This window comes from Bos mutus, chromosome 4 (genome assembly GCF_027580195.1).
Source record: "Bos mutus isolate GX-2022 chromosome 4, NWIPB_WYAK_1.1, whole genome shotgun sequence".
Lineage (NCBI taxonomy): Eukaryota > Metazoa > Chordata > Mammalia > Artiodactyla > Bovidae > Bos > Bos mutus.
The window spans coordinates 66,609,987-66,754,165 of record NC_091620.1 but is presented as its reverse complement, the minus strand read 5'-3'; the positions used below and the strand labels follow the sequence as shown (position 1 = coordinate 66,754,165).

Below are 144,179 nucleotides of genomic sequence, written 5' to 3'. Positions count from 1 at the left end.
TGAGCTTTAGGCCAACTTTTTCACTCTCCACAGAAGAACTGTACAAAAAAGATCTTCACGACCCAGATAATCACGATGATGTGATCACTGACCTAGAGCCAGACATCCTGGAATGAGAAGTCAAGTGGGCCTTAGAAAGCATCACTACGAACAAAGCTAGTGGAGGTGATGGAATTCCATTTGAGCTACTTCAAATCCTGAAAGATGATGCTGTGAAAGTGCTGCATTCAATATGCCAGCAAATTTGGAAAACTCAGCAGTGGCCACAGGACTGGAAAAGGTCAGTTTTCATTCCAATCCCAAAGAAAGGCAATGCCAAAGAATGCTCAAACTACCGCACAATTGCACTCATCTCACATGCTACTAAAGTAATGCTCAAAATTCTCCAAGTCAGGCTTCAGCAATACATGAACTGTGAACTTCCTGATGTTCAAGCTGGTTTTAGAAAAGGCAGAGGAACCAGAGATCAAATTGCCAACATCCGCTGGATCATGGAAAAAGCAAGAGAGTTCCAGAAAAACATCTATTTCTGCTTTATTGACTATGCCAAAACCTTTAACTGTGTGGATAACAATAAACTGTGGAAAATTCTGAAAGAGATGGGAATACCAGACCACCTGACCTGCCTCTTGGGAAATCCGTATGCAGGTCAGGAAGCAACAGTTAGAACTGGACATGGAACAACAGACTGGTTCCAAATAGGAAAAGGAGTTCGTCAAGGTTGTATATTATCACCCTGCTTGTTTAACTTACTGTGTGGATCACAATAAACTGTAGAAAATTCTGAAAGAGATGGTAATACCAGACCACCTGATCTGCTTCTTGAGAAATCTGTATGCAGGTCAAGAAGCAACAGTTAGAACTGGACATGGAACAACAGACTGGTTCCAAATAGGAAAAGGAGTTCGTCAAGGTTGTATATTGTCACCCTGTTTATTTAACTTATATGCAGAGTACATCATGAGAAATGCTGGACTGGAAGAAACACAAGCTGGAATCAAGATTGCCAGGAGAAATATCAATAACCTCAGATATGCAGATGACACCACCCTTATGGCAGAAAGAGAAGAGGAACTCAAAGGCCTCTTGATGAAAGTGAAAGTGGAGAGTGAAAAAGTTGGCTTAAAGCTCAACATTCAGAAAATGAAGATAATGGCATCTGGTCCCATCACTTTATGGGAAATAGATGGGGAAACAGTGGAAACAGTGTCAGACTTTATTTTTATGGGCTCCAAAATCACTGCAGATGGTGACTGCAGCCATGAAATTAAAAGACGCTTACTCCTTGGAGGGAAAGTTATGACCAACCTAGATAGCATATTCAAAAGCAGAGACATTACTTTGCCAACAATGGTTTGTCTAGCCAAGGCTATGGTTTTTCCTGTGGTCATGTATGGATGTGAGAGTTGGACTGTGAAGAAGGCTGAGTGCTGAAGAATTGATGCTTTTGAACTGTGGTGTTGGAGAAGACTCTTAAGAGTCCCTTGGACTGCAAGGAGATCCAACCAGTCCATTCTGAAGGAGATCAGCCCTGGGATTTCTTTGGAAGGAATGATGCTAAAGCTGAAACTCCAGTACTTTGGCCACCTCATGCGAAGAGTTGACTCATTGGAAAAGACTCTCTGATGCTGGGAGGGATTGGGGGCAGGAGGAGAAGGGGACGACAGAGGATAAGATGGCTGGATGGCATCACTGACTTGATGGACGTGAGTCTGAGTGAACTCTGGGAGTTGGTGATGGACAGGGAGGCCTGGCGTGCTGCGATTCATGGGGTCGCAAAGAGTCGGACACGACTGAGCGACTGAACTGAAGTGAATGAATAATGATATTTATCATCTTTCCTTGTGCTAATTGGCTATTTTTGGGAAAAATGCCTAATCAGATTCTTTGCCCATTTTTAATTGGGTTCTTATACTTTTAATTTTTTTAGTTGTAAGAATTCTTTACATATTTTAGGTAAAAGCCCCTTGTGAGCTATATGATTTGCAAATGTTTTCTCATATTATGTAGGTGGACTTTTCACTTTCTTGATAGCATCTTTTGAAGGACAAGTATTTTTAACTTTGGAATTCCAGTTTATATATTTTTTATTCCGTTACTTGTGCTTTGAATGTCACTTCTAAGAAAGCATTGCCTAACCCAAGGACACAAGTGAAAGTGAAAATCGTGCAGCTGTGTCCAACTCTTTTTGACCCCATGGCTTATATAGTCCATGGAATTCTCTGGGCCAGAAGAGTGGGTAGCCATTCCCTCCTCTCCTCCAGGGGATCTTCCCAACCCAGGGATCAAACCCAGGTCTCCTGCATTGCAGGCAGATTCTTTACCAGCTCAGCCACCAGGGGAGCCCAAAAATACTGGAGTGGGTAGCCTATCCCTTCTCTAGTGGATCTTCTCTACCCAGGAATCAAACCAGGGTTTCCTGCATTGCAGGTGGATTATTTACCAACTGAACTACCAGACAAGCCCACCCAAAGATTTCTATAATTTTCCTGAGAATATTATAGTTTTAGCTTTTAGAAAGTCTAAGGTCCCTTTTAAATCAATTTTGGTTTTAGTGTGAGTGAGGTATTCAGCTTTATTCTTTAGTGTGTGGATATCCTGTTGTCTCAGTACCATTTGTTGAAGAGATTATTCTTCCCCATTTTATTGCCTGAGCACCCAGGTGAAAATCAATTGACTATAAAGGTAAGAGTTTATTTCTGGACTTTCAATTCTAGTCCCTTAATTTATGTCTATCCTTGACTAGTACCACACTGTATTGATTACTGTAGCCTTGTTGTAAGTTTGCAGTTGGGGATAATAAGTCTTCCAACTTAATTCTTTGTTGTTCTTTTTTAATACTTGTTTCGATTATTCTGGGTCCATTAAATTTCAACATGAATTTTAGGATCAGCTTGTCAATTTCTGCAAAGCAGCCTACTGGGATTTTAATAGGGATATTTTTGAATCTTAGATCTATTTGGTACACATTACAGTTTTAACAGAGTTAAATATTCCTATCCATAACCATTTGAAGAGCTATCACATGGTTATGGATAGGAATATTTAACTCTGTTAAAACTGTAATGTGTACCAAATAGATCTAAGATTAAAAAAAATCCCTATTAAAATCCCAGTAGGCTGCTTTCTTGATGCTTTGTAAATGATATTGTTTTCTCAGTTTAATTGTTTGTATTCTCATTTTGGTTTATGAAAATATAATTGTTGTTTATTAATCTTGTATCCTTCAACCTTGCTGAATTTGTTTTAATGGTTTTTCAGTGGATTCTTTAGGATTATCTATGTACAAGATCATGACTGAAGCAACTTAGCATGCATGCATGTACAAGGTCATGTCATTTGCAAATGGAGATAACTTTTTTTCCTTTCCAATCTGGACGCCTTTCACTTATATTTTTAGCCTAATTGCTCTGACTAGACTTTCTAGTACAGTGTTGAATAGAAGTGGTACAACATCCTTGTGTTGTTCCTGGTCTTGAAGGGATAGCTTTTAGTCTTTCACCATTAAGCATTTAGTCTTTTCACCATTAAGAGCTTGTGTGAAACTCTTTGTGACCTGACTCTTTGTGACCCCATGGACTGTAGCCCTTCAGGCTCCTCTGTCCATGGGGATTCTCCAGGCAAGAATACTGGAGTGGGTCTCGATGCCCTTCTCCACAGTCTCTTCCCAACCCAGGGATCAAACCCAGGTCTCCCACATCGCACACAGATTCTTTACCAGATGAGCCACCAGGGAAGCCCAAGAATACTGGGGTGGGTAGCCTATCCCTTCTCCAGCGGATCTTAACCCAGGAATTGAACCAGGATCTCCTGCATTGCAAGCAGATTCTTTATCAGCTGAGCTATCAGGGAAGCCTGTGCTTTTTTTTCAAAGATACCCTTTATCAAGTTGAGGAAGTGCCCCTCTATTCTTAATTTGTTGGGGTTTTGTTATTGTCATGAAAATATGTTGAATGTTTTCAGATGCTTTCTCTGCATATACTGAGATGTTTGTGTGGTTTTGATGGGATGGAATGAAAATTTTTTAAAAAAATTAGCAGTTCATGGAGACACATAAACACAACATTTTAAAGTTACTTAAACATTTTTATAACAAACTTTTTATTTTTAATAATATGTATTTAAAAAAATTTGGGCCCAACTACAAAAGCATAATCTGTGTATCCCATACTTCTGGATCTTGTATTGAATATATCTTTGTATAAAATTTAAAATACATTCTTTTTGTATATAAAATAAAAATTAACCAATTTTACAGATACAAGTATGAAGCTGCAGCTATATTTCTTGCATTTATGCATTTTTAATAGAGACAAAATAATGGCTAATCTTTGGGAAAGTAATGAACAAGGAATAAATTTACTTCATAGAGTCTTATTTGTATTTCAATTATGACAAATAGGCATTTTCTTGTTTAGGTAATACTATGTATTTTGCTAAAATTGGTGTCATACATTATTAAAAATGAGTTTCTGCTTTGATACATGGTATTTAAACTTGAGAAAATCAAGCACATTATCATAGACAGTGAGACATTATAAACAGATGTTTAGGTCAGAATATGAAGTTATTAGCATTTATAGGAGAATTATTTAAAATGAGATTTGTGTATTATGCGGCATTTGCAGAATTTCTCTCACCATATCCTTTACATATCATTACATTTCATTACATATATAATTATGTAAAGGATATGGTGAGAGAAATATAAATAGACTAAAGAAATCACTTTATATCTTTTAAACTACATTTTTTTAAGAAAAGGAAGAAGGAATATTTTTGAAATTTAGTAGTTATTCTTAAAATACTAAGTCATTTCTTAAAAGTACCTTTGATTATATAGTCTATTAAAATCTTAAAGATAAATATTTCTGTATTGCTACATACCTGAGTTTCCCTTTAAATGTCTAATACTTTGATTCATATTCAAGATTTTTTTTTTAACTTTAGTCTGCCTGCTGGGATGAAAGAGTCATCTCATCTTGTATTAATTTCATTTGATATATAGAATATCATTATGTCATAGCTGTTGGGGTAAGCTTAAATTCCAGAGACTCTCTAAACTTTAATATTTTAAACTTGTTTGTGTTTGGCATACTTTCTCTTTTCATTAAAGTGTGTATTTTAGCATCACCTAATATAGTAAAAATATTAACTTGTTGGAGCATCAGGATATTTTAGGAATTCCCCTTCTTACACAATAACCAAATAAACTAGCTTAAAGTTTATATGTACATATACTTTATTGTTTGAATTTTTTCCCCTTTCCCTTTAATCATTATGTTTGGAGAATACAGATCATGTTCAGATTTATAATTTAGAGGAATATTTTAAGTCGATTTCATTGTATATTACTTGAGTGAGTGTGTGTGTGTCTCTGTGTTACTTCTGAGTTTATGCCCTTACATTTTGTTCTGTCTTGCTCTTCTTAGGGGATTATTTCTTCAAATATATTGTTGAAGAAGTATTTTTTTCATGCTTCACTGATAATAGTAACATGGATAGTCACATTGTTAGGTTTTATTTTAACTACATGATAGAAATATTTAACAATGTACCATAATTTGATCATAAAAGAACAGTATTACTTTAAAACAAAATTTTGTCATTGAAATTCAATTTAGATCTAATATACACTCATGTTTATATTAAAAGATGATGTTTCTAACCAACTGCCAAATAGAACATATATGTTGAATGTGTTTCTTTTTATTTCCTATGTGTTCATATTTATGTTTTCAGATTTATCTTCAGATTTATCTCATAACCTAATGATACTCATTTCTGAGTATAATACTAGGTTATTAAGTACCAAAACACTAAGCTACCTATCACTACAACTTTGTTATAGGTGATCTGAAGGAATTTATTTGTTTAATATTTGTTCATAAATATTTCACTCATAAATAATAATTTTCCAAATAAATACATGTTAGGACATTTTTGTATAACTCAACAAAAATGATCCATTTGTTTGCTTTATGGATCTTGTTTTGTCTGGCCACAAAGAATTAATAAATGAATATACTTGACATTTTAATACAAGAAAGCATATTGAATTTTATACATTTTACTAAGAATTAACAAAGTTGAATTTCTTTTGAAATTTGGAAAATGACTGTGTACTTACATGCAAACATTTATATTGCTTTGTACATGTATATACTAATGTATATATAAGAAAAATATGTATGTGTATTTATCATATATATGTTTACATATATTTATACTGTTAAAGAAGTATATCTGGAAGAAGGAGAGTATACCTCATCACTGGAGCTAAAAATGGTTAAATATCTTGATAGATTAAAATTGCCCCAGATGGGTAATTTGAGGTAAATTTCTAAAAATTAAATTTGTTTAGTAGAAAAAGACCATTTAGCTAGCTTTCATAATTTTTCAGACAAAAAACCATGAATCCATCATCTAAAGAAGGAACTGTATAAGGAGAAAAGTGGGAAGATTTTTAAACTACTGATTAACACATAATGGTATAGGATTAAACATTAATTATGATGTCCCTGAAAAAAGAAGCAGTGCTCACTAAAAACCTACATTAATAAATCATACCAATCTAAAATTATACTTAAGAATCATGACAGCAGGCTATTACATTGTTGATTAATAGTGTTTTACCAACCTGGCAGTAAGGCTCTGGCAGCATCTTATAGAATATAGTCTTTGAACTTTTCCTCTTCAACATTTTTTGTCATCAACATAAAGAGGAAATGTGTATCAAATATGTGCATAGGATTACTCGACCTCTTCATTTCTTATTGAGTCAATTCTGATGAGAAATATTTTTCGGAATTTATAAATTTTGTTTTCAAAATGAGAGTCATATAATATTCTATAACATTCTCTCATTACTTTTCTAGTCTCTTCTTTATCTGTCGTTATGTCACTCTTTCAATGTATTATACAGTTTACTTTTACTCTATTCTTTTGATCAGTTTTGCTAGAGATTTGTATGGGTGGTTAGGCTTTTAATTTATTGAAACAACCAACTTCAGCTTTATTGATCTTCTCTAGAGTACACCAAAGTACTATTTCATAGAATTTTTAAAATTACCACTCTTTCTGAGAGTTCAACATGGTAGCCAAGAATCAAGTATAAAAAAATATATTTGCAAGTCCCCAATTTAACAAATATTAATGAATTATTTGTATCTATCTTTCCTATTGTCTATAAGCTGAGCTCTTATTTCTGTTATTTCTTCATGTTGTGTTTGTATTCATATATTATTTTACTATGTTCAATGTAATATATCCTATTCTTAGAAACATCCTTAGAAAATATAAATGTCTTTAAAAATGAGAAAGTGGAGTTTTGTTAAATAGTCTGAATATAGATTAGAGAACAAGATATATCTAATAGATTTTCTGCAGTTGTTTTATGACTTTAGGATGTATTTTTTGCCTTTGCCTTTTAGATTTATTATTTATTTTTAAGTCTTGTGAAAGTAAAGTATTCTTTTCTGGTAGTGTTAAAATAATCATTAAAATTTCATTTCAGATCTGTTCATATATGTCAACTTTCCTCTCACAGTTATTCCAAAAATTTCCAGTCAAATTATTCAAAAAACTGTAACTATATATTGTACATATTATTTGGAATATTAGGACTTTTCTTTGTCATTTTGTTGTTGGTGTTTTTTTGCTGTCCAACTCTTTGTGACCCTATGGACTATAACCCATCAGGCACCTCTGTCCATGGGATTTCCCAGGCAAGAATACTGGAGTGGGTTGCCGTTTCCTTTTCTAGGGGATCTTCCTGACCCAGGGATCGAAGCTACATCTCTTGCATTGGCAGAAAGATTCTTTACCGCTGAGCCACTAAGGAAGCCCAGTGGACTCAGTTTAATTATTTCTTTGACATAAATGGTATGTTTTCCAGCTTTTTGCCTTCCCATTTATTTATACATCCACATTATACACCCATAAATTACTTTCCTACCCTTTTATATTGTTAGAGTCAGATTGTCTGAATCCTAGTTTTTAGGTTGCACTTGGTAATAAAGTATTTCCAGGCTTAGCAACATTGAAATAGTTATTTACCTTGGTTTAGGGATATTTAGGGATACCCATGGTTTAGGCTGGGCTTATAGGGAAAAGAGTTAATCATCCTGGTATGGAATGTAAGAGAAGCAGAGAACTTTGTTTCCCCACCTCCTTCAAAAATACAAAGTAATTACTTCTGTCTTGCTTGATATCTTCATTTCATTTGGCAACACTCCTTGAAATTCTGCCAACTAAACGTTCATTTGAGATACTAAGTACTTCCTTTCAAAACAAAGAGGAAAAAAATTCTCAAATAGTGGACATTTATGTGGATTGATTCTTTTTTTTAAGAATCTTAGATAAATTGGAAAGAATTTTTGAGAGGAGAAAATCCTAGGTCAAGATTTTCAGTGAAGGAAGGGCTTAGGTGATATTAATAATGCATTCTAGTTTACACACAAGAGGAGAGCTCCTCCCTTTCCTCCTCTCTCAGGGAGTTTAATTTACCAAAGAGCTGCTTGACAGCACTGAATGTTGCAGGTTAATGACCAAACACATTATTAGGTGGAGGAGGGAAGTGGTATTAGTGGAAGAAGGATTTTAGTTAAGGACACTGTCCACTTTCACTAAAGATAGGTTATCTAAGAGTGAGTTTGGGAATAATAGCTACAATTAGTACATAGTAAACCTTAATAAATATTTGCTTAGTTAACAAATTCATAATCAAAAAAGTAGAAGCAAATATCAACATTCAAAGCAATTGAGATAGAACAATGCATCATTAATTGCCTTGTGCACCCACTTTAAGAAATACAATGTGAAAATCAGTCAAGGGGAATGCTTGTAGTCATGGGGATCTGACGTTTTTGGTGGACTGACTGCAGGTTTCTACATATTTCTCTTGTTGTCCTCATTTCTTGTTTTACCTTCTCTTCCATAACCCAGAGCTAAGAATGTTCAACATCTCACTCAATGTGCCATTGTGTTTTTGCTGAAATTAGAGACTTTATGGACATTCTCCAATTAGTACTTGAAAATCATTGGCTCATCTCTTCATTATACATAGAAACATCCATGAAAAATAGGTCTTGCCTAATCATCTAAAACAAGTAAATCAAAGTTTGTAGACAATCAGGGAATCCTGAGTAGTAAAAGCAATGAAAGATAAACAGCTTTCCCAGGTCCTGCCTCTTGTTTTACAACTTTATCTTTCTGCACTAGAGGGACTGTACCAAAAATCCTTCTAACTCTTCCTTTTATGAAACTCTGTATTAGAATAATATTAGAATCTAAGAAGTGTTTATAGAGAAATCAATATTTTACATTTTATTTACATAAACTGATTACAAAGTTCAGTTATAATTATAAATATATAATTATATCATTGATTATAATTATTTATATAAAAATAATTATATCAGTTATTTTTTCCCCATAAGTACAAATGATTCTTAGATGAGGGCAAGGTAAACTCTCAATATTTCACTTGAAATCACCTCTTAGTGAAGATAAATTGTGGTCTTTACATAAATCGTACGTTGACTTTAATGGATCATATATACCTACTGTTTAAACTATGCCTAAGGAACAATTTAGTAAATTGTAAATTGCATTACTGTCTCATTACTACTAGGCTACCACTCAGCTTCCTGAAGAGGCTTACACAGTAGACATAACCAATGTTATATATTCAGTTTCATATGTTTAAAAAAAATGTAAGTGCATTTTTTTAAACACCACACAAAATAATTACAACTTGGTTAAATTGCTTTATCTGAACTATTTAACACTTCCCTAGCTAAGTTCAAAGCTCTCAAGCATTTTAGACTTTTCCCAGAATCATTACAATTCAGAGAAAAAAATTATTCTCAAATGTAATTCAATATTTTAAAAGTAGAATATGTGTAGCTTTTAAGATTTGTCTCATATACATACTCCCTGACACTTATAAAAACATGATCTATTTCATTCCCTCTAAACCAGAATTACAAACTAAAAAAAAAGTCTTATTTTCTAGCATATTAAATATTGACTTATTGGAAAAGACTCTGATGCTGGGAGGGATTGGGGGCAGGAGGAGAAGGGGACAACAGAGGATGACATGGCTGGATGGCATCACCGACTCGATGGACATGGGTTTGGATGAACTCTGGGAGTTGGTGATGAACAGGGAGGCCTGGCGTGCTGTGATTCATGGGGTCGCAAAGAGTTGGACGTGACTGAGCGACTGAACTGAACTGAACTGAAATACTGACTAATCTCTTAGGGAGGAATATACTTTAACTTAGATCTAAAGAAACATTGTAGTTATTTTCAATAAGAAATGCAACTACCAAGGGTATAAAATATATTTGTGTCCTCTAATGAGTTGCCTATGATTTTTATAGCTTTTGTGATAGGCCTATCAGAATAAAGGGGGATTGGTTAAATGATTCAAATGTCTAACGGCAGCAGGTAATGAAAGATGGGTAAATTAATTTCCTCAAAAGGGACAGAAGAGCCACCAGGGCCCTCAGGCTGTGCTGTGTAAATGGGACATCTTCCTTGGATAGTCCTTGAATAGATGTTGCCAACAGTCACCAGGAAGATTCTAATTTTACTTGGCTTCCTTTGCTGAGAGGGCTCCTTCAGCTTGAAATGTACGCTTTCTTTAGGTAAGATAATAGCCTCAATAAGGTCGCATTGAATTTTCTCTAGCTAGCTGGGAAGACACTTTCTCTCTTTAAGATGACACTATAACTTGGTGTGGTCCGTCACGTCTCACTTATCCTACAGATGATAATCTTATGATCCTAGTGGAACATCAACCACATCAAAATCATGTGTAAGTGTGCACATATGTACAGACACTTTTGTATTAGCCACTATCATACAGTAGGTGAACAAGGCTGTGGCGATTTCAAATGGTGACATATCCTATGGTTTAAGAATCAATTTATAATTCATGCTGTAGTGAGTGAATGTGTTATAATAAAGTCTGTAATGGATAATGCATATAAAGTCTTCCCAGCCTCCCATTGCTCATTTCCCTAAATGATTATGTTATTATTTAGGTTAGGTCAATATTATGTGTTTGCATTCTTATGACCATGGTAAATGCTATTCAGAATTGAACAGTATGGTAAATCATGATTAATTTCTTTTCCTGGTCAATGTTCTGTTCTTCCTAGACTTATCTCTTTCATTCCTCCTTAAATGATTTTATGCATTTGTAACTAATTTAGTGCCCAAACTTCTCAGTGTTGTATCTTCCTTCAAGATGTTCACGTACATAAAGCGAAAGTGAAGTCGCTCAGTTGTGCCCAACTCTTTGCGACCCCATGGACTGTACCTGCCAGACTCCTCCAACCATGGGATTTTCCAGGCAAGATTACTGGAGTGGGTTGCCATTTCAATTTCATCTTTTTTTGGAGAAGCCTGATATTCTCCGGTACAGTCTAGTAGTATTTTATACCTGATGCATAACAGTCATGTGGAATCTCCTTCACCATTGTCCTGTGTTCAGTTCAGTTCAGTCGCTCAGTTGTGTCTGACTCTTTGCAGTTCCATGGACTGCAGCACGCCTCCTGTCCATCACCAACTCCCAGAGTTTACTCAAATTCATGTTCATTGAGTCAGTGATGCCATCCAACCATCTCATCCTTTGTCATTCCCTTCTCATCCCTCCTTCAATCTTTCCCAGCATCAGGGTCATTTTAAATGAGTCAGTTCTTCGTATCATGTGGCCAAAGGAGTTTCAGCTTGAGCATCAGTCCTTCCAATGAATATTCAGGACTGATTTCCTTTAGGATTGACTAGTTTGATCTCCCTGCAGTCCAAGGGACTCTCAAGAGTCTTCTCCAACACCACAGTTCAAAAGCATCAATTCTTCACCATTCAGCTTTCTTTATAGTCCAACTCTCACATCCATACATGACTACTGGAAAAACGATAGCTTTGACTAGAAGGACCTTTGTTGGCAAAGTAACATCTCTGCTTTTTAATATGCTGTCTACATTGGTCATAGCTTTTCTTCCAAGGAGCAAACATCCTTTAACTTCATGGCTGCAGTCACCATCTGCAGTGACTTTGGAGACCAAGATAATAAAGTCTATCACTGTTTCCATTCTTTTGCCATCTATTTGCCGTGAAGTGATGGGACCAGATGTCATGATCTTTGTTTTTTGAATGTTGAGCTTTAAGCCAACTTTTTCACTCTCCTCTTTCACTTTCATCAAGAGGCTTTTTAGTTCTTCTTCACTTTCTGCCATAAGGGTGGTGTCATCTGCATATCTGAGGTTATTGATATTTCTCCCGGCCCTGTGTATGTCCATCTTTTTCACCATGTTGGACCTACTATGTCCTACCCCGTGCCTTCCTTGTAGGTTTAATCTTTTCTCATGTATATAAACCAGCATATCGATTTTTGTATGCTACAAATATCTTTTGCTTGGAAATAATTTTCTTCAGAATTTTTATGAACCAATTCTCAATGATGGTTTATTGAGCAGAACACTTAATCTGATACTTAATCTTTTGTATATGTTCTTTCTGCCCTTCTCGCTGGACACTTATAAGGTCTTTTTTGGTACCACAATTCTTAGTTGGGGTGGGCATATTTTCATGAATTATCTCTGTGGGCTGCTTTCTCCCACTGCCATTTCCAGGCAACCTCTGATCTGCCTTCTCTTACTATGCATTAGTTTGTATTTTCTAGAATACTATATAAATAGAATCAAACAGTATGTACTATAATTTTTTTCTGGCTTCTTTCACTCAGTATAATAATTTTGAGATCCATGCATGTTGTAGTACATTCCTCTTTTACTGCTGAGTAGTGCTTTTTTGCACAGATACATCTTGATGGATATTTGCATTGTCCCAGCTTTTGGATTTTATGAATAAAGCCATGATGAATATTTTTGTACAAGTCTTTGCATGGACATATGGTTTCATATCTCTTGAATAAATACCCAAGAATGAAATAGCTAGGTCATAGAGTAAGTGTTTATCTTTTTTATGAGCAAGTCAAACTTTCTCTACAGGTTACACTATTTTACATACATACCAGCAGGGTTCCCATTCCGTCACAACCTGACACTCAGTATGGCCAGTCTTTTACATTTTAGCCATCCTAATTGCTGGGTAAGTGCACTGAATGTTAACTTCATATTCTATTTTTTTTTAAATAGACATAGGTTATTGAGATTATCCATTTCTTCTTGAGACTTTGTTTATGCTTTTTAAGAAATCTATCCATTTAATTTTTTAAAAGTTGTGAGGGTTCTTTGGCATGGAGTTATTTGCAATATACATTGATCTTCTTTTCTAATAGCTTTAGTATCTGTAGTGATATTATCTCTTTCATTCCTTATTGAGTGATTCGTGTTCTTTTTTCATCAATATGGCTAGAGTTTTATCAATTTTATTGATTTTCTCAAAGAATAGCTTCTGGTTTCATTGATTTCTTAATTTTTTATTTTATTAACTTTCATCCTGATCTCTATAATTTCCTTTTTAAAAAGGAATTTATAACTTGTTTCCTTTATCTAGTTTTTTAAGGTAGAAGCTGAGGTTTGGATATGAGAACTTTCTTCTTTAAATATAGTGATTTAGTGCTAAAAATGCATCCTTAAGTACTACTTCACCAGTATCTCATTTAGTTAGCTTACATATTTGTGTTTTTATTTTCATTCAGTTCAAAATACTTTCTAATTTCCCTTGTGATTTCTTTTTGATCATTTGTTAGTTAGAAGCATATTATTTTGTTCCAAATATTTGGTGATTTTCCAGAAATCTTCCTGTTTTGATTTCCAATTTAACTATATTATGTAGAGAACCATACTTTGTATGACATGATTTCTGTTATACATATTAATATTTGTTTATTGCCCCTAGGGCTTCCCTAGTGGCTCAGATGGTAAATGGAGTGTTCTATAAATATCAATTAGGATTAGTTGGTTGATAATGTTGTTCACATCTTTTATATTTTTACTGATTATCTGTCTTCTGTTATTAAAACAAGGTTCTTAAAATTTCTGACTAAAATTGTAAAATATTTATTTCTCATTGTAGTTCCATCAGTTTTTGCTTCACATATTTTGAAGCTTTGTTGTTAAGTGTGTCACTGTTTAAAATCATTATATTGGTTTAAATGAATTGACAGTTTCATTATTATGAAATGACCTCTTTTTCCATGTGGGCATTTCTTGCAGGAATCATACAGTTGGGTCTTGCTTTAGAAAAAATTCAATCTTACAATCTTTGACTTTTAATTAGGGTGTTAAGACCATTTAAGTTCAATGTGATTAGTAATTTGAGTGGTTTAAAACTATTATTATTTGTTTCCTATTTTTTCCATTAGTCAATTTCCATTTGACTAATTTTTTTAGATTAGTCAAATTAAACAAATATTGCTTATGATTGTACCTTATCTCCTTTGTTAGCTTATTCTCTATAAATCTTTGTTATTTCACTGACTACTTTAGGGTTTATAGTTTTGTCTTTGATCTCACACAGTTTTCCCTCAACTGATATAATACCTCTTTATGTATAGTGAAGAACTTCACCATAGTATAATTCCATCTCTTTTCTCCCAACTTTTGTGGTATTTTTTGTTAATTTTATTTTTATATTATAAACCTAGCCCTGCATTATTATTAATTTTGCTTAGTCAATTATCTTTTAAAGAGATTTAAATAATAGGGAAAAATATTAAATATGTACTCATAAATTATGACTTCTAGCCATTTAACATTTCTGTTAGCATGGGTCTATTAGTGTGGAATGCTTTCAGATTTTGTGTGTCTAGAAAAGTATTCACCTTTAGTTCAAAAAAGGATGTTTTTATTGAATTTGGAAATCTAGGTTTGCCATTTTTATCTTTCATCATCTTAATGATACTGTTTCACTGTCTTTAGTGACAGGAATCTGCTGTCATCCTTATCTTTGTTCCTCTGTATATAGTATGTTTTTCTTCTCTGGCTATTTTTAAGATTTTGTCTTTATCACTGGCTTTGAGCAATTTAGCAATCATATGCCACAATGTTTAGGGCTTGGAGTTAATTGATCTTCTTGGATATATGGGTTTATAGTTTTTGCCATAGAGTTTTTAACTATTATTTCATTTTTTTTTTCTCTTATCTCTCTCTTTCCTAACTCTAGGAACTGCAATTTCATGTATTTTAGGCTACATAACATTGTCCACAGCTAGCTGGTACTCTACTCATTTTTGTTCTTCTTATTATTTTATTCAGTTTCATTTTAGATTGTTATTTTATTATGACTTTTAAGTGTACTATTTTTTTTCTCCTATTTTTGCAGCAGTATCTTATCTGCTGTCATTCCCATCTGGTACACTTTGTATCTCACACATTGTAGTTTTTATCCCTGGAAGTTCAAGTTTTATCCCTAGAGTCCTTTTTATATCTTATCTGTCTTTACATAATTTTTCAAACACACAATACAGTTAAAATGTTTTAATGCCATTTTGTTCTAATTTTAACATCTTTGTCAGTTTGTATTGTTTGATTGATTGATTTTTATCCTCAATATGGGTTGTGTTTCCTTGTTTCTTTGCATATTTGACAGATTTGTATTGGATGTCAGATGTTGTGAATTTTACTAGATGCTTGATATTTTTGTATTATTATAAGTATTTTCAACTTTGTTTTGGAACACAATTTAGTTACTTGGAAAGAGTTTGACTTTTGACAGTTTTATTTTTAAGATTTCTTTTAAATGGGAGCAGAGCAGTGCTAGATCTAAGCCTGTAATTATTCTCATAATTGAAGCAAGATCCTTCTGTGTTCTCTTACCCCATACCTATGAGTCATATGCTTTTCACTATGGTTCTCATAATTTACTGTTAATCATTTCAAGTGGTTCTTTTTCTGGTGTGGGGTATTTTCCTACATGAATGCACTAATCAGTACTTAGCTGACTGCCTTGAGAGAGCTGCCTACAGATATCTGAAGTTCTCTCTCTGAGCAGCTATTTCTTCTCCAGTATATTGGGAACTCTGGCCACCTTCAGTTCAGTTCAGTTGCTCAGTTGTGTCTGACTCTTTGTGACCCCATGGACTGCAGCATGCCAGGCCTCCCTGTCGATCACCAACTCCTGGAGCTTGTGCAAACTCATGTCCATTGAGTCGGTGATGCCATCCAAAGGTTTCATCCTCTGTCGTCCCCTTCTCCTCTGGCCTTCAATCTTTCCCAGCATCAGGGTCTTTTCCAATGAGTCAGTTCTTCGCATCAGGTGGCCAAAGTATTGGAGCTTCAGCTTCAGCATCAGTCCTTCCAATGAATATTCAGGACTGATTTCCTTTAATATGGACTGATTGGATCTCCTTGCAGTCCAAGGGACTCTCAAGAGTCTTCTCCAACACCACCATTCACTTGATTTTGCTATATTTTCGCTCATAGAGTCTGCCAGCTTCTACCTGGGTTAACTTACTGTGTACCACAGCCTCAAACTCTCTCATGGCAGTAAGTAAGGAAAATCATTGAGCTCACTTTTTGTCTGGAGTGTTTCCTGTCTCACAGGGATCATTTTCTTTTATTGACTGGTACCCAGTCTCTTGAAAGTTGGTATGTTTCAAGTATTCTGTTTTTGGTTGTTTTCATTAGGAGGTTAAATTTGGTCCCAGTTACTCTTTTTTGGTTAGATGTAGTAATATCAAGAATATGCTTTCTTAATATTTTCATTAAGATTTTGCTGAGATTTCACTAGTGTGCTTGAATAATTATAAATTGATCTTTAACAGCTGCTAATTATAATATCAATAAAACAGAAACAACGTGGCAAAGTATGCATCAAATAGGAACATCTAAGGATGTAGGTTATTGGAATAGAAAGATCACAGAAGCAATAAAAGTATCTATCCTTGAATGAAACTTCCTATTGATTGGTGTGTCACATTTTAAAGCTTTATGTTTATTCTTTTTTTTTTTATGTTTATTCTTGATTGTCTTATTTGCAACAAAGAGATTATTACATCTATAGTATCTTCTTCCAAGACTTGTGAAATCATTGGGATGTTTCATGTAAATTTTCTTTGAAAAATAAAATTTTATTTACACAAACCTCTTTAAATATTGTCAATATTAATTTTATAAAAATTTGTTAGAAATATTTTTGCAGTATATAATCCATGTGTAATTCCTATATTACTTACATATTTTTCAGGAAAAACACATAGTATGAAAACACTTAAACTCCTAATAGAGTATAAAATCATTATGTAAGTAATATCAGAACATATTTGTATATTGAATTTATTTTGAATTTAGATTTCTATTCTTCTTTTGTACACATGTTTTACTTTCCTTATTTTGTCTACATCATTCAAAAATAATTTAAATTAAATATGAGATAGCATGAAATAGCACGGAAAAAGGAAAAAAAGCCACAAAAACCACATTTAAATGACAGATAATACTATAGCACTGATTGATTCCAAACTGTGGTACCTACTGCTTTTAAAAGCATGACTTCAAACACAATGCAAAATTGTTTTAAATATAACTATGGAATTACCGAGAGAACTCTTTTTCCATTTATGTCAAAGATGAAAGATAATTTGTGATAATGCATAGCTATTTTCCTGTCATCATAATTGAACTTATTCTCTAAACTGTATTAACAACAGGGATCATCAGGGGGCCTACCCACTGATATCTTACTACACACATAACTAGTGATAAAACTTTTAGATCACAGTTCATGTTTTCAAAATGCATTTACTTTCATAAAATGCCACGTTCACTTATATATTAATATATGAGTATCATACTTAAGATCATGAAATACATTTGCTCTAATTTAGCAACTAGGAGTATAAATTTGATTTGATAAGATTTTTTCATTACTTTATTTGATTGAATTAATACTAACAATAAAATATATTATTGGGTTTAGGAACTAAATTTGTGGTTGCAAAAATCTGAATTCAGATGCTGACTCTGTTAGTAGGATTGCCAGATAAAATACAGGATGCTCAGCTATACATATGAGTTTCAGGTAAATGACACGTTATTTTTTGGTATATGTATGTCCATACAATATTTGTACATACATAAAGAAAATTTAAAAATATAAAGAAAGCTGAGTGCAGAAGAATTGATGCTTTTGAACTGTGGTGTTGGAGAAGACTCTTGAGAGTCCCTTGGACTGCAAGGAGATCCAACCAGTCCATCCTAAAGGAAATCAGTCTTGGGTGTTCATTGGAAGGACTGATGTTGAAGCTGAAACTCCAATATTTTGGCCACCTGATGCGAAGAGCTGACTCATTTGAAAAGACCCTGATGTTGGGAAAGATTGAAGGCAGGAGGAAAAGGGGACGACAGAGGATGAGATGGTTAGATGGCATCACCGACTCAATGGACTTGAGTTTGAGTAAACTCCGGGAGTTGGTGATGGACAGGGACACCTGGCGTGCTGCCGTTCATGGCGTCGCAAAGTGTTGGACATGACTGAGCGACTGAACTGAATTGAAAGAAAAATTACTTTTCTTATCTGAAATTAGATTGTATCTGTGCATATTATATTTTCATTTGCTAAATCTGGCAACCCGATCAATCAGTCACCATTAGAATGTCAGCCCCCTTTATTCTTGAACATTTGAACCCCTGGATCTGTGTTAGTTTCCCTTCAAATTGCTCTGTCTTCATTATTTAAATTTTTCTGTAAATAATATCTCCAATACTTTGGTCTCCTGTGTCCTTAATCTCTTGTCCTCCAGTGATGTGATTCTATTATGTTAACAACCCTTCTGGATAATTATATTTTAGACTTCATCATTTCAAATATATGCACTTCCTTCATAATTTTTAATTCCAAGAATTCCACTCTCAAACTAACACTTCCAATTTTTTTTATTGAACATTATTGAAGACTCACAGCTCTAGCATTTGTTCTTTTTCACTCCACTGGAAACTACAATCCACTGATCCTTCCACAATCCTTTTTCATGTTCTTAACTCTCTCCTTATTTCATCGATTCCACAGTTGTTCATGGCAGTATGGAAGTATTAGTATATCGAGCCAGACTACCTGGAGTTAAAGGACTAAATCTTGCCTTTGCCATTTACTATCTATAACTTACTTATCTGCTTAATCTTTTCACCTCAGTTTCAGATCAGATCAGATCAGATCAGTCGCTCAGTCGTGTCTGACTCTCTGTGACCCCATGAATCGCAGCACGCCGGCCTCCCTGTCCATCACCAACTCCCGGAGTTCACTCAGACTCACGTCCATCGAGTCAGTGGTGCCATCCAGCCATCTCATCCTCTGTCATCCCCTTCTCCTCCTGCCCCCAATCCCTCTCAGCATCAGGGTCTTTTCCAAAGAATCAACTCTTAGCATGAGGTGGCCAAAGTACTGGAGTTTCAGCTTTAGCATCATTCCTTCCAAAGCAATCCCAGCGCTGATCTCCTTCAGAATGGACTGCTTGGATCTCCTTGCAGTCCAAGGGACTCTCAAGAGTCTTCTCCAACACCACAGTTCAAAAGCATCAATTCTTCGGCGCTCAGCCTTCTTCACAGTCCAACTCTCATATCCATACATGACCACAGGAAAAACCATAGCCTTGACTAGACAAACCTTTATTGGCAAAGTAATGTCTCAGCTTTTGAATATGCTATCTAGGTTGGTCATAGTTTACTCATCTATAAAATCACAATACTAGTAGTTAAGCATTCTACATAAGGCTATTGTGAAGAATAAATAATTTATATAATGTGTGTTTAGAACAGTTCCCTCCTAGAACAAAGTTTGCATTATGTTATCATTATCATCATTAACATTATACCTATGAGTTCAGTCGCTCAGTCGTGTCTGACTCTGTGACCCCTTGGTTTGCAGCATGCCAGGCTTCCCTGTCCAACTCCTGGAGCTTGCTCAAACTCATGTCCAACGAGTCGGTGATGCCATCTAACCATCTCATCCTCTGTCTTCCCCTTCTTCTGCTGCCTTCAATCTTTTCCAGCATCAGAGTATTTTCAAATGAGTCAGTTTTCGCATCAGGTGGCAAAAGTATTATAGCTTTAGCGTCAGCCTCAGTCCTTCCAATGAATATTCAGGACTGATTTCCTTTAGGATGGACTGGTTTGGTCTCCTTGCAGTCCAAGGGACTCTTGAGAGTTTTCTCCAACACCACAGTTCAAAAGTATCAATTCTTTGGCTCTCAGTTCTCTTTATGGTACAACTCTCACATCCATATATGACTACTGGAAAACCATAGCTTTGACTAGATGGACTTTTGTGGCAAAGTAATATCTCTGCTTTTTAATATGCTGTCTAAGTTGGCCATAGCTTTTCTTCCAAGGAGCAAGTGTCTTTTAATTTTATGGCTGCAGTCACCATCTGCAGAGTGACAATATACAGCCTTGACATAATTCTTTCCCAATTTTGAACCAGTCCGTTGTTCCATGTCTGATTTTAACTGTTGCTTCTTGACTTGCATACAGATTTCTCAGGAGGCAGGTAAGGTGGTCTGATACACTCATCTCTTTAAGAATTTTCCACAGTTTGTTGTGATCCACATAGTCAAAGGCTTTTGCATAGTCAATAAAGCAGAACTAGATGTTTTTCTGGAACTCTCTTGCTTTTTCTATGACCCAACAGTTTGGCAATTTTGGCAACATGAAAATGCCCTTATTTACACTCTGAAATCCTTTGTCCATCTATCTGTTCCTTCACTTTTCTTGCCTGGCGAAACCTCAATCTTTTTCAAATCCAACTGTACTTTGTGCATGAACATAGATAGTCAAGGGAAAAATCCAAAAACAGGCTGTCTGATTGCACTTTAAATTAATAATTGTGAACTTCAAATTGTCCCTTACTACTGCCCAGAAATCCAATTATATGTCCAAGATTCATTCCATCTCTGTTTCACACCTCTCATTTTCACCAACCCTGAATCGCTCTCGTCACTCTTCACTGAGGAAATGTGAGCCACCAGTCAAGAACTTCCAAAAACTCTCACTACATGTTCCCATCCTCTTTGAGTCTGTCCTCTGACTTCCCTCCTTTCACTCTAAAGGGATTCTCTGTGCCCCTGCCTTGACCAGTCCCCCGATTTGTGCACTGCATCTCTTCCTCTCTTGGATGTGTGCATTTAGATACGTAATAAGCACCTCAAAGTTAATACATCCACAACCACACTTCTAATTTCTCAGAAGATTATCCCATCTCAGGAAATGGCAACCCCAGCCTTACAGTTCCTTAAGACAAAGTACTTGGCTCATCCCTTCCTCTCACACTTCACATCCTTTGCATGAGGCTCCAAAGAGCACCTGATGTACTAAAAAGTTATTTTATTCAATCTTTAGTTTTATAATTTGGGAAAAGTAGATGAAACAAAAATTGACATCTATTAAAATGTTGGAAGATAATTAAACCAATAATCTCTGAAAATTTCTGACCACTGTGTCTGGTGTCAGTTCAGTTCAGTTCAGTCGCTCAGTCGTGTCCGACTCTTTGCGACCCCATGAATCACAGCACGCCAGGCCTCCCTGTCCATCACCAACTCCCGGAGTTCACTGAGACTCACGTCCATCGAGTCACTGATGCCATCCAGCCATCTCATCCCCTGTTGTCCCCTTCTCCTCCTGCCCCCAATCCCTCCCAGCATCAGAGTCTTTTCCAATGAGTCAACTCTTCACATGAGGTGGCCAAAGTACTGGAGTTTCAGCTTCAACATCATTCCTTCCAAAGAAATCCCAGGGCTGATCTCCTTTAGAATGGACTGGTTGGATCTCCTTGTAGTCCAAGGGACTCTCAAGAGTCTTCTCCAACACCACAGTTCAAAAGCATCAATTCTTCAGCACTCAGCCTTCTTCACAGTCCAACTCTCACATCCATACATGACCACAGGAAAAACCATAGCCTTGACTAGACGGACATTTTTTGGCAAAGTAATGTCTCTGCTTTTGAATATGCTATCTACATTGGACATAACTTTCCTTCCAAGGAGTAAGCGCCTTTTAATTTCATGGCTGCAATCACCATCTGCAGTGATTTTGGAACCCAAAAAATAAAGTCTGACACTGTTTCCACTGTTTCCCCATCTATTTCCCATGAAATGATGGGACCGGATGCCATGATCTTCATTTTCTGAATGCTGAGCTTTAAGCCAACTTTTTCACTCTCCACTTTCAGTTTCATCAAGAGGCTTTGTAGTTCCTCTTCACTTTCTGCCATAAGGGTAGTATCATCTGCATATCTGAGGTTATTGATATTTCTCCTGGCAATCTTGATTCCAGTTTGTGGTTCCTCCAGTCCAGCATTTCTCATGATGTACTCTGCATACAAGTTAAATAAGCAGGGTGACAATATACAGCCTTCACGTACTCCTTTTCCTATTTGGAAAAGGAGTCTGTTGTTCCATGTCCAGTTCTAACCGTTGCTTCCTGACCTGCATACAGATTTCTCAAGAAGCAGGTCAGGTGGTCTGGTATTCCCATTTCTTTCAGAAATCCCACAGTTTATTGTGTCTGGTGTAGTAAATATTTAATAAAGGTTTGCCTCTGTTTTTGGTATTATTAATACTGCTTCTTTTGCTTGTTTCTCCTTCTCCAGTCTATGCTAATGTAAATAAATATACAAACACATGCCATGAGCTTAAATGTCATTAGATATGTATTAATACAAAATAGGCTGTTTGTTCCAGTTTTGTAGAAAAGTATTTCCTTTCAGACTGCTTATATGAATATAGTTTGAGATATGCAAAAAATCTCATCACTTGGTAATAATGTTATGTAATACAAAAATTCAACTTTAGCTAGACTTCCTGATCTTGAATTTTGCCTCTAGTATGACTTTGGTCACTTTCTTGGACTCTATACCTCAGTTTTTCTCATCTGTAGTATGGGGATTATAATAGACCTCCTAATAGGATTGTTCCAAGTTTTTCATATTTGTGCAGTTTTAGTATGGTTACTGAGACAGTATAAGTGCTTTGTAAGTGGTCACTACTTTTGTTTCTATTATAATAAAAGATCTTCTTCATAAGAGTCCAAGGCATAAATTCAAAGGATTGTATTATAGATGTTATAGTCTATGTCTATGAGCATTGTTTTTTACAACTTCAGCAATGTAAAATTACAGTGTGATTTTGCCCCAGATGCTTTGCCATTTTTTGACATACCTGTTTCTGAAACAAAAATGTATGACTTAGGCTGCATTTAAAATATGGAGGGTATGAAATATTTGTCAGTTCCATTCATTCCACAGAGAGCTATTAAGTGATAGTATATATATTTTAGACAAAGATTTGTAAGTGGGTACAATGGTAAAATTAAACTGAAAAAGCTTTTTCCCTCTTTTAACTTATGGTATGAAACAAAGAAAAATATTTTTCATATAAATAACTATAAGACAGTTTCTTCTCTTTTTAATAGTTGTGTTGGACTGAGTATCTGGTCGATTTAAGTAGCATCACACTGTGCCAATTTTTAGGCAGCATTGTAACAACACTGGGGTATTTTGGATTCAGGGTGCTAGTTTGCTCATATTTTGCCCATGTAATTCCTTATGTCACTGGCAAAATAGAATTTGGTCTCCCTTCCACTGAAGTGGACAGTACTGCTCAGTGGAAACAAATTTGGAAAAGAGAAACCTCTCCATGGGTGCTTCTTGTCCCTGCTGAGTATTTTGCATCTTACACAGGCAGGTTCCAAGTAGAACTATAGATCATACCTCCAAGCCTGAGACTGGGAAGCTGTCAGTTGCCTGAAGTCAGCAGATGTAGATAGTTAAAATATTGAAGAAAATAACACTCAGCATCCGGCTATTTACCAGGAACTAGCAGATGACACCACCCTTATGGCAGAAAGTGAAGAGAAACTAAAAAGCCTCTTGATGAAACTGAAAGAGGAGAGTGAAAAAATTGGCTTAAAGCTCAACATTCAGAAAATGAAGATCATGGCATCCGGTCCCACCACTTCATGGGAAATAGATGGGGAAACAGTGGAAACAGTGTCAGACTTTAATTTTTGGGGCTCCAAAATCACTGCAGATGGTGACTGCAGCCATGAAATTAAAAGACGCTTACTCCTTGGAAGGAAAGTTATGACCAACCTAGATAGCATATTCAAAAGCAGAGACATTACTTTGCCAACAAAGGTCCGTCTAGTCAAGCCTATGGTTTTTCCAATGGTCATGTATGGATGTGAGAGTTGGACTGTGAAGAAAGCTGAGAGCTGAAGAATTGATGCTTTTGAACTGTGGCATTGGATAAGACTCTTGAGAGTCCCTTGGACTGCAAGGAGATCCAACCAGTCCATCCTAAAGGAGATCAGTCCTGGGTGTTTTTTGGAAGGACTGATGCTGAAACTGAAACTCCAATACTTTGGCCACCTCATGTGAAGAGTTGACTCATTGGAAAAGACCCTGATGCTGGGAGGGATTGGGGGCAGAAGGAGAAGGGGACAACAGAGGATGAGATGCTGGATGGCATCACCGACTTGATGGACATGAGTTTGGGTAAACTCCGGGAGTTGGTGATGGACAGGGATGCCTGGCGTGCCGCGATTCATGGGGTCACAAAGAGTGGGACACAACTGAGTGACTGAACTGAACTGAACTGAGTGGTTCATTTTATTACCTAACTTCTAGACCCTTAAATATGCTTCCCAGTGGTTGTTGCTCAAAATTAAAAAAAAAAAGCATAACTGAAAAACTAACACTAAAAGATTTGGATGATATTCAACTGATATATAGCCAGATGAAAATAAACTTGCATTCTAATAAGATTTTATTAAAAAAAAAGTGTAGGTCAGTTTATCTATTCCAGCTGATAATCACAACACTGTAAAAGGGAAAGAATATTCCAAATATTTAAATTTTATGTACAGAGCATGTAATAAATCTCCTATTTTGAATTTAAGGAGCTGTACACTTAGTACCAATTAAGAGTAAATGCCTATTCTCATTAAATTGTGTCCAATACCTTAAAGAATCAGTTAGAAGGCAGTAACATTATTATACTGTATGATAGCACATAAGCCTTGTTCTAATCATGATGGAGAATATGCATAGAAGGAGTTTAGAATATTTAATGAATCTCACTCCTCTCTTCGTTGGGGCAAGTCACTTCTTTGTTTAATGTTCAGAGGCCCAAGTTTTATAACTTCTGAGTAAAGTTTAACATCATTCACATTGGAAGACATAGATTCTAATTCTGCCATAAATTTAGACTATATACTTCTAGAAATTGTAGATTACAGTTTTATTTTTGAGAAAAGAATCAAGCATTATGTGGCACCTGAGGGTCCTGAAATTGGATGCTAGTGGTTTTATAGTTCATGTTCATAAGAAGGCCCCAAATAGCACTCAAAAGAGTTTTCTTTCATTGTGTCATGATTCCCACCTATATATTATAATTCAAAGAACTCAGTAATGTTTAGTTTGTTTTATGAGCCTCAGTAGACCGAATATGCATTAGAAGTTGACCTTTGATTTGTCAGGGCACGAGTAAACCCACTGGTGACCTCTCATGACATTTTTAAAGTACAACATCTCAAATAGTCATACTCTGTTAAATCATTTTCATATGGGTTTCTTTTCCTTTGTGTTCTTAACTATTACTTGTAGGTAAAACTATCCTGTTTTTAATACTTTTTCTTTGAAAAATAAATTGTTTATATTTAACACATTTTGATAAATGTAAAAATAAACCTCAAATTTAATCATAGCTTGTTTAGCAAGATTTTCTAGGTGAGAGACCCTTATTTTTATTTAAACCCATATGTACTATGACTCAGTTTTAACAATTTATGTTTTTTAGGCTGCCATCTTCTCGTAAGAATTTAATGAAGAATTTTTAAGTGATTTTTTTCCATTCATAAGCTTATTCCCCTTTGTATAACCTTCACTTATAGTGCATATAGTTTTTCAAAAACTTTGGTCCTCTGTTTGTAGAGTGTGAGGCATCTATTATTAATGAAATATTGGTAGATTTTTTTTTTTCTGAATTGTCTTGAGAGATGATGTTCTCTTACTCAGAAAAAAGTCCTTCAGAATGAGGTATTCTTACAAAAAAATCATTATATCCACATATGTTCATAAGACACACTATTAAATTTAGTAGTCCCATCACATGTAAGCTTCAGATATTGTTGCTTTAATGCATTCCCTCACTACTTTGATAAAAGCCTTAAGATGTTGCCACTAGTTCTTTGATGATTTCCTCTGATGTTACAGTACCTTTCTTTTTTTTCTCCAAAAAATCTGTTTTGCATAAACATGAGAAGTCAAGGCAGTTTGAGTTAACGAGTAAAAAATTCAAGTTTTTGCAACAAAAGTACATATATTTGTACTTAGAGCCCTCTTTCTCAACATAAGAGAAGTTTATTTTCTATTTCTAGAAAATATGAACCTTTAGGTCTAAGAGAAACCCCAATATGTTATTCAAGTTTATAACTTTGAGCTTTATTCAGCTATCTCCCCATTGAATTAATGAGATTTATTAATGGAATTAGAGGGGGAAGAGGTATATTGACCTAGATATTGACACAGTTGTTTTCCCCATCACGCCTGCCTCACTCCTGGAGTCCTGCATTCTGTTGGATTCAGAGATGGATGAATTTGTTTTTAATGTTTAGTTCTAGCTTCCAAATCATTTTGTAACAATTACATTTAATAAAATGCCATTTTTGTTAGATTACTTATTATATCCATAATTAGGTTTAATACTCCTGTATGGATTAAATATTAACAAATTAATAATCAATTTGTTTGTCCATTTGAACAACAAAGTTCTGCTTTCAACTCCTGCTGCTAAGTCGCTTCAGTCGTGTCCAACTCTGTGCGACCCCATAGATGGCAGCCCACCAGGCTCCCCTGTCCCTGGGATTGTCCAGGCAAGAACACTGGAGTGAGTTGCGATTTCCTTCTCCAATGCATGAAAGTGAAAAGTCAAAGTGAAGTCGATCAATCGTGTCTGACTTTAGCGACCCCGTGGACTGCAGCCTACCAAGCTCCTCCGTCCATGGGATTTTCCAGGCAAAAGTACTGGAGTGGGGTGCCATTGCCTTCTCTGCTGCTTTCAACTAGACTATAGTTAATAACAAGGTATTGTATACTTGAAATTTGCTGAGAGTGGGTAAGTGTTCTCTGCATTTAAAAAAAGAGTTAACTATCAGAAGCAATTGGATATGTTAATTGTTTTGATCATGGTGATCATTCCATAATGTATATGTATATTATATGCATTTTTAAAAGCCAAGTGTCATCTTGTGTGACTCTCTTCTATAAAAAAAATGCCATTCTACCAGCTCTCAGTGGTACCTGTGAATTTTTATTCATCTCATTGTGCTAAGATGCCATTTTTTTCATTTTGCCCCCTATATTCTGTGACCTGACAGTATAAACATCTAAAATCTAACTTTTGCATCTGATACGTTTACTTGTATTTTCTTTTCTTTAAAGTGACATTTACTAGGCACCACTTTAACTATTGTGTTTTCCTTGTCACACCTGTTATATTTCTCTAATACCTCATCTGTTGCTTTATATGCACTTGTCAACAAAAGATGAAGTTGTAGAGTCTGCATATGGTTTGAGAGATACATCTCTTGCCCTTTGCTTAAGGAACTGACTGATTATGAAGCTTTGTCTGAGTAAGAGTCACCAACAGCCATGTTATTGTGTGTTCTTTGTTTCAGAACTGCCATCCAACACAGGGAGTATATGCGTGAAAGTGCTACTTGCTCAGTTGTATCTGACTCTTTGCAACCCCTTGGACTGTAGCTTGCCAGGCTCCTTTGTCCATGGAATTTTCTAGGAAAGAATATTGAACTGTGTTGCCATTCCTTCTCCAGGGGATCTGCCTGAACCAGGGATCAAACCCAGGTCCCAGCATTGCAGGGGTATATTTTATGACTGAGCCATCAGGGAAGCCTAGAACCTGTGAAATCCCTGGGTTTTACTAAACTTGGCCCTTCCTGCTTTGAGTTGAAACCAGAAAATGAAGTACAGTTTTCTACATGATTAGCAAGATCCATACACAAGAGGTGGAGAAGGAAATGGCAACCCACTCCACTATTCTTGCCTAGAGAATCCCTTGGACACAGGAGCCTGGTGGGCTGCTATCCATGGGGTTGCACAGAGTCGGACACGACTGAAATGATGTAGCATGCATGCATGCATTGGAGAAGGAAATGGCAACCCACTCCAGTATTCTTGCCTGGAGAATCCCAGGGACAGAGGAGCCTGCTGGGCTGCTGTCTACGGGGTCGCACAGAGTCAGGCATGACTGAAGTGACGTAGCAGCAGCAGCATACACAGGAGGAAAAAAAACACTTCTCAGCATACTATTAGTTGTCATAGATTTTCAGAAATATTGATACAAGCATGGTTACTGCCACTTATTATCTATCTTTTTCTCTTATTTAATGTAGGAGGTTTTCAAGGGGGTGAATGTTCCAATCTTCTAACTTTAAAATTTCTGAAGTATGTGACCTTTAAAAAAATTTTTAAGTCACTGTATTCCATATTCAAGTAAAAGAACCTAGCACATAACACATGTGACCCAAATTACTTGAATCTAGAACGAATATCTGAATAGAGTTGTTTTTATATGTTGTAATACTTGGCCAACCTTCTGTAGCATTTCAGTTGGATTTGTTGTTCTGTCGCTCAGTCATGTTTGACTCTTTGCAAACCAGTGGACTGCAGCACACCAGGCTTCCCTGTCCTTCACTATCTCCCAGAGTGTTCTCAAACTCACGTCCATTGAGTCAATGATGCCATCCAACCATCTCATTCTCTGTTTCCCCTTTCTCTTCCTGCCCTAAATCTTTCCCAGCATCAGGATTTTTCTGATGAGTCAGCTCTTCACATCAGGTGGCCAAAGTATTGGAGCTTCAGTTTTAGCATCAGTCCTTCAATGGATATTCAGGGTTGATTTCCTTTAGAATTAACTGGTTTGATCTCCTTGCTGTCCAAGACTCTTGAGAGTCTTCTCCAGCACCACAATTTGAAAGCATCAGTTCCTCAGTGCCCAACTTTCTTTATGGTCCCACTTTCACATCCACACATGACTACTGGAAAAACCATATGTATGTATGTGTGTGTGTGTGTGTGTGTGTGTATATATATATATATATATATATATTTATAATTTTCTTTTTCCTCATTAGTTGATAGCAAAATTACAGGAAGCATTACCATATGGGAAATGTAATAAATACGAATGTTATATTGAAAGAGAAGGCAGCTCATATAGCTTACACCTAGTGTAATTAGTATGCTTTCATGCTAGTCTAGATACACCCAGTTATTTATGTTTCAGCAAATGTTTCATTATATTTAACAGATCCTTCTCATTTCAGTGTTACAACAGAAGAGAGATACTCAAGGATCCTGGGAAATTAAGTATTAACATTCCCTTGAGGGAAACCTCTACTTAAAAAAATATATTCCATTTTAAATTTCCTAAGCATGGTAGTATATTTAATTTATCCTAACATTTGAACTCTGACAAAATAAAAAGTGAACAGTTCAATGTTAATTCTTTAACATTTGGCATAAAAATCACATGCTCAGTCATGTCCGACTCTTTGCAATCCCATGGACTTAGCCCAGCAGACTCCTCTGTCCACGGGATTGTCCCAACAAGAATACTGGAGTGGACTGCCATTTCCTCCTCCAGGAGATCTTCCCAACCCAGGGATCAAACCCATGTCTCCTGTGGTTCCTGCATTGGCAGGCATATTCTTTACCACTGAGCCACCTGGCAAGTGTAAAAATCACAGTTCCTACAAGTGCAGAAGCCACGCATGGATTCTGGCAAATCTGGGTTAGTTTAGATATGTCCCTGATGGCAAAGGTGGGGATGGGAATGTGGCATGGAAAGTGTATGCTGGTTTTCACTGGTCATGATGTTAGTGGTTCTGTGTTATGAACGTATGACTGCACATTTGTGCTTGCCAGGTTCAATGTCATCAGCTGAGGAACTCAGAGCTGACCACCACAATACTGTGCAATTTAAGCATAACCTGGGAAGAGAAAATAAATAAAATTGAAGTACTTAAAATGCATTTCTAAGACAAAAATAGTATTAAAATATCAGGTCTTTCTATTTATAATTTCTATTTTATGTGCTCTGTAAAATTTGAAAGGAAAGGATATTTCCAATGCTGACTTGTGAATTTAATTTGCTGTTTCTCTTCTGAGCCCAAATGAGATTAAAAAATCTTGTTAATAAAGAATATTAATCCTCTTTCTCTTTCTTCAAATGTGCATGTCTTTCTCAACTTATGATGGGGTTATGTCCCAGTAAACCCATTGTATGTTGAAAGAATTATAAATCAAAAATTCATTTAATAACCTAACTTACTGAACATCATAGCCTTGCCTAGCCTACCTTAAACATGTTCAGAACAATTACATTAGCCTACTTTCGGGCAAGATCACCTAACTCAAAGCCTATTTCATAATAAAGTGTCAGATATCTCATGTTTTCTATTGAATGCTGAACTAAAAGTGAAAACCAGAATGGTTTCAAGTGTATCAGTGTTTATCCTTGTGATCATGTGGCTGACTGAACTCTCTGACTAACTGATGCTGCAAGCATTTGGAGAGAGCAGCTTACCACACATAGCTAGCCCTGGCAAAGACCTGATCTCAAAATTTGAAGCACAGTTTCTACTGAATTTGTGTTACTTTTGCACCATGGTAAAGTTGAAAAATCATAAGTTTAACCATTGTAAGTTCGGAACCATCTGTATACATTTTTTAAAAAAGCTTTAAATAAAAACAAATTATATGGCTAATTCCTAAAACGTTATCCATTAAACAAGACTATTGCTTAATATCCACTCAAAAAGCCTATTCCTGCCAGTGTCATCATTTTCTTGGCATTTTTTGACACCTTTATGGAAGTCCCATGAGTCTCATTTTCTTTTGTCTTATTCCCACATCATGATGCACCTACTGACCAAAGTTAAATACCACTGACCACTGGCACTTCTTGTCCCCATGAGTATGAATTAACCCCAAGAGAACATTTATACCTGGCTTCAATCTATTCTCTTTGTCTAGGTCACATCTAGATTTTGTAGATTATTTGACAATTCCTGTCTTACTTGAGGAACAAGACAATCTTACTTCCCCTTTCCCACTTCTATTTCTTTTTCTTTTACTTTGACAGGGTGTAGTTTTATCATAGTTAAAAATGTCAACCAAAAATTATAAATTAAAATAAGAAGTATGCTTTGATGATTTTTTTTTGGTATGCATGGGTATTTTTTTCAAATCTCTAAAGGAATTTTAAAAACCTTCCAAATGAAAATAAGAAAAACATTTATATATATATATACTTTATTTCTGAGCTTATTATGTTTCCAGATTCTATTCTTTTAAAATTTATAATGTTGTTATAAGTATTATAGTTTCCTCAGGAAAACTTTATGTTTTTTTATAGCAAAATATGAAGTTGCAGTGTCTCATATTTTTACACTCCTTTGAAAGATGACAGTTCTTTCCTTGAGGGTAGATTCTGGAAGGTGTTTTTGACATAGATCTTAAAAAATATAATAATAATATGGATAAACACACATATATTCATTCAGAGAGTTTTATTTTAGTTTTTATCTCCCCAAATCATGATAATCAAAATTATCATCTCCATCTTTCTGCCGATCCACTTCCTCCTTATTCCTTATTCCTGTAACTGCTCTCTTTTCTTATTTGTATTTATAATGAGTTTCAGAATATAGCTCATAGCTTTTGTTTGAAGGACTGGATTTAGTTCTTAGTGATATTATAGAAGGACTAAATTTTACTAAAGAGTGATTTCCTGGGGAAAAAAAATGTTGATAAGTTATCTATTAGAAGAGTTTTATAGTCACTGGTCCTAATGACAAATATTCCAGTTCTCTCAATATATGGAAGGATTGCAAGTTAATTTCCTTTGAAATAGATATGATCATTGACAGCTTTGGTCAATGAATGATAAACAGAAGTGATGGGTCTCACTTCCTGTAGAAGCTTGAAGAACATGCATATGGTTCACTGCAGTTTGCCTGCCTCAGTGGTTTTGAAGGCACATATGGAGATGGAACCTCAATTATTCTTTTACCCCTATTACCCAGGGATTGAACCCAGGTCTCCCACATTGCAGGCGGATTCTTTACCAGCTGAGCTATAAGGGAAGCCCAAGAATAGTGAAGTGGGTAGCCTATCTCTTCTCCGGTGGATCTTCCCCACCCAGGAATCGAACCGCCGTCTCCTGCATAGCAGGCGGACTCTTTACCAACTGAGCTACCAGGGAAGCCCCTTCTATTATCCTGGGTTCCTAAGTAACTGTATGTAACAGAGTCCTCCTTCTTCACCCCTCCTCTTTCCTAAGTCCATGTGCCTGCTAAGTTGCTTCAGTTGTGTCCTAGTCTTTGCGACCCCATGGACAGTAGCCTATCAGGCTTCTCTGTCCATGGGATTCTTCAGGCAAGATTACCAGAGTGGGTTGCCATACCCACTACAGCCTCAATCCACAGAGTATAAAATAATGTTTTGTTTTTAACACTCTGGAGTTATTCGTTACCACAGCATATCTTTCCTCCTTGTCTGCTGCTGCTGCTAAGTCACTTCAGTCGTGTCCGACTCTGTGAGACCCCATAGACGGCAGCCCACCAGGCTCCCCCCGTCCCTGGGATTCTCCAGGCAAGAACACTGGAATGGGTTGCCATTTCCTTCTCCAATGCATGAAAGTGAAAAGTGAAAGTGAAGTCGCTCAGTCGTGTCCGACTCTTAGTGACCCCATGGACTGCATGCAGCCTACCAAGTTCCTCCGTCCATGCGATTTTCCAGGCAAGAGTACTGGAGTGGGGTGCCATTGCCTTCTCCACCTCCCTTGTCTGTTGCTGTTAAGTTGCTTCAGTCGTGTCCGACTCTGTGTGACCCCATAGACGGCAGCCCACCAGGCGCCCCCGTCCCTGGGATTCTCCAGGCAAGAACACTGGAGTGGGTTGCCATTTCCTTCTCCAATGCAGGAAAGTGAAAAGTGAGAGTGAAGTCTCTCAGTCATGTCTGACTCTTAGCGACCCCATGGATGCAGCCTACCAGGTTCCTCCATCCATGGGATTTTCCAGGCAAGAGTACTGGAGTGGGTTGCTGTTGCCTTCTCCACCTCCCTTGTCTAGCAGAGAGCAACTGTACAGTTTTTGCAGACTGTAAAAGAATTGTCGTTTCTCTTTTCTCTGGGGAGCTGCAATGTCAATCATGGGAAATAACATCTCATTTGGAACTCCCCGCAATGGCTCCCCACTCCAGTACTCTTGCCTGGAAAATCCCATGGATGGAGGAGCCTGGTGGGCTGCCGTCCACGGGGTCGCTAAGAGTCGGACACGACTGAGCGGTTTTTCTTTCACTTTTTCACTTTCATGCATCGGAGAAGGAAATGGCAACCCATTCCAGTGTTCTTGCCTGGAGAATCCCAGGGGCAGGACAGCCTGGTGGGCTGCCGTCTATGGGGTCACACAGAGTCGGACACGACTAAAGTGACTTAGCAGCAGCAGCAGCAACATTACAAAGGAAGAAGCTTTATACTTTTACTTATTTCATGGATAATAAATACATTGTCTTGTCTGAGTATAGATTAGATGATAGCCTCCATGGAATATTTTTGATTTCTGGAATTTTATATATATTCTTCCCTTCCCAATTTTGAATTTATCTTCCCTCTTCACCTTAAGGATTTATTACCTTCTAAATGCAAATCTTTGGAGAAAGAGAATATTTTAAGTCTTATTAGTCATTTACACCTTGGTGGATAAAGTACATAATGAAATAAGAAGAGAGTTTCCTAAAAATAGTTTTAGATGGTGGCAAAGTAGGGAGATGATAAGGGATCATGGCACCTATCTGGCAAAAGGGAGAAAAGAGATTGCATGTTTAAGACAAATTTTGCCTATTTCATAATTTTTAGAAGAACTGGCTCTTGTTTAATGCTCTAGTGTATGCCAAGATTAAATATAAGCTCTAGAGAAATCTTAAAGCCCTTGGCATCATAGAAGAATTAAATTATATTACTGCCTTAAAAGTTTGTAGAGACTCCTTGTTCTTGAAAACTGATTTGTTGGGGACAGAAAAACTTGTGAAAGGCATTTGATTCTCCATTTCTCATGGAGCAATGTTAATCATGCACTTCTGCTGACACTGTGGAATGATGAGTTAATGTTTCTAAAGTTCATTGAAGTAGATGAAGAGCATTTTAGAACTGAAACAGCACTACTATTACAGTTGTATATTTATACTGATTTTACAATGTTTCACAACCCATGTGTCTGGTGTGTTTCTTATTAAGGACATCATAACTTTCATCGAATAAAACTTAAATGCAGTTTTAAAAGATATATTAAAAATTTACATATACTACACTTGCTAGTGTGCTAGTGAAGCAATAGAAATCTAGATACATTTCAATGTTATATTTTAGTGGGATAAATGCCTATTTGTTAGGTAGTCTGTAATTCTTATATGATATTGGAATTTAAGATCAGATTTGATATTTAGTGTTTATCTTAAAGTGCTATAAAGGCAAAGTTTGGAGTAATCACATAAAACCAGGGACAGTTCACTTTCTAATTTATGTACTTCTCCAAACTGGTAATGAAATCTGACTTTCAAATAATCAATATTATTTGGCAAAGGGCTTAATGATAATATTAGTCTCTGTAAAAGGAAATTTTCTATTCATGCTGGTGTGGCTGCTGCTGCTAAGTCACTTCGGTTGTGTCTGACTTTGTGTGACCCCATAGATGGCAGAGCACCAGGATCCTCTGTCCCTGGGATTCTCAGGCAAGAACACTGGAGTGGGTTGCCATTTTGACATATAAATCCCAGGTTTATATACTCATATCTGATTTTGTTCATTTATTTTCTATGGTAATATTGATTCTGAAAATTTTCTCCAAACTTCTTAGAAGAGTTATATCTTTTCTTTGAATTTAGCTTTTTAAAGGAGAAGTTAGATATCTTCAGGGTTTATCAGGCTGAGTTTTTCAAAATTAATAGTTGTCTTAAACTAGGGTACTTGTTGGTAAGATAAAAGACACTTGTGGGCATAATGGTGTATATGAATAAAATCAGTTGCCATTGAAAATAGTTTTTTACCAATAATCTTTTACCTTTGAGACTTCTATGAAAGCAAGCTGTTACAATGAATGCATTTTTCTTTTTCCTTTTCCTGTTTGAAGAGCTAGTATGCTAACTTCTTGTCTGCTTTCTGCTTACTTGTAGAACTATTTTCTGAGTCCATTTTCAAAAAAGTACATTAGCTGCCATGTGGCAAACAGCACTTTTCCCCTCTATGGTCTATTTATATGTTTTAACTTAAATATTATTTATTTTAGATATTACCTATTACTTATTGTTACCCTAGTGCCCCCAAATATGTTTGATTTTAGAAACCAAGTATTCTCTACTTTTGTGGCATTTCTCATTTCAATATCTGTTCCTTCACAAAATCAGGTATAAGAAAACAACCCATTTATTCTTTACATCATTTTTGTTTGCTATTTCATATATTGCTGTTTTTCTGCCTTTAACTAATTTAAATAGTGGAAAATTTATCTTCCAAATTCTATTTGATTTTTAGTTTCCTTGAGGATAAGGATCACAGCAGCTTGTCTGGATAGTATACTGCCTGATACATGGTAGACAGTCTGCTGCTGCTGCTGCTGCTAAGTCACTTCGGTTGTGTCTGACTTTGTGTGACCCCATAGATGGCAGAGCACCAGGATCCTCTGTCCCTGGGATTCTCCAGGCAAGAATACTGGAGTGGGTTGCCATTTCCTTCTCCAATGCATGCACGCATGCTACATCGCTTCAGTCGTGTCTGACTCTGTGTGACCCAATGGACAGCAGCCCAACAGGTTCCTCTGTCCACGGGATTCTCCAGGCAAGAATACTGGAGTGGGTTGTCATTTCCTTCTCCAGGTAGACAGCCAGTAGAAGCTTATTAGTGACTAATAAATGAATATATAAAGTACTGATTTTGATGGAGAAGCTATTGTGAAGAACACAATATTCTTAGTACCTAACATATATTGTCTATAGGACTGTGTGACAGGACTAATTCTAAGTACTTAGAGCATATGCTGTCCATGTTCTGTCTATACTCTCATATACTACTTATCATCTCAGTCTTCCAACCATCTGCAAGGGAAGTTTGTCAGAAGGCTGCCCTCAGCATGACAGATTCCACTTTGCTAAGGTGTAACTTGGGCAGGGTATGCTTGGGATTTAATGTTCCCATGAAGGCAGCCTAAAACCAATGACTAATGGCTTTAGGGGTCTAAATATCCCAGGTCTTTTTCTCCCTGCCTGGAATAAGTCTAAGCGTTTTACATAATTTTCAGTGTCATGAAACTAAGAATTACTAACACAAAGAAGAGAATGTTATGATCCAGTTCAGCAATATATTTTCAGGTAAGAAGATAAACAATCAAATCTTGATAATACAGTGTAACAATTACCTACATATTATATGATTAAAAACTATGGAAAAAATCATTTCCTCAGGTTTTTTTGTTAGTCATTAAAAATATTTCTTTATTAAAAGAGGTTTTAATCTCTATGTGCTCAAAAATGTTAGAATTTCTTGATATTTTTCTCTACTTTATGGATTACAAAATAGTCACATTTTGGAGGGTGATTTTTAAAATTTTATATTTGTATCTTTAAGATTTTGAAATTAAATTTTTGGTGTAGTAGAAGTATGGGTCTCTGTCTACCCATTTTAGCTGTTTACCCTTAAAATATTTATTGAGAAATATGTTTCCTACTGATGTGAAATGCAATCTTCAATATATACTAAATTTCTAAAAATTTAGGTTTGAGTTTTCTATCTACTATATGTTAGCAGCAAACTGTTTTAATTAGTGTAGTTTTACAGTATGTTCAGTATCTCATTGGTCAAGTCCTTCTTCACATTATTTTTTATTTTCAAAATATTTTGGCTATGTTTTTCATTTTTTTTAGTAAATAATAATAGAAATACCAATAGAATATAACTAGAATTTTGATTGATATTATATTGAATTTATAAATTTATTTGGAATTAAAATATACTGACTTTAATACTTATTATATTTAGATGTGTTAAGTTCCATCTTTTCACCCACTCAAGAGCATTTAACTCTTATGTTTCAAAGGAAGCTTATAGACAGGAGGTCAGATACAATTTACAGTTTGAAAAAAAGGAGAGTCTTGCATTAGGACATTCTAAGTAGAATAAATTCATAGAATTCTTAGTAGTAGGGCTTCCCTGGTAGCTCAGTTGGTAAAGAATGGCCTGCAATGCAGGAGACCCTGGTTCCATTCCTGGATTGGGAAGAGACACTGGAGAAGGGATAGGCTACCCATTCCAGTATTCTTGGGTTTTCCTTTTGGCTCAGCTGGTAAAGAATCTGCCTGCAATGCAGGAGACCTGGGTTTGATCCTGGGGTTTGGAAAATCCCCTGGAGAAGGAAAAGGCTACCCACTCCAGTATTCTGGCCTGAAACATTCCATGGACTGTATAGTCCATGGGGTTGCAAAGAGTCCAACAGAGTGACTTTCACTTTTACTTTCAAGTAGAAGGAAGGAAGGAAGTTTATGATGAAGCTTGAAATCCAGATTTAGATTTGGTTGTGAGGACTTTTATATGCTATTCTAGAGGAATGGGAATCGTTTAGGCAGTAGGAAGTTTCTGATGTTTACCACTAAGGAGAATAAACTGATCAAATCTGTGATTTAGAAAGACTAATCGTGTGGTTGGGCTCCCCCGATGGCTCAGAGGGTAAAGAATCCACCTGCAATGCAGGAGACCTGGATTCAACGCCTGGGTTGGAAAGATCCCCTGGAGGAGGGCATGGCAACCCATTCCAGTATTCTGGAGAATCCCCACTGACAGAGGCATCTGGCTACAGTTCATGGGATCACAAAGAGTTGGACATGACAGAGCAACTAAGCACAATCATGTGGTTGGTTCCACTGAAAACCAGTCCTCATGCAGAAGCTATTTTGGGGACCATGAAATCACTTCTTCAACATAAATTCATGTATGGTTGAAAGGGGCTTTTATGATTAACATGGAGAAGGCAATGGCACCCCACTCCAGTACTCTTGCCTGGAAAATCCCATGGATGGAGGAGCCTGGTAGGCTGCAGTCCATGGGGTCGCAAGGAGTCGGACATGACTGAGCGACTTCACTTTCACTTTTCACTTTTCATGCATTGGAGAAGGAAACGGCAACCCACTCCAATGTTCTTGCCTGGAGAATCCCAGGGACGGGGGAACCTGGGGGCTGCCGTCTATGGGGTCGCACAGAGTCGGACATGACTGAAGTGACTTAGCAGATTAGCAGCATGATTAACAAAAGGTGCTTCTCTCATCCCTGTTAGGAACCGTGAACCAGGAACCATGAATGAAGTCCAAATATTTATTTCTTATTTTATCACAGTATCATACACAGTAGCAAACTACCCCTAAACATTTTGGTGCACAAATTATTTTTAAAACTAAAACTATATTTTAATATAAGTAACAAATATATTTATTATTGGAGAAGGCAATGGCACCCCACTCCAGTACTCTTGCCTGGAAAATCCCATGGATGGAGGAGCCTGGAAGGCTGCAGTCCATGGGGTCGCTGAGGGTCAGACACGACTGAGCGACTTCACTTTCACTTTTCACTTTCATGCATTGGAGAAGGAAATGGCAACCCACTCCAGTGTTCTTGCCTGGAGAATCCCAGGGACAGGGGAGCCTGGTGGGCTGCCGTCTATGGGGTTGCACAGAGTTGGACACGACTGAAGTGACTTAGTAGTAGAAGCTATAGGTAAACAAAAATTTTTTAAATATCTTAAGTGTTCCACTGGAACACCATTAGCATATAAGCACCATTAACACATTGGTGGCTTTTGCTTCAGGAGTGTGTATCCATACATTTCTAACTTTTCAGAAACCAAAATGTATGCCTTTATAGTAATAGAGCTTCAGCACTTATGAATCCCACAAATGTGTTTTAAACTATATTTCAATCTAAAGTCAAAATCTCAGTGTTTCTCTTTCTTAAAAGTGTTTCTTAATTTCCAAAATTAATTTTACTCTGAAATAAGTATTTACTCCTTCCCATCACCTTAAGAGATTTAAATGTATCAGAACACCATCAGAAATTGTAAAATGGCTCAAAAATTATTGATGATGAGAGAACTTTAAAAATTTTTGCTCAATAGTTTTGCAGTTCTTCATGGAAGACACAGTGTTGAGACATTCTTATATAGCCTTCACTGTTTGACAAACATAAATGTCAGTTTAATTGCATGATTTTTATAAAACACAAGGGTAGGAAGAATTTGAATGTAATCTTTGCATGAAACTTCAGTAATTATACTATATGTAATGATGTAACTATTATAAAATAAATGCAAAGTTTCATAGCACAAATTGTAGTGTAGGAACAAAGATGTATCTTTAGATTTTTACTTTCATGTAGGTAACTGATAAAGGAAATGAGACTTCTTTAGATGTTTCTTTTATAAAAGGCAGCAAGTGAGTAACCGGTACTCATGTCTCTTAAAAATATAGATCACATTGGGATGTTAATAATAATAAATTAGAAATCTTGTAAGCTGAATTAAATATCTTCCATCCACACAGGGAGATAAAATATTGCTGTACAAGATTAAAGTTATCCTAGAATTTGAGGGCAAAATCATATGTAAGGAAAATGTGATTATATGAAATATGGGAAAATTGATGGCCTAAAGCAGAAACTCAAAATCTATTAATACTCTCAACAAAAGTGCAATTCTTAAAAACTGGAAATCAGTGCAGGTCAGTTTGTTGAAGAAATATTAAATGTGAGACTTAATATGATGCAATAAAGATGGGATCTTAGTCTACTTTGATAACAACCATTTACTGCTTGTGCATATTCTGGGAAGAAATGTTGATTATGGGCAATGGGATCAATGAGAGCTTTTATTCTGACCACATTACTGGGGAGTACTTTTGCTGGAGTGCTGTTTCTCAAGTTGGTAGCATATTTCAGATAAAGAAAGGAAGTCCCCAGTGTGAAACTGCTGTGTCATTTCTTCTTCCTTAACTGAAATTCCAACCAAGGTTCAGGAAATGCCCTAATGAGCCACTTCTCTTTTCTCTTTCCTCAACTAAGTGGATTCCAACCAGCCCAAACTATTCATTATTCATGATTGTGTCGTTTACTTTGGTTGTCTCTTTTAGCATGGTGCTTATATTATGGGAAGAGTGATTATAATTTGTTGCTGTTTGTAAAGGTAATAACACTGATAGAATCCAATCATTGCTGGTAGGTAACCAAACTGACAAGTTAATTTTCTGTACTTTAAACTGTGAAAGCGGAGTCTAATCAATATCTGCTTTACTTTGATATTTGTGGCTTACTGATAATTATAGTTTTATCTTGCATGATCACTGGGTATCAGGATGTTATAGTAGTTGAGCTGTGATTTTCTGTAATTTGGGTAAAATATATCTAAAACTCTATTAATGCCTTATTTTAATCAAGATGTAGAAATCACTGTTTTATTTCATAACCAAAGCAATTTCTTCTTTCAGTTTAATATTCTAGAGTATTTACTAAATTGGAACATGATTTGACATTTTATTGCATCTTATATGTTATTTTATGAGTAAATGTTAATTTCTGTTTACATTTTAGCAATATATATTTTATTGGCTTTTAAATGTAAGAAAATATGAGTACTCTTCAGAGCAGAAATAATATCAGATAGTACTTTAGCATATGCTATTTTTCAAGCATCAAAGTTATTCTGTTTTTTATGAAAATTTGAATCTGAAAAATTTGTATAGGGGATGTCAAATATCCCAAAGCAATAACTTTTTATTATAATAGTTTTCAATTACTTTATTAGTCATAGTTTTTAATTGTAATAATTAGCAGAGTTGTAGTAGGGACTGGAAGATTATATATATATTTGTATATATATGCACATAAATACACATATATTTTGTATATATTTGTTTATATGAATTATAACCCATGCTTTTAGTAACATCTTAAAATGTTTAATTGGGAATAGACATTTTGAGAAGAAAATAAACCTGAGATAATCTTTAATTCATTTTCGATAACTTTTTAGTAACTTATTTACTAGAAATTCATTTAAAGTTAAGAGACTTTAAAATAACCTTCACAGTTCTTCCCTATTCATGCTGTGTCAACAAAACAAAGTGAAGCAGAATATGGAGTTCATTATCAAGATTATTTAGACAATTCCGCTTCACTCCTATTTTAGGTGAATCTGAGTCTAGCTTTACACTTTGAAGTAAATTTTGAATTAATACTAAATCTTTTACTTTTTTGGTAGAAGCTACCTTAAATAGGCCAAACTTTGTAATCTCCAGCTTGAGAATAAAAACTTTTTTTTAGCTATAAACCAGATGGAATAGAGATAATTTTCATGTTGTATATGTCTTTGGTTTGATTACCATTACTTTTCTTAAAAGATTTCTGTTTCATTACAAAGGAGTAGAGTATTTCAATGTATGTGTAATTTTGTTGAACTGGAAGTTGCAGCTGATGTCAAAAATGAGACAAACTGAAAAAAGTTCATTCAAAATCAGCTTAATTTTAAAGACTGTGACACAAGGATTTATTATGTTTTAGACAACCAAAATAATATGAGATATTTAAATCTGATGGAAATTTCTCTTCAGTCCATGGAATATTCCAGACAAGAATATCCTAGCATTAGTGACATTTTCAGAAACTGTAGTAATTTTGAAAGTGGAAATAATTTTTAAAACAATGGTTTGAATAGTTAGAAAGGAGAAATAAGAAAAGGAGAAACTGAAAGAAATAAAATATTCTTATACAATAGTTTCAAATAAACTAATGAAATATGATTCTAAAGAATAACTATGGATACTAATAAAGTAGTAAACATACATGTGGAAATATAATGGATTCTTTATTAATCAATGTATAAATAAAATTCAATTTTATTTTTCTAAAAATAAGTGTACAAAATGAAATTCATTCTACATGCCAGATTCTTCACAGAGGCAAATCTGATTAATTCTTTATAGTAAAAAATGTTAGATTAAGCAATGGAGTGATAGCAGATCCACAGAAGTCATGTCTACAAATAGCAGATTGCAAAATTTACACTGTTGGCTAAAACAAAACAAGTGAATAGTGAAATGAATAATGCAAAATAGTTGCTCAGGTTTTATTGATTATATTTACCAAGATCAGGAAGAAGAGTCAGTGAAGCATAGATAGCCGAAGATGTATGAGGAAGTGTAAGAATCACAAGTGTTTTTGAAAACATAACTTGTGAAGGGAGACTTTAACAATAGTTTTGTAGAAAAATGAATATTAATAATGTACAAAAATATTCTTAATTTTGGTTAGATATGAATTTCCAGCCTGTTAAGGAATCTGTAAATCAGTGTGTAGGTGTCTGGCGATATACCAAAATTGGCAGACATTTTGCTTGTGAGAACTTAGCTGATGATAGATAATTTAAATCTTGTCCCATTGCTTATCAGCAAATAAGAACGGTATGCGAATGTATTGTAGGTGGAGCTAGAACATGCCAGCCAATGCAGGAGACATGAGAGACGTGGGTTCGATCCCTGGGTCGGGAAGATCCCCTGAAGGAGGATATGACAATATGCTCCAGTATTCTTGCCTGGAAAATCCCATAGACAGAGGAGCCTGGCAGGCTACAGTCCATAGGGTCACAAAGAGTCATACAAGACTGAAGCAACTTAGTACATCTGCTAAACATTAGGAAAATTGAGGGATCTGTGTTATTGAAAAGTGAGATAGTACGATAGATTGTAGAATTTCTTTAGATGACCAGTTTTAAGAACAGATTGGTTAAAAAAAGTAAGTCCTAGGTTCTAATTTTGTTATTGTTCTTAGGATACAGCTAGAGGTTGAGCTTAATGACCTTAAAGCCTATTAGGATGCTGTTTTTCTTTTTATCACTTTAAGTTTGAAAGAACATGTGGGTTTCAAAAATAGAACTAAAAAAGACAGTTGAAGGGAATGAATCTGGGAAAGAGATTGAGTTTTAATTCGAATTCCCATGTCTCCTTACTTCATTCCCAAGAGTTACCATGGAAGACTATTTCCAAATCATTTCTTGTCGTTCCTGAAACACTCCTCCTTAGCCAATGTACTGGAACAGATTGTAATTCACTTTCTAGCTTCTTCCACTGAGCCGCGAATCCTTCTGTTCCTCCCTTTCTTTATTCTTTCTTTTGCAAACATGTTTCTAATACAGAAGTTTGTACATTCATGAACAACTAATTTCTGAAAGATATTTAGCTTCCTTAGATGTATTTCCAAGTAAGAATTTGAGCTAGGGTTATCTGTTCAATCAGGCATTTGTCTGTATCTCTTTTTACCTCCACTGGTGAAAACTGGTTCTATCAAACATCTTTCCATATGCTTAAAAAATCTACAGCACTACCTATTTGTCTTGAAAATCTGTCTATAGGCAGGTAATGCTCTCAGCTAGTGCTTGCAGGGAATTCCTCAACAGTTAGGATTTTGACATTCTCTGCTACCTTTGATCTTGTGTAAATTCAAATAGATTTGAACTGAACTACTGAGGTCTGCAACAGAAGTTTTGTTAGTAGAATTTTTACCATTAGATTTTAAGGTCTGATAAACTTTTAGCCTTCTCCTTAGTTAGTCTTAGGCTAAGAAACATCTGATCCTCTAGTCATTCTCTCAAATGTTTTGCTCCATTTTGTCAATCACTTGTCCTCTTCTAAAGCTTCTGATTGTCCTGCACGTATGTAAGGTACTTTTCACATGATGGATGATTTGCTCTTTCCATCAGAGCAGACGTGTGAAAAGCATGGCATATTCAGGGGTCTTTGATTAGAGCTTGGAATCATTGTGGGGAATAACATAAAGAAGAGCTGGAGAATTAAGGTAGGGGCAGATCATAAGAGCTATGCTTTTAAGGGTTATATGATTTTAACAAGAGTAACTTGATCTGATTGTGTTTTAATCAAGGTTATCCCTGGCCATTTGGAACATGGATTGGTGGGACGAAAGACCAAAGTCATGTTTTAGATTTTGTTTATAGAGTCCTCCTGTATTTTAAGCCAGCAAGGACAAGTATGTAGGTAATACTTTGTAAAGTGATTGTTTGTACCTCTGGCAAGAACAGAAGACAAGATCTTTGCTAAAAATATGATAGAACATCATAAGAAAATCAAAGGTGATGAACTGTCCTTTTTCACTGTAGAAGTAACCACTTAAACTGAACACAAATTAGCTCCCAAACAGTGGGCCAAGCAAATATTTGCAAATGATTCAGTGATTTCTTTGTGGTTGCTTGGTTTAGAGCTGATAGAACACACTGTAAAATAGGAAGTCAGAAGTTCAGCATTTTTAGCTTGCTACTAACTTGCCATGTGACTTTGAATAAGTCTGTGTGTTTGGGAGGGGGCAGTGTTTACTGAATGTTTTAAATTGAATTAACACGTAGCGTGGAGAGTGAATGAAGGGCTGAGGCTGAGCTTGAGTGTGAAGGAAGAGGGGTCTGGTGGTGTTAAGGTTTAAATCTCCCATGCTTGAGGGGTAGTTCTAAATTTATTCCAGGGATATCAAACTTAGATTGGTCATGAGAGCTCTAAGATTGGAAATCTAGGTCACAACCCAAAGGGAGGACTTGTCTGCTTCTCCCTATGTGATCCGTAATCTCACATTTATGACAGATTTATAGAGCACAAAACATAATCAAGTGTTACTATCTCATATATCCTCTCCTACGAAAATAGCCTTGGAGGACTCTGCTTTAGGACAGAGCTCTCAGAGCAAAACAAAGTAGAGAAAAAAGCAACTCTGCATAACTTGGCTTTTCGTCATAGGTCATATCTACTTTTCCGTATTTTCCAAAAATATATTGTCAGTTCATTCTCATTTCTATTTGTTTCAGAAGGAGACCTTTCACTAGGTAGTATCTAAATTCATTTAGATTCAGCCCCACTGAACATACCCAGTGAAATATATAACACAACCTTTAACCAATTACTTAAGATATATTTGTCCAAAGACAAAACAAACAGTAAGGACAAAATAACAAGTAAAATATCCCATAATATGCTAGAAGAAGGAAAGAATTTATAAAGTAAATGCATAAGCTCAAACATTAAGACCTCTTCTGAGGGATAAAAGAAAGACAGTAGAATATTAACTATAATACTTCTGCTTGAGTTCAGTCATTGTAGGAGTTTTAGTGAGTATCAAAATCAGATATTGTACATGAAATCATGTCTTCTCTTCCCTAGAGTTATCATCCACTGAGCTTTCATCATATACTAAAGACTTTATCACCTTATTTGAGCCTGACATGGTCTTAAGGCAAGTCCCACTCTTTACATTGCTGAGAAAAGTGAGGCTTCTGAAGGATAGGTGACTTTCCCAAGGTGACCAGAAGGTAAGTGATGGGGCAGCGACCTGAATCTAATTCTATATGGGCTTTGTGTGTGTTAGTTGCTCAGTGATGTCTGACTCTTTGCAACCCCATGGACTGTAGTCCACCAGGCTCCTTTGTCCATGGGATTCTCCAGGCAAGACTACTGGAGTGGGTAGCCATTCTCTTCTCCAGGGGATCTTCCCTAAGTAAATTCTATAGTGTTTTCTGGGGAACTTTTAAATTTAAACTTTATATTTGTTGTTCTACTTTACTCATTTTGAACAAGATCCTATCTTTAAAGCAGAGAAGGGGAAACAGTTCAAAGGACAAGGATTGGGGGAAATCAGAAATCACAGCTATTTAAGAAGTGGTTTCTAGGCTTAAACATGGATAATGAGGTCTTGGACTGCATTAAATTTGCAAAAATACCAGTTGTAGAGGTAACAAGGGACCAGAATAGATGGCTCTATTTCATAAAAGAAAGGGGCAAAGTGAAGAGACTCATTAATGTTGAAGCAGTAGATGGATAACCAGTGACAAATATCACGTAGATATGCTTCAGTTTGGTCAGAGAAAGGTCATTGATTATTTTTGGTTAAACTGGTTCACAGAGGCCAGGTTTCCACTAAAAAAGGGAATTAATTGCTTCCATTTCCCACTAATTGCCTCAACATTTCCCTTTGCTTTGTCATTGGAGATTTGGTCAGAGAGGCAAAAAGTCAAAAGTCAGAGTTTGATGGAATCTACATAAAAAGGGAATCTGAGGAGACCAAATTATGGCATTTGGTGTAATAACTATAATGATATTTAGCATTTTTCCCTGGGAGTGCTGTGGATTTTTAGAGACCTTTTCAATCTTTAATCAGACCATAGGGCACATTTAAGAGAGTTCACTGTTTTTATTTCCATCTAGAGAATAAGGCATCACAGAGAGTTGAAATGACCCAGGGCAAGTCTCCTGAGATGTTAATCCTGTATGTTGGATTACAATCTGTATGTTGAGTTTTAGCTGAAAGGCTGGGCTTTCCCCAGACATATCATTCATTCATGCTCCTTCAGAGTTTAGATTTTTTGTACATTATTCTCTGAGGTTACTACTTCTATCAATGACAGAAAAATTACCCAAGAATATGCCATGAAATAGTTTTGATTGCATAGACTTGCTTAGTTTTCAGGCAATTAATTGATTCTTGAGCCATCTTCAATTAATGAGATCTTCTACCTCTTATTTTCTTACTTAATCTTTAAAATCCTTTCTAGCTCTAACTCTTTTGGAATCTGGGTTTTGTCTTCCAGACAGCTTTAAATTTTTTTTTTTTTTAATTTTTGGAACTCAAAGTAACAGTGTAAAAAGTTGGAGGAACATGGGATCTGGACATGCCAGGTCAGTGTTCAATCATCCTGATTCCTCTATTGTTGTTCAGCGCTAAGTTGTGTCCAACTCTTCGCAACCTCATGGACTGTAGCATACCAGGCTTCCCTGTCCTCCACCATTTCCCAGAGTTTACTCAAATTCATGTCCACTTAGTCAGTGATGCTGTCTAACCATCTCATCTTCTGCTGCCCTCTTCTCCTTTTGCCTTCAATCTTACCCAAGATCAGTGTCTTTTCCAATGAGTCAGCTCTTCACATCAGGTGGCCAAAGTACTGGAGCTTTGGCTTCAGTATCAGTACTTCCAATGAACATTCAGGGTTGACTTCATTCAGGATTGACTGGTTTGATTTCTGGTTTACTTCAGAGGTTCAAGAGACAAATGTTTCTCTCTAGGAAGTCCCAATCCCACAGTATCAGCTACTCTTCTTTTCTGGAAGAACCAGAAATATATAATTACTAATGAGATATTTATTATACTGTAGGTTCTTAGAAACATGGTCTATTAGAATGAGCATAGGTTTTAAAGCAAAATGACTAGGTTTGAAAGCCAGCTTTGTCATAACTAGCTGTGTGATCTCAGAGAGGTCATGTAATTTGACTGAAATTCAATTTCTTCATGTGTAAACCTGATACACCACATTGTGTTTCAGGATTATTAAGTGAGAAAGTAAAGGTAAATCACCCAGCTCAATGCCCACATAGAATGCGGACCTAGAGACTTTAGCCATATACTTATTAACATTGTTATTAGAAATTATAATTATTTTAAATGATAAAACTATTAATTGGGAAATGACTTTTAAAAAAGTAAAGCCCTAGAATAGAAGAAGTCTGCTGTGTACTTAGTCACTCAGTCATGTCTGACTCTTTACGACCCCATGGACTATAGGTCTCCAGGCTCTTCTATCCATGGGGATTCTCTAGATAAGAATACTGGAGTAGGTTGCTATGTCCTCCTCCAGGGGATCTTCCCAACCCAGGGATTGAACCCAGGTCTCTCACGTTGCAGACGGATTCTTTGCCAGCTGAGCCACCAGGGAAGCCCAAGAATACTGAAGTGGGTAGCCTATCCCTTCTCCAGGGTATCTTCCTGACCCAGGAATCGAACCAGGGTCTCCTGAACTGCAGATAGATTCTTTACCAGCTGAACTAACTGGGAAGCCCATTAAAGTACTAAAAGAAGTCTAGACTTTATAAAAATCTTTTATTTGAATAAGATGCTTTCACAGTTATGGTGAACTTGAGCTGGACCATCTTCTGATCAGATGCTTCTCTACAACAAATTCTCCTTACCTTCCCCCATTGAAAGGGCTTTACTCACATTAAGTCATTTAGTAATCAGAATGATTCTGGAAATTAATTGAACTTCCCTGGTGACTCAGAAGGTAAAGAATCTGCCTGCAATGCAGGAGACCTGGGTTCGATCCCTGGGTTGGGAAGATCCCCCGGAGGAGGACATGGCAACCCACTCCAGTATTCTTGCCTGGAAAATCCCCATGGACAGAGAAGCCTGGTGGGCTACAGTCCATGGGGTTGCAAAGAGTTGGACACAACTGAGTGACTAAGCACAGCACACACACTGTGCCCAGTGTTCAGGTAAGAGTAGATCCTCTAAGGCATACAACTTATCAGCACAGTTTTGAAATTAGGTAGGCTGATTCTAAAACTTATAATTCTAACAGCTCCTCTAACACTGCTTTGGAGACATCAGACTGTAGTTCAAGGTTGTCATTTGTGCAAGATGAAAAAGTAAATAACCCTCATTTTTAAATTAAGGAGATTCTTGTGTGTGTATGTTAGTCGCTCAGTCATGTCCGACCCTTTGCAACCCCATGGACTATAGCTCTCTAGGCTCCTCTGCCCATGGAATTCTCCAGGAAAGAATACTGAAGTGGGTTGCCATTCCCTTCTCCAGGAGATCTTCCCAGCCCAGGGAATGAACCCGAGTCTCCTGCATTGTAGGCAGATTCTTTAGGAGATTCTTAAAGCCTATCTTTCATCTGACAGAAATGACTACTTACACCAAGAATCAAAAACTGCTGTCAACAGTGACACCTATGTCACCAAACCCTGCCTTGGATTCTTTCTAAGTGTTTTTATTTAATTTCAAAAGGCACAACCAGCCCATTCCCCTGTCAGAATACATCTCAGTCCTCTAATCAAGAAATGTCAGGAGCTGGGCGTATGGCTTCTTCCTGCTCCCATGGTGCTTTCCCTTTGTCTGCCCCTGCCCTTGCCGCCCTCTGGAGCCCTCAGCAGGCCCCGTGAGCCTGCTTCCCCAGTGCTGATGTTGGGGTCCAACTCTGAGGAGAGCCCTAATTGTCAAACTGGTTACTCACAACTTTTTTGACTTGTTTCTCTTAAACAATGTAGCTTAATAAAACTCTTCAAATATACACACAGGGCACACCTACTAACACAGGAAGAGCTAAGACCGTGTTCACAGGGGAAAGCTGGTTTGACTGTTTTGATTAACTTGACTGCTCAAGTCAGTCAAAAAGTAATCACCAGTTAATGGTTTATTTTGACAGATTTTTGGCCCACTATGACTGCTTATTTGACTGGCTTGCCTGTCATTTTGAAGTGGTCAGACTGACTGGAGACAGTCTAACTGGAAAATTTAACTTTGGAGTACGTGGGTGTCTGTATACCAGAATCTACTTTAAATAACTTTATTTGAAATCTGTACATATTTTCCTGGGACCAGTGAGAGAAGTTTGAAAGTGACACATTGCAGCATTTGACTTTCTAGAGTGAGATGTCTTACTGCTTGCACAGCCTGGCAATATATTTATAGGCTACAAAACAATCACATTTCCCCTATGCAATATAGAATTCAATAAGATTGAAACTCTCCCCTAACTTGGCCAAGTCCTAGTAAGGCATCATATTCTCTTACTCCTCTGAAGAGTTGGTGATAGATGTATGACAGCAAAAGACTTCTCAGGTATCAAGTTACCAATTCAGTCATTAGTGACTTGTGGTAAGGCAAAGTTGACCTTGCCACTAATAGTAGCCCTTCTAAGAATTTATGAGAGACAGAAAAAAACAAAACACCAAACAAACCTTTGATGAGAGGCAAGAGAATCTGATTAACATTATCTGAGCTGCTTTTTAAAAGCAAGCCCCCTTTTATCTATCTTATGTTCCTTTAGGAAATTTACTTGGAAATTAGCTCCCAGGTTTGGGCAAGACAAAAACCTGGATGGAAATAATGATTGATTTTCACATTATCATGTGGGATTTTATGGGAGAACATAATGAGGTTATTGTCTACTGTAAGCAAAATTTTTTGAAGTCCGGTTTACATTGGTTGAACACCCTAATACATTTTTTTTGAGAATTTGAAATATCCTGTTATTGTTTGAAATACATTCACGTGCTTCTCTTCAGCACTCCTAAAAAAGATCTACTTTTTCTCATGGAAATGTTTTGTGAATGTTCTGGACTTAGGTGCGATCTCACATGCCTTTATTAAATAAGATCAGTGGTAAAATAGCAATGTCTCCTGCTCTTTCTGTTCGCTCATCCCTGTAGCATTTGACTCTGTTAACCACTTATTTTCCTTGAAATTCTATCCTACTTTGGCTTTGTTATATCATTCTACCCTAATTTTCATTATACTTTCTTGAGATTTCTCTAGTCTTCCTTGCCCATTACACGTTCCTCAGGGTCCTTTACCTGGCTTCTGTCTTTTTAACTCTAACTCTTTGTTTGGTGTGATTTTAAGTAAAACCCTGATTCAGCGATTTATTCTGAGATGGCCACCAAGTCTGTTTCTGTAAGTGCACACATCTAGCTATTAACTAGGCCTTCCTCTTGGACACTTTACAGTCACTCTGATTTCATTATGTCTAACACTGAAGTTATCATCTTTCCTTCTAATTGTTTACCTCCATTTTTATTCTTTATTTAGATTAAGTGCCATCTTCTCCACAATTTCTCATTTCAGATGGAAGCATTATAGGTGAATCATCAAGGTGAATCTTCCTTCTCCTTCACCACATGTATAAATCAATAAGAAATCCTGTACATATTTTTCAAAATTTATCCTCTGTATTATGGATAGTATTTGACCTACCTTTAAAATATCAAATTCTATTGCCATAACTTGGGCCCTCTAGTCTCCTCTCCTGGAATATTACTAAAAACTCCCAATTGTTCTCCTGTGTCCTCATCTTTCAATAATCCAGTCTCCATATTTTTGCCTAGGGGATTTTTATGAAATACTAATTGATCATCTTACTAGCCTGCTAAAAGTCCAGTATGGCACACTGGGGCTGTCAGTACAAAGCTCAGGGTGGTGTTTGTTCATTTTTATGAAGTGACTTCTGCCCAGTTTTCTATTTTCATCTGTTCTCACCTATACTAAAGCGACTTATCATGCACACATACTATATTCAGATCACATTGAGGAATAAAGAAAGGAAGGGAGGAAGGGGGTAGGAAAGCAACATTTTGCTTTTATAACTTCTGCTATTGGAGCATTTAATGACATTGATAGGTTAATTAAACATATTAGATTTGGGGAGTTCATGATCTGAGCCACAGTCAGCTCCTGGTCTTGTTTATGCTGACTGTATAGAGTTTCTCCATCTTTGGCTACAAAGAATATAATCAATCTGATTTTGGTGTTGTCCATCTGGTGATGTCCATGTGTGGAGTCTTCTCTTGTGTTGTTGGAAGAGGGTGTTTGCTATGACCAGTGCATTTTCTTGGCAAAACTCTATTAGCTTTTGCCCTGCTTCATTCTGTACTCCAAGGCCAAATTTGCCTGTTACTCCAGGTGTTTCTCGACTTCCTACTTTTGCATTCCAGTCCCCTGTAATGAAAAGGACATCTTTTTTGGGTGTTAGTCCTAAAAGGTCTTGTAGGTCTTCATAGAATCCTTCAACTTCAGCTTCTTCAGCATTATTGGTTGGGGCATAGACTTGGATTAACTTGATATTGAATGATTTGCCTTGGAAATGAAGAGAGATCATTTTGTCATTTTTGAGATTGCATCCAAGTACTGCATTTCGAACTCTTTTGTTGACTCTGAGGGCAACTCTATTTCTTCTAAGGGATTCTTGCCTACAGTAGTAGATATAATGGTCATCTGAGTTAAATTTACCCATTCCAGTCCATTTTAGTTCACTGATTCCTAAAATGTCGATGTTCATTCTTGCCATCTCCTGTTTGACCACTTCCAATTTGCCTTGATTCATGGACCTAACATTCCAGGTTCGTATGCAATATTGCTCTTTACAGCATTGGACCTTGCTTCCATCACCAGTCACATCCATAAGTGGGTGTTGTTTTTGCCTTGGCTCCATCTCTTCATTCTTTCTGGAGTTATTTCTCCACTGATCGCCAGCAGCATATTGGGCACCTACCGACCTGGGAAGTTCATCTTTCAGCGTCCTATCTTTTTGCCTTTTCATACTGTTCATGGGGTTCTCAGGGCAAGAATACTGAAGTGGTTTGCCATTCCCTTCTCCAGTGGGCCATATTTTGTCAGAACTCTCCACCATGACCCGTCCGTCTTGGGTGGCCCTACACAGCATGGCTTATAGTTTCATTGAGTTAGACAAGGTTGTGGTCCATGTGATTAGATTGGTTAGTTTCCTGTGATTGTGGTTTTCAACCTGCTGCCCTCTGATCAGTTTATTTCAGTTCAGTTGCTCAGTCATGTCCCACTCTTTGTGATCCCATGAACCGCAGCAGGCCAGGCCTCGCTGTTCATCACCAACTCCCGGGATTCACTCAAACTCATATCGGTGATGCCATCTAACCGTCTCGTCCTCTGTCGTCCCCTTCTCCTCCTGCCTTCAATCTTTCCCAACATCAGGGTCTTTTCAGATGAGTCAGCTCTTCACATTAGGTGGCCAAAATATTGCAGCTTCAGCTTCAACATCAGTCCTTCCAGTGAACACCCAGGACTAATTTCCTTTAGGATGGATTGGTTGGATCTCCTTGCAGTCCAAGGGACTGTCAAGAGTCTTCTCCAACACCACGGTTCAAAAGCATCAGTTCTTCGGTGCTCAGCTTTCTTTATAGTCCAACTCTCACATCCATACATGACTACTGGAAAAACCATAGCCTTGACTAGACAGACCTTTGTTGGCAAAGAAATGTCTCTGCTTTTTAATATTCTGTCTAGGTTGGTCATAACTTTCCTTCCAAGGAGTAAGAGTCTTTTAATTTCATGGCTTCAATCACCATTTTGGAGCTCAAAAAAATAGTCAGCCACTGTTTCCACTGTTTTCCCAACTATTTGCCATGAAGTGATGGGATTGGATGCCGTGATCTTAGTTTTCTGAATGTTGAGGTTTAAGTGAACTTTTTCACTCTCCTATTTCTTAGTGACCTAGATAACCATAATGATCACTCACCTAGAGCCAGACATCTTACAGTACAAGGTCAAGTGGGCCTTAGAAAGCATCACTATGAACAAAGCTAGTGGAGGTAATGGAATTCCAGTTGAGCTATTCCAAATCCTGAAAGATGATGCTGTGAAAATGCTGCACTCAATAGGCCAGCAAGTTTGGAAAACTCAGCAGTGGCCATAGGACTGGAAAAGGTCAGTTTTCATTCTAATCCCAAAGAAAGGCAATGCCAAAAAATGCTCACTACTGCACAATTGCACTCATCTCACACACTAGCAAAGTAATGCTCAAAATTCTCCAAGCCAGGCTTCAGCAATACATGAACCATGAATTTCCAGATGTTCAATCTGGTTTTTAAAAAGGCAGAGGAACCAAAGATCAAATTGCCAACATCCACTGGATCATCGAAAAATCAAGAGAGTTCCAGAAAAACATATATTTCTGCTTTATTGACTATGCCAAAGCCTTTGTGTGGATCACAAGAAACTGTGGAAAATTCTTAAAGAGATGGGAATACCAGACCACCTGACCTGCCTCTTGAGAAACCTATATGCAGGTCAGGAAGCAACAGTTAGAAGTGGATATGGAACAACAGACTGGTTTCAAATAGGAAAAGGAGTTCGTCAAGACTGTATATTGTCACCCTGCTTATTTAACTTCTATGCAGAGTACATCATGAGAAATGCTGGGCTGGAAGAAGCACAAGCTGGAATCAAGATTGCCAGGAGAAATATCAATAACCTCAGATATGCAGATGACACCACCCTTATGGCAGAAAGTGAGGAGGAACTAAAAAGCCTCTTGATGTAAGAGAAAGAGGAGAGTGAAAAAGTTGGCTTAAAGCTCAACATTCAGAAGATGAAGATCATGGCATCTGGTCCCATCACTTCATGGGAAATAGATGGGGAAACAGTGAAAACAGTGAGAGACTTTATTTTTGGGGGCTCCAAAATCACTGCAGATGGTGATTGCAGCCATGAAATTAAAAGACGCTTACTCCTTGGAAGGAAAGTTATGACCAACCTAGATAGCATATTGAAAAGCAGAGACATTACTTTGCCAACAAAGATCCGTCTAGTCAAGGCGGTTTTTCTAGTGGTGATGTATGGATGTGAGTTAGACTGTGAAGAAAGCTGAGTACCGAAGAATTGATGCTTTTGAACTGTGGTGTTGGAGAAGACTCTTGAGAGTCCCTTGGACTGCAAGGAGATCCAACCAGTCCATTCTAAAGGAGATCAGTCCTGGGTGTTCTTTGGAAGGAATGATGCTGAAGCTGAAACTCCAGGACTTTGGCCACCTCATGCGAAGAGTTGACTCATTGGAAAAGACTCTGATGCTGGGAGGGATTGGGGGCAGGAGGAGAAGGGGACGACAGAGGATGAGATGGCTGATGGCATCATTGACTCAATGGACGTGAGTCTGAGTGAACTCCGGGAGTTGGTGATGGACAGGGAGGCCTGGCGTGTTGCAATTCATGAGGTCGCAAAGAGTCGGACATGATTGAGTGACTGAACTGAACTGAAAAGTGAATCAAGCTAAGTCAACTAATAGTGGGGAAGCAACTCCAACAGTTCTTTCATTAGAGAGTAGAATCAACTGATTCATATACAAATGTGGGAAACATTTTTTCTAATGCTGCGGGTGGAGTTTTACTATCTTTGTATGCTGATAATAAAAAAACATGTAATTGAGAAAATACTCTCCTTGTAATCAAAAGATGTGAAATCAAATTCACTTTTCTGCCTTGTGATTGTGAGTGAGTCTGATAACCTGTTTGAGCTTCAGTTTCTTTATCCATAAAATGAGGATCAGTTCAGTTGCTCAGTTGTGTCCAACTCTTTGTAACCCCAAGGACTGCAGCATGCCAGGTTTCCCTGTCCATCACCAACTCCCAGAGATTACTCAAACTTTTGTCCATTGAGTCTGCGATGTCATCCAACCATCTTATCCTCTGTCGTCCCTTTCTCCTCCCACCTTCAATCTTTCTCAGCATTAGGGTCTTTTCCAGTGAGTCAGTTCTTTGCATCAGGTGGCCAAAGTATTGGAATTTCAGCTTCAGCATCAGTCCTTCCAATGAATATTCAGGACTGATCTCCTTTAGGATGGACTGGTTGGATCTTCTTGCAGTCCAAAGAACTCTCAAGAGTCTTCTCCAGCACCACATTTTGAAAGCATCAATTCTTCCCTGCTTAGCTTTCTTTATAGTACAACTCTCACATATGTACATTACTACTGGAAAAACTATAGCTAGATGGACCTTTGTAGGCACAGTAATGTCTCTGCTTTTTAATATGCTGTCTAGGTTTGTCATAGCTTTTCTTCCAAGGAGCAAGCATCTTTTAATTTGATGGCTACAGTCACCATCTGCAGTGGTTTTGGAGCCCAAGAAAATACAGTTTCTCACTGTTTCCATTGTTTCCCCATCTATGTGCCATGAAGTGATGGGACCAGATGCCATGATCTTAGTTTTCTCAATGTTGAGTTTTAAGCCAACTTTTTCACTCTACTCTTTCACTTTCATCAAGATAAAGGCGTTTAATCAAATTATTGGTTTGATTCAACTTGTGACTGTGGCTACTATTATTTTGCATTCTGGGGCTTTCAACTAGTCCATGAGGTCCTGTGATCAGTCTTCTCAACAAATTAGTATTTCGTGGCTATATACTTACTATAACATAAACAATTTAAGTTGGAATTATATTTTTTTGATTCTAAACAAGAACCGTTCTTCAGTGATAAAGAGAAAGTAAAAGTACAACTTTGTTTGAAGGTCTTTCATACATGAGAACACATTTACTTGGGGAATTTGTTTTATGTAAATAATGTAGTAACAGGTGCCTTTAGACCAGAGAGCCAAAAATAATTCTATGTACTAGTTATGTAAAACAAAGACAAGATAAATTTTACTTTTTTTTCTCCTCCAGAAATACTAGTAGTATCTACAAAAGTTGAAAGATGAAATGTACTTATGAAACAGAGCTATTTTCTGCCATTTGTCAATCATAATGAATAATTTTAAAGTCTCATTTTCAATTAGATTATTTTAATATTTAACAACCTAAAATGCCCCAATCATATTCTTTAGAAAATGGTTAGGCTGGAATACTGCAGTTCTAATGATGACATTTTATTATGATAAAAATGACTTTATTAATTGATGACCATATATCAACTCATAAAGTAGATAAGGGATATAAAAAGTTTTCAAGCCTAAGACAATATAAACCAGTCTGAATTATTTAGAATTTCTTTTTAGAAATAAGCATTTATGGTCCTTTTATTCTTACAAAAATACATGTTTATTTATTGTAAATTAATCTTAAAAACTAAGTGGCCTGTGAATTTCTTTTGTAAGGTCTGCATAAGTTGGCAATATATTGATGTTATCCCAAATTGTACCATTAACATATACTAAAAAATAAAAAAAATATAATGCATTTGTAGCAGAATGATACAAGAGATAACAAGTATTATAGGAAAGTTTGGGTTTTTGTTCCAGATATTCCTATTTATGACTTTGGCTCTATTTTAGAACATGTAAAATGTTTTTTAAAAAATGCATTGATGACTTTCCAAGATATTTGAAATACAACCTTTTAAAGAAATCAGTCTTGTTTCTGCTTTATTTTCTGCATCCTTGAAAGAACATTCACAATTTCATAATAAAAATGATATCAAAATGTCACTATACAGAGGAAGAAAAATAGTACATTTAAGCATTACATGAGAGCTTTGTTTTAAGTTGAAAGTAACTGAAGTATAAAGCTTCATCTAAATACAACGGTTGATTTCTGAAGAAAAATGTCTTTTGTTTTATAATAGTTTCATTAATATATGTTTAGGCCTTAATGAATTTAGATAAACGTGTCTTTTTTTTAGAATTTAAAACTTATTTTACTGAATCTAGCTTAAATAATTAACTTGTATATTTTCACATTTACATGAAAAAAATTTAATCGCATGATAAACTTCTAAAAAGAATATAAACTGGAGTACTGACTTACTTAAATATAGCCATAAACACTAAACTTAAATGTCACAGTTCAGTTCAGTTCAGTCGCTCAGTCATGTCAGACTCTTTGCGATCCCAAGAATCGCAGCACGCCAGGCCTCCCTGTCCATCACCAAATCCCGGAGTTCACTCAGACTCATGTCCATCGAGTCAGTGATGCCATCCAGCCATCTCATCCTCTGTCGTCCCCTTCTCCTCCTGCCCCCAATCCCACCCAGCATCAGAGTCTTTTCCAATGAGTCAACTCTTCGCATGAGGTGGCCAAAGTCCTGGAGTTTCAGCTTTAGCATCATTCCTTCCAAAGAACACCCAGGGCTGATGATCTCCTTCAGAATGGACTGGTTGGATCTCCTTGCAGTCCAAGGGACTCTCAAGAGTCTTCTCCAACACCACAATTCAAAAGCATCTATTCTTCGGCGCTCAGCTTTCTTCACAGTCCAACTCTCACATCCATACATGACCACTAGAAAAACCGCCTTGACTAGACGGATCTTTGTTGGCAAAGTAATGTCTCTGCTTTTCAATATGCTATCTAGGTTGGTTTCCTTCCAAGGAGTAAGTGTCTTTTAATTTCATGGCTGCAATCACCATCTGCAGTGATTTTGGAGTCCAAAAAAATAAAGTCTGACACTGTTTCCACTGTTTCCCCATCTATTTCCCTTGAAGTAATGGGACCAGATGCCATGATCTTCATCTGCTGAATGTTGAGTTTTAAGCCAACTTTTCACTCTCCACTTTTGCTTTCATCAAGAGGCTTTTTAGTTCCTCTTCACTTTCTGCCATAAGGGTGGTGTCATCTGCATATCTGAGGTTACTGATCTTTCTCCGGGCAATCTTGATTCCAGCCTGTGCTTCTTCCAGCCCAGCATTTCTCATGATGTACTCTGCATAGAAGTTAAATAGGCAGGGTGACAACATAAAGCCTTGACGAACTCCTTTTCCTGTTTGGAACCAGTCTGTTGTTCCATGTCCAGTTCTAACTGTTGCTTCCTGACCTGCATATAGGTTTCTCAAGAGGCAGGTCAGGTGGTCTGGTATTCCCATCTCTTTAAGAATTTTCCATAGTTTGTTGTGATCCACACAGTCAAAGGCTTTGGCATAGTCAATAAAGCAGAAATAGATGTTTTTCTGGAACTCTCTTGATTTTTCGATGATCCAGCGAATGTTGGCAATTTGATCTCTGTTTCCTCTGCCTTTCCTAAAACTAGCTTGAACATCTGGAAGTTCACGGTTCACATATTGCTAACAGTATCAAAATAAAATTTTATAACTGACCAATTCTTTCCTATTAAGGGAAGAATACATCTTTCATGTATTCAGTTGGTTTATTGAATTGGAAAGAACATTTGCTCATCTATTATTTCTCCAAGAGAGAAAATGCTTAATTTTAATTTATGATATGCTGTAATTTCTGAAAATAAAATAGTTAAATATTGTACTGAAGTTTTAGAAAATAATTGCAGAGGACCAACTGAGTATTTATGATAGTATATTCCACCACAGCCTCCAGCATCCAAAACAGCATCCCATAATCAAACACTATTGTACCTTCAGCTGTGCATATGAATATCTACTGTTAGAGGGCTAAAGAAGGGTTATAGGGTTGTCTCATTTCAGGTTTGATTTTACCACCAAATGAGTTTGTGCCAAAGTTAAAAAAAACTCCTACTTCTAAAACTTTTTGGATTTTGGAATTGTAGCTAAGAGGTGGGAAACTGAGAATATTAGAATTGTAGTGTTATTGGACTAGGAAAATAGCTCTGTATTTACACTAAGAGATTGAATGCATAATTTTGGAAATAGGGCAAACTAATAGCTATTTTGTTAAAGAGGATTTACCTGACAATGTAACACACACAAACTTCAAATAAGCATTTTGCAAAATGTGAGGGAGAAATTACTGGAACCCAGGGGAAAAATAAAAGTTTAGAATCAGAATAGATTTCCCTATGTGTAATTAGAACTTGTGAGTTCACCATCTTTGACACTAGGCTGTCTTTTATCTTCTCTTCTGTACATCCTCCAAAGATCATCTTGGTTATCACTTAAGCATAAATGTTTTGTAAACTTTATTCACAACTCATACCTTACCTCTGAATTCCAGACCCGTGTATGCAGCCGTGTACTTCACATACCTTCTTGGGTACCTTCAAAACATCACAAACTCAGTGTGTTCAAAACTAAACTTATGATTCTTTGTTGCCCTAAAAAAACCCAGTCTTCTCTGTGAAGAGCATCACTATCTATTCAGTCACTTAAGCCAGAACCTCAGATGTCATTTTTTAATCCATTTCTAAACATCTCTTGACTCCATATATTTGTTTCCATGTGACTGACAACCCTTATCACATGACCCTAATTCAAGCAGCCCTTTTTTCTCTCCTAGATTCTCATATTTTGCCCCTCTAAAATTCATCCACTTAACTGTTACTGCCATCATTCTTGTGATAAAGAAAATAAGATATCTTTATATACTGAAAATATTGCATGAATTCATGAATTGGCCCTGCTGATCTTCTCAGCCTTATATCACACTCTGGTCTAGTCATGTCATCTCCTTTCAGTGCATTTTTCTCATCTCATTTCTTCCCACCAGGGTCTTCCCACATGCTTCTTTATCTCCATGGAATGTTTTTTTTCCCTATACTCTGCCTCTCCTTCCTTCTTACTCACCCTCCGATCTAACCATACCATTCCTTCTTTAGGGAAATTGTCCCTAACTTCTGTCCAGATGATCTTTTTCTACAAGATCATAGGCATGTGCATCTCGCTTGTCCCTCACTTGTAATACTTGAAAGTATAGATTAAAGTCTGTCTCTTCCACCTGTTCGTAAACTTCATGAGGAGTGGGACCATGTTTCAATTTGCTCACCATTTTTCCCACACAACTGGCTCTCTATATAGGCATATACATATTTATTAAGTGAATGAATCAGTGAAATTAATAGCAGAAACTATCATTTGAATGATTTATTCCCATTTTATTGAGGCCTTTCTGCTTGATTTTGTGACACCTTTTACTTTCATAGGGTTTATCATATTGTGTTATAATTATATTTTAATTATCTATCTCTTCTAGTAGACTGTGAACTCTGAATACTGGGTTGTACCTATTTTGTTCATAATTACATCCCCAGAGCTTATCACAGTAGTGTAAAACCTGATGTGTAGTAGGCACTCAAATATTTGTAGAATTAATGAATGCTAAGCCTATAAATGCAATGTCATATATATTTTAAAACATTATCACTTAAGTTATCTGCATTTTTCATATTAACTTATTTCAGTTAGTGGTGATATTGCAACGTGACTTTAATGTGTGTGTGTGTGGCTATTGTGTCATTTTGAAGTCAGTAGGAAGTGGTTAGTGTCTGATGTGATTCTTAGTTGATACTTATTGGTCTCAATTTCTAAATACACATATTCTTAAAAAGCAGATAAACTTCAGTCATTTCTGGCATTTGTTCTAATTCTTTTAAAGAGGTAGAGGTATGCATGTGTGCTTGCTAAGTCGCTTCAGTCGTTTCCAGCTCATTGCAACCCTATGCACTTAGCTCGCCAGGCTTCTCTGTCCATTTGTATTCTCCAGGCAAGAATACTGAAGTGGGTTGCCATTCCCTCCTCCAGGGGATCTTCTGTACTCAAGGGTCGAACCTGAGTCTCTTATGTCTCTTGCACTGGCAGAAGGATTCTTTACCACTAGTGCCAGCTGGGATACAAAATGTAATTTTCCTGAGATGCTGCTGCTGCTAAGTCACTTCAGTCGTGTCGGACTCTAAGTAAATCAAAGCAAGTATAGGTGGAGCTAGATGGAGTTGTTAGGGAAACTAACATTTTACAGTAAAAATATGAGGGCTTGTGGAGTGCAAGCATTTTTCCTGCTAGAATACTATTGAATTAGGAACACTCTGCTTAATAATATTCATGCTTCTTTAAAGTCTCTTAAGTGTGGGCCTCTTCTAAAGACACACCATTGGAATTATCCAAATTCAAATGATTGGGAGTGAAAGAATATGTTACAATCACATTTTATATTATTATCCATTGAATAGCTTTGGATTATATAATGTTCAGCTGAAATATGCTGACAGCTATTTAGAAATCTAAGTAAAACTTTTGATGAACCCAGCCTACTTTGTTCAGTAGTTATATCTCAATCAGACAAGCTCGACTGTATAATTTTAGGTTTAGTCAAGATGAGATTTATGGGTATATCATATCCAAAGACTGCTGTGAAGAAAGTATGATTTGAAGAAATGAGTTATTAATCTTTGCTACAGAATATTAACAATGTCATGTGGCTTTTATGAGTAGGTATCTAGGAGGTAGTAGATTCATAAGCTCCCCAAAATAGATTTCTTCTTATGTACCTCTGCTACTGGGAACATAATTAATAGTTACCTATTACTCATGAAATCCAAGCTTTTCCTTCATTTATTAAATTCAACCTTAGTACAAAATTAGCAAAATTAAATAAGTACTGTCATGTTGTAGTGAATGAGATTGTCTGTCTTGCTTTTTTATGTGTATATACATGCTTGTCGGAGAAGGCGATGGCTCCCCACTCCAGTACTCTTGCCTGGAAAATCCCATGGGCAGGGGAGCCTGGTGGGCTGCAGTCCATGGGGTCACGAATAGTCAGACATGACTGAGCGACTTCACTTTCACTTTTCACTTTCCTGCACTGGAGAAGGAAATGGCAACCCACTCCAGTGTTCTTGTCTGGAGAATCCCAGGGATGGGGGAGCCTGGTGGGCTGCCGTCTATGGGATCGCACAGAGTTGGACACGACTGAAGTGATGCAGCAGCAGCAGCAGCATACATACTTATGTGGTGGTAGTACATGTGTTTTTGTTTACTATGACCAAATAGTAAATATGTATAAAATAAATGTATTTCTTGCTGAATATGTTTCTGTTTCTGTTTTTGCAAGTAGTCATGCCTGACTGTTTTTTTTTTTTTTGCGAGTCAAATTAATGATGATAAAATGTTATTGAGACAATTGCTTGTGTGATGTTTGCCACCACTTTTTAGTTTTGAATTTCAAAAGGCCAGTACCCAGAAGGTGTTTCATCTCCTCCCAGGTTCTGTGCCCTCAGTTAAGATAAGCGGTCTCCAGGTGGATGGTGACACATGGGTCACAGACCTGCTTTCTGGAAAGGAATGATTTTCCCTTGGGACTAGCTTTAACAAAGAGCACATTCTCACTGCTGAGTGAATGTTGAAAGAATTAGCTGATGGCTTTTATAATTATCTTATGATTTCTCTGTAAAAAGATAACTTTTTAAAGAGGCTATCTTATATATATTTGCATAAATATGAATTATGTTTAAAAGTTTTTATATGATTTGTACCAATACTTAAGAATATATGATAACAGTAGACAATATCATAGACAGAGAATCACAGGGTTGATGAAGTCCTTTGCAGTTTTTGTTTTTTTGTACAGCCACCCATCGAATTGTTTCTAAAATTTCCTCCCACAAAATACCCTTCCTGTTGCTATCCACTAGATAGGATCTGAAACTCATCTGAGGACTAAGTCAAAAGGCTATAGTGTGGAACAATGAAATGTAAATTGGGATAATTCATGTGGCAACCCACTCCAGTACTCTTGCCTGGAAAATTCCATGGACAGAGGAGCCTTGTAGGCTACAATCCATGGGGTCACAAAGAGTCGGACACGACTGAGCGGCTTCACTTCACTTCACGTGAGAATAAGAATGCCTCCACATGTGAACATAGAGAGCTCTTCTAGCCAGAACTGCTTGCCTGGCCTGTATTACTCCACAGCTCTACTACCTACCAGGAGATTTTAAATACAAACACAAATAGGGCCACATAACACTTTGTTAGTTTTAATTTCTAACAATATTTACTGATTTATATAGGTGAAACCATCCAAGATTGATCTAAACTCTGGAATTTAAAATAAACCTCAGATATCAGATATTCTTAATCATCTTCTGCTGTGTCAGAGAATATCTGACTTTTTGTCTGTAGTATTGGCCGGCTTGCTCATGGATTTCCATCATTCTCTCAATAATCAGAATTTTCCTGCATCTATTCTAGTCTAAAAATAGGAATAGAAATTAAAAAAAACATAAACACATATATTTTGCATTTGTGATTCTCCAGTGATTATATTTTCTACAACCAGAATAATGCTTTTTTCCTCTTCTTGACCAACTTCTTTAGCCTCTTGTACTTGTAGGAATTTGTGTATTTCTAATTAAAAAAAATTCTTCAATTGACCCATTAAGTACATTCCCTCGGTTATCTTATTAATGAATGTAAGCATTTTTATAGCATATCAACACATGCATTTCTAGTTTTTAAAAAGATCCACAGCTCTCTATTAGATTATGAGAGCTTAACTACATTTGAAACACATTAAAAAAATAATTGGATGTTTTAAGCTGTTTCATTTTTGTAACTCCAAATAATGGAACTTCTGAAAAAAACATAATTTCTATCAAAAGCCTAGCTTGAGAAAACTGATATTGGGTTTATGATCTAACCAGCTGATCATCTAGGTTAGTGTGCTTAAATATGGAGTCTGCTGTATAAATTGGTTTGGAAAACATTGTTCCACCTGCTCTAAGTGTGATCTCTGGTATCTAAGGGTCAAGTCACATTAGTATAAAGTTTTATGTTTGGGCTTTCACTTGAGATGATTCATATTATGCTTTGGGCTTTTGATCAAGAATAAATGTGGTGGAAGTTATGGTGCTTGGCCAACATTATCCCCTTCATGACTGAATTACACTTGCTTCCATCTGATCCTGCTTCCCTCATTCTGTTGTCGAACTGGTTTTGAGAGCAGCCCCCAATAAACCTCCCATAGTCAAGTTTCAGATTGTTCCTGGATGACTCTTTTTAGATAATAAATAAATATATATATATATTTAAATCTGAGCATGTAAAGAATTTCACTGCACATATTACAAATCTGCTACTAGAATTTTATCAATTATGTCTTTTATGAAAAAATCTAGTTTATAAATTCTTGGATATTTTTCTGAAAAATATATGTCTTCCCTAAGAGCTGGCATGATTTAATTACTTTTAAGAAATATACATTAGGTTGAATTATAACTGTGGAAAATTCTTTAAGAGATAGGAATACCACACCACCTTACCTGCCTCCTCAGAAACCTGTACACAGGTCAAGAAGCCACAGTTAGAACCAGACATGGAACAACGGACTGGTTCAAAATTGGGAAAGGAGTATGTCAAGGCTGTATATTGTCACCCTGCTTATTTAACTTATATGAAGAGTACATCATGTGAAATTCCCAGCTGGATGAAGCACAAGCTAGAATCAAGAATGATGGGAGAAATATCAATAACCTCAGATATGCAAATTACACCACCTTTATGGCAGAAAGCAAGAGGAACTAAGGAGCCTCTTGATGAAAGTGAAAGATGAGAGTGAAAAAGTTGGCTTAAAACTCAACACTCAGAAAACAAAAATCGTGGCATCTGGTCCCATCACTTCATGGCAAATAGATGGGGAAACGATGGAAACAGTGTCAGACTTTATTTTCTTGGGCTCCAAAATCACTGCAGGTGGTGACTGCAGCCATGAAATTAAGATGCTTGTTCCTTGGTAGAAAAGCTATGACAAAGCTAGACAACATATTAAAAAGCAGAGACATTACTTTGCCCACAAAAGTCTGTGTAATCAAAGCTATGGTTTTTCCAGTAGTCATGTATGGATGTGAGAGCTGGACAATAAAAAAGGCTGAGTGCTGAAGAATTGATGCTTTTGAACCGTGGTGTTGGAGAAGACTCTTGAGAGTCCCTTGGACTGCAAGGAGATCAAACCAGTCAATCCTAAAGGAAATCAATCCTGAATATCATTACAGGGACTAGTGCTAAAACTGAAACTCCAATACTTTGGCCACCTGAGGCAAAGAACTGACTCCTTGGAAGAGGTCCTGATGCCTGAAAGATTGAAGGCAGGAGGAGAAGGGGATGACAGAGGATAAGATGGTTGGATGGCATCACCAACTCAATGGACATGAGTTTGATCAAGCTCTGGGAGATGGTGAAGGACAGGGAAGCCTGGTGTGCTGCAGCCCATGGGATTGCAAAGAGTTGGAAACAACTGAGTGACTGAATAACAATATGGAACAGACATTTTGTAGATCAAAATGGTCAAGTATCTGTGATTCCAGAAGGTTCCACCTAATATGTTTTAATAATTTTCCCTTTTCCTTTGTTGTCAGGATGCTCATGGGTAAATCTGGTACTCAGCTGCAATATTAATCTTCAGCCTACATCTAATTGTGTAAATACCTTTCACCACATTTACATGTGTGTGTGCTCAGTTGCTCAGTCATGTCCAACTCTTTGTGACCCCATGGACTGTAGTCCACCAGGCTCCCCTGGCCATAGAATTTTCCAGACAAGACTACTGGAGTGGGTTGCCTTTCCCTACTCCACACTACATTTACAGCTCATAGTTATTTATAATATTTTGGAAAATAGGGAGAATAAAGTAAATAAATCCTTTTAAATGAAATAAAACGATTTCTGCACATAGACAGTCTTGAACTTAAGCTGATCATTATTTTTAGTTTGCAGTAACAGCATTCCAGAGAGATAATGTTGAGACATAATTCAGAGATTATGAAAACAATAATAATAATTATTATTATTTGAGTAATTCAGAGTTCAAGAGATGTGTTTTACTTATTATTTTTAATAGCAAAACTTCCTTACATCTTAGTGGTCTTAATCTCTTTGATAATCTAAAGAACCAATTCACAATCTGCAACTGCTCTGGCCTTACAGGTGAAGGCTTTGAAACTCTGATTATGGTTTACCTCCCAGGTGGCTCAGTGGTAAAGAATCCACCTGCCAAGTGGGAGGCATGGGTTCAACTTTGGGCCTGGAAGATCCCCTGAAGAAGAAAATGGCAACCTACTTCAGTATTTTTGCCTGGGAAATCCCATGGACTGAGGAACCCGGGAGGCTACAGTCCATGGGGTCACAAAAGAGTCAGGCTTACTGACTTTACATTACTGAGCTTTTTGCTTTGTGTTCCAGTAATTTCAATCAGGAACCAATATCCTGTAGTGCTTAGGGAGCCAGGCCCTGTATTCCGACTCCCCCTTGCCAGTGGAATGATGACAGCCACGCCATTTAACCTTTCTAAGTCCTAGTGTCTTCAATTATAATGTAGATATTATTGATATCTATATCCTAAGACTGTAACAAAAAGTAAATGAAATAATATGTATAAAATGCTTAGCAGAGTGCTTGATACTTGTTGCATATTTCTACATTTATCATTATTGTCATTTTTGCTGTAGTTGATATTAATATTGCCCAAGTATATTGTAAATTTCTAGAGCCCTAGGGTCACAGCTATGACTTCCCATGGACACTTGATGTAACACAAACTGAAATAAGTACTCTAATGATGCTTTTAGCATCAATGAATGGTGAAAAATTAGTTAATGAAAGTTGTATATTCTGATTCAACATACTTTTCTTAGAAAAATATACAGTGTTCTTTAGCATTCATTTGCATTGTGTGAAAATCAATCAGATTTGTGAATCTGAAAATGTTATTTATAATGTATATTTTGTAGATGTATGTGGATTAAGAAGGATTAATTTAAAACTGTAGAATAATCTAAATAGCTACCCTAAAAAATTACCACTGGCATTTTAATGAAATGTTATTTTACAACTTAAAGCTCATAGCAATATAATTAGTAATATGTGTAATCTTTATTACCAATCTTAATCTTTTTTATATGACTGAAAAATTATTTTATGGTAGTACAATTAAAATAATGCTAAAAATGTCAGCATAACAGAATTAAACTGAAGTAACTACTACAATATTGTAACCCAAACCAGCTAATTTAAATGCAAAATCCTTTGTAAAGGCTATTTATCTGAGCTAATGCATGTTAAGGGATTTAAGGAGTAGATTATGAAACTGAAATAAAAGGAAAAATAAGCACTGTACAGCAATCTTTGCTATTGTTTAACATGAGGGAAATATTAAATAGGGTTATATATAGGCCACTTGAGGAAAATGTATTAGAAGCCATATTGCAGCATAGTAAATATAACGGGGACTGGTGGGCAATCCTATTTTCAGAGGCTTTTAAAGGGAAAGCTTAGAATACTTAAAGTTGTCCTTATACAAATAATGGTATATCATTAAGTATGATAATTAGACTGAAGATGCCCAGAATTTTAAGTCTATGTTTTGAAAGAGGAATTTCAAAATACTGGATAGTTGCTTAGTTGGCACATGACACTAGTTAGATTTTTCTCTGAATGCTTTTCTTTCTGTCAATTCATAATGACTTTAGTAAAGTATTGTTATTATAAAGTGAGAATACAGAAGGGTTTAAAATTAAGATTTTTTAAAGCTGAAAATGAACTCAGTATCAAACATTGAAAATATAGAAAATTGAAAAAAAATCACCTAGGTTTTCATCACCTGTAAAGTATCAGACAACGTTTAGTATATTTATTTCTAGTCTCTGTTCCTTCATGGATAATTTTTAAACTTTTAATTAAAAATAATTATAATTATATTCAATATAATATTTATATGTAATACAAAGGAATCTAGGAGATATATAAAAATCCTTAATAATAGTGAATTAGCTGTATATTCCTTATATTATTTTAGTCATTCTTATCAGATCCTCAAAAAGTTTTGATGCCTATATATTTATTCCAGGTTTGGTACCAGTTGCATGTTATTTTAATGGCTGTTCTTAAACAGTTAGTTAACATTTAAAATATTTTCAGTTCAGGTCAGTCGCTTAGTCATGTCCGACTCTTTGTGACCCCATGGACTGCATCATGCCAGGCCTCCCTGTCCATCAACTCCCAGAGTTTACTCAAACTCATGTCCATCAAGTTGGTGATGCCATCCAATGATCTCATCCTCTGTTGTCCTCTTCTCCCACCTTCAATCTTTCCCATCATCAGGGTCTTTTCCAGTGAGTCAGTTCTTCGCATCAGGTGGCCAAAGTATTGGAGTTTCAGTGTCAGCATCAGTCCTTCCTATGAATAGTCAGGACTGATTTCTTTTAGGATTGACTGGCTTGATCTTGAGGTCCAAGGGACTCTCAAGAGTCTTTTCCAACACGACAGTTCAAAAGCATCAATTCTTCAGTGTACAGCTTTATTTATAGTCCAACTCTCACATCCATACATAACTACTGGAAAAACCAAAGCTTTGACTAGGCGAACATTTGTTGGCAAAGTGATGTCTCTGCTTTTTAATATGCTGTCTAGGTTGGTCACAGTTTTTCTTCCAAGGAGCAAGTGTCTTTGAAATTCATGGCTGCAGTCACCATCTGCAGTGATTTTGGAGCCCCCCAAAATAGTCTCTCACTGTTTCCATTGTTTCCCCATCTGTTTGCCATGAAGTGATGGGACCGGATACCATGACCTTTGTTTTTGAATGTTGAATTTTAAGCCAACTTTTTCACTCTCCTCTTTCACCTTCATCAAGAGGCTCTTTAGTTCTTCTTTGCTTTCTGCCATAAGGTGGTGTCATCTGCATATCTGAGGTTGTTGATATTTCTCCTGGAAATCTCAATTCCAGCTTGTGCTTCATGCAGTCCAGCATTTCTCATGATGTACTTTGCATATAAGTTAAATAAGCAGGGTGACAATATGTAGCCTTGACATACTCCTTTCCCAATTTGAAACTAGGATGTTGTTCCATGTCTGGTTCTAACTGTTGCTTCTTGACTTGCATGCAGATTTCTCAGGAGGCAGGTCAGGTGGTCTGGTATTCCCATCTCTTGAAGAAAATTCCACATTTTGTGGTGATCCACACAGTCAAAGGCTTCTGCATAGTCAATGAAGCAGAAGTAGATGTTTTTTTTTTGGAACTCTCTCACTTTTTCAATGATCCAACAGATGTTGCCAATTTGATCTCTGGTTCCTCTGGCTTTTCTAAATCCAGCTTGAACATCTGGAAGCTCATGGTTCACGTACTGCTGAAGCCTGGCTTGGAGAATTTTGAGCATTACTTTGCTAGTGTGTGAGATGAGTGCAACTGTGTGGTAGTTTGAACATTCTTTGGCATTGCCTTTCTTTGGGATTGGAATGAAAACTGACCTTTTCCAGTCCTGTGGCCACTGCTGAGCTTTCCAGATTTGCTGGCATATTGAGTGCAGCACTTTCACAGCATCATCTTTTAGGATTTGAAATAACTGGAATTCCATCACCTCCCTAGCTTTATTTGTAGTGATGCTTCCTAAGGCCCACTTGACTTCGAATTCAAGGATGTCTGATCACACCATCATGATTTTCTGGGTTGTGAAGATCAAAAATGATCTTCTGTGTATTATTGCCACATCTTCTTAATATCTTCTGTTTCTGTTAGGTCCATACCATTTCTGTCCTTTATTGAGCCCATCTTTGCATGAAATGTTCCCTTGGTATCTCTAATTTTCTTGAAGAGATCTTTAGACTTTTCCATTCTATTGTTTTCCTATATTTCTTTGCATTGATTGCTGAGAAAGTCTTTCTTATCTCTCCTTGCTATTCTTTGGAACTCTACATTCAAATGAGTATATCTTTCCTTTTCTCCTTTGCTTTTCACTTCTCTTCTATTTCTCTTCTCTTCTATCTTTTCACTTCTCTTCACTTCATAGCTATTTGTAAGGCCTCTTCAGACAACCATTTTGCCTTTTTGCATTTCTTTTCCTTGGGGATGGTCTTGATCCCTGCCTCCTGTACAGTGTCACAAACCTCCATCCATAGTTCATCAGGCACTCGTCTATCAGATCTAATCCCTTGAATCTAATCCCTGTCTATCAGATCTAATCCCTTGAATATTTACTAAAATATTTTAGTAAACTGTAAATTATTCCTTAAAACTATAATCCATTAATATGTAAATTATGACAGATGTATAGATAATAAATAAGAAAGAAACTGGACATTATAGTGTTTGCTGTCATGATTCAGTTGTCAAAAGTGGAACTCCTTTACCAGATGATGCTACACATTGCATATGTTTGTTTTCTATTTGGTAGGTCCCAGCACACTTTGAAAGTCCTGCAAGGACTCAGCTACAGAAGGTTCAGCGACAGCAAGTAAAACCCTTCATGACCCTTGACCACCAGATTCTCAACCAAAGTTTTAAAAGGTCACATCCTCCCACGCCAAGCAGTGAACTTCTGGTGCAGCATGGACACCCGTCTCCCGAGAGTGACACTGGTCTCACTGGAAATCCACTCACCAAGTTGCTAACTCTTGGCAAAGAAGATGACAATACAGAATGGCATGTATGTCTAATGACTAACTTAAGAAAATATATAGTTTTTTGAAAAAAAAAAAAAAAACACTTCAAGAAATTGAAGTCAATATTTTTATAGTAAACATTCTATATGCAAATTCCTTTAACAAAAGGATATCTTATTAATTTTTAATAATTAGTTATTCCCATAAGAATTGTTATGCATAAAATATAACAATTCACTTTAAAATTTTTATTTCAGTTTGTATCAATGTGAGTCAAAATTGGTTAAGAAAATTTAGCTTGAATTGTACTGGTTTTCTGATAGCTTTAGTTAAAACATTTATCAACAGTTACATTTTCTGAAGTACCCATTAAGACAAAATAAGTGGAATTTAAATAGTAGTAAAAATTTACTCTAGAAATGTTTATCAGAATGAGACTAATAGTCTTCTTGCACTTAATATTTTATAGTATTGTATCTGAGTTTTTAATTACTGATTATTCATTCCTTTCTATTTTCAACAAATACTTGCTTTCCATTTACTAAGTAAGAGAAAATTTGAGGTGCTGAAGATATAAAATGAATGAATGTTTAGCTTTGTGGCGTTCAGAATTACTGTGACTTGCTTGTAAATGGACCTTAAAAAAATCCTGAAAAATCAGTAGAAGTGGGAAAGAAATAATATTTCAATGTAGAAAACCTATATCAATAACTGAGTTTTCTATTCTTTTCTTTTTTTCCATTTGATTAGTTAGATGAAGCCGTGGTCCTATTTGCTCCTAGATTTAATCTACCAATCTACATTCCTGGTGATTTTTACTGAATTCAGGTCACTGCTTTTTTTTTTTTTTTTCACATTTTTCAAAGGAATTTATTAAGAAACGGGGGAAATTTAAAGTACACAATCAAAGGAATCAAAGCGTTTACAACATAGCTTCTTCAGGCCAAGGGAAATCTATAGTCTCCAGGTGCAAAAGAATAATACTCAATATCTAAGTATTTAAATTCCAAATGATAGAGGAAAATTTTCTTTTGCAAATTTTATGTTAATCTAGAAAAGAGAAAAGAGGAAAGATCTAGTAGATTGTTTAATAAAATATAAAGCAATCACAAAACATGACTAGTTAAAATCCAAAACTGAATATAAATCTCTACATGTATATTTACTTAAACTTTTCAGTAACAAGTATATAAAAATTTTTCCAAAAAAAATGTAGAACTAGATTCTCTGTTCACTCTATGAAGGTCATAAAAATATATGTAAGATGAGAATCATCTGTTCATCTGTATAGTAAATATTAGAACTCACCCAATACAATTGTCTTATAATTTTCTTCTTTCAAAGTTTTCAAAGTTTTTCCCTTGTGTGGAAGGTTGATTTACAAAGGAAAAAACAAATTCCAAAAGATATGCATATGCCTGTCAATTCTAGGCAAAACCCAGAAAATGATCAGAGTATGTATCTTATGAAATATGATGCTGTGATCGTACAGTGGTTAGTACTCTGTGTTGTGAAATATGTTTTCTAAAAAATGAGAAAGGATGAGTAACATATGTTAATTTTCTTAGTAAGCAGTTTTATTTCTTAGGAACACAGCTTTCCTTTTATTTTATAATAAGGTTGTACATTATATGAGAAATTTACCTGATCTTAGGGGTCCTTTAGGTGGTGTCAGTCAAAAGGAGTTGCGTGGCTGGGAAGGGTAGAAAGCTCCAATATGTGCCGTGGTCTAGGGACAACATGCACGCTGGCTGCAGATAAACATTTTTTAAATTTTTAACCATTTTTCTTTAAACTGTGTATTAAAAGGCTCTTCTGTCATTAATGTCCAGTTAATCATAGTTTTATTTCATCTGTTATAGTTTTAATGTGTTTTTGAATTTAATTTATCATAGACACATTTTCACATACTGCCATCAATTCCAGTTTTGCTGCCTTTAGTAGCTAAGATACATCCTACTTTTTTGCCATTTCCTGATATTCTTTGATTAGTTCTAGGAGTCCTTGTCCCAAAGCAGAAAGTGTGCAGTCTTTAGAGTCAGACAGCATGAGGTTAAAACCACCACTTACTAGTTGTGGGGTCTCAATCCTTAACCTCTCTTACTAACATTTCTACAGCTTGAAGAGTTCTTTTGATACTTACATTTTCTGGGTGGGTTGTAGGGAACTTCTGTGATCTTTTACTTTTATGATTAAATTATTTTTTATTGAGGAATATTTGACATAATAACTGTATACGTTTGAGGCATATAGCATGATGATTTAATATGCATATATTGTGAAGTGATTAACCACAATAAATTCAGTTAACATCCATCTTGTCATGTAGACACAATAAAAGAAAAAGAAGAGAAAAGAAGAAAAAAAAAGTCCTCTTGAAAACTTTCCTGTATATCATATAACATTGTTAAATACAGTTGTCGCATTGTGTGCATTATACCCCTAGTAGTTATTTATCTTATAATTTTAGTTTGGATCTTGTGACCACCTTTCTCCAATTCCATACCACATTCCGCCACCCCACTTCTGGTAGCTACAAGTCTGATCTCTTTTTCTATGAGGTTTTTTTGTTTTTGTTTCATAATCCATATATAAGTGAGATCACACACTATTTGTCTTTCTCTGTCTGACTTATTTCACTTGGCATAATGCCCTCAAGGCCTATTCATGTTGTTGCCAATGATAGGATTTCCTTGTTTTTTTCATGCCTAAATGGCATTCTTGTTTATTTCACAGTTTCTTTAGCCATTCACTGATGGAAGGACACAGGTTGCTTTCATATCTTGGTTTTGTAAATACTATGAACATGGGGCTGCAGATATCTTTTCAAGGTATTGTTTTTATTAGCTTTGGGTATATTCCCAGGAGTGGAATTTCGTTATCATATGGTAGTTCTAGTTTTAATTTTTTTGAGGATCCTGAATACTGTTTTCTATAGTAGCTGTATCAATTTACAATCTCACCAATATCATAAAAGGGTAACCTTTTCCCCACATTCTTGCCAGCATTATTATCTTATCTTTTTGTGATTGGTATTCTCACAGGTATAAGGTGATATCTCATTGTGGTCTGAATTTGCATTCCCCTAATAACTAATGACGTTAAGCATCTTTTCATGTACCTGTTGCCCTTTTGTTTATTTTTCTTTGGAGAAATATGTATTCAGCTCCTTCTCTCATTTTTTAAATTGCATTTTTACTGTTGTTTTAGGAGCTTTTCTATAGGTCTTGGTTATTAATTCCTTATCAGATGTATGGTTTGCAGACATTTTTTTCCCCTTTCCATAGGTTGATCACTGGTGAATTATGCTTTTAATATGCACTGAGTTTAGTTTGCTAGTATCTTATTGAAAACTTTTGCATCTATATTCATCAGGGATATTGGCCTGTAGCTTTCTTTTTTAGTAATCTCATTTTCTGATTTTAGTATCAGGATAATGCTGGCCTCATAAAATCAGTTAGAGAGTGTTCCTTCCTCTTTGATTTTTTGGGAAGACTTTGAGAAGGATTGGTGTTTATTCTTCTTGAAATGTTTGGTAAAATTCACCAGTGAAGCCATCTGGTCCTGGGTTTTTCTCATTGGGGAATTTTTTATTACTAATTTAATTCAATCTCCACTAGTAATTGGTATATTCAGATTTTCTACTTCTTCTTGATTCAGTCTTAATAAGTTTTATGCTTCTAAGAACTTTTCCATTTCTTCTAGGTTTCACAATTTTTTGAAAAATATAGTTGTTCTGTGTTGCCCTTTATGATCCTTTGAATTTGTTCAAATCTACTGTTTCTTTATTGATTCTCTGTGTGGATAATCTGTCCATTGTTGAGAGTGGTAAAAAGTCTTCAGATATTATTGTTTATAATTATTATACTGTTTATTTTTCTCATTAGCTCTGTTAGTTGTTGCTTTATATATTTATATGCTCTGATGTTGGGCTCATAAATTGTTATATCAGTTTGTTGTATTGACCGCTTTACCTTTATATAATGACTTCCCTTGTTTCTCTCTCTCTTTTTTTTTTTTTTTTTGCCATTTTTAGTTTTGTCTGTTTTGTCTGATGTAATCAATGTAAACGATTCCTACTTTCTTTTAGTTGCCATTGTTTGAAATGTCTTTTTCTATCCCTTCACTCTCAATCCCTGTTTGTCCTTACAGTGAAAGTGAGTCTCCTAGAGACAGTGGTTGTTGAATCTTTTTTTTTTAATCCACTCATTCACACTATGTCTTTGAATTGGATAATTTAATCTGTTTATATTTAAAACAATTACTAATAGGTAAGGGCTTGTGTGTGCTTGCGCTCAGTCATGTCTGACAACCTCCTGGACTGTAGCCCACCAGGTTCCTCTGTTCGTGGAATTTTCCAGGCAAGAATACTGGAGTGAATTGCCATTTTCTACTCTGAGGGATCTTTCTGACCCAGGGATCAAACCTGTGTCTCTTGCATCTACTGCCTTGGCAGGCACCACCTAGGAAGCTGTAAGGGCTTACTACAACAAAATGTTATTAGTTGCTTTCTGGTTGTTTGGTAGCTTCAACAGTCTCTGTTTCTTATCCTGCTATCTTTTTGTTTTGTTTTGTTTTGTCTTTTGGAATCAACATACTTTGACTTCTTTATCAAGTTCTTTTGTGTAATTAGTATAAGATTTTCCCTGTGTTTTCCACGTGCTCAGTTGCTTCAGTCTCTTGCAACAATCAACTGTAGTGATCCAGGTACGGGATTCTTCAGGCAGGATGCTGGAGTGAGGATGCTATGCCCTTCTCCAGGGGATCTTCCCAATTCACAGACTGAACCCCTGTCTCTTATGTCTTCTGTGTTGGCAGATGGGTTCTTTACCTCTAGCACCACTAGAGGTATCTATCTAGCTGTGTCATAACTTTTCTTCCAAGGAGCAAGGGTCTTTTGATTTCATGGCTGAAATCACCACCTGCAGTGATTTTGGACCCCAAGAAAATAAAGTCTGTCACTGTTTCCATTGTTTCCCCATCTATTTGCCATGAAGTGATGGAACTGGCCACGATCTTCATTTTCTGAATGTTGAGTTTTAAGCCAACTTTTCCACTCTCCTGTTTTATTTCCATCAAGAGGCTTTTTAGTTCCTCTTCACTTTCTGCCATAATGGTTGTGTCATCTGCATATCTGAAGTTATTGATATTTCTCCCTGCAATCTTGATTCCTGTTTGTGCTTCATCCAGCTGGGCATTTTGTGTGATGTACTCTGCATAGAAGTTAAATAAGCAGGGTGACAACATAAAGCCTTGACATATTCCTTTTCAAATTTTGAACCAGTCCATCGTTCCATGTCAGATTTTAATGGTTGCTTCTTGACCTGCATACAGGTTTCTCAGGAAGCAGGTTAAGGTGGTCTGGTATTCCCATCTGTTTAAGAATTTTCCAGTTTGTTTGATCCACACAGTCAAAGGCTTTAGCGTAGTCAGTGAATCAGAAGTAGATGTTCTTCTGCAATTCTCTTTCTTTTTCTATTATCCAACAGATGTTGGCATTTTGATCTCTGGGTCCTCTGTCTTTTCTAAATCCAGCTAGTAATACCTTATTTTAAATTGATAGCAAGTAACTTCAGTAGAATTTGTATTCTTTGTACTTCTCCTCGATTATTGCTGTTAAAATTTATATGTTTTTGTATTGAATTATTAATAATAGATTATTATATTTCTTAATTTTGTTTCAGTATTGACAATCTGGTGATGTCCATGTGTAGAGTCTTCTCTGGTGTTGTTGGAAGAGGGTGTTTGCTGTGATCAGTGCATTTTCTTGGCAAAACTCTGTTAGCCTTTGACCTGCTTGTTTTGTACTCCAAGGCCAAATTTGCCTGTTACTCCAGGTATCTCGACTTCCTACTTTTGGATCCCAGTGCTCTATAATAAAAAGGACATCATTTTTTTTTCATGTAGGTTACTAAACTTCCTTAAAAGGATTATTTTGAATTCTTTATTGATTTATCAGACAGTTCAAAGATCTCCATTTATTTAGAGTTAGTTATCTGAGTTTTATTAGTTTACTTTGGTGGTACCATATTTATCTGAGTTTTTGTGATCCTTAATGCCTTGTGTTGGTTTCTGTGCATCTGATTAATAGGGCTGCCCTTGCAGACTTTACAGGCTTGCTTTGTCAATGACAGTTCTTCACAAGGCTGCTCAGTTTTGGTTTCTGGGTGAGTCTGCCACTAAAGTCTTTGTGCAGGTAATTCCTGTTATTATGATCTATTTGTGCCAGACATGGATTGGGGGTTGTGCCACCAGCTGAGAGCAGCTGGATAGGACTGCTGACTTTGTTCCTTACACAAGTGAGGCTGTTGAATGGACTTCGTAGTTGCTTGAATTCTCTGATAAGGCTTACAACAAAAGTCTGTCTAGTCAAGGCTATGGTTTTTCAGTGGTCATGTATGGATGTGAGAGTTGGACTATAAAGAAAGCTGAGCACCAAAGAATTGATGCTTTTGAACTGTGGTGTTGGAGAAGACTCTTGAGAGTCCCTTGGACTGCAAGGAGATCCAACCAGTCCATTCTAAAGGAGATCAGTCCTGGGTGTTCATTGGAAGGACTGATGTTGAAGCTGAAACTCCAATACTTTGGTGACCTGATGTGAAGAACTGACTCATTTGAAAAGACCCTGATGCTGGGAAAGATTGAGGGCAGGAGGAGAAGGGGACGACAGAGGATGAGAAGGTTGGGTGGCATCACCGACTCAATGGACATGGGTTTGGGTGGACTCCAGGAGTTGGTGATGGACAGAGAGGCCTGGCGTGCTGGGGTTCATGGGGTCACAAAGAGTCGGAAATGACTGAGCAACTGAACTGAACTGAACTGAAGTAGATAGTTGGGATTGAATGTAGCAGATACAGCAGATGGAGCTATGAATTAGCTTCCCTCTCCTGGCAGAGAAGCAGGCCAGGGCCCTGGGCCTATGCAGTTCATTGTCTGGGGGCCTGACTAAGGCCTGAATATGCACTGAATCCCTTGGTAGGGTGAGGCCACTGATTTTACCCTAGAGAGGAAATCATGGGTTGTGTTTTCTGTTCAAGTGCCACTGTATGTGGGGCTATTGAATGGGCCATGTATCTTTCCTTGTGCTCTGGTTAAGCTCCCTGGAAGGATAGATTGAAGGCTGTATTCAATGATGAGCAAGACTATTAATTAGATTCCTTGCCCAGATAGTAAGAGAAGCTGCTCTAAAACCAGTAAAGCTCTTTGTGATCTTAACTCAATCTGATCCACACCCAAGTTCCTTGGCTGAACAGCGCCACTGGCTTTGCTCTCCAGTTCTGTTTGCTTTTTGCTCAGCTTGAGTGTGGCTGTGCTGTACAGCTTTCAGGTAATTTTGCTAACCTTTCTGATCAGTTGGAGTCAGAGGACACTATTCACAGTGGGTGAAGCTATTTTCAGCCCCTATGCCTGGGAGGGAAGGGATTGGGCCTCTCCAGGCTATTTTCAATTTTCCAAAGATGTTTTCAGGTTAGAGAGAGGCCAGGAGCTACCCTCAGCCTTGGCTATGAATTAATCTTTTTGTCTGTGCCTGCATGGGAAGATCCATGACTGGTATTGGCTTTGCTCTGGGGGTGATCTGCTCGGCTTATCCACCTGCCTCTTGGCTTGAGCACCACCGTACCACACAGCTTTCAGGAGTTGTCCCTAGCTCTTCTGGTCAGATGAGGCTGCCAGGGGCCTCTGACTCATCATCTTGCCTGAGTATGGGCAAATGGGCTCTACAACTGATAAAACTCCTTTGAGGATCTGAATCAGTCAAATCTGAACCCCCCCCCCAACCAATTATCTGGTCAGAGTGTACCCCTGATTTGGTTCTGCTGACAAGTGAAGCTGCTGGTTGGGGTTGCTCCTCAGGCATTAAAGGACTATCTGCCAAGATCTGTGTGTTGGTGTTACAAGCCCTCCCTGCTTCTCTATCATAGATTCTCAGCAACTGGATCCCATAGATTCCTCTCAATTCCCATGGTAAGAAATCAAAGTAGGGGCTCCCACAAAGCAACTTCACAATGTTGAAGGTGACTGATTGTCCCTGCTGGGTTCTCTTTTCCCACTGGAGCAACCAGGGGTCAGAGACCTCTCTGCATAGCGTTGTACTGTCTTAGTGAAACCAATAGGTGTCGTTTCCAGGGCTCCAAAGAGTTCTGGAACCACAGTACTTCATGTCTCAATGCAAAGAGTCCAGCAAAAGCAAAGTGGTAGGTGAGAAGAGATTTACTAGAATAGGATGCTTTTGAGACTTACAAGTTGGTGAGCAAGAAATGCTGCACCCTGAGAACTTAGTGGGCTATAGTTATAACCAAAGGAAAAGTGGGGAGTGGGAGAAGACCTTCTCTGTCTTTCTTGAGTAGACACCTTGTTTCCATCATTAGTTCTTCCCTCACACAGGGCAGTGGACTTTACTTGTCCCTTCCTGTATGGTTAGGGCGGGACTGTCATAGCACTTTGGAAAAATATTTTCAAGTCTCAGTACAATGAGGGTCTTTCATTTTGAAAAGTCACCTTCCCATAAATAATTGTTTGTTGTGTTCACAGAGCCTGTTTGGGAGGGTCACTAACTTATTGAGCTTATTGGGGAGGATGCGGGTCTCATGCCACCATTGCTTTATTGTTTGGGGGCATGTCTCGTGTTTCTGTTGTATGGTTTTGTTGCTAAGCAAACCTGCTTGGTTTTTGGTTTAGCAAACCTGCTTTCTTTAGTAATGCTTAATTTACAGGAGCTTTCCATCTTTTTCTACCTATATTCCCCTAGTGGGATTAAGTATTTAATCACCTATTTTGTCCCTTCGTTCTGTCCCTATCACTAGGGGAGGGTCAATGAGATCAACGTGCAGCTGCTTCTCTCACCTTCTGATGCAGTCTGCCTTGATCTCTGAGTTTCAGGGGGTATTTCAGCCTCATCCCCATGCTCTAGGATTCTCTTAGTGGTGTTTTGTTTTTGAATAGACATTAATTGTTCTTCTCAGGAGGTGGATTGAATTCAGGAACTACCTGTGTTTCCATCTTAGTGATGTCACTTAGTGATGTCACTTACATTTTAAAAGTTTCTAACACAAGGGCAGTGTGAATGCTCAGGAGATGGTGGTTGCCAATTTTTGGGTATTTCTTTCTTCTATGCTTATCCTCCTGTGACATCAGAGATCAGATCAGATCAGATCAGATCAGTTGCTCAGTCGTGTCCGACTCTTTGCGACCCCATGAATCGCAGCACGCCAACACATCATTAATTCAAATAAGACCCCAGAAATCAAAGCTACCACAGAATAAATCTGTAACAGCCTCCATAGATTCAGGATTTAGGAGTTGGAATTAAGAGTAACTTGGTGATTAAAGGTAAGACAATCAAGTATAAAGTCAAATAAGCATTTTATAGCCTGGGTCTTTCCAGGATAAAATTCAAATTTGAACTCATGGGTACACAGGACTCTTTCCCACTTAATCCTTGCCACCTGACCCAAACTTATCATTTCACATTTGCATGGAGCTCTGTTCTTCAACTATATGGTCCATGTGTGACTTTCACAGTGGACAGGTTCTTCTTCCTTATAACCTTTCTTTACCAACTACTCATTCAGTCTCCACTTATAATTCCAACTGACTCTTTGGAATTCATTTCAGGTTTCTTCTTTCCCTGGGGATACTCTATGTGGATTAGGTGCCTAATTCTCTGAGTTTTCATAGTAACAGCTATGTCATATGAATAAAAATTGCTCTTATCATAGCATCTTTATAGTAACAGCTATGTCATATGAATAAAAATTGCTTTTATCATAGCATCTTTATAGCATCTTTATGCTGAAAGTGAAAAGTGAAAGTGAAGTCACTCAGTCCTGTCCTACTCTTTGTGACCCCATGGACTGTAGCCCACCAGGCTCCTCCATCCATGGAATTTTCTAAGCAAGAGTATTGGAGTGGGTTGCCATTTATTATTCCTTGTCTTGTTTTTCTTATCCTCTATACTTTCTAAGAGTTCTAAGTTGAAGGGAAGAGAAAAAAAAATGAAACAAATATACTATTATGTAGAAAGGACAATGGTATACGTAGGAGTGTAGAAGTACCATGCTGATTTGGAGGTCTGTCAAGTAGACTTAGACAAAGATGACTAGTGGGGCAATTTATCTAAGTAAGATTGCATGAGCAAAGAAACATGAAGTGAGGAGAAAATGAGAGGCAAAATTGACAGAAGGTGACACCAGAGAACTGGGCAATAGACAAATCACAGAAAGGCTGGTACTCCATGTTAAGTAATTCCAAATACTTGAAATGCTCAAATGTGGGGACTATGGTGACATAATCGGATTTGACTTTAATATCACTCTATCAGCTAGTAGGAGAAGAAGCCTGGAGTGAGAGAGGGATCAGTGGGGAGGTTATTTCCATAGCACAGTGAGAAATGAGGCCTTATATTCAGTTCAGTTCATTTCAGTCACTCAGTCTTGTCTGACTCTTTGTGACCCCATGGACTGCAGCACACCAAGCTTCCCTATCATCACCAACTCTGGGAGTTTTCTCAAACTCTTGTCCATCAAGTCGGTGATATCATCTAACTATCTCATCCTCTGTCGTCCCCTTCTCTTTCTGCCCTCAATCTTTCCCAGCATCAAGGTCTTTTCAAATGAGTCAATTCTTCGCATCAGGTGGCCAAAGTATTGGAGTTTCAGCTTCAACATCAGTCATTCCAATAAATAGTCAGAACTGATTTCCTTTAGGATGGACTGGTTGGATCTCCTTGCAGTCCAATGGACTCTCAAGAGTCTTCTACAACAACACAGTTCAAAAGCATCAATTCTTTGGTGCTTAGCTTTCTTTATAGTCCAACTCTCACTTCGATACATGACTATTGGAAAAACTGTAGCTTTGACTAGATGGACCTTTGTTGGCAAAGTGATGTCTCTGCTTTTTAATATGCTGTCGTGGTTGGTCATAACTTTTCTTCCAAGGAGTAAGTGTCTTTTAATTTGATGGCTGCAGTCACCATCTGCAGTGATTTTGGAGTCTGCCAATTTGGAGTCTGGCAAAGTAAAGTCTGCCACTGTTTCCACTGTTTCCCCATCTATTTATCATAAACTATGGGACTAGATGCCATAATCTTAGTTTTCTGAATGTGGAGTTTTAAGCTAACTTTTTCACTCTCCTCTTTCACTTTCATCAAGAGGCTCTTTAGTTCTTCTTCACTTTCTGCCATAAGTATGGTATATCTCCATATCTGAGGTTATTGATATTTCTCCCAGCAGTCTTGATTCCAGCTCGTGCTTCATCCAGCCCAGCATTTCTCATGATGTACTCTGCATATAAGTAAAATAAGCAGGGTAACAATATATAGCCTTGACGTACTCCTTTCCTGATTTGGAACCAGTCTGTTTGTTGTTCCACATATGGTTCTAACTGTTGCTTTTTGACCTGCATACAGATTTCTCAGGAGGCCTTATATTAGAACATGTTAGAACTGTGTATCTATGAGACCATCAAGCAGAAATGATAGTGAGTGCTAGATATACAAGTTTGCCTTGAGGAGGAATAATCAAGAGGGAGAAAGAGATTTAAGAGTCTTCAGCCTCTAGCTAGTACTTGAAAATTTGGATGAGAAAGAAAGCTCCTGGAGAACATGAATACAATAAGAGTAGTAAACCAAGGTTGGGAATGAGGGAATCGCCAACATTTAAGGAGTGGTGAGAGGAAAAGGTCTGTAAAGATAAACTAAAAGGATAGCTAGTGCGGTGCCACTGAAGGAGCTGATTTAAAGAAGGAGGAAATGACCCCCACACTCAAATGTGGTGGAAAAAATAGGACTGATAAATGTCTACTGAATTGATCAGCCAAGTAGTCAAAGAAAATAGCAACAAAAGACATTTCAGTAAGATGGTGGGCAAGAGCCATTCTACTTTGAATTCAGAGTTAACCGAAGTGGAAAGATTGAACTCCTGGGATATTGATGATGATTGGGCAAAAAGTTAATAGGGTAAAGGCATAGAGAGTCATAAAATAAAAAATTTCAGCTGATCAGTCATAGAGAGTCTAGACTGGACTAACTGGAATACTGCATTTGATGAGTAAGATAATGGAATTTAAGATTTCAGAAGTGATGTGATATAGAGCATGACAGGAACCAGATATGGCCTATAGAATAGGTGAAGAGAAAGTTTAATTCAGGTTTATGATTTGAAGAGGGGTGAACTAAAGTATTCAACTACAATTACTGATTTTTTTCATAGATTTCTGACAGATGTTGCTATAGATTTTTTATTTTAGGTACATATGTATTCATGGTCACTTGGTATTATTTTTCCTTCAATGTATCTTGAATTTCATATAGTCTAATATTAACATTCCTACTGTTACTTCCCTTTGGTCATCGTTGTAGTACACCTTTGCACTTTAATTTCAGCTTTCCCCATTGTTTTATTTTAAATGTGTCCCTTATAGACAAAACATTAAAATACCTTTGAAAAAATCCAGTTTGAATAATAATTTCTCCAGCAGTATGTTAACTACTTTGTTGTTTTTGTTGTTCAGTCCTTAAGTGGTCTCCAACTCTTTTTGACCCCATGAACTGCAGCATGCCAGGCTCCTCTGTCCTCCACCATCTCCCGGAGTTCACTCAAATCCATGTCCATTGAATCAGTGATGCTATCTAACTGTCTCATCCTCTGCTGCTCCCTTTTCCTTTTGCCTTCAGTCTTTCTCATCATCAGGGTCTTTCCCAATGACTGGCTCTTCACATCAGATGACCAAAGTATTGGATCTTCAGCTCAGCATCAGTCCTTCCAATGAATGTTCAGGGTTGATTACCTTTAATTTTGACTGGTTTGATCTCTTTGCAGTCCAAGGGACTCTTGAGTCTTCTCCAGCACTTACAATTTGAAAGCATCAATTCTTCAGTGTTTTGCCTTCTTTATCGTCTAACTCTTACATTTGTACATGACTACTAGAAAAACCATAGCTTTGACTATCACTTTATCAGCAATGTGATGTCTTTGCTTTTTAATATGCTGTCTAGGTTTGTCATAGCTTTCCTTCCAAGGAACAAGTGTCTTTTAATTTCATAGTTGCAGTCACCATCCGCAGTGGTTTTGGAACCCTGCCCCCCAAAATAGAATCTGTCACTGTTTCCACTTTTCCCCCATCAATTTGCCATGAAGTGATGAGTCCTGATGCAATGATCTTAGCTTTTTTGAATGTTGAGTTGTAAGCCAGCTTTTTCAGTCTTCTCTTTCACCCTCATCAAGAGGCTCTTTAGTTCCTCTTCACTTCTTGCCATTAAGTGGTATAATCTACATATCTGAGATTGTTGATAATTCTCCCAGCAATCTTGATTCCAGCTTATGATTCATCCAGTCTGGCATTTTTCATATAAGTTAAATAAGCAGAGTGACAATATAAAGCCTTGTTGTACTCCTTTTTCGATTTTGAACCAGTCTTCCATGTCTGGTTCTAACTGCTGCTTCTTGACCCGTTTATAGATGTCTCAGTTTCTCAGGAGACAGGTAAGGTGGTCTGGTACTTCCATCTCTTTAAGAATTTCCCACAATTTGTTATGATCCACACAGTCAAAAGCTTTAGTGTAGTCAATAAAGGAAAAGCAGATGTTTCTCAGAAATTCCCTTGCTTTCTCCGTGATCCAATGAATGGTGGCCATTTGATCTCTGGCTCCTCTGCCTCTTCAAAACCCAACTTGTACATCTGGAAGTTATTGGTTCATGTACTGCTGAAGCCTAGCTTGAAGAATTTTGAGCATAACTTTGCTAGCATGTGAAATGAGTGCAATTGTATGGTAGTTTGAGCATTTTTTAACATTGGCCTTCTTTGTAACTGTAATGAAAACTGACATTTTCCAGTCTTATGACCATTGCTGAGTTTTCCAAATTTGCTGACACATTGAGTGCAGCACTTTAACAGCATCATCTTTTAAGATTTGAAATAGTTCAACTAGCATTCTGTCACCTCCACTAGCTTTGTTCATAATAATGCTTCCTAAGGCCCACTTTACTTACACTCCAGGATGTGTGGCTTAGGTGAATGACGACAGCATCATGGTTATCTGGGTAATTAAGGCCTTTTTTTGTATAGTTCTTGTGTGTATTCTTGCCACCTCTTCTTAATATCTTCAGCTTCTGTTAGGTCTTTACCATTTGTGTTCTTTATTGAATGAAATGTTTATCCTTGAAATATCCTTGAAAGAAATGTTTCCTTGATATCTCCAAGTTTCTTGAAGAATTTCTAGTCTTTCCCCTTCTATTGTTTTCCTCTATTTCTTTGCATTGTTCATTAAGAAAGCCTTCTTATCTCTCCTTGTTATTTTCTGGAATTAATTCACTTGAGCATATCTTTCCCTTTCTCCCTTGCTTTTCAATTCTTTTCTTTCCTCAGTTATTTGTAATCCTCCTAAGACAACCATTTTTCCTTCTTGCATTTCTTTTTCTTTTGGTTACTTTTGGTCACTGCTTTTGTATAATGTTACAAACTTCCGTCCATAGTTCTTCAGGCACTCTTTCTACCATATCTAATCCCTTGAATCTATTTGTCACCTCCATTGTATAATAATAAAGGAAATGATTTAGGTCATACCTGAATGGCCTAGTGGTTTTCCCTACTTTCTTCAATTTAAGACTGACGTTTGTATTAAAAAGTTCATTATCTGAACCACAGTCAGCTCTATGTCTTGCTTTAGCTGACTTTCTTATAGAGCTTCTGCATGTTTGGCTGCAAATTTCATAATCAATCTAATTTTGGTATTGACTATCTGTGATGTTGGAAAAGGGTGTTTGCTATGACAAGCATGTTCTCTTGACAAAACTCTGTTATCTTTTGCCCTGCTGCATTTTGTACTCCAAGTCCAAATTTGCCTGGTATTCCTGGTATCTCTCAACTTCCTCCTGTTGCATTCCAATCCCCTATGATGAAAATGACATCTTTTTTTTGGTCTTAGTTCTAGAAGATGTTGTCGGGCTTTATAGAACTGGTCAACTTCAGCTTCTTTGGCATCAATGATTGAGGCATAGACTTGGATTACTGTGATACTGAATGGTTTGCCTTGGAAAGAAACCAAGATCACTCTGTTGTTTTTGAGGTTGCCCAAAGTACGACATTTTGGGCTTTTTTGTTGTCTATGAGGACTACTCCATTTTTTCTAAGGGATTCTTGCCTGTGATAGTAGATGTAACGGTCATCTGAATCAAATTTGCCCATTCCCATCCATTTTAGTTCACCAGTTCCTGGATGTTGATGTTCACTCTTGCCATCTTCTACTTAACTATGTCCAATTTACCTTGATTCATGGACCTAGCATGCCAAGTTCTTGTGCAATATTGTTCTTTACTGCATCAGACTTTACTTTCATCAACAGACACAACTGAGCATTGTTTCTGCTTAATAGAGGTGTTATTGTCCTCTGCTCTTCCCCAGTACTTTACTGGACACATTCCTACCTGGGGGACTCATCTTCTGGTGTCATATCTTTTTGCCTTTTCATGCTGTCATTTACATTCTTATAGTTACTTTACCATTAGTATGTAATTGTTATCTTTTTCACATTTTTATTTACTATGCTTTCTGTTTCCTTATTTGCAATCTTTTTTTCTATCCTCCATTGGCTAAGGTTTTCTTTTTTTGTTACTCCTAACTTAAGACACATAGTTATATTTTTTTATTTATCTGTATCACTGTTTAGCAATATCTGTGTTATATCTATAGGTAAACAGCTTCCTGAGTTTGATCTTATCTCCTTCTTCTCACCTATCTTTCTGAACTGATATTTTAGAATAAATTTATATATTCAAATATTAATATGTATACACATACACACATTTTTCTTATTTAGATCAAAAATGTTTTACTGTCACTTGGGCTTCCCAGGTGGCTCAGTCATAAAGGATCTGTCTGCCAATGCAGGAGACACAAGAGATGTGGGATCCTGGCTTGGGAAAATCCCTGGAGGAGGAAATGGCCACCCACTCCAATATTCTTGTCTGGATAATCCCATGGACAGGAGCCGGGTGGACTACAGTCCATGGGGTAACAAAGAGTTGGACATGATGAGCACTCATTCTTATATTTTATAGTCATTTCATAGTTTATTATATGATTAGTGTATTTTCTAAAAGTGTTTTCCAAAGGTTTTTTTGCTCTAAAAGTTCTGAGTTTTCATGTCTAAGAAAAATTTTATCTTATGCACATATTTAAAGAATATTTTATTGGTTATAAATGTCTAGGTTCAAAAGTCTTTATCTTTAACACTTCAAATGTTATCCTGCTGTCTTCTTGCTCCCAGAATTGTTGAAAAGCTTAATTCTTGGTCTTTTAAAAGTAGACCTTTACTTTTAATCTTTCAAATCTTACAAATCTCTTCCTTTGTCCTTGAGTCTCATTTTTCCATGCCTATTATCACCATTTTTACTTTAGTCAAAATATTTTGTGGTTCCTTTGTATTTTATCATCTTCATTTATTACTTTTATGATGCTTATTTTGCTGATTTCTTATATCTAATCGGTTAACTCTGTTTCATCTGGTAAAAAAAAAAAATGTTATGTATGTTGCCTTTCTTAAAATAACAATTGGATTCCAAGGTGATTAGTTGTGAAGATTCCTGGAAGCTGTGAAACAATGCTTTGGATTAGACTTTAAAGTCAATTTAGGATAATAGAAGAGCCAGCATCTCCAATAAGCCAGCATCATTAGGTGAAATAATAGTCATGTTGGTGGATGACAGAAATGAGGAATAGAGGTGTTATTAAAGGCAAAAGCAGAGTCTCCAAGAAAGATGAAATTTGACATGTACAAAAGCAGGGTTTCTATCTAGAATAGAATAAATGATCATGTTTATAGACAAGAGGGAAAAATTATAGATGTAAGCATGCATGTGTGCTAAGTCACTTCAGTTGTATCCAACTCTTTGTGACCCTATGGACTGTAGCCCACCAGGCTCCTCTGTCCATGGGATTCTCCAGGCAGGAATTGCCATGGAGGCAAGGTTGCCATGCCCTCCTCCAGGGGACCTTCCTAATCCAGGGATTGAACCCACATCTCTTATGTCTCCTGCATTGATAGCAGGGTTCTTTTTTTTTTTAACCACGAGAGCCACCTGGGAAACCCCCACTAATGTAAGAGACCGGATCATTTATATTGTAATCTTACAGAAAGAAAGGGATAAATTATTTGAGAAATTTTTAGGGAAACTATAAGTACTCCAAAGTTAAACCATATACCATGAATTGTGTTTAGCATCCTTCTTTCCTCAGGTCTTTTCCACATCTATTCAATACAAATTTGTTGTCCATTCAATGGTGGAATATTAATAAGAAAAATATCATAAAACTGAAACTTGAGGTAGGTAACAATCAATAATATACTTGAAAACTTTCAGAGAGTAGACAGACCAAAGGAAACAAAGTACGCATATTTATTTTCCTAGATGCTTTAAAGATCACTCAGTGCACACGAACCTCTAAAGTTCCAAATAGGGCCTAGAGCTGCACTCTGGTATGGTACCCAACGACACGTGTTTTTGTTTGTTTGTTTGTTTTTAAAGTTAATCCAAATTCAATGTAATCTTTAAAAATTGAATAAAATTAAAACTTCAGTTCCTTAGTAACATTGGCCACATTTCGAGTGCTCATAGCCATATGTATTTGCTATTGTATCGGACAGTGCAGATATAGGACATTCCCACTGTTGCGGAAATTTATGCTGGACTCTACTGGTACATAGGATTCTACCATGTAAATTCCTTACCTACGTTTCATCTTTATCTCAACTCTTTCTTCCTCTTGCTCACTCTTTTCTATTCCCCTTGGCCCCTCACTCTTCCTCAAAGACATGAGCTTGTTTCTACCTTTAGGTCTTCTTTTATGCTTTCTTTCAAAGCACAACCATTTCCTCATGTTATTCTTGTCTTTGTTCAAATATCAGTAAATCCTTGGCTCATTCATATAATAACATTCACTCTTTTCAAGCTCTATTCCTAACCTGCTTTAATATCTTCATACCACTGTTTGTTATTAAGCTGTTTCTTGTCTGTTTCTTCAGTAGTTTGAGTTCTATGAAGGCAGATACTTTGTGCTCTTTGCTTTTATAGCATGTACTAAACCAAGGTCTTGAAGTAAATATTGTTTAATAAATATTTATTAAATAAATATATAAATAATAGTCCAATTTTTTGGCATATCACCTTTGGGAGTATCTTAGTAGATGTTTGTGAACATTTGATTCTCTAAGGTCCTCAGAAATCTTGCTTAGAGGATAACATTAACAAAATCATAAAATATTTTTTATATCTCCCAGAGTTGTTTATTCCTAGTTGTTTCTGCACATGTCATGGGAAATTTAGAGTATTACAGTTACATAAATTCCACATTCTTACTATCTCTGCACCTACATTATATTTTAAAATTTCACTAAAGATAATAAATATAATGGCCAAGAGGAGAACTAGAGCTGTAGGGGGATAGAGACAGTGAGAGAGAAAGTGATGGTATTTTTAAAAATATAAGCTTTAATATTCCCTCCAGCTGAAGTACAGAAGAAAAGGAAGGTTGTTTTAGAAAGGAATTGAGAAAGGAAGTGAAAAACTGATTTAAGTTAGGACTGTAGAATCAGATTTCTAGATTTCAATTCTGCCTTTGTCACTCTTTAGCTATATAATCTGAAACAGGTTACTGAATTTCTTTCCTCATGTATACAGTGAAGACAATGATGTTGTCATTGTGAAGATAAATGAGCTGATGTGTGCAAAGCATTTAGAACAGCTCCTGCTGCATCATATGTGTTAGTTACTATTTATGGTGTCTACAGTTAGTATTGTTGTTGATAGTATTATAGTTATTATTATTAGTGATCATTAAAGAAAGTTGGATAATACATTTCCATGTAGTTTCTATTCATGTGGACTAATTGGATGAAGTTTGAATATCCACCTATAAGATGCTATCAAAATATTTTAAAAGAAAAATAAAATTTGTAGGCAGTCATCTGTCTGCAAATGAAGTATATAAGCTCTGGCTCAAGGTATTCATGATAACTACTCTGTTTATGCAGACACTGGAGTAGCCAAGGGTGATTTGTTTAGCCATCACCAGCCGGTAGGCAGAAGCGAATGTAAGGAAAAGCAACACAGATCACAGTGTTAGGATTACTTCAAATTCTAAAATATTCTGCGTTTTGATACACATATAACCTTAATTGAAATATTCTAAAATTTACTTTTAAAGATTGCTAAAATCTTTCTCTCTGAATTCAGACTGAAGAGCAACTTTTATCATTATGCACAATATTCTAAATGCATTATATTTTGCTAGATGGAGGACATTATTGAGGATATAATCGGTATGGACCCAAGTTTTAAAGAGGAAGGAACAGATTCTCCTCTGCTAATGCAAAGAACAGTAAGTGTTTCCAGACCTGAGGAGGTCAGTGAGATTAAAATCAATAATAGCACCTGATGACAAAAAAAGAAATTTCATTTGACTAGTAAATGGTGTTTTCTTCTGCCCTTTTGAAGCTGGTACAGAATAGATAAACATTTAAAAACTATTTATTGGTGCAGGAAAAAATGCATAATTTTATAGGGCTTATACTATTCTATCTATCTACGTACCTACTTATCTACCTAATCTCTATAAACATCCATCTAATTACATATCTTATCTGCTATAGCATTTTCTGTGAAATCTTCAGATTTCCCATTTGAAGCACAACATATCATAATACTCTCATGAGTTCATGGCTAAATTTTAACTATTTTAGCATTACTAACAGCTACCAGATTCAGGGGCTCTATACCTTATAGAAAAAGGAAAAAATTATAACACAATATAACTTTACTTTTGAGCCAAAAATCAAAGGTTAAAGATGAAGTGAAGAAAGACAGAAGAGGCCTCACACTACTCTAAGGCATTTAGACAGACTTCTGTGTTGAAATCACAAATTCCTGGAATAATAAGCAGGGAAGAGATAAGATAATATCTCTTTGATTGCTATTGCCTTCTCATTGTTCATTTATTAATCTCTAGAATCTGTAAAGCGTATACAAGCCCTTTCTACACATTTTGAAGGGGCTGTTGTTGGTTTGTTTATGGTTTTAGAGCTTTTAGAAAATGAGAAAAATTATGAAAGAATTTGATTCTTACTTTAAACATTTCATCTAAAGAAAGTGAATTCTGACTATCGTGTAGTGTAGATACTGTTCATCAGTAAATCAGTGGGCTGAGTTGTGTTAATGTTAATAACGGACATTTTAAACCTAAAACTTTAAGAAAAGTTTGGAGAAAGCATCTCTTTTCTATTTATTAATTCCCAAATAGACTACAAAAAAGGAGAATTATATCTTTCCTCCTTTTCTCTGGTACAAAGGACTTCCACTTTATAACAAGTCACTAACACCAGTATTATCAGACAAAGATCACATGAGGTTAAAAATCTAGCTTTTTAATTGAAAGTTTATTTTTTTGTGAGTTTTTTGTTTGTTGTTTGAATGATGTGACAATTCTTTTTACCTCGTCTGTTTTCAGATTTCAAGAAGTATATTTACAACAAATTTGACTAATTCTCTACATAAATATGTTATTTATACTAATTTTCTCTGTCTAATCCCACAGCATAAGGTTACTATTTTCTTAATCATTATTCAACTTTTGGGTTTGAGGAAATGATACTAATTTCTTTTTTTTTCTTTTTTTCACATTTCTGTTTTGTCATTTTATTTATTTTTTTTAATTTAATTTTATTTTTAAACTTTACATAATTGTATTAGTTTTGCCAAATATCAAAATGAATCCGCCACAGGTATACATGTGTTCCCCATCCTAAACCCTCCTCCCTCCTCCCTTGATACTAATTTCTTTCAATCTTCTCTCCCTTGTATGTGGTATTTATTTCATTGAAATTGTATGCTGAAACATTCTCTTTATCAAATTAGCTTACTTGTTTTGTAGTGGTTGCATAGATTGCTTATTCAGTGCAAACTGGTGACAATGATGATTGGGAATTTGTTTTTTGTAAACAGAATGTGGGTTTCCCAGGTGGCATAGTGGTAAAGAATCCACCTACTAATTTAGGAGACATGTGTTTGATCCCTGGGTTGGAAAGACCCCCTGGGGGAGGGCACAACAACCCACTCCAGTACTCTGGCCTGGAGAGTTCCATAGGCAGAAGGAGCCTGGTGGGCTATAGTCCATAACGTTGCAAAGAGTTGGATATGACTGAGGTGACTTAGCACAGCACAGCACAGCGTACAGAATGTACTTCTAAAAAGGTAGACACTACTGGCCCATGTGTATTCATATAAAGAAGTATCTTCTGTTGGCCAACCAACAATTATTGATAAATCAAGAAACAAGATATAAAACCAAGCAGTTCAATTAACCAAAAAATTATTCGATACTTGTTGTATGCAAAGAATCATACATGTGCCATAGGAAACTAAAAGTCAAGTGAGACACTATTTAAGAGACCACATGATGGTGAGTCAGTGAGGTGAGGCACATCCGAGAGACAGTGAGGGAAAGGATATGGATCTCAATATTAACCCAAGTTGTCATCTAGACATTGTATAAGTCACTTAACTTTTGTTTACTTTCTTCTGTGTTATGAGAATAATTAAAAATATTTATTGCCAATACTGTTTTTATAGTAAATCTTAGTAGATACACACACACATATATATGTATATTTAATGCTAGTCAGAGAGTCTCCCTGGAGTTTGAGTAAAGCAGAAACCTTGCTAAATTGAGACATTTCTGAAATACTTTAGGAAAAGATGACATTTGAAATACAGTTATGAAGGAAAGTTAAGATTTTAAGAGGTAGACATGAAGGCAGCAAAGTAGCAAGAAGAGGACAGCATAAGAAAAGGCAAGAAGTGAGAAAAAAGAGAATGTATAAGAATAGCTGGTAGAACAGAGATAGGAAATGCTGAAGGATTTTTATAGTTCATGTGGGTAAAAATAAAGACCTGTTAGATTCAGAGGAATGCTTTGAGTAAGCATTTTAGCCAGTGAACTTTTGGTTTTAGATGATAGAGCCTAGCTTATAATGGGGTGTAAGTATGAAAGGAATTTGTTGGCTCATCTCATCCATAAATTCCTAAGTAATATTGCATGTGAACATCCCTCCATAAGTTTGCCTTTGTTCTATGCTGGCTTTATTCTCAGCTATTGAACAGACAGTCTCACAGCTTATTCCCAGCCATGCACACAGCTTGTCCTTGCTAACCCAGCGGTTTTTTTTAGACATCCACTCTTTGACAAGGAAGAGGAAGTTTCTGATTAATTTAAGCCAACCCTGGTGGCCCCGTTTCCTTAGCCAGAGATTGTTTTAAGAACGAGCTTGTGTTGCAGTTCTGGAGGTTTAGCAGGTTACTGGAGTCTTCTAGGAATTTACTCAGTCTTTAAAGGAGACCCACCAAAGAGAAGGTTTTGTCTCTCTATGATGTTGTAAGACAATGCGACTTATGTGGTCATTTGATTGCCCAGAAGATAAATAAACTGAGGAAAAACAAAAGGTACAGAGAGGAAAATCCAAGAGGAATGCAAATAAATCCTGCTTATATGCCCCTGGAGAATTCTTTACCTATGGATTGCACACATCATGTAAGATTTTTTTCCTTTATTTTGTAAGCTAATTGTATCAGGATTTTATGATTGTCATAACCAAATGTACACTGATAGATACATTCAGTCAGACTTAAAAACTTAAGAGGAGAGCTCCTTTTTTCTTTGGTTCTAGTTAAATCTCTGAGATAATTCTTTTTGGAGCAATTTTTGTCACAGTTCTATCTCTCAGACAATTTTTCTGGGTCTTGGGCCCACCCTAGAGTGACTTAGCAGCAGCAGCAGCAGCCAAAATAGATTATCTAGATTAATACTGAAAACTAGGAGTATAGGAATTGTTACCACAATTCAATAATAATTATTATTATTTTAAAATAATTATTCTTAATGTCTCACCTACTATACCACAGGCACATTGCCAATTATTTTACATATAATCTCTAGTTGTCATAGAGACTGCAAAGTCCAAGGGCCAATCAAGGATTCCCTGGTAGCTCAGATGGTAAAGAATCCGCTTGCAAGGCAGGAGACTGGGGTTCAATCCCTGGATCAGTCAGATCCCCTAGAGAAGGAAATGGCAACTCCCTCCAATATTCTTGCATGAGAAATTCCAAGGACAGAGGAACCTGGTGGACTGCAGTCCACGGGGTCTCGAAACCCCGTGGTTTAGTCTTAGTGACTAAACAACAACTGGGGCACTCTATTGACTGTGCTATTAGTCACTTTGGAGTTCTTTTCTGTGACTTAAACAGAAAATCTTGAGTGTCACTTAGCCAAGATTTATCCCAGGACCACCGCATAGAGTAAGAGTAACTAAAATGAGTTAACATGAGTTAACTCATATTCTAATTTCTGTTGGTGGAAAGCTTGGAAGCTGCTCTGGGCTAGCTTGGGCCACTTGTGAGGTCCTTCAGATTCCCCCAGATTGAAGGGAATAGTTCAGGGTTTTCATAGTTCAACTTAGTGCAAGTATTTCTGACACAGAAATGAATAGTGTGCGATTAGTGACTAGACTCAGAATAGTTAAGGAGAAGTTACCTCTTAGTTTCTATTTAAACAAGAGATCTAGCTACTTGCCAATTAGTTCTTACTACAACAATTGTGTAAATTGGACTGAAAAGACCCAAAGTGCAAGAAACATTCAGCCAAATCAGCTGTGCTTTCATCAACAACAAACCTCTCAGTTTCTCAGTCTTCTTGGGGTCAATGGTATTTCTCTCCTCACTATCCAGCCATCCTTCACATGATGATGTTCCAGATCTCATTATGTATATTTCTATTCTATAGCATTTTTCTTTCATATTTTTTAACCATTATGTTCCTTTTTTTTTTTCAGTGCACCTAGTCTAATTTCTTACTTCAACAATTGCTCAAGCTTGTGGAGACTCCAAGTTAATTGACTCTATCACTCTTTTCAATAGCTATTATTTCCCACTCATGACATTTTGAAAATTTCTTCCTTAACCTATTCTTGGTTAAGCACTATAACCATTTCTTTTGCAAACACTCTTAACATATCCCCATTTTTCTTCATTTTCTTTTCCTGACAAAAGCCCAACCCTGACTAAACTTATTTTTCATCTTATTCCACATCTTTACCTGAGCAGCTGAATGGATAAAATTTCACTACATTGCTCATAGTACTCACCTCCAATACATCACCAAAATTTCACAGGGGCTTTCATTACTACCAGACAATACTACAGCTATTCCTTGGTTAAAATTCTCATTAAATGAGACAACATTAATCTACTTTCTCTTCTCAAATCTCCACCATTCTCCATGTTCTAGCTGATTTCTCTATCACAACATATTTCAGAGAGAAAATATATGCAATCAGATCAGGACTCACTTGTTAGCTTTGTATCACAAATTCTACAAAACCACCAGTATCTGTTTTGATTTTCTCTGCCATCACTTCTATTTGAATCGAATTGGCCCAGCTCATAATCTAAAACTAGTCCAACTACTTGTGTCCTAAGATCCCACTAATTCTTACCTTCGCAAATACTTCCCTCTTTGAATAGCAGCTCCTCCTATGTCATTAGTCTATTATGATGTATTGGATTACAAATACCAGCATTACACTTGCCTTTATTAAGATTCCTCAAAAACAAACCAAATCAAAGGATTGCCTTTGGATACAGTTCCTCTCTGGCTACCATACCATTTCATGACTCTGCTACCTCCCTCCCAAATGTCTCTGCTTCCATTTTCACCCTGGTTCCATTTCCTCACCTCCCCTTCTCTACTGTCCAGTACAGCTATGCCCCTTATGATTCCAAAAGAGCTCTTAAAACCAACCAATACTGAAGCCAATAGTAAATTCTCCACCCTCACCACACTTGATTTCTTTGTGGCCTTTGCCATGGTTGACCACTCTCTCCTTCTTGAAGTATTAATTGGGATTCTGTGGCACCGTATTTTTTGCCTTTTCATCCACCTTTCTGGTTCTTTCTCTTCTAATAGACTTCTAGATGCTAAAGTGCTCTTAGGCTCAGAATTTAATTTTCTTTTCTCATGTACCTGTATGTTCCGTCAGTAATCTCAACATTTCTCTGGCCTAGCTCTCTCCCCTAATGCTAGATTCACATGTCTTACTACTACTCTAACATCTTTTGTTTTTCCAACAGAGATCTCAGACTTAATATTACTGAAAAGAAGTTTTTGTTCCCCTCCCTACCTATCTAGAACTACCCTCCCTCAAAAAAGTCATTCTTCTTCATTCTCTTACTCCAACATCCCCACATTTATCAGTATGCTGTTCTAATCAGGATCTAAGATTTCCTGATTTCCACAACTTAGCAGCTGCTCTACTGAAACCCTTTTCCAGGCCATCATCGTCTCTTACTTGAATGTCAGAAACTGACTCCAGCCTAATTTCTCTGCTACTTCTGTCCCCTGTACAGCTGTGGATCACACAGCAGCCAGAATGATCTTCACACAGCAAAAATCAGATCCTATTTCTCCTTGCCTAACATTCTGCTAACTTCCTGAAATCCTCAGAGTATAACCAAGACACTTCATAGTCAGCACTTCCCTTTAACTTTAGGCTCTGGTCTTGATAGCCTTCTTCCTGCTCACTGAATGTGACATGCATGTTATCATTTTAAGACTACTGAACTTCCTTTTTTAGGCTTGGAATAGTTTTGTCCCAGATCTTTGCATGACTGTCTTTTTACGCTTCAGATCTTTAGTCAATATCAACTTGTCAGAGAGGCCTTCCGCAATAACCCTAGCAGAAAGACCCCATCCCACACATCCTACATCTGTATCTTATTTGATTCCCTCTGATGGTTAGGATTAGAGTTGCAAAAATTATTTGGTTTATTGTATTATTTACCCATTTATTGTCTGTTCCCACCCCTAGAATGTGAACTCCTTGAAGTTGGTGATTTTGTCTGCCTTTTCATTGCTGTGTCCCTAAAGCTGAGCGAGTGACCTGTTCATCAGTTTATTCTCACACCCAGTACAACGCCTAACAAATGATAGGTGCTCAGCAAATACACATGAAATAAATATTTTAAAATTCACACATAATATTTTTAAAAGTTGTTTCCATTATGCATTACCATTTAGAAATTTTTTAAATGGCCATAAGCAGCAATAAGGATAACAGTAGTGATAGCTACTATGTCTTGGGTACTTGCTGTGGGACAAGAATTGTGTAAAACACTTTTCATGAAAATTTAATTACTACAACAATCATGTGAGATAGAAACTATTACCTATTAGCATTTTACTAATAAGAAAAGAGGCTTAGAGAAGTTCAGTAACTCACTCAAGCTCATACAGTTAGTGAATGTCAGGGTAGGGGTTTGAATCCAATCCTGTATGATACCAGATGCAATAATCTTACCCACTCTGCGGCACTAGCAGCTTCAGAAGGAAGTCATTTCATAGAACTGTAAAAATCTTAGGATCTGAAGGGACCTTAGCCTGATCTGACCCTCTGCCACATTCCAGCCAAAGAATTGTTAGCTTCTGAGTTTAAACCTGTCTCTCTATAACTTCTACCCTTTGGTCTTCATTTCACCTCTTCCTTTCAAAGATGGTTGTGCATAGTAACTTATTTATTTTATCATAGATGGGTATTTTTCAATCATAGCTTTGTAAATGCTGGTGGCACTTGGAAAGCTCAGTAAACTATTATAGTTCAAGACTATTTCAGAGACAGAGATTGAGTAAATATTAACAACCCCCTGTGCTTGGTTGGAACTTGAAAGGACTGCGTAACACCAGCAAGCAAGCTTTTGTCAATCACAGTCTAGACCAGATTAGACTTAAAGTCCAAGGAAGAACCAAAGTTCACCTTAGAAGTTTCTGCACAGCTCTCCCAGTTATTGTCTGCAAGTGTAAGGAAAAGAAAATGATGAAGGAGAAAGAGAAAAACATTGCTATTGTGAAGGTTATAGACACTTCAAAGTTAAAACTGGTGAGCAAGTGCATTTTGGAATTCTTTCAATGTTTGGAGATGAAACCACCTTAAATACTGAATTTAAAGTTTATAAACTAATAGTCAATAAAATAAGGTATGTAGAAGTTGAGCTTTGAAAGTGTAATTTATAATCTGCTGTATTGACAAGCTTGTTTTCTTACAAGATAGTTTTTTAATGCTCTGGCTATAGTAAAAATATTTTTGTAGTCTAGTTAAAAATTGTTTAAAATGCTCTTTTATTTGAACTTGTTTTCAAAAAGTGAGGGTTCCATTAATTATTTGTTGTAGTGTTTACGTTAAATTACTATTCTCATTAATTTAGTACTAAGTAGATTATGTATATATACAAAAAATAGATTTCTTATACATAAGAAATATATGATGCAAAAGCAGTTTCTATGTTACTATTCTCTGTTTTGTATTTTATCTTTTCTATTTGTGTTTTGAGCCAGCTGGTCAAGGAAAGGAATCTCCCACTCCCGCCCAACAGATTATTTTTATTCACTTATAATAGAACAAAAAAATAATAACTCAGTGGGACTTCTCTTTTCAATGTTTATCATTCAAACCTCATAGCCCTGCTTCAACAAAGAAAATAAAGTCAGAGAAAGATCAATTGTGAGTGTCCTAAAACTGGAAAAATCTAGTTTACCATGTTTAAATGAATAAACACACAAAAGGAAATAAAATAATCTTTTAAGTGCCAGTTTTTGTGTGTGCTTACATTGTGTGATATATGCAGTCCTACAGTGCTCACTCTTTATTCCTGAAGTTTATCTTCTTTCTATGCCGCCAGTTATTCTATCGAATAGTTTAATGTTCAGTTTTGCCATTTTGCATTCACAATAAATGTCTTCAGAGAAAAGCAAAATAGGGAATCCAAACAACTTAAAATTTCCCCTCATTTTCCCATGAGACTCCCACTAAATATCTGGTATAGATATAGAAATATAGATATCACATATGCACATCTATGTATGGATTTATATGTTTTTTTCTTTTTGTATTTATTCTGAAAAATTATCTGGAAATATAATATGTAAGTATATAGACGATTTTATTTCTTTTTCTGTATTTATAATGAGATTATCTGGAAGACAGATACATCATACACACGACATGCACACACATATGTAATATATATGCATATTGTGTATGTGTGTATATATATGTATCTATACACATACAAATGAGCACAGATATATCTCCAGAAAATTATCGGTTTTAGATAATCAATTTTCAGAAACATGATGAGTATATACTATGGTACCCTCTCCCTTGATGAGTGATTATAAATGAAGAGGGGTGCAACAATAAAAACAAATTAAATTATTAAATTTGTGGTCGGTTTTCCAGTACTATAGTGTTTTGGTGAAGAAAAATATTAAACCAGGATGCCATTAGGGAGAGTGTTGGAGATGGTTTGAATCTTAAGTTGAGCCTGTAGATTGTATTTTGATATTTAAAGAAGGTATGAGGACATTTGAAGTGCAGAAAATAGCAGTGGCACAGAATAACACTGAGATAAATATTCTCCAATGGCTTCCAACATTTTGAGTTTTCAAAATACTTTTTACAATTAAAAATGTTAAGGCAGGATCCCTTCCACGATAAGATAGGTAGTAAAGAATCTAACCTCTGTGTTAGACCTAAATTTTAACCCTAAGTCTTCTATTTATTACAAGTGTATGATCTTGAGATAATTACTTATTTTTTCAGACTTTTAATTATTTATATTTAACATGGGAACTATGAAACTTCACTCATAAAGTTGTTATAAAGATTACTTGAAATTCTATTTGTTATTACTATGAGACATGCTTAGCTGAATATCGGGCATATAATAAAAACTCAACTGTCTATGACTTTGCATATATATGTTATGATAATGCTTGTATTTTATTATGTTTAAAAAATTCTTCATATGTGGATTCATAGGTTCCATTTGACAACATTCTATCCTCTTTCTTCCTCCCTCCCACTGGAGTGGAAAATCTATTTTTGGACATAGTCTACATATTTGTATGTGGTGATGAGAAATCTTTCAGAACTTGTTAGTAGTAGTAAATAATATTGACTAGATAATGTGGGACCATTGAATGAAGCTTTTGAAAACTAGACATGAGCGTTTGAGCTTAATGTATGAGCATAATATATGAGCTATATGAGGGGAAAGACTTAGATTTCATGTTTTTGAGCTAGGAGAGATCAGAAGAAAGTTGTATTTCAAAACATGTTTGTGTGAGAGGAGCATTTGGGAACTAATTGAGAGGGATGGAGGGATGCTGGAAGGAAGGACATAATTTAGGCTGAAGGCCTTGAGGATCTTGAGATGTGAGAGTATGGAAGAAAATTTAAACTGACCAATGTTTTAATCAGTCAGTACTAAAGAAAATCAACTTTGAATATTTGTTGGAAGGACTGATGCTGAATCTCCAATACTTTGACAGGCCTGATATGAAGAGCCAACTCATTGGAAAAGACCCTGATGATGGGAAAGATTGAAGGCAAAAGGAGCAGGGGGTGGCAGAGGATGAGATGATTAGGTAGCATCACCCACTCAATAAATTTGAGCAAACTCCAGGAGTTAGTGTCTCTCAAAGCTCGGTTGGTAAAGAATCCACCTAGAATGCAGAAGACCCCGGTTCAATTCCTGGGTCAGGAAGATCCACAGAAGAAGGGAGCTACCCACTCCAGTGTTCTTGGGCTTCCCTTGTGGCTCATCTGGTAAAGAATCCACCTGCAATGCAGGAGACCTGGGTTTGATCCCTGGGTTGGGAAGATCCCTTGGAGAAGGGAAAGGCTACCCACTCCAGTATTTTGGCCTGGAGAATTCCATGGACTGTAGTCCATGGGGTTGCAGATTGGGACACAACTGAGCGACTTTCACTTTCACTTTTCAGGAGTTAGTGTAGGACAGAGAAGCCTGGTGTGCTGCAGTCCATGGGGTCGCAAAGAGTCAGACACAACTTAGTGACTGAACAACAATGAACAAAATAACTTAAAAGAAAAAATATCATAACTGGGTAATAGATTGGATCTAATATATGGAGAGGGAAGAAGCCAAACAGAAAAAAACACATGTGGAATTTAGGTCAGATCATTTATGATGTCCTTTATTGTATTTGGCCTGATGAGAGTAAATGGATATATGAACAATTAATTCTCATAGGGAAGTACTGATTTTAAACAGGCAAAGAAATATTTTTCTATTATTGAAAATTGTTGCCTTCTCACAAACTAATATTTTTTAATAAATGGGGTTGAATTTTATCAGATAGTTTTTTAAATCTACTGAGATGATCATATGGTTTCTTTTTCTTTCTTAACATCATAAAATATATTTATGGGAAACCCAATTTGATTATGACAAGTTACCTTGTTTATATTCTCTTGAATTTAAATACGTAATAATATTTTGCTTAAGATTTATAGTCATGATTAAAATGGGTGTGTAATATTTTTTCTTATAATGTTTTTATATGGTTTCAGTCTCAATGAATTGGAACATATTCTGTCTTGTCTCTATTGTCTGGAAATGTTTGTACAAAATTGAGATGGCATGTTTCCTGAAAATGTGGCAGTCTTGCCCATAAAACTGTCTAATCCAGATATTTTCTTGTGTAATATGTTTAAAGTATTTTTTATTTCTTCAGTAATCATAAGACTATTCAAGCTATTAATTATTTGTAGTCAGTTCTACTAAATAATGTTTTTCTAGAAATTTATGTATTTCACCTAAGCATTCAGTTATTAGAAAATTATTATAGGTAATCTCTCTTCTCTTTTGTTTAGCATAAAATTTGCCATCCTAAACATTTTAAAGTGTACAGTTCAGTGCCATAACATAGATTCACAATGTTGTGCAACCGTTATCACTATACACTCACAGAGATTTTTCATTCTTCCAAACAGAAAACAGTGTCACCAATTAAATAATAACTCCCTATTTTCCTTATCTCCAGACTTTAATAGCCTTTATTCTCCTTTCTATCTGTATAAATTTGACTTGATAGTGTCCTTTAATGTACAAAAGTTTTAAATTTTATGAAATCCAGTTTATCTGTTTTGGTTGTTGCTGTTGCCTGTGATTTTGATATTATACCTATAAAATCATCACCAAACCAAATTTTTTATGAAGATTCTCCCTTATCTTTTCTAGGAAAGTTATACCCTTAACTCATATAAAGTTGTTGATCCATTTTGAGTAAATTTTGTTTATGGTCTAAGAGTCCAACTTCCTTCTGCATATGGCTCTCTAGTTTTTTCAAGATTATTTGTTGAAGAATTTGTCCTTTCCCTATTGAATAGCCTTGGTACCTTACCAAAAATCATTTGACCATATATTTGAGTAATAATTTATGGACTCTCTACCCCACTCTCTACATGTCTGTCTTTATGTCAGTGCCACACTCTTGATTACAATTGTTTTGTAATAAACATTTTGTTTATAACAAAATGTTTTTTGGTTTATAACAAAATGTTTGTAATAAACAAACATTTTGTTTTGAAATATGGAAATTTAAGCCCTCCAACTTAGTTCTTTTCAAGGTAATTTTTACTATTCAGGGTCCCATGAGACTTCATATGAATTTTAGTGTGGGTTTTTATATTTTTGCAAAAACCACTGTTAGGATTTTAATATGGATTGGAGGCATTTGTTGATTGCTCTGGATAGTACTGCCCTCTTACTGATACTAAGTCTTCTCATCAAAAAACATGAGATATCTTTCCATTTATTTATGTCTTCTTTAATTTCTTTAAGCAATGTATTTTTTAGTTTTTGGTATCTAAGTCTTTTCCTCCTTGGTTAAATTTATTCCCAAGTATTTTATTCTTTTTGATGTTATTGTACATGAAATTGATTTCTTAATATCCTTTCCAGATTGTTCATTGTTAGTGTATAAAGATGCAACATATTTTTGCATGTTGATTTTTTATTCTGCCACTTTGCTGAATTCATGTATTAGCTTTCATACTGTTGTGTGTGTGTATGTGTATGTATGAATCTCATGATTTTCTAAATGTAAGATCATGTCATCTGTGAACAAAGATATTTTTACTTATGCCTTTTCAGTTTGGATGACTTTCTTTTCCTTGACTAATTGTTGTGGCTAGGACTTCCAATACTGTGTTAAAAAGAAGTGGTGAAAGCAGGTATCCTGGTCTTGTTTGTTCCTGATCCTTGAGGGAAAAACATAAATCTAAGTTGTACTATGGTTATATCCCTCTTTGATTTAAAATATCATTTGTTTAGTCTTTATTCCTTTAGTCTTACAAGAGGCCTGTCAAGTTTGCTAACTGAAAAAACAAAACAAAATTTTGTCTTTTGCATTGTTTTGTTTTTCACTGATTTATGATCTTATATTACTATCTGTTTTACTTGCTTTGGGTTTTTTTGGTGATTTTTCTGACTTCTTGAGAAATACACTCAGTCTATCAAATATCAAAATTTTATCTATTTTTTCTCATATTTAAGGGTATAAATTTCCTTCAAAATATTAGTTTGCCAAATTCCAAAAGTTTCCTTACATGTGTTTTCTGTATCTTTCATTTATTTTTGAATTCCAGTGTGATTTGTCTTTACTTTTGAATCATTAAAATTTTTCTAATTAGGTAATCAAGGACTCAATGAAATTTTTGAAGTTTTTCATTTTTTTTGTTTTTGTTTTTGGTGATGTTTTTGGTGATCAATATTTATATATGTTCTGTATGTACTTGGAAAATATGTGTTTTCTCTACTTTTTAGATACAGAACTATATACATGTCTACTAGGACAAGATTTCACTTTTATTGTTCACAACTAGAACATTACTGATTATTTTTGTCTACTTGACCTTTCAAAAATAGGAAGAAATATCTTGAAATCTCTCACTACTTTAATGGCTTTATTCATTTTTCCTTGTAATTTAAACATTCTGCTTCATATTTGCTTCCAATACTATGTTTCCCTATTGTCTCTACTGTCTGGAAATATTTGTACAAAATGCAGATGGTATGTTTCCTGAAAATGTTATAGTCTTCTCTATTTTATTAGGTACACATCTGCTTATAATTGCTGTGCCTTTTTGGAGAATTGAATTCTTTATTTTTAGATAGTGACTATCTCTAGCCCTAATAATTTTTCTAATTTTAGTCTATTTTTTCTGATATTAATATAGCTGCATCAGCTTCCTATGTTTATAATTTGCTGGGCATATATTTTCCCATCTTTTAATTTTCAATCTTGTGTGTCCTTTTGTAAAGCAGCTGTGTCTCTTGTAAGCTACATAGATCTAAACACTATCTTTTTAACTGAACTATCAAACTTTTAGCTGAGGAATTTGATCTATTTACATTTATTATCACTATTGATATTTTTCACCTGTATTTCTCATTTTTTTTATTATGTGTGACACATATTTTAATTTTTTTTTTTAGTACTTTTTTCCTTTTTACCACTTTTACATTCATTCACTTCCTTACTACTCCAACCCTATCATACTGATACTATCTAGATTTAATATGGAGTTATATGGTTATATCAGTTCAGTTCAGGTGCTCAGTCGTGTCCGACTCTTTGCGACATCATGGACTGCAGAACGCCAGGCCTCACTGTCCATCGCCAGATCCCTGAGTTTACTCAAACTCATGTGCATTGAGTCCGTGATGCCATCCAACCATCTCGTTCTCTATTATCCCCTTCTCCTCCTGCCTTCAATCTTTCCCAGCATCAGGGTCTTTTCTAATGAGTCAGTTCTTTGCATCAGGTGGCCAAAGTATTGGAGTTTCAGCTTCAGCGTCAGTCCTTCCAATGAATATTCAGGACTGATTTCCTTTAGGATGGACTGGTTGGATCTCCTTCCAGTCCAAGGGACTCTCAAGAGTTCTACAAACAACATAGTTCAAAAGCATCAATTCTTCAGTGTACAGCTTTATTTATAGTCCAACTCTCACATCCATACATAACTACTGGAAAAACCATAGCTTTGACTAGATGGACCTTTGTTGGTAATGTCTCTGCTTTTTAATATGCTGTCTAGATTGGTCCTAACTTTTCTTCCAAGGAGCAAAGGTCTTTTAATTTGATGGCTGCAGTCACCATCTGCAGTGATTTTGGAGCCCCCAAAAGTAACGTCTGTCACTTTTTCCATTGTTTCCCCATCTATTTGTCATGAAGTGATAGGACTAGATGCCATGATCTTACTTTTCTGAATGTTGAGCTTTAAGCCAACTTTTTTACTCTCCTCTTTCACTTTCATCAAGAAGCTCTTTAGTTCTTCTTCGCTTTCTGCCATAAGGGTGGTGTCAGCTGCATATCTGAGGTTATTGATATGTCTCCCGGCAATCTTGATTCCAGCTTGTGCTTCATCTAGCCCAGCGTTTCTCATGATGTACTCTGCATATAAGTTAAATAAGCAGGGTGACAATATACAGCCTTGAAGTACTCCTTTCCCTATTTGGAACCCGTCTGTTGTTCCATGTCCAGTTCTAACTATTGCTTCCTGACCTACATATAGATTTCTCAAGAGGCAGTTCAGGTGGTTATATAGTTTATTTTATTATCTTGATTCTCCTATTTTCTTTTAGACTGCAGCCACTTTACCAAGATGTTTAATATTCTATTTATAACATGTTTTATTTATTTATATCATATTTACTTCTTCCCAAACTGTCTTCAGTGTTTGTATTTGTGGGTAAGCATTCTTAAGCATTTTATATTTCTCAGCATATTTTTAATCATGACCTCAGATGTAGATGATATTGGGCTGGATATAAAACTGTGCTTTAAGATCTTTTCATTTACTTTCTTGTTTCATTCATTTGCTATATAAAATGTTTATGTTAATAAGATTCTTATTCCTTTGAACATAATCTCCTTACTATTATGCTCATACATTTTCTGTCATTGTACATTCCTAAGTTTAAACCTACAGGATGTAGGTTTTTCTTCTTTGATATTCTATAGGCCCTTTGATTTTTAAGTCAAAATGAAACAACAAAATAAGATGAGATTAAAGATAATAGTTTCATCTTTGACTTAGTGTTAATTCTGGAATGCATATCTATTCTTTCTTAAAGTATTTTCTTCCTTCCAATTTTTATTTTTTTTCTCCCTGACTCTCTTAATACCTATCTATATTTTAGTTCTAATAATTCTGTCCTTCATACTAATTAGATTTTATTTTATATGTGTGGTTTCTTGGTCCTTCATCCTTCTGAGAGATTAATTTGGTTTTTATAATTTACTAATTCCCTTATTTCTTTCTCAGCTTATGTATTATGCTATTTTTCCATTTTATGGTTTTCTTCTTTTTTCAGGTATTATATTTTCATGTCTCCTATTTCTTCATGATCACTTTGGCCATTTTTATATTTATTTGTTCTTATTTTTGATTATTACTGTTGTTATTTAGTCACTCAGCAGTGTTTGACACTTTTGTGACCCCATGGACTGTGGCCCACCAGGTTTATCTGTCCATGGGATTTCCTAGGCAAGAGTACTGGAGTGGGTTGCCATTTCCTTCTCCAGGGAATCTTCCCAATTCGGGGATCAAACCCACATCTCTTGAATTAGGAGGCAGATGCTTTACCACAAAGCCACCAGGGAAGCTCCATTTTAGATTATAAATTATTGCAAACATCATCCTTTATTTCATTAAAGTATGTATTAGATCAATTTTTAAAACTTGGTTTCATGTAATCTTTTTTTATTTCTAAAATTTTTGCTTTTGATGTTATTTCTAACATTACATGTTGCTTAACTTTTAAAATAATCATTTTTCTTGAATGCTTTGATATTTTGACCTGTAAGCTCATTTTCTTTAGGGAATTTTGGCTACTGTGAAAGGTAGTGTTTGTACAGGAAGACCAGTTCTCAGTCCATTTCAGTCTCTATGAACTTAGTAGGGAGATGTGAAAAATCTAGGGTAGAGAATTTTCGACACCAGGAATCACTTTTGGTCACTTCTCACTTCAAAACAATTTCTTAGATCAAGCATTCACTTTTGTCTAAAAGAAAGAATTGTCTTAAGAAAAGACAAGATATGTTCTACCTTGCTGAAAATATTTTATAATAAATTATTTACTAGGTGTTTTTAAAATTTGTGAGTTTGTTACTAATACTTATATTTCCCTATTGCTATGTCAATGATTTTGCTTTACTGAAAAAAGTAATAATTTTTAACCAGAATAATAAATATTTCTTTATAAAATATCTATCTGGTTGCCTACTAGTCTGTAAGATAAAGCCAAGACTTAGACTTTAATACCTAAGTAGATTATAACTTTGGTTTGTAAGCCTTTTCTGATATGCATGTAATCTTTAAATTTTCACTAACATTTTACTCATATCTTTGAATGGAGAAAAGGCTCTTTAGATTATGTGAAATATATTACATATTTTGAAATTGAAACCAATTGTCTAATGATATTTAAAAAGTAATTAGCCATTCACATGAAATAGAGTAGTACCTACAACATAAAATTAAATAGGATATTAATCATTATGCTTCAGGGCATAAATTAGACAACCAAGGTCATAGCAAACACCCTTTTTCAACAACACATGAGATGACTCTAACGTGGACATCACCAGATGGTCAGTACCGAAATTAGATTGATTATATTCTTTGCAGTGGAAGATAGAGAAGCTCTATACAGTTAGTAAAAACAAACTGGGAGCTGACTGTGGCTCAAATCATGAATATTGCAAAATTCAGCCTGAAATTGAAGAAAGTAGGGAAAACCACTAAGCCATTCAGGTATGACCTAAATCAAATCCCTTACAATTATACAGTGGAAGTGACCAATAATTTCAAGGGATTACATCTGATAGAACAGAGTGCCTGAAGGACTATGGACAGAGGTTTGTAACATTGTATAGGAGACAGTGATCAAAACCATCCCCAAGATAAAGAAATGCAAAATGGCAAAATGGTTGTCTGATAAGGCCTTACAAATAGCTGGGAAAAGAAGACAAGTGAAAGGCAAAGGAGAAAAAGAAAGATATACCCATCTGAATGCAGAGTTTCAAAGAACAGCAAGGAGAGACAAGAAAGCCTTCCTCAGTGATCAGTGAAAAGAAATAGAGGAAAACAATAGAATGGGAAAGACTAGAGATCTCTTCAAGAAAATTAGAGATATCAAGGGAATATTTCATGCCAAGATGGGCACAATAAAGTTATGATAAAGATATGGTAATAAAGAAATAAAGAATAAAGAAATGATATGGACCTAACATAAGCAGAAGATATTAAGAAGAGGTAGCAAGAATACACAGAACTATACAAAAGAGATATTAATGATCTAGATAACCATGATGGTGTGATCACTCACCTAGAGCCAGACATCCTGGAGTGGGAAGTCAAGTGGGCCTTAGGAAGCATCACTATGAACAAAGCTAGTGAGGTGATGGAATTCCAGCTGAGCTATTTCAAATCCTGAAAGATGATGCTGTGAAAGTGCTACACTCAATATGCCAACAAATTGGGAAAACTCAGCAGTGGCCATAGGGCTGGAAAAGGTCAGTTTTCATTTCAATCCCAAAGAAGGACAATGTCAAAGAATGCTCAAACTACTGCACAATTGTACTTATTTCATACACTAGCAAAGTAATGCTCAAACTTCTCCAAGCTAGGCTTTCAACACTAAGTGAACTGAGAACTTACAGATGTTCAAGCTGAATTTCAAAAAGGTAGAGGAACCAGCGATCAAATTGCCAACATTGGATCATAGAAAAAGCAAGAGAATTCCAGAAAACATCTACTTCTGCTTCATTGACTACGCTAAAGCCTTTGACCGTGTGGATCACAACAAATTGTGGAAAATTAAGGAGATGGGAATACCAGACCACCTTATCTGCCTCCTAAGAAACCTGTATGCAGGTTCAGAAGTAGCAGTTAGAACTGGACACGGAACAATGGACTGGCTCAAAATTGGGAAAGGAATATATCATGGCTGTATACTGTCACTTGGCTTATTGAACTTATATGCAGAATACATCATGCAAAATGCCAGGCTGGATGAAACACAAGCTGGAATCAAGATTGCAGGGAGAAATATCAACAACCTCATATATGCAGATGACACCACCTTTATGGCAGGAAGTGAAGAGGAACTAAGTGCCTCTTGATGAAAGTGAAAGAGGAGAATGAAAAAGTTGGCTTAAAACTCAACATTCAAAAAACTAAGATCATGGCATCCAGTCTCATCTTTTCATAGCAAATGGACAATAAATGGAAACAGTGAGAGACTTTATTTTCTTGGGTTGTAAAATCACTGCAGATGGTGACTGAAGCCATGAAATTAGAAGACACTTGCTTCTTGGAAGGAAAGTTATGACCAACCTGGACAGTGTATTAAAAAGCAGAGACATTACTTTGCTGACTAAGGTCCATCTAGTCAAAGCTATGGTTTTTCCAGTAGTCATGTGTTGATGTGAGAGTCGGACCGTGAAGAAGGCTGAGCACCAAAGAATTATGCTTTTGAACTGTGGTGTTGGAGAAGACTCTTGAGAGTTCCTTGGACTGCAAGAAACTAAACCAGTCACTCCTAAAGGAAATCAATCCTGAATGTTTATCAGAAGGACTGATGGTGAACCTGAAGCTCCAATGCTTTGGTCACCTGATTCAAAGAGGTGACTCACTGAAAAATATCCTGATGCTGGGAAAGATAGAAGGCATGAGGAGAAGAGGATGACAGAGGATGAGATGTTTGGATGGCATCACTGACTCAATGGACATGAGTCTGATCAACTTTGAGACATGGTGAAGGGCAGAGAAGCCTGGCATGCTGCAGTCTACAGGGTTGCAGAGTCAGACACTACTGGAGCAACCGAAGAACAACCGAAGATCAGGAGAAGATATAATAGACCCACAGTTAAGCAGGATTGAATTCATTATCAGAACTCCAGCCCCATTTCTACAGAAAAATACATTGGGTACGCTCTGACCAAGTAATAATAACCCAGTGTAATGTTTTAGCTAGGAACCTATCACTTTATTGTTGCAGTGCAAATGTAATATGGCTCCTCTTAAACATTTCTACTGTTTGCTACCGCTGCATTGAATCTATCTGATTTCAAGCTCTTTAGAGAAAAATACCCTTTTCCTAGTTCTTTCCCCCTTCTTTCTCCCTCCTTGTCTTTTTGTTCAGCATGTCATTATGTTTCTCAAAGGCACAGTGCAAATGTACAATTCAGGTTGGTGATGCCTCCACTTATAACCAACAGGGTTTTCAAAAAAGACCTGGAAGCTTTAAAATTCTACATATATAGCTAAATGACTCACATGTTAGGGAAATGTGTGCTTCTAGAATTTCTTTCTAATTGTATTATTTTGATACTTACACTCATCATTTATCCAATTTGATAGGTTTTCTTGTCCCTACTTTTCAGATAAGAAAATTGAGAGGGAATAAATATCTCAGTAGCTCACTTCTAATATCCAAGATGCAAAAACACATTTTAAAACAATGTTGTTGTTGTTCAGTCACTTAGTCATATCCAACTGTTTGCGACTCTATGGAATGCAGCATACCAGACTTCCCTGTCCTTCATTGTTATATAATCAATGAATTTATATAAAATAAAGATGAGGAGTCCTCACAGAGTAAATAATGAAGAGAACCAATATATGAAAACATGCATCATAATACCATATGCAATCTATAATGTTCTTGTTGATATGCATATACACTTGTATATTAGCCTGATTTCCACTGTATTTTCCAAGTATTTTTCCCTCGGAAATATACAATATTAATCACATAATTTAATAGATTATTATTTCAGAAACTAATTTTTGTCTTCATGTGTCCTTTCTTCGATTATTTTCCGTCTGATTTTATAAGTATTAAAAAAATTTCCTTCGGCTTGGAGTTCTACAAAAAATGGGAATAAAGAGTTCAAGTTTCCATAATAATCTGAATATAGCTTTGTTTGATAATTTCTTAAAGGAAAGAAAACAGGTACTGCTTATTCGGCTCTTGATTGACTTCCCAGAAATGAAATAAAGATAACTAGAATGGAAATATTTTAAATGTTCAAATCTTGTATTTTAAATATAGGTTGTTCTGGAATAATAAATATTAACTTGAGTTGTGAATATTATTTAAATTTAATTTTCTTAGGAGATCAATCAATAAGCACATTTTCAATAAAATTTTGAATTGTGTATAAAGCATCTTAGCTTTCTGAAAAATTGCTCCCAAGGAGCACTTTAAGAATTGCAGTGTTGCTGTAATTAGATATACCCTATATCCACTTGAGGCAAAGCAGTTTTAGACTACTTTTGGTTACCAGCTGGATATTTATAATAATCTAGAACATTAAGTGTACAATGAGAAAAAGCATGCCTTCCAGGAAGGAAAGTTTCTCACTTAATTAACAGTATAAAACACCTCTTGACTGTGAATTGCTGGTAGCACTGATAGTATTAAGGTTTCCAAAATATTCAACTATTATGCCTAATTCATGATATGTAATGAATTTTCAAGCTTTACTAATATGTATATTGATTTTTGTCTAAAGTGATATTTTTAATCTTATTCATTTATAACCAGGTACTGTGCTGGATCAAATGCCCATAACTTTGTAAATATTAATAAAAATTTTTCTTCATGAGTGAACTAAATTTTCCTTTTTCTTAAGTACAAATAGCTTTTTTCAACATATCTTATCCACAAGCATTCCCCAAAGATTTTACAAAGTTAATGCATATTCATTTTTGTTTAAAATTAAAAATGCTATATATTGCAAGTTTCTATTAACAATTGGTCAATTTAAGGTAATACAACTAAATATATCAATATTCACCAAAGACTTAATTGCTCTTTTCTACATTTTTTCCTTTAAAGGTATCTGGAAGTATTTTGGATGTGTATAGTGGTGAGCAAGAAATTTCTCCAGTTAATATGGGCCTTACAAGTGCTTCTTGTCCAAGTAGTCTACCAATGAAAAGAGAAATTACAGGTAATGCTGCTTTTATAGTTTTCTTTAAAAAAAAAAAAAAACAACACTTTTGTAAGACATGAGTGACATATAATTCCAATCTAAAGACAATTTTTGAAACATTATCAAAATAGTTATAGTAAGTTTTCTACATATGAACCTTCAAATTGCAAACTATCAAAGATGTGAACTTGCGTTTGCATGTTCAATCATGTAAGTTAGTTCACTTGTCTGGCATACATTGTCACAGTGTGCATCCTCTTCAAGTGGCTGTGCTTTTGTGTACTTTACTGTACAGTACTGTATAGAGGACAGTAGTACAGTATCTTTATTTCAAGTCCAGGATGTCTGAAAGCAAGTGTAGAAGCAATGTGATTTAGCTGGTACTGCTAAGAATTGCCAGTTATTGTACTGTACTACTTTATTTTCCAAGGTGCTGTACTATGAGATTAAAAATGTTTTCTTTATTTTTGTGTTTTTTGTGTATTATTTGTGTGAAAAGTATTATTAAACTATTACAATACAGTACTCTATGGGCTGATTGTGTTAGTTGGGTACCTAGGCTAAAAAAACAAATTGGACTTTTACTTGGAAAGGAACTCATTCATAGGTAGGAGACTTACTGTAGTTAAAATGGGAAACATTTCAAGAGTAAATCCACCTTCTTTTCCTTTATAACAACCAAGCAACAAGTTAGTATAACTTACAGTTCAACTCAGTGATTTTAGGAATTGGACAAATACGAATATACACACATAACCTCTAGTCATATGTATACGACAGTTTGACTAAGTTCCGCTTTCACTTTGGGCTTCCCTGGTGAATCAGATGGTAAAGAGTCTACCTGCAGTGTGGGAAACTCAGGTTCGATTGCTGGGTCAGGAAGATCCCCTGGAGAATGAAATGGCAACCCACTTCAGTATTCTTGCCTGGAAAATCCCACGGATGGATGAGCCTGGCGACTACAGTCCATGGGGTTGCAAAGAGTTGGATATGACTGAACGACTTAACTTAGCTAACTTTCACTTAATATAGGTTAATTTTGATATTGCAAATATTCAATTTATTAACATGTTTGCAAAATAACAGATTAATAGATTAGGAAAAAATAGATATTCCTCTTTTCAACTTGTTTCACAGATACCATGATTCACATTTAACTTTCTCAAGTGTGTAAAAACCCCTCTGTTTTCAATAATAAATTTCAAAATTGTTACAACTTGAAGGAATTACAGGGGCACTTTCAAGTTCCTTCAATAGGTAGATGAGGAAGTAGTCAGAGGAGTTATTTCCCAATGGTATTCTGATTAGAAGCAGAAGTTGATCAAAATAAGGATCTCCTGACTTACAAGTCTAGTGTTAGTTTCTCCATAAAATAAAATAAAATTTAATAGAAATTTCTGTAACATGTTTTTAGTTCGGCATTCAAACATTGATCTTTTAGTATTTTTCTTTAGTTAATATCAGCATTTTTAATAAATACAATATTTCTATTCTTGGAATCTAACAAATGACTCAAAAATATCTATGCATTCAAATTATTTAGAGTAAAATTAATTAATTTAATCTTAAATAATCAAAATTTAATAAATATATTTATATATTTCTATTTTAAAACTAGAATAATTCAAAGAACATTGTATTAATTATCCATTGCTATATAACAAAGTACCCCAAACTTAACAGATTGAAATAATAAATGTTAATTATCTCACACAATCCCTATATTTCAGAAATCCAGGAGTGATTTATAAAATTGCTTCTAGCTCAGAGCCTTGCGTAAGGTTGCAGTCAAGATGTTGGCCAGAGATACAGATATTTGCCTGGAGGATGCACTCCCAGGATGGTTCACTCACACATCTTCCTAGTCAGTGCTGCTTGGTTCTTTACCATGTAGAACTCTCCACAGGGCTGCTCAAGTGTCCTCATGATCTGACAAGTAGTGATTCAAGGAACACCCAAAGGGGAAGCTGAAAATGTCTTTTATGACCTAGTCTTGAAAGCCACACTAATCATTTCCACAATATTATATCAGTTTCACAGATTGATCCTATTCAGTATGGAAGGGAACCATCAAAAGTATGACTGTCATGAATGAGAATCATGGTGGGCCATTTTGGAGTCTGACTATCACAAGTGCTAACAACCACATAGCACATAAAGTGTCTGTTACTTAAAGTATGGATTTGTTTGATAGGTATATGAGAAATGTCGTTAGTTCCAATTCTTTGAATTTAGAAATCATAATATTTATAAAAAAATGTAGGTTGTGAAAATTTAGATTGAAATAATTTTGAATAATCTTAAAGTTCTGAGAAAATTCTAATAAAAATGATTAAGCAGGTTAATATTTACTGTATGCTCTAATTCTTTTAATCACAATAATGGTATTTAGTAGGTATCATACCAACTTCACAGATGAGAACTTAGGTAACCTGAGACCCCAAGGCTACTAAATGGAGGGTCAGAATACAAATTCAGATTTTACTATTTAAATCCCATAGGTTTTGCCACTGCCTTCTTACTAATATGTTGTTTCAAATTTCTAAATATTTGTAAAAATTTTTGTTACACCACTTGGAGTAAGTAATATTAAATTTTCACTTGTATTTCTGAATTTTGTTGACTGGAAGGATTGTAAGGTAGAAATAAGTACTGTTTCAATTATTTTCCTTTTGATCAGAAACAGATACTCGAGCTTTGGCCAAGGAGAGACAAAAAAAGGACAACCACAACCTCAGTGAGTATATTTTCCTTTTTTCTAAGCAAAATGAATCAATGCAAGAGGAAATGGAAGGAGGTTAAAATATGTGGTGTTTTATTGTCACCTGTATATATTTTGAAGTCAGATGACCAAAATTAAGTGTACACGCTCACTAGTAGAGCTATTTTGGGGCAATTTAGACAATGCAAACTCTCAGAAAAGCTAGACATTTTTATGAAGTGAAACATCTCAAGTTCTCTCCTTGATCATTTTCTCTCTCTGAAGAAGAATACTAATAAGGGAGATGAGTGCACTGAGTTACATTTGAACTCAATTGACTCCAAAATTTAAAGAGATAAAAGTGACTTTAGAAAAAGGATGCCATTCAGCCAAAAGTCACACCAAACCCATAGACACCTCAAAACTCACTACTGGACACTTCATTGCACTCCAGAGAGAAGAGATCCAGCTCCACCCCCCAGAACAGCGACACAAGCTTCCCTAACTGGGAAACCTTGACAAGTCACTAGTCCAACCCCACCCACAGGGAGCAACCTCCACAACAAAGAGGAACCACAAACTTCCAGCATAAAATAAGGCCACCCCAAACACAGCAATCTAAACAAAATGAAAAGGCAGAGAAATATTCAGCAGGTAAAGAAGCATGATAAATGCCCACCAAACCAAACAAAAGAGGAGGAGATATGCAGTCTACCTGAAAAAGAATTCAGAATAGTGATAGTAAAGATGATTCAAAATCTTGAAAACAAAACGGAGTTACAGATAAATAGACTGGAGATAAGGATTAAGAAGATTCAAGAAAGGTTTAACAAGGACCTTTCCTTTTAACAAGAAAATAAAAGTCAGTCAATAGTGAATAATGCAATAATTGAGATCAAAAGCACTTTGGAGAGAACCAACAGTAGAATAATTGAGGTAGCTGATAAGTGAGGTGGAAGATAGAATGGTGGAAACAAATGAAGCAGAGAGGATAAAAGAAAAAAGAATTAAAAGAAATGAGGATAACCTCAGAGACCTCTGGGACAATATAAAGTGCCCCAACATTTGAATCATAGGAGTCCCAGAAGAATAAGACAAAAAGAAAGGCCATGAGAAAATACTTGAGGAGAAAATAGTTGAAAACTTCTCTAAAATGGGGGAGGAAATAGCCACCCAAGTCCAAGAAACCCAGAGAGTCCCAAACATGATAAACCCAAGGCAAAACACCCCAAGACACATATTAATCAAATTAATGAAGATCAAACACAAAAAGCAAATATTAAAAGCAGCAAGGGAAAAGCAACAAATAACACACAAGGGGATTCCCATAAGGATAACAACTGATCTTTCAACAGAAACTCTTCAGGCCAGAAGGGAATGGCAAGATATACTTGAAGTGATGAAAGAGAAAAACCTACAACCCAGATTACTATACCCAGCAGGCATCTCATTCAAATATGAAGGAGAAATCAAAAGTTTTACAGAAAAGCAAAAGCTGAGAGAATTCAGCATGACCAAACCAGCTCTTCAACAAATGCTAAAGGATCTTCTTTAGACAAGAAACACAGAAAAGTTTTATAAACTTGAACCCAAAACAACAAAGTAAATGGCAATGGGATCATACTTATCAATAATTACCTTAAGTGTAAATGGGTTGAATTCCCAACCAAAAGACAAAGACTGGCTGAATGGATACAAAAACAATACCCCTATATATGCTGTCTACAAGAGACCCGCCTCAAAACAAGGTACACATACAGACTGAAAGTGAAGGGCTAGAAAAAGATATTTCACGCAAATGGAGACCAAAAGAAAGCAGGACTAGCAATACTCATATCAGATAAAATAGACTTTTAAATAAAGGCCATGAAAAGAGACAAAGAAGGACACTACCTAATGATCAAAGGATCACTCCAAGAAGAAGATATAACAATTATAAATATATATGTACCCAACATAGAGCACCACAGTATGTAAGGCAAAAGCTAGCAAGTATGAAAGGGGAAATTAACAGTAACACAATAATAGTGGGAGACTTTAATACTCCATTCACACCTATGGATAGATCAACTAAACAGAAAATTAGCAAGGAAGGACAAGCTCTAAATGATACAATGGACCAATTAGACCTAATTGATATCTATAGGACATTTCACCCCAAAACAATGAATTTCACCTTTTTCTCAAGTGCACACAGAACTTTCTCCAGGGTAGATCACATCCTGGGCCATAAATCTAGGTTTGGTAAATTCAAAAAAATTGAAATAATTTCAATGCAGTAAGATTAGATGCTGGGAGGGATTGGGGGCAGGAGGAGAAGGGGACGACAGAGGATGAGATGGCTGGATGGCATCACTGACTCGATGGACATGAGTCTCAGTGAACTCCAGGAGTTGGTGATGGACAGGGAGGCCTGGCGTGCTGCGATTCATGGGGTCACAAAGAGTCGGACACGACTGAGCAACTGATCTGATCTGATCTGAAAGTAAAAGTGGAGAATGAAAAAGTTGGCTTAAAGCTCAACATTCAGAAAACGAAGATCATGGCATCCGGTCCCATCACTTCATGGGAAATAGATGGGGAAACAGTGGAAAGAGTGTCAGACTTTATTTTTGGGGGCTCCAAAATCACTGCAGATGGTGACTGCAGCCGTGAAATTAAAAGATGCTTACTCCTTGGAAGGAAAGTTATGACCAACCTAGATAACATATTCAAAAGCAGGGACATTACTTTGCCAACAAAGGTCCGTCTAGTCAAGGCTATGGTTTTTCCTGTGGTCATGTATGGATGTGAGAGTTGGACTGTGAAGAAGGCTGAGCGCCAAAGAATTGATGCTTTTGGACTGTGGTGTTGGAGAAGACCCTTGAGAGTCCCTTGGACTGCAAGGAGACCCAACCAGTCCATTCTGAAGGAGATCAGCCCTGGGATTTCTCTGGAAGGAATGATGCTAAAGCTGAAACTCCAGTACTTTGGCCACCTCATGCGAAGAGTTGACTCATTGGAAAAGACTCTGATGCTGGGAGGGATTGGGAGCAGGAAGAGAAGGGGATGACAGAGGATGAGATGGCTGGATGGCATCACTGACTCGATGGACGTGAGTCTGAGTGAACTCCGGGAGTTGGTGATGGACAGGGAGGCCTGGCATGCTGCAATTTATGGGGTCGCAGAGTTGGACACGACTGAGCGACTGAACTGAACTGAACTAATGGGGAAAAAACTATTAAAAACACAAACATATGGAGGCTAAACAACACGCTTCTGAACCGACAAATCACAGAAGAAATCAAAAAAGAAATCAAAATAGGCATAGAAATGAAAGAAAATGAAAACACAACAACCCAAAACCTAGGAGATTCAGTAAAATCAGTGCTAAGGGAAAGGTTCATAGCAATACAAACTTATGTCAAGAAACGAGAGAAAAATCAAATAACCTAACTTTACACCTAAAGCAACTAGAAAAAGAAGAAATGAAGAACCCCAGGGTTAATAGAAGGAAAGAAATCATAAAAATTAGGGCAGAAATAAGTGAAAAAGAAACAAAGGAGACTATAGCAAAAATCAACAAAACTAAAAGCTGATTCTTCGAGAAGATAAATAAAATAGACAAACCATTAGCCAGACTTATCAAGAAAACAAAAAAAGGAGAAGAATCAAATTAACAAAATTAGAAATGAAAATGGAGAAATCACAACAGACAACACAGAAATACAAAGGATCATAAGAGACTACTACCAGTAACTATATGCTAATAAAATGGACAACCTGGAAGAAATGTACAAATTCTTAGAAAAATATAACCTTTCAAAACTGCACCAGAAAGAAATAGAAAATCTTAACAGACCCATCACAAGCATGGAAATTGAAAATGTAGTGAAAATTCTTCCAACAAACAGAAGCCCAGGACCAGATGGCTTCACAGCTGAATTCTACCAAAAATTTAGAGAAGAGCTAACATCTATCCTACTCAAACTCTTCCAGAAAATTGCAGAGGAAGATAAACTTCCAAACTCATTCTATGACACTACCATCACCCTAATACCAAAACCAGACAAAGATGCCACAAAGAAAGAAAACTACAGGCCAATATCACTGATGAATATAGATCCAAAAATCCTTAACAAAATCCTAGCAAACAGAATCCAACAACATATTAAAAAGATCATACATCATGACCAAGTGGGTTTTATCCCAGGGATGCAAGGATTCTTCAATATTCACAAATCAATCAATGTGATACACCACATTAATAAATTAAAAAATACAAACCATATGATTATCTCAATAGATGCAAAGAAAGCCTTTGACAAAATTCAACATCCATTTATGATAAAAACCCTCCAGAAAGTAGGCATAGAAGGAACATACCTCAACATAATAAAGCCATATATGATAAACCATAGCAAACGTTATTCTCAATGGTGAAAAATTGAAAGCATTTCCCCTAAAATCAGGAACAAGACAAGGGTGCCCACTCTCACCTCTACTATTCAACATAGTTTTGGAAGTTTTAGCCACAGAAATCAGAGAAGAAAAAGAAATAAAATTAATCCAGACTGGAAAAAAAGAAGTAAAACTCTCACTGTTTGCAGATGACATGATCCTCTACATAGAAAACCCTAAAGACACCACCAGAAAATTACTAGAGCTAATCAATGAATATAGTAAAGCTGCAGGATATAAAATTAACACACAGAAATCCCTTGCATTCCTATATACCAACAATCAGAAAACAGAAAAGGAAATTAAGGAAACAATTCCATTCACCGTTGCAGTGAAAATAATAAAATACTTAGGAATAAATCTACCTAGGCAATGGCACCCTACTCCAGTACTCTTGCCTGGAAAATCCCATGGACGGAGGAGCCTGGTGGGCTGCAGTCCATGGGGTCGCTAAGAGTCAGATACAACTGAGTGACTTCACTTTCACTTTTCACTTTCATGCATTGGAGAAGGAAATAGCAACCCACTCCAGTGTTCTTACCTGGAGAATCCCAGGGACGGGAGCGTGGTGGGTTGTGGTCTATGGGGTCACACAGAGTCGGACACGACTGAAGTGACTTAGCAATAGCAGTAGCAGTAAAGAAACAAAAGACCTATATATAGAAAATTATAAAACACTGATGAAAGAAATCAAATAGATGGATAAATATACCATGTTCATGGATCAGAAGAATCAGTATAGTGAAAATGAGTACATTACCCAAAGCAATCTATAGATCCAATGCAATTCCTATCAAGCTACCAACAGTATTTTTCAGAGAATCAGAACAAATAATTTCACAATTTGTATGGAAATACAAAAAACCTCGAATAGCCAAAGCAATCTTGAGAAAGAAGAATGGAACTGGAGGAATCAACCTTCTTGACTTCAGGCTATCCTACAAAGCTACAGTCATCAAGACAGTATGGTACTGGCACAAAGACAGAAATACAGAGCAATGGAACAAAATAGAAAGCCCAGAGATAAATCCACACACCTTTGGACACCTTATTTTTGACAAAGTAGTCAAGAAAATACAGTGGAGAAAAGATAATCTCCTTAACAAGTGGTGCTGGGTAAACTGGTCAACCACTTGTAAAAGAATGAAACTAGAACACTTTCTAACACCATACACAAAAATAAACTCAAAATGGATTAAAGATCTAAATGTAACACCAGAAACTATAAAAATCCTAGAGGAAAACATAGGCAAAACACTCTCTGACATAAATCACAGCAGGATCCTCTATGACCCACCTCCCAGAGTAATGGAAATAAAAGCAAAAATAAACAATTGAGACCTAATTAAACTTAAAAGCTTTTGCACAAGGTGAAAAGCAAGATGAAAAAAGACACCCTTCAGAATGGGAGAAAGTAATAGCAAGTGAAGCAACTGATAAAGAATTAATCTCAAAAATATACAAGCAGCTCATGCAGCTCAATTCCAGAAAAATAAATGACACAATCAAAAAAAATGAGCCAAAGAACTAAACAGACATTTCTCCAAAGAAGACATACAGATGGCTAACAAACACATGAAAAGATGCTCAACATCGCTCATTATCAGAGAAATGCAAATCAAAACCACAGTGAGGTACCATCTCATGTCAGTCAGAATGGCTGCTATCAAAAAATATACAAACAATAAATGCTGAAGACGGTGCAGATAAAGGAAACATTTTTACACCGTAGGTGGGAATGCAAACTAGTACAGCCACTATGGAGAACAGTGTGGAGATTCCTTAAAAAACTGGAAATAGAACTGCCATACGACCCAGCAATCCAACTGCAGGGCATATACACCGAGGAAACCAGAATTGAAAGAGACACGTGTACCCCAATATTCATTGCAGCACTATTTACAATAGCTAGTACATGGAAGCAACTTAGAGGCCCATTGGCAGAGTAATGGATAAGAAAGCAGTGGTACATATAGACAATGGAATATTACTCAGCTATTGCATTTGAATCAATTCTAATTAGGTGGATGAAACTGGAGCCTATTATACAGAGTGAAGTAAGTCAGAAAAAACCACCAATACAGTTTATTAATGCACATATATGGAATTTATAAAGATGGCAACGATGACCCTATATGTGAGACAGCAAAAGAGACACAGATGTAAAGAACAGACTTTTGTACTCTGTGGGAGAAGGCAAGGGTGGGATGATTTGAGAGAATAGCAATGAAACATGTATATTACTATATGTGAAATAGATCGCCAGTCCAGGTTCAATGCATGAGACAGGGTGCTCAGGGCTGGTGCACTGGGATGACCCTGAGGGATGGGATGGGGAGGGAGGTGGGAGGGGAGTTCAGGATGAGGAACACATGTACACCCATGGCTGATTCATGTCAATGTACGGCAAAAACCACTACAATATTTTAAAGTAATTAGCCTCCAATTAAAATAAATAAATTAATTTAAAAAAAGAAAATGTACACTATTTAAATAGCTAGAAATGTAACACCAGGTTCTTATCTTTCTGTGTCAATCTACTCTTCCTTTCCTAATGATAAGTTATTTTAAAATACTGCTTATGTTGTACTGCTGAATTCTATGACTGTCGCAAAAAAAGTTTGGGGGGAGGCGCTCTGATGCCTTCCTGGGGGTCCATTTGCCTTCAATAATGATTACATGAGGTGATGCATTCAAGGGAAGTTGTTTAGGGGCAAGGTGAGCTTTAAAGTGCTTTTTCATGTCTCTTAAGATAGTGCTTAACTATTTTAAGTCAGCTTGACTAGTTGAGTATGAAGCATTTTTGTTCTGAGAACCAAATAAAAAATGAGAAAAGAATGCAATGAAAATAAATAAAATCTTTAAAGCTCTAAAACCAGGAATTTCCTTACATGTGGTTAGCTTAAACTGATGCTAGATGTACCAGCAAATTTGGAAAACTCACAGCACTGGAAAAGATCAGTTTTCATTTCAATCCCAAAGAAAGGCAATGCCAAAGAATTCTCAAACTATCACACAATAGCACTCATCTCACACGCTAGCAAAGTAATGCTCAAAATTCTCTGAGCCAGGCTTCAACAGTACGTGAACCATGAACTTCCAGATGTTCAAGCTGGATTTAGAAAAGGCAGAGGAACCAGAGATCAAATTGCCAATATCCGTTGGATCATCGAAAAAGCAAGAGAGTTCCAGAAAACATCTACTTCTGCTTTATTGACTATGCCGAAGCCTTTGACTGTGTGGACCACAACAAACTGTGGAAAATTCTTAAAGAGATGGGAATACCAGACCACCTGACCTGTCTCCTGAGACATCTGTATGCAGGTCAGGAAGCAACAGTTAGAACTGGACATTTAACAGACTGGTTCCAAATAGGGAAAAGAGTACATCAAGGCTGTATATTGTCACCCAGCTTATTTAACTTATATGTAGAGTACAATATGAGAAACTCTGGGCTAAATGAAGCATAAACTGGAATCAAGATTTCCGGGAGACATATCAATAACCTCAGATATGCAGATGACACCACCCTTAGAGCCGAAAGCGAAGAAGAACTAAAGAGCCTCTTGAAGAAAGTGAAAGAGAAGAGTGAAAAAGTTGGCTTAAAGCTCAACATTCAGAAAACTAAGATCATGGCATCTGGTCCCATCACTTCATGGCAAATAGATGAGGAAACAATGGAAATAGTGGCAGACTTTAGTTTGGGGGGCTCCAAAATCACTGCAGATGGTGACTGCAGCCATGAAATTAAAAGATGCTTACTGCTTGTAGTAAAAGTTTTGACCAACCTAGACAGCATATTAAAAAGCAGAGACATTACTTTACCAACAAAGGTTCGTCTAGTCAAAGCTATGGTTTTCCAGTAGTCATGCATGGATGTGAGAGTTGGACTATAAAGAAAGCTGAGCGCCAAAGAATTGATGCTTTTGAACTCTTGAGAGTCTTTTGGATTGCAAGGAGATCCAGCCAGTCCAGGACTGGTGCTGAAGTTGAAACTCCAATACTTTGGCCACCTGATGTGAAGAACTGACTCATTAGAAAAGACCTTGATACTGGGAAAGATTGAAGGCAGGAGAAGAAGGGGACGACAGAATGAGATGGTTGGATGGCATCACAGACTCAGTGGACATGAGTTTGAGTAAACTCAGGGATTTGGCGATGGACAGGGATGCCTGGCATGCTGCAGTCCATGGGGTCGCAAACAGTTGGACATGACTGAGCCACTGAACTGAACTGAACTGTACCTGTGAAACCTGCATCTATCTTTTCATAAAGCACCCGTCTTATTCAGAGGGTAGGCTGACTATATGAAGGAGGAGAAGGCTAACCCCTGGTTATAACAGTCCTTAGAGTAGTTGTGGAAAGAGAAATGATTTGCTTTTGATCACATAGTGGTAGAGCAGACTAGCATTGGTGCATTTTGTGAGATAAGAACCTGAAAGACAGGACTAATTATTAACAGAAAGAAGTTACACATCAAGGAACTAAAGCCTTCTCTCTTAGTTTTAAGGCCGCTATTACCTTCCTTTCTCCTTTCTTCTCTCCCCTATGTTTGCACTTTAAATAACAGGTCGTTTAATGTTAAGTATGATAGGTGCTTGGTATGATCATTATAGATGGCTCAGTGGTAAAGAATCCACCCTCATTACAAGAGGCACAGAAGACATGGGTTCAATCCCTGGGTTGGGAATTTCCCCTGGAAGAGGAGATGGCACCCCACTCCAGTATTCTTGCCTGGAAAATATCATGGGCAGAGGAGTCTGGTAGACTGCAGTCTATAGGGTTGCAAAGAGTCAGACACAGAGTGACTGAGTGCACACATGCACATTATACAAGTATAAAAGTATTTTCTACTAATAATCTGGATTACTTGGTGATCTTACTTTTTGAAGCTATCAATGTTACCAAAAACTAATATCACATTTTAAGTATGAATCTAAATATCCTCTAACATTTGAGAGGATCATGGCCACTTAACAGATGTCTAAATACTTAAAAGCTATAACTCAAGCTAGAAATACTAAATTATGTTCTATCCTTCCTAAAGATAGGAAGGCCAGGTTTGAAATATGAGTTCTCAGATCCTCAGAATTTTGTAAAAGTACTGTGCCACTAACAGATTGGACAACTAATGGATCTCCACTTGATGGAATTTTGAGTGGGAAGTCATGGTGGGGCAATGTCAGCCCTGACTCAATGGCCCCTTTCACTTCTCTTTCTATACCCTATTACATTCTATGGTGCACATGACCTCAAACAGGAGTGTGAACCCCTCATCTTGTATATTCAAGTTCCATACATATCTGCAAACAGTTGACCCTTGTCTGCATCTTGGGCCTGGGGAGAGCACCTTGGTGTCATGATCTTCCTTCAGGAGGATGAACCTCAGACACAGCCGGCACAGGATCAGGGCATTTGGGAGAATATTCCTGGTGTAAATTACCTGGAGTGTAGTTTAGAAGGGAGATCCCTTTGCCTTGTGGCTGCCTTGCTCAGTGAGGATGGATGTGGTAAGAGAAGGCAAAGGGGGTCCTCAAGTATGGAGTCTGGGAAAGAGGCACCTGTTGCCTGTTTCTAAGGACAGGAATGAATGAACATATCAAAAACTTTGTAAAAAGTGAAATCACATATAACATGAAGTGATTTAGTAATTAATTTCTTAAAGCTTGACTCCTTTACAAATAACTAGTACTGGATATGAAAACAGTGGGAAAACAAACTTCTCATTATAATTAACCATTAAAATTTTATGAGCGCAATCTCATAAGGTTAGACTAGGAATTTCTGATATTTTACATAAGGTACATTTAAATAATAGACTTTGAAAAAACATTATAGGACTACACGAGTCTCCTATTTTGAGATAGAAATGTGAACATCCTTCATAGCTGATCTTCATCTTATATTTGAGTCTGTTTTATAATATGAGAGTATGTGTGAACATAGAATTATTAATAAATTCTCAGTATAAAATATAAATGTATTTCTATCAGCTTTGCCTTTGTTTATTTTCTTTTCAGTTTTTTATATGGTGTCCGTTTTTTCAATTACTTGCACAGAGAAAACAAAACTGGCAAAGAAGGAAAATAATCTCTCCCAAGAATCAATTATATCCTAATTTCAGAGGAATCCCAATGTATTATTCCAGAAGGTCAAGTTCATTCATGGTAAACTGCTTCATAGAGTAGATTCACCAAGACAATTGATATTTTTTAGGACTTTCTTTGTTTCCAGTAGCAGTTTGTATTTTTCAAACATGTATTGTTTAATGTTTCAACATACAGTTTTTTCTTCTTCATGACTTTTTACTTCATTCATTTCCCTAAAAAGCTTTAAAAATGTTACCTACTGAAAAAGGATTATATGTAAGTCATGGTTCCTGATCCTGCAAGTATAGAGTAGATTATACAACTATTCTGTGCTCTGTAAGACTGGTTTTAGGTAAGGGTCAATATAGGAAGCTCTGCTTTTTTGTATATTTGATGTTTATTGAATATTTATTAGATGCATATCCATTGTCATAGGCAATGCATGCATGGGAATATAAACAGAGAAATAATAATTTCTGAATTATTTCTGAATAATAATTTCTGAATAAAAACCTTTATCAGTCATTCTCAAAGTGTGGGCCCTCAACAAGCAGCATCAGCAACACCTGGGAATTTGTTTGAAGTGCAGATTCTTGGGTCCCAACTTAGTCCTAATAAAATCAGAATTTCTAGGTGCAGAGTACAAATTTATTTTTATTTATTTGACAGTCCTTCCAGATGTATCTGATGCATGCCAAAGCTTAAGAATCACTGTTCTGTGTATTATTGAAAGTTGTTAAATTATAAAAGTATATTTATGGTCTAATAAACATACATTTATTTAACATCTCTTGCATGCCAAGCCCTCTGGGTATACAGAATGAAGTAAGAAATGGTCCCTGCCCTCAAAGAGGTCATAGTCTATTTGGGCACACATATCTACCATGAGCCAAGCTTTGTGTTAGCTTTTCAGTGGAGTATATGAGAAGAAAAAGTGTATATGTACACACATATATGTATGTGTGTAAATATATATATATATACACACACATATATATATACACCCACCCTGACCCTGATATATATATATATATATATATATATATATGTATGTATGTATGTATGTATATCAGTATGAGTAAATATAGCATTTCAAAGAATGATAAAAATGTTATTTTTGAGAGAAAATGTTTCAAAATGATTTAAAATCATTGTGAATAATAGAATCACAATTCTAATATTGTTATTTTTTACTTTTAGAATAAAATGTATTTGAATTTTTATGTTATTGTTGAGAAGTACACTTGTAACTAAATGGAAATTTTTTGCTCATTGTTTTTCAAAGGTTATTAAGGAGGTTTACAGTTGACCAAAAATTAATTGTGCTTTAATGAGAATAATCAATATTTCTTTTTTAATAGTTGAAAGAAGAAGAAGATATAATATTAACTACCGAATCAAGGAGCTTGGCACTCTTATTCCAAAGTCTAATGATCCGTGAGTTCAATAATCATTTCTTAATTATGTTATGGTTTCAATACTACACAAAACAGGTGGGAGGGAAGAGGTGGAGGGGTGAACCAATGCTGAGTAAAGTAAGCAGCTTATGGTAAAGACAAGGCTACTACTGGTGTCATTTTAAAATATCTACTCAAGGCTGATAATTATTAAACATCAGACATCAAAATTGTTACTAACACTTATCCTATTGAGCTTTAGGAAATAAGTAAATTATTTCTTCTTAGTACATAACAAATCTTTCTGTATGGCACCAATATTTTCAAATGTAGTGATAGTAACATACTCTCGTGATATCAACTGGAATCTTCAATTTATAGTTATAGCAGTTCTTCCAATTTAAGATTTATATGTACATGAAAATTGGAATGTTGAATTCTCAGAGGTTCCAAAATTCAAGCAAAAAATATACAAGCAAAAAATAAGAATTGTAAAAACATGCTTATTGATATTAGTCAATAATTTGTTGTTGTAATTAAATTTTCAGCTAGGTTTTGATGCCATATAGTTACAAAGTCAGTTGAACTAGATGTTTGAGGTTGTAAATTTCAAGAAATAGTTGATTAATCAAAATGTCAACTTACCATGTTTCTCTAAAACCATGAAAACATTGTAGCATTAATAAGGACTTGAAAAAAAAAAATGTTTTGTTCGGACAGAATTGGACTCTCCAAACACTGGCATTATCCGTTACTCAGAAATGATGAGGTTTGATACAGTGGTTTTTGTGAAAAGTGAAAGTCCTCTTTCCCTAAATGCAAATGTGCTATTCACTCAGATGATTCAATCATTTATAATGGAGGAAATGCCATATATTTATTCTTATGGGCATAGTAGATAATGAAGGCTTCTTGAGTAGAATGGCAGAAAGAACACTGGATGGGGAGTCTGAAGAGCTTAATCTTGGCTAGGATCCACCACTAACTTTTCAAATCTTTTGAAGTCTCTCAGCATGCAACTCTATTAGCAGAACAGAACACCCATTTTCCAGATAAAATTTTAACACTTAAAACATAAACGCACATTTATTTGCCAAACATTTGATATAAGGTCAAGACTTTGTTGTTCAAATATATGTTTCAATTTTCTGACTTACATAAACTGCACAAAAATGTATAGTCTATTTTAATTTCTTGTAGATAAAACAAAAACCTAAGTGCCAACACCTAAGTGTAGATGGATTTTTTAAATGATGCATCCTAATTTGTAACAGCATATTTTTAGCAAACTATCTTACTGACATTTTACTTTATTTTTTCTGAGGCTTTTAATATATTTTTCCTAAAAAACAAGAGCTGTTTTTATAAATGCTTTTTTCTTATTTTGTATTCATATCTCATTAGTTAACATATATCATTTAATTATACTATCACAATAACAAGTAAAACGGGCATTCATTTAACACCCTGTCAGTAAGCACTGTCACCAGAAGGATAACAGAAGTACCTGGGTGTCTCAGAAGGTAGCCTAGTGGCCTCTATTATCTACTTTGTCTGACAACAGTCAGTGAGCATCACAAAGGGAATGGAGAACATTAATTAATCCTGAAAGTGATCAGATAAAAGTCAGTTAAGAGAGCTTCTCTTGTAACTGATAGAGCTAACTTACAGTGCCAGGGCCAGGTTATATGAAGAAAACAAACGATAAGACTGTAAGATTAAGACTATGAACCCTGACTGAACATCTTTCGATATCACCATGCCTATAAAGCACCACTTATGGATGGAGTTTTATAAAAATAAAATAAAATAATATGTATAACCTCAAAAATGATAAAGCTTATGTGAGGGGTAATTATTACTCTATACTTTTATAGAGTAGCTATGGCTATAAAATGGCTCCTCTCTGGTTCTAATTCATTGTCAAGAAAAAGGGATGGCAAAATTTTCATTGTTAAGACCAAAGGATGGCAAATTTTTTCTTCAAAGGGTCAGATAGTAATTATTTCAAGCTTTGTGAGCATAAAGTCTGACAATTACTCAACTCTGCCATTGTAGCATGAAAGCTGCTGCTGCTGCTAAGTAGCTTCAGTCATGTCCGACTCTATGCGACCCCATAGACGGCAGCCCACCAGGCTCTGCCGTCCCTAGGATTCTCCAGGCAAGAACACTGGAGTGGGTTGCCATTTCCTTCCCCAATGCATGAAAGCGAAAAGTGAAAGTGAAGTCGCTCATTCGTGTCCGGCTTTTCGCGACCGCATAGACTGCAGCCTACCAGGCTCCTCCATCCATGGAATTTTCCAGGCAAGAGTACTGGAGTGGGTTGCCGTTGCCTTCAGACATAGACAATATGTATATGAAAGAGGATGACTGCATCTGATGAAACTTTATTGACAAAAGCAGGCTGTGGACTGATCTAGAATAAGGAAAATCAGTTTATCCATAATCACATGTGAAAGGGACCATAGTTGGGGAAGCTTCATTGTAAGCTTTCTTAAGTGCTTTTCTCATCTTTGTATATTTCAGAAAGGAGAATTAGTAATTGTTTTAATTCTATCGTATCATATGTAGACACTGGAAATATAAAAGTATTATATATTATACATATTAGGAGGATAGTAATACCTCAAGAAAACTTTGATGCAGTTTTATGTACAATGTATGCACTAGGTCACAATAGAAAACACATTTCTTATGGCAGATGCATTTGAAAGAGTGGGAAAACCACAATTTGCAAAAACAGTGCTAAATAGAGGCAGGAGACCTAGATCCCAACTTCTAAACACATGCGTTTGGGCAAGCAGAAAGAACTCTGAAGCTTTGGTTCTATTGGATCAGTTCTTCTTCAGTTCTTGTCTTGTACACTCTCCAGACGTGAGAGTGGACCAACCCCTGTAGGAGTGGTCTAGACCTGCTCAGTTTCCCTCTTTATATCTTGTGTTACTTCCTCTTTGGTAGTTCTAGGGGCTTGATTGGTTGTGCTTCATGCCAATGAGGCATGAACCAGACACCAGTCAGGGAAGGGGGTAAGAAGAGGACATTATGCAAGTGAAGCATGACCTCAGTGTCGAATCAGGGAAAGGAGTGTCAGTATGTTCTCCCATAACTGTTTTTGACCACTATTTCAGACTGCCGTTTTGGGCCCTGTTTCCCTCTTCTAACTAGCCAGCAGTTCTAAAAAGGCTCTGAATGCCTTTCCAGCTCATGACTGGAATAAACTTAGGATTTGGTCTAGGAAGGGCTTCCCTTGTGGCTCAGCTGGTAAAGAATCTGCCTGCAATGGGGGAGACCTCGGTTCGATCCCTGGGTTGGGAAGATCTCCTGGAGAAGGGAAAGGCTACCCACTCCAGTATTCTGGCCTGGAGAATTCCATGGACTCTGTAGTCCATGGAGTCACAAAGAGTTGGACATGACTGAGTGACTTTCACTTTCACTTGTTTTAGGAAATGAAAGCTAATACCTGAAGGCGTTTTGAATTCCATGAAGTTGCCATTTTTGTGTATCAAAAACTTTCAGAAATTTTTACTTCTTTCTTCTTTGCTGTATCAAAATAGTATGGTCAGAAGGAAAACAAATAGTAAACAGTTATAGTTGAGATAAATATGTTGAGAAAATGAAATGAAAAACATACTACCAGGGAATGATAATATCTTAACCATTAGTGAAAAATCAAACCAAACAGAACTAACAAATAAGAAGGTGAAACATTTCTACAGATGTGTGATAGTATCTACTTCATATGTGCTTTTTATTAATCATATTTATAAAAATCATATTTATAAATATAAACATGCTAGCAGAGCATGCATTGTGCTATCAAATTATTATTTTTTCTACTTTTTTTTAAACTAGTTTGTCTACTTTTTTTTATGACTTTTTCTACTTTTTTAGATATAAACCTAAGGGTTTTTTTTTTTTTTTTTTCTACTAAACTGATTTTTTTATCTTCTACAGTCAAAACTTTCTTCTGCTTTTGTGTAAGAATGGCAGTTGAACTAGTAAATGAGACCTAACAAGACTTTCTAAATCAGAAGTTATAAAATACTGATCAAAGGAAGAAGAATCAGACCTCTCATGATGTTTGCTTTCTTTTCCTTTTTGTAATACTTTTAAGTGGATGTGTACTCCTAAAATGACAACAGATCATACATTTGCATAGTTTTGCCTGGCAGCATTCCTACTCTAACTTACATATTTCTAATACCTGCCTTAGCCCTACAGACATTCAAGGTTTTAACTTCCCCAAAGATTTAAGTTCTTCAAAATAAATTATTTTGTAGAAAATGATAAGCCACTATGAATATTCACTCCTTAGGCAAGTCTTTGTATGTGTTAATGTTTACAGTATACTGTCATATATAATGTTTTTAAGGCCTAACTGCTTGAAATTATCTTGGGAGATATAATTAATATATCTCCTTAACAACAGACTGGTTCCAAATAGGAAAAGGAGTATGTCAAGGCTGTACACTGTCAGCCTACTTATTTAACTTATATGCAGAGTACATCATGAGAAACGCTGGACTGGAAGAAGCACAAGCTGGAATCAAGATTGCCGGGAGAAATATCAATCACCTCAGATATGCAGATGACACCACCCTTATGGCAGAAAGTGAAGAGGAACTCAAAAGCCTCTTGATGAAAGTGAAAGTGGAGAGTGAAAAAGTTGGCTTAAAGCTCAACATTCAGAAAACGAAGATCATGGCATCTGGTCCCATCACTTCATGGGAAATAGATGGGGAAACAGTGAAAACAGTGTCAGACTTTATTTTTCTGGGCTCCAAAATCACTGCAGATGGTGACTGCAGCCATGAAATTAAAAGACGCTTACTCCTTGGAGGAAAGTTATGACCAACCTAGATAGCATATTCAAAAGCAGAGACATTACTTTGCCAACAAAGGTCCATCTAGTCAAGGCTATGGTTTTTCCAATAGTCATGTATGGATGTGAGAGTTGGACTGTGAAGAAGGCTGAGCACCGAAGAATTGATGCTTTTGAACTGTAGTGTTGGAGAAGACTCTTGAGAGTCCCATGGACTGCAAGGAGATCCAACCAGTTCTTCTAAAGGAGATCAGTCCTGGGTGTTCTTTGGAAGGACTGATGCTAAAGCTGAAACTCCAGTACTTTGGCCACCTCATGTGAAGAGTTGACTCACTGGAAAAGACTGATACTGGGAGGGACTGGGGGCAGGAGGAAGAGGGGACGACAGAGGATGAGATGGCTGGATGGCATCACTGACTCGATGGATGTGAGTGTGAATGAACTCCGGGAGATAGTGATGGACAGGGAGGCCTGGTGTGCTGCAATTCATGGGGTCACAGAGTCAGACAGGACTGAGCGACTGAACTGAACTGAACTCAATATATTTGGAAAACAAAATATTTTAGGATGAAATCTCATACATTAAAATGGCTTTAAAATAGAGTAAACTTTTAAAAATTTAGTGAAATGACAACAAATAGATATTGTAGGAAAACTTTTGTGTATTGCCCTTTTTTAAAAAATATTGATTGATTGATTTGGGCTTCCAAAATGGCTCAGTGGTAAAGAATCCACCTGCAAAGAAGGAGACACAAAAGATGTGGGTTTGATATCTGGGTTGGAAAAGTCCCCTGGAGGAGTGCATGGCAACCCACTCCAGTATTCTTGCCTGGAGAATCCCAGGGACAGAGGAGCCTGGCGGGCTACAGTTCATGGGGTTGCAAAGATTCAAACACGACTGAAGCAACTGATCGCATTTATTGATTTGGCTGCATCAGGTCTCAGTTGTGGTGTGTGGAACTTAGTTGCCCCACAGAATGTGGGATCTTAGTTTCTTGACCAGAGATTGAACCCGTATCATTGGAAGGTGACTGCTTGTCCACTGCACTACCAAGAAGTCCCCATTGTGTGTTTTCTACCAAAACTTCGAATATTTATTTTAGACCTAAATAAACAGTACCTTAAATTTCAAAGCTGACTAGGATATTGTTTTCATCATATTCCTTCTGTCCTTCTAATTTTTTCTTTCCATGAGAAGAAATGAAACAAAATTATGAGGCATATACCAGTCAGATTTTTCAAACTATATTTTTCTACTTCTGAGTACTTAGTAAATACATATTAAGTTGCATATATTTCAAGTAGATCACATAAACTAAAATCACATGCAGTGAAATGTCTTTTAAAAATTTCCCTACAAGCTTACTTTCTGTTATATCAAAACAAATCTCATTATTCTAAGTTGAAAATTCACCCAGATTTTTCAGCTGTTCTGATTAACTTTTAGCAATTAGCTTGGCCTTATTCTCCATATATATTACCAATTGTCAGATAGTATTAAATTGATTGATACATGTTTTTAGACATTAAAATAAGTAGCCAGTTCTATAATTCTGGATTTATCATTTTTCTCATTTAAAAATAAGTTTTAATAAAATATTTTTCTATGCTATAGCCTGAAGATTATCAGCAATATTTAATTGTATTTACTTATCATAAACTTATTTAAAAATAGATATATAGCTTTTTATAAAAAATGTGTTGATGCTTTTGTGTGGGAAAATTTGCCTTATGAATCTAGAAAGTTTTGCTCTATTGCATAAAGTTGCCAAAATGATTTGTTTCACAATTACTCAGGATCACCATTCAGGACAGACATGGGACCTTATTTTTTTTCCCTAGAAGCATAAAAGCAACCTTATAGAAAGTATGTTAAAAGATTGGTACATATCAAATGATCTTAAAAAATTTAGGCTTAAGTCTTCAGTAATGTACATTTCCTAGTTCATTAATGCAGAAATACTGCACATAGATTTTAATCTCGGAGTTAATAATAAAAGCAATTTTCACTAAAAATATAAAAACTGTAATGGTAGAATCATGATATTGCATTTAGCTCTCCCACAAAAAGTCACTTTATTACTTTCTTTTGACACTTATTTTCATTCTGGGATTAATTTTACTATATAAGGGCTTCTTAACTATTCTATTAAAATTTCTATTCAGAAGCAATAATATCTAAGAGTGAATAATAGTCATGTAAATCATTATTTCATATTAATGTAAAAGATTTTGTAAGTTCTTATGAATTCTGCTGACATGCACAATTGTGAAAAGGTTATCTCTCCGTTCTACAGTGATATGCGCTGGAACAAAGGAACCATTCTAAAAGCATCAGTGGAGTACATCAAGTGGCTACAAAAAGAACAACAGAGAGCTCAAGAATTAGAACACAGACAGAAGAAATTAGAGCAGGCTAACAGGCGCCTTCTACTCCGCATTCAGGTTTTCATAAGAATGTTGCCATGAACCACGTACCTTACATATGACTTACCCATCATCAGTTCTATTCATTGGTCTTGTTTCTTTTTTTCTTACTAACAATTGTTTTTTGCCTTCTCAAGGATAATTTTTATTGCCTTTTAGAAGTTCACAAATTAGACTGATTCAATTAGGTTTTGATTAGAAATCTAGGATCAAGCTGGCTTTAAAAATATATAAGGAATGACAATAACTAATTGCAAAATGCATAAAATAGAACCAATTTTATAAACACACAAATATTATCCCAGTCAAAAAATAATAGTAAATAGGATCTTTGTTTCTTTCGATAATATTGGACATTAAATTTTCCTCTCCCTCTTTTATTTGTTTAGTAACACTGCTATGGATTTTGTAGCCTTAAGGCATATTGTGCTAATTTATATTAAGTCACTCCTCATCTTCTTATGTGACACAAAATCTCAAAATATAGGTTTTCATAACTCTCAATAATTTTTTCTTTATATATGTGAACAAGCTTATTGCCAGGTAAAACACTTGTTTCCATAAAATGGTCTTATATTGAGAAATTAATCAGGAAGAATAACTGAAAGATTTCTACTATCTCCAAATAGTTGTCTTGTAGTCTGAGCCACTGTGAGACCATTATATGTCATGTATTCTTTTAACGAACAAATGGGGGGGGGAATTTTTTAAGAAATCTGAGTATTTTCCTCAGGATTATTTTTCAGGCATTAGAAACATACCACACTCTGTTATTTGCAAAGAGTATTTCTAATTTATACTACTCTTCATGTTGAGTGCTTGTTAGATCTATTTCTGACTTACTGTCTAGAGTTGAGTTTACTATCAAAGTCATTATTTAACTATTCTTGTTTGATATTGCAGGAACTAGAAATACAGGCTCGTGCTCATGGTCTGCCAACCCTGGCTTCACTTGTCACAGTTGATTTAGGTGCTCACATCACCAAACAGACCCATCTAGAGCAGAATTCAGGAGACTATTGCCAACAATTGGTTCTGTCTCAGGGGACAAGCCCTGAACTCTGTGATCAAGCTATGGCCTTCTCCGATCCTTTGTCACACTTCACAGATTTATCATTTAGTGCAGCTTTGAAAGAGGAACAAAGATTGGATAACATGCTACTGGATGACACAGTATCTCCGTTTGGAACAGATCCTCTGCTATCTGCCATTTCTCCTGCAGTTTCTAAAGAGAGCAGTAGAAGAAGTAGCTTTAGCTCAGAAGATGGTGATGAGTTATAAAAAAATAAACAGGCTCAATTGATCAACTAGGAAGAAATTTTGTGCTGGTGCTATGCAATTACATTCTTGTTTCATATATTTCTCTCGCTTAATTTTTCTGAAGGGAGTATATTGGTCATGAAACACTGATTGGTTAGAAACAGCAGAATTTACAGGAAGGACAAACACGGTGTTGAAGAATTATGGACAGAAAAAAAGTTGTTTTGTTTTTTTCTCTTTGACCACTAAGTCCAGATCTACTTAAATTTTGTTTTTCTGGAAAGAGGTACAACATAAGAAATAGCTCTCTACTAATGTTTTAAAAGTAGTCACTTAATGATATGCTATTGGAACTAACAGACTGCAAGAATAAACCTTCTGAAACATACAAACGTTTTTTTCCTTTTGAAACATGCAAACGTTTTCTTACTTACTTCCGTCTCTTTCCTATTCAAGCTCTGACTACATTAGTTTTCAAGAATCAAGATCAACAATCTGGTGGTTCATTGCCTTTCTCCATTGTCTGGTGGATATGTTGTCTAAAGTTCAAGTCTTGTAAAGGAACTAAATAAAAGATAGATTATCTACCACTTATAAGTGAAGAGTAAATCTATAATAAACTCTAGAATTTTCCACAATAAAACACAGAAAATTTATAAAAAACTGGATTCTAAAGACTCAAATTCCCTTTGTCAGTTCAATTACACAAATTCTAAAAGCTTCTTTGCATATTTATAGAGAAGACACACATGGTCCAGAAAAGGAACACATTGAATCTTTTCCTCAAGAATATTGTCTGGAATTGTATCAATCACTTCACACAAATATACTCCCCCAAACAGGTACAAAATGGAGAAAATATATGTTCTTTATTCCCCTTCATTCTTCTGATTTTCTAATCAGCATCTGAAATTACATATTAGATTGTTTTTGCTTCATCAAGAAGAGATATTGGATGATAAGTCTCAGCAAATAAAATATTGAAAGTCCACCTAAAGGACAGTTTGTTAATTTGTTAAATAACACTTATCACTGTTTCAAAAACTGGATTTAAATTAATTAGTTGATACAGTGTTCCTTTGAATTCATGAAATATTGAAAATTGGATTGCCAACTGACAAAATAATTAGTAAAACAGGAAAGCTTTCTTATTACATTCAGCTCTGAGTAGAAGATATCTGCTATTCCTATAAGTACTTAAAGTACCTTATGATCTTTGTTAGCATTTAAGAACATTTATACCTATGGTGATTTACTCAATTTTTTTCTCTTCAGCTTCTTCAAAGCTTTGGGAATTGACTTACCAGGAATATTGCTCTGTTATTAGACCTGCATGAACAATCATCTGATCAATGAGCATTTAGGGAGAGATATTGAAAACTGCAATAAGTTTTATGAAAATATAGAACAGAAGAGCAAGATATGGTCTTACTCCTCAGGGAGTTAACGAGACTACATAAGAAACACAACAAAAGATGGAAGACTTTTAAAATTAAAGTCTACACGGTGCGGTATAAACTGCAAATACTGAAGTTCAGAAAAAATAAAATTGAAGGCTGGAGAATCCCAAAAGTGTGTGGGAAGAGCAGAATTTAAAACTTCTTTTAAAAAGCATACGTTTGGTGGAGGGGGGGCTATACAGGAGAATAATATCAACTAAATGATAAAATGAGAATAAGTTGGGAAAGCATCTTCATGAGACATTCATTAGAGAGATCTAGAAGACATCTGTTGGGAATCCTGAAAACTATTGACAACAACTTATGAAAGTCTCTTTGAAAACCAAGATGAAATAATGTAGTAGAAATATACATATATATTTAACCAGGAGGGATAAGTCTAAAAATTAAAATCCTGCTGTGTATTACTATGATTGAGATGTAGTCATTCATGAATATTAACTTTGGGATACACTTTTGAAAGGGTGCTTCAGGTTTTACTCACATGAAAAATACGTCATCACAAAATTTGAGACTTATTGCTAATTAAAGTGGACAAATACTAAATCCTTATGGTGTATTAATTATCTCAGGCTTGGTTTATAGCACCAATTCAGAGTTTGGAGATTTGAAATAATTTTCACTTTTTGACATGAAAAAACTCTTAATTATAGGAATAGTCATCAAAGCCAGATAGATAAATTCATCTGAAATAGGTCATGTGAAAGAAAGAATAAGATACATTTCCTCAAGAATTTGAGAACATTATATTGTTCAATTGCTAAGTCATGTCCAACTTTTTGTCACCTCATGGACTGCAGCAAGCCAGGCTCCCTTGTCCTTCACTATCTCCCGGAGTTTGTTCAAACTTATGTCCATTAAATTGGTGATGCCATTATATACTTTATTGCAAAATTCTACTTTATTATCTGAATTGATAATTTAACATTGCAAATCATAGAGAAGGAATATATCTTAGAGTCAATGAAAAACACATCATTCTAGACAGAGGCTAATTTCTGTATAATTTTGCACATTATTCTAATTTCTTCATATTCTAGAAAAATCACACTATTGATGTCATTAATTTGTCATCATTTTCCATTCTGCTAAAATACTACTACTCAGCCCTGAAAGCCATTTCTCATAATCTCAGCTGGTGAATGGCTTGACACAAGATGGTAGAGTCTGGATGAGAGAGTTCTGGTAGAGGAAATATTTGCTGGAAAAGGTAATATTTGCTGCTACTTGCAGATTATAATAGCTATTAGGGGATTGTGAAATAGGTAATGGAATTTTAAAGACAGAGTAAAAGATAGTGTTTTATAACAGTCAACTGAAGTAGATTAAAAAAATTAATTTTAGTTCTTACTTTTGAAGGCCTTGAGAATTTATGGAAAGTTATAGACCTTCTCTCCAGAAAAATGCAGAGTTTATATGCTGCTGCTGCTGCTAAGTCACTTCAGTCGTGTCCGACTCTGTGCAACCCCATAGACGGCAGCCCACCAGGCTCCCCCGTCCCTGGGATTCTCCAGACAAGAACACTGGAGTGGGCTGCCATTTCCTTCTCCAATGCAGGAAAGTGAAAAGTGAAAGTGAAGTCGCTCAGTTGTGTCCAACTCTTAGCAACCCCATGGACTGCAGCCTACCAGGCTCCTATATGCAGCCCTAAATTTATATGCACTAAGGGTTTTGTAGGACTTCCTGTATATCTTCTTGGATCCCAGATGAAAAATTCTCGCATCAAAAGCAAAGCATACAGTTAATGTCATATGTAATGAGGGAAGACGGAGCCCTAGTTATCTGAATATCATTATTCAAGCTCCAGAAATGATAAAGTTGCATTGGTAAGTGAAAGTGTACCAAACACTAGCTGCTTTCACTAAAAAAGTTGTGAATTCACTTATAAAATAGACCCTTTCCAACAACCCCTGTTATATATATGGCTCTGTCATATATTTACAGATTTATGGCTCAGTTTCTCTGTAATAATTAGATGTTGCAAGTATCTGACAATGATATTTTAAACATATATATGTATATATTTATCAAAGTAGAGATAAGATAAATTCATGGCAAATTATTTGGCTATCTAAGAATCAAGAATTATCCTTGGGAAAATCGATGCCTATAATATTTTTGCAGAAATGAGATGTACAACAGTACATGTGATTTAGGAGAAGTGAAGTTTCTCCGTTGTGTGCCACCTCTTTGCAATCCCATGGACTGTAGTCTACCAGGCTTCTCCATCCATGGAATTTTCTAGGCAAGATTACTGGAGTGGTTTGCCATTTCTTTCTCCAGGGCAACTTCCCTACCTGGGGATTGAACCCAGGTCTCCCGCACTGCAGGCAGACCCTTTACCCTCTGAGCCAACCAGGGAAGCCCACGTACAACAGTAAAATAGATATATTGTCTAAAATAATTTTATCACAATAAACATCAGCTATCACTGGACTATTAATACACAATTTAACCAAGTCTTGTTCATGCAAATAATTATATAATTGCTATCATAATAAAAAAGCTTTGCTAAAATGAAATAAAGCAATTTAAAAATTACTTTTATTTATTTTTCAAGATAAGGTCCCATGCAATCTTTTTTCTCTGAAGTATTGGCTTCCTTTCCCTGGATTCACATTAAACAACCCTTCCAACTCCTAATTATCTTAAAATAACAAGGACCACTTACAAGTAGATGTAGCTTTTTGTATGTTTTTTCTTTTTAGTGTTCTTTCTTCTTGAATTTTCCCCAGAACTGGAGAATATATATACAGATAATATTTCCTCAGTTTACAGATGTGAAGTCAGTGAATATGGCTTTCTATGTGTGAGTGCAAAAGTTCTAAGTAATAATCAGCCAGATGGACTGGGAACATTGAGAAGCAGCCTTCCTCTACTTTTTAAACTCATTCTTTGCCACTCACATCACTGTAAATAAAATATTTAGTAGCTCTTTCTTTAAAAAATAAACACAATGAGTTTTTTAATTTGGTATGCTCATTTACCTTCATGTCAAGGGAGGAGTTAGATTTCACAAGGTAAAATATAATTTATTTTTTCTTTGTTTTGATAGATTGAGTCATACTGGAATTTTCTTATACTTCACTATCATGAAAATATTTTTTACTCTTATGATATTATGAAATTTTGATATTTTATAATGTCTCTAGGCTGATATTTACCTACCTTATAAGGTCTAAGATGTAGATGAAAACTGGAATTAGTTAATCATTTTGCTATGTTATCAACACTAGATCAGCCATCTTGGTCTCTTGAAAATACCTGAAGAACTGAATTTTGCTACAGTATTGATTATGGAATATCCTATATCTATTACATGGAATTACATCATTCGCCTTTCTGATGCCCTGCTTATTGATAAGTCCAAGATGTCAATTTGATTTAGTGTAAATTACATACACAGTGATTTCATTACATTTACTTAATAAATACTTAACACAAAATTTAGAGTGTTGCATATCTAATGCATCTTACAACCTTCCTGTAATAATTATTCATTGTATACATCAATATTTTATCATTTGTATGATTTCTAATTTGTATATGAAGTATTTAAAACCTGATAAAAATAATTTTCTTAAAATTTCTCTGTGCTACACTTGTTTTCTGTGAGAGTCAGACTATTTTAGTATATAAGAGATTATCCCAAAATAATTATTTTCATTAAAAAACTTCCCACTGGATTCAACCAATTTAATGATGAAATACTTTATCTGCTGTTTTATACATAAAAGGGAACTTTTTGTCTTTTTGTTGTAAAGGGATTTGTGTAGGTATTTCTACATATTCAAATTTCTTTTGTGTTTTCTACTGATGAAATCTTCAGTTACATGTCTTTTTTCCCTACATTTATCTAACATGCTTCAAGAATAAAGTTAAAGACTTTTGTGTTTCCAATTCTACCTCTCCTATTCCTGCACTACCATTTTATTTCAAAAAATTCTGTATTCTCAATGCTGCTTTTTCCACAGAAATAAATTTTATTTGTATGACATTTAAAGCTGGTGATTATATATAACAGATAAAATAGAAAATATGCAAAATGTGCTGAAAGAATTATATGCAACCAGTTATATTATTCTTTATTACAGGAATACTGAAGTTTAAAAGCTAACTAAATTCAAGGATCTTACCTAAGAGCATTGAAGTTGCTTATGGCATAAAATGCTAAAATTAATTCAGCTATTTAATCTTAATAATAACAATGTAGTTAAAAATCTTTGACTTTAATAGGATTTTGTATATTTGAATAACTGAAATAATATTCCTATAATTTTGATCTAACATTGGTTGTATCAAGAAAAAATTGTTATTATAATAAGACTGTAGAATTTATAACTATTGCTATTTTTCATTTTTAATAGCAAAGTAATATGTCTTATTTTCTAAGAAAATAGCACTGGTGTTCTCTGATAAGTACATGAATCTTTGTACACATACTGTAAAAAATGAACCAATATTTTCTTTGCATATATATATGTATAAAATGAAAGCATAGAATTGTTAAATGCTTTAATATACTTTTTTTTCTGACTTTGTACATAAACTGCCCTGGAAAATACAGAATGTAGGGTAATCATCTAAAAGGATACTTGGCAGCCATGAGACTTCACAACTGGCAACTGCTTACTTGATAGTCCTTGCTGAAAACAGTAAGCCAATATTTCCTTATTAATGAAAATAATTGTTACACTTTTCAATATAGTTTCCTACCATCTGCTTCTTCATGCTGTTATGGTTTTGATTTACAGAAAATATTTATCAAAATGTTGCAAAATTGCTAGCAGGCATAATTGTAGCAATGAAATTACTAAGAAACTCTGCAAAATTTTTTAATATACTAGATAGTCCCCAGACAATCTAGGATAAATAGAATACTGTACTTTAATATGTAAAACATTTTAAAACTGCTAATTGGTATTGACTAGACCTATCCCTTGATAATGAAATTAATAAGAATTTCAGTTAAATGTTAAGACTTCTAATATTTAATACCATGCTTATGAATTTTTTTCTACATACCTGCCTAAAAAATAATAAAACAGAATGGCTCTGAGTTGACTATAAAAATGCTATTCTATGTTCAAATATAGATTCTTTGATTTTTAAAGAAATGTTCTATCAGAAAAATTTTTTTCATAATGAATTATCAATGCTAAAAATACTGATCAAAAATATAATAATTTCTGTGTAGAAATTAATAACCAACCTAATGAGGTAAAGGTAATTTAGGATGATCTTTTGACACTGTATAGACTGAAAAAAGGATAACTGAATGGGTTCTATACTTGATTGTTTATTGTATGTATATGTACATATGCAGTGTATTTGAGTATAAGTGCATCTCTGCCTATGTAGGAGCTTATAAAAAAATTTTCTAATCTCTTGATATTAGGAATGACTCCACATATAAGAACATTTTATGTTCTTATATGAACATGTGTGTGTGTGTGTGTGTGTGTGTGTGTGTGTGTGTGCTCGGTTGTGACTGACTCTTTGTGGCCCTACCAGACTCCTCTGTCCATGGAATTTTCCAGGTAAGAATACTGGAATGGCTTGTCATTACTCCAGGCTGCTGCTGCTGCTAAGTCTCTTCAGTTGTGTCCGACTCTGTGCAACCCCATAGACGGCAGCCCACCAGGCTCCCCCGTCCCTGGGATTCTCCAGGCAAGAACACTGGAGTGGGTTGCCATTTGCTTCTCCAATGCATGAAAGTGAAAAGGGAAAGTGAAGTCACTCAGTCGTGTCCGACTCTTAGCGACCCCATGGACTGCAGCCTACCAGGCTCCTCCATCCATGGGATTTTCCAGGCAAGAGTACTGGAGTGGGGTGCCATTGCCTTCTCCGTAAGTCGCTTCATTCATGTCCAACTCTGTGCAACCCTATGGACAGCAGCCCTCCAGGCTCCTCTGTCCACAGGATTCTCTAGGCAAGAATACTGGAGTGGGTTGCCATTTCCTACTCCAGGGAATCTTCCCAATCTGGGATTGAACCCTCTTAAGTCTCCTGCCTTGGCAGACGGGTTATTTATCACTAACCCCTTGTTACTTTTTATTGGAGCCTACAGCTAGGCAACAGATGAGAGAGAGAAGAGAAGTAGTGCAACTCAGTTATGTCTGACTCTTTTGCAACCACATGGACTGCAGCCCACCAAGATCCTCGGTCCATGAAATTTTTCAGGCAAGAATTCTGGAGTGGGTTGCTATTTCCTTCTCCAGGAGATCATTCTGACCCAGGGATTGAACCTATGTCTCCTGTATCTCCTGCATTGGTAGGCAAATTCTTTACCACTGCCCCCCAAATTTCTTCTTCTTGAAAGGGATGCGCGCACACACACACACACACACTCATTATTCAGAGTTGAGTCAAAAAGATGGAAAAGATGAAGAAAGTTGTAACATGTTTTAACATTTTTGTTAAGTGAGATATGCAGCTGCAAACAGCTTAGATATAATACAAGCATTGATTTTGTTGACCACCAAAAGGAATATTGAAACCCATCTAAAAAATTATTATCACCTGCGGAGTTCTAGCTGTGGGGTGGTTAAGTGGTAAAATAGAATAAGGTTTATTGGTTAAGCACTGGATACACATCATGTTAAATATATATCGGTTTCATTAATTGGCAAGACCATTAAGACAAGAGTACAACATTCTAGATGGTGATGATTTTGATAGGATCGACCTCAATGTGGTTAATTATATAATTCATGTAATAAGAAAAAGGTGCCTGCAGGCTATTGTTCCTAGCATGGATTAAAATTTACATATTGCTTCTCCTTATGTCAAAACATCTGGTGCCTGCAAATGCTAACATTTCGTTAAAAAGTTTCACAAGCCAATAAAACTGGATTGGAAACATTGCATGTGAATCATTCAAGCATTATAATAGAATAAGAGCTATATTCAGAAGAAATTAAATTGCTGCAAACAATACCATAGTCAAGATTATAATTTATTTGCTTACACAAGTGAAAGGTGGTGCTGTGTGTTTCTAGGGAGAAAAATAGTATTTGAGTTATACGATTGTCTCTTCAAAAATACTTAGTTCATATAATTACATAGAACAAGTAGGTTTCTAAGTCCTTTAAGACTTTATAATCACTCTATGTTAGAAGTAGTATGTAGTTGTATAAAACCCATTCTAATATTCCTAAGGACAGGAAGAGGGGACCCCTGAGACTTTATTCATTCTGGCATTAAATTCTACTTATTCATTGGTAGATATAAAAAGCAGATACATATGAATTAACTTTTCTTTAATTTTTTTTTTTGAGTACATAAATTGCCTTTTCTACCTAGGCCCTCAAATCAATAAAGTTAGTTCTTCTAACTTCTATAGCATCACCTTTCTCTTGTGTCAGCAAATAAATTATAATCTTGACTATGGTATTGTTTGCAGCAAGGTTTTCCTACTTCAAGAGTTTTTCTCATCACCCCAATCAACCGTTACCCTTGTCATGGTCCTTGCTGGCTATAGCAGCTAGCTGCTACTTAAAATCTATCTTTGTATTGCTGCTTTTCTTAGCCATGCATATATTACTTTTTTCAGTAGATGAATGGGCATTGAAAGCAAAGATTATACCTTAGCTTTCTCTGTGTCTCACATTATTTAAAACAGTGTCTTGTTTATTGTGCTGTTTTATTAATAAATGATTAAGTGATGGTTAACTGTAGGTAAAGAAAGTGTGCAAGTGTCAGATTCTTCAGATAATGATATGGTGCTCACTCAAAGCTGTGACCATTCACTGAAATGCATCTCTTCTGATCTCTCTCTTCCGATCTCTCTTTGTCAGTTCTTTCAATTGCAGTGAGGGAAGTATGTGTCTTCTTTCAGTTTATTTAAAAAATGAGTTCCAGAAGTGAAAATAATATCAAAAGCTACAACAATAGATATAGAGAAATGTTCTACTCTAGAATCCATCCACTTACTCATTCATTCTTTCTTTAATAAATATCCCCCCAAAGAACAGTGGTTGTTGATAAGGGGGCTATAAAAGATGATCTTTCAATAAGGTGTAGTATGTGCTGTGCTGGCAAGATTAAGTGTGCTGTGGAAGCAAAGTTCAGTTCAGTTCAGTCACTCAGTCGTGTCTGACTATTTGCAGCCCCATCCAGTCAGGGTATCTGGACCAGCCCCAGGAAACCTGAGATCTAAAGGCAATGTGGGGGCTGGCCTTGTTCAAGAAGGGGAAGTGAGAAAGAGAAGGGGGAGGATTCTTTAAGTAGAGGCAATCAGTCAGACTC

The 144,179-nt window shown here is 36.0% G+C and overlaps 1 protein-coding gene across 5 annotated transcripts; it reads left to right on the top strand.

The window, feature by feature from the left end:
* Positions 1-40,137: 40,137 nt before the first annotated feature.
* On the top strand, positions 40,138-139,926 carry TFEC (transcription factor EC). Of its 5 annotated transcripts, none has more exons than XM_070369581.1 (8): positions 40,138-40,265; positions 70,215-70,466; positions 89,710-89,796; positions 111,237-111,351; positions 114,014-114,070; positions 125,925-126,000; positions 133,080-133,227; positions 134,113-139,926. In XM_070369581.1, the coding sequence occupies exons 2-8, from the start codon at positions 70,287-70,289 to the stop codon at positions 134,488-134,490; spliced, it is 1,041 nt and encodes a 346-aa protein (XP_070225682.1). In that variant the 5' UTR covers positions 40,138-40,265; positions 70,215-70,286; the 3' UTR covers positions 134,491-139,926. The 5 variants fall into 5 exon arrangements, with proteins under 5 accessions (XP_070225682.1, XP_005907804.2, XP_070225685.1 ...); XM_005907742.3 differs by having other exon boundaries at positions 40,155-40,297; XM_070369583.1 differs by lacking the exon at positions 40,138-40,265 and adding an exon at positions 44,097-44,116.
* The last annotated feature ends 4,253 nt before the right edge of the window (positions 139,927-144,179 follow it).

Bases quoted from the DNA above. Each gene is read 5' to 3' on its own strand.
- TFEC (XM_070369581.1), top strand. From the start codon at position 70,287: ATGACCCTTGACCACCAGATTCTCAACCAAAGTTTTAAAAGGTCACAT. The intron at 89,797-111,236 runs GTAAGTGTTTCC...TTTCCTTTAAAG, and splicing joins CTCTGCTAATGCAAAGAACA to GTATCTGGAAGTATTTTGGA. The intron at 114,071-125,924 runs GTGAGTATATTT...CTTTTTTAATAG, and splicing joins AAAGGACAACCACAACCTCA to TTGAAAGAAGAAGAAGATAT.